Source organism: Neoarius graeffei, chromosome 4 (assembly GCF_027579695.1).
Source record: "Neoarius graeffei isolate fNeoGra1 chromosome 4, fNeoGra1.pri, whole genome shotgun sequence".
NCBI classification, from domain to species: Eukaryota; Metazoa; Chordata; class Actinopteri; order Siluriformes; family Ariidae; genus Neoarius; species Neoarius graeffei.
Window position 1 is genome coordinate 59,415,558 of NC_083572.1, and position 103,942 is coordinate 59,519,499.

At 43.2% G+C, this 103,942-nt stretch overlaps 1 protein-coding gene across 1 annotated transcript; it reads right to left on the reverse strand.

Annotated features, from left to right (window-relative positions):
- Positions 1-6,031: 6,031 nt before the first annotated feature.
- Positions 6,032-98,997, reverse strand: kcnb1 (potassium voltage-gated channel, Shab-related subfamily, member 1). Its single transcript, XM_060919420.1, has 2 exons — positions 98,352-98,997; positions 6,032-7,945 (listed from the first exon to the last, which is right to left on the reverse strand). Exons 1-2 carry the CDS (start codon positions 98,925-98,927, stop codon positions 6,032-6,034), a joined length of 2,490 nt encoding a protein of 829 aa, XP_060775403.1. The 5' UTR covers positions 98,928-98,997.
- Positions 98,998-103,942: the final 4,945 nt, after the last annotated feature.

Genomic DNA, 103,942 nt, shown 5'->3' on the forward strand with positions numbered 1-103,942 from the left:
TGCCTGTGACCCTGAACAGGATAAGTAGTTACAGATAATGGATGGATGGATTTTTTAGCATTATACAACTTTTTCAGTCTTTTGTTGCCCTGTCCCAACTTTTCCGAACGTGTTGCTGACATCAAATTGAAAATGAGCATATACTTTTCAAAAAACAATAATATTTCTCAGTTTCAACATTTCATATGTTGTCTTTGTACTATTTTCAATGAAATACAGGGTTTCCATTATTTGCCAATCTTCACATTGTCTTTTTATTTATGTTTTACAGTGTCCCAACTTTTTTGGAATTAGGGTTATAGTAGGTGTGATGTGATGTTCTAATAGATCAGAAGATATGGGACATTCCACCGAATGGGTGCCATTTGCTTGTTGTACCACTCCCAAATTAAACTTAATTTGTTATATCTTTTCAACACTGATTATAATAACACACATATTTAACTATTCAAAATGTGTATTGGTCAACCTCAGGCTACGTTACAAGGTTTGGAAGTCAAATATGGCTGCATTTTTTTCAGTCCTGTTACCAAAACTCTGAAAGTAACAGGACTGAGTTTTTAGCGTAGGATTAGCTAATACATGGAATTAAGCCACATGGCGTCATCGCTAATAGCATGACCACGCTTAGCACATTCAAGTGATTTACCAAAAATCTGTTTTTTTTTTAAATAAACAAATATCATCTAAGAAATAATTTAAGTAACAGGACAGTATGTTGACATTGACCTTATCAGTCAAAGTTAAAAAATCATCAAATATACAGAAAAGTAAATGAGAGAACTACCTTTTGGTCTTCCCATGGCCTTCAGAAGACACAACTGATGTAACTTCCTGTTGAGCATGTGATTTATGGAATGTTCCAAATTTGTCAGATGGCGTAATATGTTTGGGTAACAGGACTGAGTGAAAACCCAGGGACACAACTAAAATGTGTATTTTAACTAAGATATTGTGGATTTCTTATGAAAAAATATATTTAAACCATGGCTAGGATATGGAGTCACACAACAGTGCAAAAGAAATACTGTTTCTGAAGGATTTTAATCATAATATTTCATAGTTAAGTATAAAGTTAGATTGCAGGGACAGGTAACACATGCTATTTTTCAGTGTTTTAGGTAGTGTTTATTAATCCTTACAATTATATATCTTAAATTTGAAATCAGATCAATGTGCAGGACATTCTGCGTAATAAGGAAATGTATTTTAAAGTACATTTTTATGTGCATTTATACATATAATTTTCTAGGGACGGAAATGGCACCGATTCGGTGGAATGGCTCATATCATGACAAATCTAAATCTGAATAATAATAATAATAACAATAATAGTAGTAGTAGTGGCAGCACGGTGATGTTGTGGTTAGAACTGTTGCCTCACAGCAAGAAGGTCCTGGGTTCGAGGCTGGCGAGGGCCTTTCTGCGTGGAGTTCGCATGTTCTTCCCATGCCTGCGTGGGTTTCCTCCAGGTGCTCCGGTTTCCCCCACAGTCCAAAGACATGCAGTTAATTGGTGGCTCTAAATTGACCGTAGGTGTGAATGTGAGTGTGAATGGTTGTTTGTCTCTGTGTTAGCCCTGCGATGACCTGGTGACTTGTCCAGGGTGTACCCCGCCTCTCACCCATAGTCAGCTGGGATAGGCTCCAGTTTGCCTGCGACCCTGTAGAACAGGATAAGCGGCTACATGTAATGGATGGATGGATAATAGTAGTGGCAACACAGCAGGTACACTGTAATAAATTTCAAGTTGTTTAAACTTAGATACGAAAGTTCACCTGCTTCCTTAAAAAAGTGAGTAAACTCAACTTGAAGATTACTTTTGAGTCAAAATAAAAGTTGTCAATACAATGGATTACTTTAATTTTTTTTAAAAAAAACTTATAAACCTGAGCTCAATATCTAAAACTTGTCATGATAATGGGAGTTAAAGAGAAAAAAATAGTTCACATAACTTGGGACTATCATTTTACACAGTGTAGCACTGTCGCCTCTCAGCACCAGGGTCCCTGGTTTGATCATGAAATCGGGCTAGTGTCTGTACAGAATTTCTGTAAATATTCTTCTCATGTCCATGTGGGTTTCCTCTGGTTTCCTCATACCTCCGAAAAAGCATGCCAGTAGGTAGATGCGACTAAGATAAATTGCTTTCTGCAATGGACTGTTGTCAAATCTATGGAGAATTCTCCTGCATAATGCTCAGTGTTCCTGGGATAGACCTCAGATCCACTGCAACCTAACCAGAATAAAGTGATTACTGAATGTGAGTAAGTGAATAATAGTAGTAATAATAGTAGTCTCAGTCGTCAGACATTTATTTGTCATACTTCAGACAATATTTGAAATAAACAATCAAAAACACATTTTATTTTGTAGTTTATTCAATGTTCAGCCAGTCAAAATGGGGACAGTATTTTTTACTGAAAAGAAACCGAAAGATAATAGACATTTTGACATTTTCCCATTTCTTTACAAGACAAAGTATTATCACACATAGAACAAGATAGAACTCTAGAAGTACAACATGCTTCAAATGACATAACACATACAGAAACAACAGCATAGAAAGTTGACAGGTAGAAAGTTTACAAAACACACAGCCTTTAGACCTACAAACAACACCATAAAGGATTTTAGGGGACTGGGGGTGTAAACAATTCTCTCTTTTATTTTTGTAAATTCCCTGGAAATTAAATTATGCTATTTTTTGTTTGCTTTTTAGAGTTATCAAATGCATATTCAAATTAACATATCTTTTAATTAGCCTACATCTTGACTTTATAAGAATGAATAAAAAAAAAATGTGATTGTGGTCATGTGATTGTGCTCATGGTTGAAATACTCACAAACACTGCCTTTATGAGTCTTTTCATATAAAATAATATTAAGGGAAAACAATTAATTTCTAATGCTCTATATTTTTTAAATAACTGAATTGAACACAATATATAAAATGGGATGTACGATAAAACTTTTTTTTAAATCACAGTATGGCCCATGAAAAGAATGAATGTTTGATTTTTTTAACTTTACAATGTGTTGATTGTCATCACTGTTTGCTGACTGTTACCTCAAACATTTTCACACTGAAAATATTTATATACAGTGTCTGACAAAAGTCTGAAATGTTTTTGAGCAAAAATTAAAAACAGCTGTAAAAGATACACTTCACAGTTTAAATCAAATTTCATAATAAAGTAATGCTCTGCCAATAAGCATGGACTACATAAGAAGCTATTTTTCCAATTAAGCATACAATATAATCATTATCAGGGACAATTTAAATGCATTTATAATTTCAGTCAAAAAAACAAACAATTTGGTTCTTTTAAAGGATAATGCATTGTCAAAACTGTTTACATGGCCTGGTTTGACAGACCTATGAATATGACGGCAGAGACCAAACAGCGAGTCAGGATGTAAGGGCATATCTCTGCAACACTTCCACCTATTCACACCAAATTTGATATACACCAAATTTGTATGGGATATGACTTTGAGGTAGTCGATCAGTTTTGATGCATGCATCTTACTAGAGGGCACTATAACATTCAATTAACTGTTTCTCTGTAACTGCTGTATGAATTTAAATTGTGTACGCTACATCCATCTGCTAATCTGGCTCACTAGTCATTGAAAAATATTTTCACACTGAAAATATTTATATACAATGTCTGACAAAAGTCTGAAATGCTGCCTGGGTAATATTAAAAACAGCTGTAAAAGATCCATTTCATAATTCAAATCAAACATATCATAATAAAATAATTCTCTGTCCATAATCATAGACTACATAAGAAGCTATTTCCAATTAACCATACAATAGAAACATTAAACAGATTATCTGATTATCAGTCAGTCAGTCAAACAAACAAACAAACAAACAAACAAACAAACTGTAATACAAACAATAATGAAAATGACTAATTAATGACAAATTAAAGGAAACCCGTAGGTCTGTTATGCTGTAGAGGCATTTTGCTGGTACGGTTTGGGTCCACTTGTCTCCTTAGAGGGAAATGTCACTGCAAATTTATTCTGAGTGATCACCTTTATTTTATGATGAAACATTTCTATCCTGATAGGAATGGTCTCTTCTACAATGATATTGCCCTTATCAACAGAACATGAGGGGTTGCTGAATGGTTTGATGAGAATTAAAATAATGTAAATCATATTTCAACACAACTGAACACCTGTGGGAGATTTTGGACCGATATGTTAGATAGTTCTCTCTATCACCATCATCAAAACACCAATTGTGGGAATATTGTTGGTGTTCATCCCTCCAGCACAGTTTTAGAGACTTGCAGTAAAATCTATTTGTCACGTTTAAATTGCCTGAATTGCTGAAACAGAGATGGTAGTATGCATGTAATAAATGTCACAGCGATGCCTGAGAACCCCTACTGCATGGACATGTATATTTGTGCATGTAAGTGTGATGGAAATGGGGAATTTTATGACTCCATGTACCTCGATTTTTATATTTATGCTATTTTTGCAACAGCATGTGATAACTCTGTAATACTACAAATACACTACATATACACTACATGTATATGGCCAAAGTATACACTGTATGGCCCTAAGTATGTGGACATCTGACCATCACACCCTTGTGTTTTTTGAACATCCCATTCCAGATTTAGTCTCCCCCCTCTACTGTTATAATTATCTCCACTCTTCTGAGAAGGCTTTCTGCTAGATTTTAGAGTTTTTCTCTGGATATTTTTGCCAATTCAGCCATAAGTGCATTAGTGAAGTCAGGCACTGATGTCAACTGAAGAGGCCTGGTTTATACAGTCAGCATTTCAATTCATCCCAAAAGTGATCAGTGGAGTAGAGGTCAGGGCTCTGTTCAGATCACTCGAATTTTTCCACACCAACCTTGTTACACCATCATCATGTTTTTATGGGCCTTGTTTTCTGCACAGGGGCACTGTCATGCTGGAACAGTTTTGAGCCAGGCTCCATAGTTCCAGTAAAGGGAAATTGTAATGCTACAGCATCCAACAACATTCTAGACAATTACATGCTTCAAACTTTGTGGCAACAGTTTGTGGCCCACATATGGGTGTGATTGGCAGGTGCCCACATACTTTTGGCCATATAGTGTATGCTGAAGTAGATTTCATACTACACATTGGTTTTTATTAGACAATATGAAAACATAAAAGGTAATATGCTAATTTGACCAGAACCATTTCAGTAGGCTGACCCAGGATTTGGCATTCCTGGTAGCACTGATAGTGACTGAACTAAAAACTCTAATTGGCCCAGTATATGCTAAGTTAAATAAGACATTAATGAAAAAGAAGAATTAAAATAACCATGACTTAAACAAGCTTGCATCCCCACTGTGTAAATGTCCTTTGTAGTTGTTACACAGTTGACTGGCCCAACACAAACTAGGTTTCTATAATGTTCATGTCTATATAAAAATAAATTAGTTACACTGTATGTGTATTATTTTTGAGAATGTGTGCAGAATGTGCGCATTACATATTACCATAAGGACAATTCTCCTCATATAGAACCCATTCACACACTTGCACTCAGGCATTGTAGACATTCAGATCTGTAATTAAGTAAGGCTAATTTCTTCATGTGGATAGGGACAGGGTTGCACTCGTAAATAGGCTATAACTTTAACTTGATCTAAAGCCTAATCTTAAAAGTGGGCTCTGGACAATGGTTATATGACTTTGGCAGTGAATTACTGTCCCTGTCTGTATTTTACAGACCTGTTATGTTTGTTCTGTGTTGAATTTTAAATTCTAACCTGGTTGCACAAAACTAATTATGTCAGATTTTGACAACAGCCACATTTGTTTCAGTTTGCCTTGGGGCATGCCAGTGCAGGCTACCTAACACCGATGCAGCAAACACACAAAAAATTGGGAGAGACAGGAAGAGATATGAGCTGTGGTACACCTGTGGACACTGGACTAAGCATTCAGGCTTACTACCTCCTTTGCCACCTTCCATGCTTTTTTTTTTCTGTAGTCACTAAATGCACTCAAATGTCTCAGAGGCTTTCATCAAAGGTGCTGGAACGTCCCCTGCCCCCTCTACACCTATGTAAAGCATCTAATGCCAAATGATTATCATGGCTTCCATTTGGATTGCTTCCCAATGAGAATCGACAGTTCTGACCCAAAAGTCGCTGTGCAGCCTCCAGGTGGTTGATGCCCCTCTGGTAACCAATATTTAGGTGAGACTTGGTACCCAGACTTCCAAGCAGACAGTCTGATGGACTGCTTTCTCTGAGATGTTCTTCATCATCTGTATCAGCATCAATGTACCTGTTGATAGAGGCATCATGAAATGTGAAAACAGTTGGTGTGAGTGCAACTCCCTCTGGTGTCTTCGGTGGAGTCCTGCTGCTAGCTGTTGTGTAGATAGATACTTCTGGGCTGATCAGGGAGTGATCTGAGGGAGCAGAGCTGTCTGATAAAAGGCCACTAGCTGGACTTGAATCCCCATAACCATGATGATTCACTCTAAGAGAACGTGTTTTCAGAAGATTTCCACCATGATGTGAACCCTCTATGTCAAGAGGCTTTGCAGCAGAACATGGTGGAGTAAGCATGAGTTCATGTTCCATGGTGGTTTGAAGGCTTGGATTAGCACTGACCCGTCCTGATAATCCAGAACCGTGTGAAAAACAAAAACTCTCTGGGAGGGACAAGCCCACTGCTGGACTGTAAGGGAATCGTGTGTTTTCTTGGAATTCTGTGGCACAGCTGATGTAGCTGTCAATGCTGGACAGACTTTTCATATCCACTATTCCTTCATGACCCCTGAATGGATCAACTCCTTGACCTGGCAAGGTACCTAGCTCAATTTCATCCCTTCTGCTACCTGCTCGGGATGAACTCCTGTCTTTGGTGTTGAGATTGGGCTGTGACTGAGTCTTGGTCATCTGGTTGTACACTTCCTCTAATTTCTGTGGATTGAGCCTCTGAGGGCTGGAGGCCCTGGCCTTGCTTGGTGAGCCCTGTTCTTGATTGAATGAGTGATTGGAGCTAGTGTCAGATGCAGCTCTCTTGGATGACCATTTCCAGCGACTTGGTGAGAGATGGTTGTCTTGAAGCTTCTCACCCTTTTCCATCACGACCACATCAAGAAGCTCTGCACCACGGGAAAAAGCATCCCTAACATTCATAGACACTATGCTACCATTGCGCTTGGCTCGTTCTAAAGCCTCACGTCTCTTGATGGCTTTCTCTTGTCTCTTCTGCTCCTTATAGAACTCAGAGAAGTTGTTTACAATGATAGGGATAGGGAGAGCAATAACCAGCACTCCAGCAATGCAGCAGAGACCACCAACTATTTTGCCTAATAATGTCTTTGGGTAAATGTCCCCATATCCCACAGTGGTCATGGTAATAGTAGCCCACCAAAAGGAGGCAGGTATGCTCTTGAACTTTGTGTCATCCTCATCCTTTTCAGCAAAGAAGACCAAACTTGAGAAGATCATGATGCCCATTGCTAAAAAGAGGATTAACAGACCAAGTTCATTGTAACTGCGTCGTAATGTGAAGCCGAGAGACTGTAGGCCAGTAGAGTGACGAGCTAATTTTAGGATTCGCAAAATTCGCATAATCCGAAAGATCTGCACCACTCGCCGCACATTCTGGAACTGCAGTACACTTTTGTTGGACTCTGTGAGGAAGATGGTAATATAGTATGGAAGGATAGCCAACAGGTCAATGACATTGAGTGGACCTTTGAAAAACTTCCATTTATTGGGTGCAGAAAGAAAGCGAAGGAGATACTCCATGGTAAACCAGGCAATGCAAACTGCCTCAACATGGGCTAGTTGAGGGTTGTCTGTGCTCTGGCCAAACTCATCTATGTCTTGCAGTTCTGGAAGCGTGTTGAGAGACAAAGCGATGGTAGACAGCACAATAAACAATATGGAGATGATGGCCAATATCTGTAGATTAGAAATATGAGAAAACACAATTAGAGAAAAAAAACAATTTATGAGGGTTATGTTCTTCTACAATTCCTAAAGTTTGTATATGTAATTTTTTTTGTTGTTTAGATAGGTGACCAGTGACCAACAACTCACAGAGATCACACTTTTCCCCATTCTGATAATTGATGTGAACATTAGCTGAAGCGCTTGACCTGTATCTACATGTTTTTATGTATTGTGCTGCCCCAACATGATTGCCTAAGTGGATAACAGCATATGAAGTTGACAGTTAGTGTACACTTTTGCTGTATCCCAACTCCTGACACACTAATATATAAAGACTGTACCTATACCTGGTTAAAGTGTGTTGAGAACTAGGAAAGATCAAAATATAAACACTCTGGGAGGTCACATTTAAATTACTACAGAACGTATAATATAATCAAGCTGTAACAGTCAGTAGTTCACATGTATCTCTTTTGGTGTGGACAATCCTGTAATCTGTCAGAGCTTCACAAAAGTTTTGACAAAAAAAAGAAAAAAAAGAAAAAAAAAAAAAAAAAAATATATATATATATATATATATATATATATATATATATATATATATATATATATATTCAAAACATTTGTGAAGCTCTGACAGATTATGGGACAAATTTGTCCATGTCTGTGTTTTATATATATATATATATATATATATATATATATATATATATATATATATATAAATAAAACAGACGTAGACAAATTTGTTGATACCCTTACAACTCATTGAAACAATGCTTTATTCCTTCTGAAAAGTAATGAAACTAAAAGCAATTTTCTCATGTATACCTGCATGTCTTTAGTATGTTAGGCCCTGGTCACACTACAGCTCGTGATGGGTTTGCAAATACTTGGCAATGAAAAACTGGCAGCATCGCTACCAATCGGGCGATGCATGGTGAATGTTCTCCGAGCTTTGTGAGTTGTTTTTTGGTGTATCTCCACCCATGAGTGGCCAAAACCATTGTGAAAAATTTCAATGCATGCATTGAAATTTGGTGGCGATGTTTTCATTGGCAAACTAAGCAGTGAATACTCACAGATGGGTTTGGGAATACTTCCCGAAGCTCAGGAAACCTTCATTGAACCTCTTGAGATGTATTTATCTCAAATCCATGTCCCCGATGCTCGTGGGAGCCTCATCAACACAGTGGCTCGGCATAGCCTAACTTTTGTCGAGACTGTTACGACCACTAGGCTCAAGTGACCATAACATAAAAGGGAGTCCACACAGTTGTTCCAATTTTAGCAATATTTTAATTAAATAATAACAATAAAAATAAGAAAAATAAGAAAGAACAAAGGAAAACATGCGCTGGACAGGCCTTCTCCCAGTGAAGGCCTGAACAGCACACAGCCAAACAACCAAACCAAAATGCCAGCAAAGCACGCCCTCCCACCTAACAGCCATAGGCTGTATTTGAACTGTTCCGCCTGTTTGGCGAAAATGACAAGATACCAAACAGCTCCTCCTAAAGGTCGGGAGGGGGAGAGAGAACAAGTTCAAGATTAATATATCAAAAAGGTGGAGTAAGCACTCTCAGCATGACCAAGCTGGGCGTGACATCACTCCCCCCCAAAAGACAGAGACCCATCTCTGGGACTCTGTTCACATTAACAAATCTATTATTCATAACCGAAATCCCCAAAAAAACCAGTACACCCAATACCCTTTTTTTTTTTTATAGATACCCCGCCTACACCACAACAAATCACCTCCCTCCACCCAAATTCCCTGCCCCAAACTGCGTTCCATCCCGCAAATCCCGGCGCCTGGATAGCAAGAGAGGAAACACAAGTTACGACACAGAATCAGAGGCCAGAGAAGAGACAAAACATCCCACTAATAGTCATCAGGAGCCCGAGACAATGCATCGGCCATAACATTTTCAGACCCCTTAAATGTGCCTAATAGATAAATTGTAGGGCTGCAGAAAAAGAGCCCAACGCATTAAACGCTGGTTAGTGTTCTGCAGAGACGAAAGAAAAGTCAAAGGGTTGTGGTCGGAAAAGACCACCACAGGGTGCACCCCACCACCAACGTAAACATCAAAATGTTGGAGTGCCCAAATAAGGGCCAGGGCCTCCTTCTCAATAATAGAATAGTTAAATTGGTGACAGTTAAATTTCCGGGAGAAAAAACAAACTGGTTGGTCTATACCATCCTCATCCTTTTGGAGGAGAACAGCTCCTGCACCTACCTGACTAGCGTCTACCTGCAGCTGGAATGGTTCCTCCAGCTTAGGAGCAGACAGGACAGGTGCAGTGGTCAAAAGAGCCTTAGCATTTTCAAATGCTTTCTCACACTCAGGAGTCCAAAGAAATTTAGCTGAACTCTTTAATAAATTCGTCAGAGGGGCGACAACAGATGAAAAATTGCGGCAAAAGTTTCTATAGTACCCAATCATACCCAAAAAACGCATTAATTCCTTTTTAGTCACAGGACGTGGAAAATTATCAATGGCCAGGACTTTAGCTCTTATAGGCCGCACTTCACCCTGACCAACTACTCTGCCAAGATAGACTACTGTAGCCTAAGCAAATTCACACTTTGCTAAGTTTACAGTAAGATTGGCAGCAGCAAACCTTTCAAACAATAAACGAACACGTGCAAGATGATCTTCCCATGTGTCCGAATAACAAACCACATCATCAAGATACACAGCGCACCCCTCCAGTCCCGCAACGACTCGATTCATGAGCCGTTGGAAAGTGGAGGGGGCGTTGCGCAAACCAAATGGCATACGCGTGTAGGAAAATAATCCGTTGGGTGTAACAAAGGCAGAAATCTCCTGTGCCCTAGAAGTCAGGGGTACCTGATAGTAACCTTTAAGCAAATCAAATTTGCTAACAAACCGAGCTGCACCAACCTGATCAATACAATCCTCTATGCGAGGCAATGGATACGAGTCTGGTTTTGTAACCATGTTCACCTTGCGGTAATCTGTACAAAACCTGTATGTGTGGTCAGGTTTTTTGACTAACAAACACGGTGAAGACCAACTTGAACATGATGGTACAGCAAGACCATTATCAATAAGATACTGGACACTATCATCCAAGCTCCTGCGCTTTTCAGAACTAACACGGTAAAACCTCTGACGGACAGGCTCTGCATCACCAACTTCTATGTCATGCTCAATCCATGACGTACAGGTTGGAATGTCTGAAAACAAACATAAAAACTCCAAAATTAAACTTTTTAACTGTTCTCTCTGCTGCAAGTCCATCTGACTCAGAAGTCCATCTAACTTGGCCAACATCTCGGAATTATTCAAATGAGCATGTAACATGGCATCATCAGGGCCCCTCATCTCTTCCCCCATCACAGAAGAATTAGGCAATGTAGATGCCAACAAACCAAGAGACACCTCAGGTTTAGCATCAGAATGTACTGATGTATAGTATGGCTTCAGTAAATTCACGTGGCATAATTGTGTTGCACGCCTACGATCTGGCGTAGCAACCACGTAATTCGTGTCAGACACCTGACGAACAACCCTATAAAGCCCCGAAAACTTTGCAGCAAAAGGAGAACCAGGAACAGGCAACAATGCCAAAACCTGATTTCCCGTATTGAAAGTACGAGCTTCAGTCTTACGGTCATAATTTTTCTTCATTTTTAACTGAGCTTCAGTTAAATTCTCGTTTGCCATCTTACAAGCCAGAAGTAGCCTGCGTCGGAAACCATACACATAATCAGACAAAGTTTGTGGTGGTTCAGACGAATCTAATTCACTGGACAAGACTGACAAAGGAGTGCGAACTTTATGACCAAACACTAGTTCATTTGGACTAAACCCAGTGCTTTCCTGCACAACCGCTCTAGCTGCCAAAAGTAACCATGGCAGACCATCTTCCCACTCCTGGCCCATCTCTATACAATAAGTACGCAACAGCGACTTAAAGGTGGCATGGAAACGTTCCAAGGCCCCTTGACTCTGTGCGTGATAAGCACTACTAAAGTTATGTTGTATCTGGAGCTCTTTTAAAGCAGCAGCAAATGTCTTTGATGTAAAATTTGAACCTCGATCACTCTGAATGATCTTAGGGAGGCCAAATGTTGAAATAAACTGAGACAGGCACTTTATAACAGACCTTGTAGTAATTGTCCTCAAAGCATATACAGTAGGGTAGCGAGTAGCCTGACACATAATAGTAAATAGATAAATACATCCAGTCTTAGACTTGGGCAAAGGTCCTACACAGTCAATAATCAAATATTCAAACGGATTACCAACGGATGGAATAGATTTCAGAGGTGCAGGTTTAATGACACTTGGTTTGCCAGCAACCTGACAAACATGACAAGCTCGAATAAACCGTGCAACATCTTTCTTTATCCGTGGCCAATAAAAATATTGTAACAACTGATTGTAGGTTTTTCTCACCCCAAAATGACCCGCTGTTTCACCGTGAGCTGTTTTTAATGCAACCTCACGAAACTTTTCAGGCATCACCACCTGCAAAACCTGCTCTCTCACAACAGCATCTGCAGTAGGTGACCACCTTCTTATCAATAAACCATCATTGATAAAGTAACTGTGGTCCAAATCATTATTTTGTTCACACAAATCAAAATACTTTTGTAAGCTCTCATCATTCTTTTGAGCTTCCACAATGTCAGAACGAGACAAAGGTGCTGGTAATTTGGGAACAAATATTTGAGTAGACATGTTCTTAGATGCATCAAACAGCTTAGAATCTTGCACACGGGCCATAGCGCGCGTCACAGCACAAGCAGTGAAAACATCTGGAAAATGTTTTTGACAAACATCAGACTCATCTAGTGGAGAAGCTTTATTCCCAACCACTGGTGATGGAGAGACCTGATCAGGAAAAACACAATCACGGGCCAAATTATTCCCAATAATCACATCAATTCCTTCAATGGGCAACGAGGGACGAACAGCTATGGCTACCTCACCATTCACAAAATCAGAGGACAATTGAATTTTGTGCAAAGGCACTGGGAATGACTGTAGACCAATTCCTCGAATCAATACAAAATTTCCCGTGTCAGATTGAGAAGAGAAGGACAAAACAGATTGGGAAATGAAACTTTCTGATGCGCCTGTATCACGCAAAATTTTCACTGGAATGCGACGGGAGTCTCCAAGCAAAGACACAAACCCATCCGTAACAAACGGCGCATAATCCGCTAAACTAGAAATCACCAATTCAGACGTATCACCTTTTAGAGTTACATTATCAGTTGACGCTGTACACTGGGTACGATCCAACAAATTCACTGCAGTCTTTTTAAAGTTGCTCTTTGAACACGCAGGCTTAATAGACGAGGTACAGAGGCCAACTTTGCCTCCCTCGCTTTTCACCTTATCATGCCCCAATAATACTGGACAATTTGATTTCCAGTGGTTTTGACCAAAGCAATAATTGCAATCCTTTTTAGGATTAAATCCGGGCGGCTTACCCTGCATCATTACATTAGTGTTGGAATTAACAGAAGTGTCCACTCTAACCCCGCTAGGGCAACAAGTGTACGAACGCAAACTAGACAGACGAGATGGAATCTTGTGCGTGAGAGAAAAATTATCAGCAAGAACCGCAGCCTCTGCTGGCGTTTTCACCTTATGTTCGTTAATATAAGTGGCTATACGATCAGGCAAACCGTTTTTAAACTGTTCCAATATCATAAGATTGCACAACGTATCAAAACTCTCCACATTTTCTGCTGTAAGCCAGCGCTGAAAAAAAGTAGTTAAATCCCTTGCCCATTCAGCATATGCTTGTTTGTCCAATTTTTTCCAAGAACGAAAACGCTGTCTATAGGCCTCTGGAATTAACTCATAACATTTCAACACCGCCGCTTTAACGCGCTGATAAACTTTTCTATCAGCGGTGGGTAGAGCCACAAATGCTTGTTGGCCACGACCAATTAACAAGGTCTGCAACAATAATGTTTTCTCCTCATCGCTCCAATGCTGTTCAGCCGCAATGTTCTCAAACAAGGAGAAAAACACGTCAGGATCACGCTCATTAAATTTAGGCAGGAACTTGATCATGCTGGCCAAACTAGGTTGCGAAGTAGACGGGCTGCCGAGTCTGCCCTCAGCAGTTAACTGCAATCGAGTGTGCTCAAATTCACGGCCCTGTTCTAATTGTTTAAGCCGCTCAAGTTCCAATAAACGTTGTTTTTCTTTTTCCTGAACCTCCAATCTCCTACAAGCCATTTCTTTATCGAGCCTCCTTTGCACTAACTCGTTATCCAATTTCATCTGCTGCAGTTTTAGCTCATGTTGAAATTTCAAAAGCTCAATTTGCTGTTCATATGACAACGATGTTACCATCGGCATATATGAAGCTGGTTTACCCAACACATTCTTCTCAATCAATCTCATTCGAACAAGATTCAACAGTTCATCCTTCAATGCTGCCTTTGGCAATACTACATCAAGTTTATAATAATCAACCACACTAAACAACTGATCCTTAGTGAGGGTAACCAACAAGGCCTCAGAGGGAGCTTCAAAAAATGCTTCCAAGGTACTCATTTTTACCGTCAACAATAAACAAATCACCAATTAACAAATCACCACTGGCCAATGGCAAATCCAAACAATTACAAATAGACACTGGGGTGTGCCACTAATCTAACCATGCAACTGGCTAAACAAAGTAATCCAAAAGTATCCACGTATCCAAAAGTAACAAACTACTCCACAAATCCAAAATAATTGGGCAAAGTGTAATGCAACTCACGTAAACAGGACAACACCGGAGTTTCCCCCTAAACATTTATCCCCCTACTAAACTGACCTGTCTTCACACTAAGTCTAAGAACAAGGATCATTTACTCACCATTACCATTGGATCCGTACTGTCCCGACCAAAGTCAATTCAGCCGGTTTTCCAAGGCGGTGCCCTCGCCCAGACTTCAGTGACACAGTAGCCTAAACCCCACGCAAACGTGTTCTAACTGGGGAAAATGCCAACTCCACTCTATGTCCTCCCGTAACGCAGGCCCAAACACACTTACCGACTCTACTCTTAATCAAACAAAACAAATGGTTGGTCAAACAACTTCCGCAAAAAACTTGAAAAGAGTTAACAATCACAATGTAATCAATCACAACGTAACCAATCGCTTTACAACCAATGCGAACCCCCCCAACAAACCACATGGCACAATAGCTTACCTCACTTCGTTTAAACAAACCAAGTGATTAATCCAAACTCCACTATTAAACATCCCGGACGAGCCCCCATATGTTACGACCACTAGGCTCAAGTGACCATAACATAAAAGGGAGTCCACACAGTTGTTCCAATTTTAGCAATATTTTAATTAAATAATAACAATAAAAATAAGAAAAATAAGAAAGAACAAAGGAAAACATGCGCTGGACAGGCCTTCTCCCAGTGAAGGCCTGAACAGCACACAGCCAAACAACCAAACCAAAATGCCAGCAAAGCACGCCCTCCCACCTAACAGCCATAGGCTGTATTTGAACTGTTCCGCCTGTTTGGCGAAAATGACAAGATACCAAACAGCTCCTCCTAAAGGTCGGGAGGGGGAGAGAGAACAAGTTCAAGATTAATATATCAAAAAGGTGGAGTAAGCACTCTCAGCATGACCAAGCTGGGCGTGACAAGACATAAAAAGTGCATTCACATTCAGGGATCCTTCGGAGCTCATTGTGCACATGCTTAGGACCCAGTTGTGATGGAAAAAAACACGTGATGCTGATTTGAGCACAATCAGCACACGCATATAAGGACACTGTTTTCACAGAGACTTATTGAAGTATTCTGTCAGGTATGTGGTAGTAGATGGATGTAAGTGCAGGAAGTGTGCTTATTAGCAGGCAATGCTATTTCCAAAAACAAAACATGAGGCAAGGTCAGAGTAACAAAACAAAAGCAAAACAGAAAGCAGAATCATAAAGCAGAGTATTTAACCAGAGTCAGAAACATGGCTAGAAACAAACATGACCGTGATAATGATAATACTTCGCAAAATCTCTGTGAAAACAGTGTCCTTATATACACGTGCTGATTGTGCTCAAATCAGCATCAGGTGTTTCCCATCACGACTGGGTCCCAAGAGCGTTCACAATGTGCTCCGTGAATGACCGTGGCCACTTGAGCTGTGCCAGACTCAAGTGCGCAAAGGTATGACAGTCAAGTGTTCGCCTACTGTGTGACCACAACTTTTAGCTTACTTGTATATTGCCAGGCATCGCCACCAGAACACCTCATTTTCATCGATAACCCATCACAAAGCATTGAGAGCTGTAGTGTGACTGTAGCTTTATCAAGTAAAGCAAAAAAAAAGTGTGAAAATAAATGATTTATTGTTTATTTTTACAAAAATATTCTAAAACAGCCTGGACAGATTTGTTGGGACCCCAGAAAAGATTATAATAATTGCAGTATAGTGATATTTCAAACTGATTGTTTAACCTTAATTCGTAGGTTCACAGGTGTCTTAAATCTTGTAAATCAGTCATTTGGTCTATTTAAATGGAGAAAAGTCATCACTCTGCCGTTTGGTATCGTCATGTGCAACACATTGAATATGGACCAGAGAAAGCAAAGGAGACAGTTGTTTGAGGAGATCAGAAAGAAGATTATAGACAAGCATGCTAAAGGCAAAAAGGCTATAAGACCATTTCAAGCAGCTTGATGTTTCTGTGAATCCAGCTGCAAATATTAAGAAGCTGAAGTTTCACTGGGATTGTAGCCAAGCTTCCTGGACATGACTGCAAGAGAAAAATGGACCACAGATTGGGCAGAAGGATAATGCCAATGGTAGAAAAAGAGCCAAGGACAACTTCCAAAGAGATACAAATTTAACTCCAAGGTCAAGGTACATCAATGTCTGTTTGTACCATCAGTTACTTTTTGAGTTACAGTGGGCTCAATGGAAGAAGACCCAGGAGGACTCCATTGTTGAAAGAAAAACTTAAAAAAAAGCCAGACTGGAATTTACTAAAATGCATAATGACAAGCCACAATGCTTCTGGGAGCATGTTCTTTGGACAGATGAGACAGAACTCAAGCTTATTGGCCAGTCAAATCAGCTCCATGTCCACAGAAGAAAAAATGAAGCTTTCAAAGAATAGAACACCATATCTACTCTGAAAGATGGAAGAGGCTTGGTTATGTTTTGGGGCTGTTTTTCTGCATCTCACAATGAGGTGCTTTGAATCTCTGCAGGGCACAATGAATTCTCAAGACTGTCAAGGCATTCTGGAGTGAAACGTACTACCCAGTTTCAGAAAGCTCTGTCTCAGTTGCAGGCCATGGGTCTTCCAACAGAATAAAGACCCAAAACACACAGCTAAAAGCACCTAAGAATGGTGAAGATCAAAACATTGGACTATTCTGAAGTGGTGTTCTATGAGCCCTGACCTGAATCCTATAGAATATCTCTGGAAAGAGTTGAAACATTCAGTGTGGAGAAGGCACCCTTCAAACCTGAGACAGCTAGAGCAGTTTGCTCAGGAAGAGTGGACCTGTTGGCAGATGCAGAAGTCTCATTGAGGGCTACAGAGATTGCTTGTTAGCAGTGATTACAGCTGAAGGTTGTGCAACAAAATATTAAGTTATGGGCACCATCATTTTTGCCCATGCCATTTTCGTTTGTTTTACGTAAAACATTCACTTGGATCAAAAATCAAAAGCAAAGTCTGATTTGTGTTAAACATGGAATAAACAATGATGGATGCCATTAACCTTTGTTAGTTTCAAGTTATTTCAGAGATAGTTGTGGGTTCTTTTTTTATGGAAGGGTACCAACAAATTTGTTCACGTGTGTGTGTGTGTGTGTGTGTGTGTGATTTTGAGATACACGGGGAAATACATCACTGGTTTAAAATATTTGAATTTTCCATTTTAGCATAATTTTAGAGTATATTGCCTACATTTTCATGTTTTGAATGAATTTTGCAGAAATTTGTACCTTATGTTTATTTGTACCTTAAGGTATATTTGTACCTTAAACCATTTATTGAGATAAGGTATTCAAATCCTGATAAAAATTCATAAAAGGAGCGAAAACACACTTCAGACTTTGTACCAGTGATCATATATTTCTGAGGATAACCCTTCATGTCTGGTATCAAAATACAGTGGAGCTTTCCCACTCACTTGATTCAGTATTAATTTTAACATAATTTCAATGAGTAGCCAATAAAATGGTGTAAAAAAAAGACTTCTGATTGGCTGCACTGCTCCTTCACATGCGCAGTTCACAACATAGCCCGTTTCCTGTATGAACCACAGTGTGAGAAATTGCAAAGCTCTTAAACTTAAATCGTAACAATAATTAAAATTTGAGTGATTTAGTAGTGGATTTCTTTGCATAAACCTGGGAAGAGGATATTTATAACTGATATCAATAACAATGAAGATGGATTTTAGGAGGACTCTGACCCAAAAAGGACTGATTTTGAGTTTGTCATGGAAAGTACTGCCATGGAATATGCCAGTGATATTGACCAAGTTGACTGGGAGAAAGCTTCAAAATTTAGGTGAGTCTTGTTTTTATATCTTGCGGGCAGTTACTATGAGCTTTCTGTAGTGTATTTTGGAAGTTATTATTGTGAGGGGCATCATAAACATGTTAGGAATTACCATAAGTTTCATGAGTATGAGCATACATTTTTATTAATAAGTAGACATCTCTATACATACAAGTCTTGTATATTTCTATAGAGGTCTTACAGAAGCCTAACATTATATCAATATGTTTATATGCATCGTGTTGACAATGTATAGCATTGAAGGCACATAAAAAAGTAAGCAACCATAAACCAGGATGAAACGTTTCAGTCACATTCAATTCCAGGACTTTGAAAAAGACCTGACATTCTTGCCAATTTATTTCTAAATTGACAAGCTTGGGTTGTTATGCTGAGTGCCTAGACTGAGTGCACTACAGACTAGACTAAATTTAATGAAATAAGCCTAATATATTTTGTTGTATTGCTTTCCGACAGCTCAATGAACTCGTCTTTTTTCTAGCTGCACATGTCAGATTGGGATTGATGGAACATCATGCTATCACCTAGTTGTACCCAAAGAAATGATCCAGGTGGTCATCCAGTCACATTTCCTCACCCAGACTTCTGCTAGCTAGACAACAGTATCTCCACAAACACATCCGAGCCTTTGTTCCTGAGCCCTACAAGGACATAATGTGCCCTAAACTAGATGTGCTGCCTCCAGATGGGTCAGAGGATGAAGAGGTACAGGTGTAGGTAAATAAAGGACAAGAAGGACAGAGTCGATAATGGATATAGGCGAAGATGTGGGCATGGATGCAGAAATGGGCATGGTCATGGGTATGGCCGTGGCCATGGCAGAGGGGTTGAAGCAGGGGGGTCTTTTATTGTCATGCATGAGGTATAGACAACATTTTCAAGTAACTTTAGAATTTTGGAACTTTTAAACTGTAGACTGAGGGGGTGAAATACATGGACGATACAAAGGGGGAAAATCCTCTAAAAAGTCTATATTTTGTAAATATGTTAACATTTTCCTAAACACGTACAGTGAAAACATTTGGTGTGTACATCTGTGAAACCATAATAAATATGTCCCCCAAATTTCATTTGAATATATATTTTTTAAACATGTGTTACTAAGGAGTTTATGTAGTAAAATTTACAAGCAGATTTCTCCATTTCTGACTTTTCATAAAAGTAAAATCTTACTACTTCAAATGCCCATATCTCAGTGGTATATTGGTAAATTTTCTTGATATATGCAGAATTGTTTGCATGTTCTCCCCGTGTCCGCGTGGGTTTCCTCCGGGTGCTCCGGTTTCCCCCACAGTCCAAAGACATGCAGGTTAGGTTAACTGGTGACTCTAAATTGACCGTAGGTGTGAATGTGAGTGTGAATGGTTGTCTGTGTCTATGTGTCAGCCCTGTGATGACCTGGCGACTTGTCCAGGGTGTACCCCGCCTTTCGCCCGTAGTCAGCTGGGATAGGCTCCAGCTTGCCTGCGACCCTGTAGAAGGATAAAGCGGCTAGAGATAATGAGATGAGATGAGATGCAGAATTGGAAAACTTTTTAATGGCCTTTCATGGAAACAGAATAGCTTAATTGTGAAAACTTGACCCAAGTGAATGGTTTTGTAAAGGACAGACACATATGTTTTGCTTTTGACAAAAGAAGAGTGTGGACAAGAATGTAAAAGAATGTGGACAGTTGATGTCTGTACTTTTTTATGTACACTGTACCTTAATACAGTTTGTTAAGAGGCCTAGTCTAATCTGTATGCAATCTGCATCTAGCACAAGGATAAACAGCAGGAGTGATCTATCCTTAACACTGTACTCCAGTCCCTCAAAAACAGCCCCTGTACTAATTAGTCTTTATCAGGTTTGAGTACTGCCACAGGAGAGCAAGTAGAATGTTTGAAAATATAATCTGGCTTATAATGTGACTGATTTGCTGAAGAACTGGGTACACAATCATAAACAGAGGCACAGGCACACAGCCTGTCTGAAGGTCTATAGGTAACAGCTATACGGTACATAACCAGAGCAAGAGAACCCTCAATTAACATGAAATACTATTGGTCCCTGGCTCACACAAAAACATATGAAAATGTTCTCTCCCTAACATAGTGAGAAGGAAGCAGCTCATTCCAGATGGCATTTACCTAGCCACCACCAATCAGAGGAGGAGAGCACTGTTGCCATGGCAGATGGGAATTAAGACCCTAACTGTTTACCTCTGTTTCACCGTCCATTTCCTTTGTTTTAAGATTTTCTCTTTTATTTTCTCTTTTATAGTAATTTATTCGTCACATACAGTGGTGCTTGAAAGCTTGTGAACCCTTTAGAATTTTCTATATTTCTGCATAAATATGATCTAAAACCTCATCAGATTTTCACACAAGTCCTAAAAGTAGATAAAGAGAACCCAGTTAAACAAATGAGACAAAAATGTTATACTTGGTCATTTATTTATTTATTTAGGAAAATGATTCAATATTACATATCTGGGAGAGGCAAAAGTATGTGAACATTTGCTTTCAGTATCTGGTGTGACCCCCTTGTGCAGCAATAAATGCAACTAAACGTTTCCGGAAACTGTTGATCAGTCCTGCACACCAGCTTGGAGGAATTTTAGCCTATTTCTCCATACAGAACAGCTTCAACTCTGGGATGTTGGTGGGTTTCCTCACATGAACTACTCGCTTCAGGTCCTTCCACAACATTTCGATTGGATTAAGGTCAGGACTTTGACTTGGCCATTCCAAAACATTAACTTTATTCTTTAACCATTCTTTGGTAGAACGATTTGTGTGCTTAGGGTTGTTGTCCTGCTGCATGACCCACCTTCTCTTGAGATTCAGTTCATGGACAGATGTCCTGACATTTTCCTTTAGAATTTGCTGGTATAATTCAGAATTCATTGTTCCATCAATGATGGCAAGCTGTCCTGGACCAGATGCAGCAAAACAGGGCCAAACCATGATACTACCACCACCATGTTTCACAGATGGGATTAGGTTCTTATGCTGGAATGCAGTGTGTTCCTTTCTCCAAACATAACGCTTCTCATTTAAACCAAAAAGTTCTATTTTGGTCTCATCCATCCACAAAACATTTTTCCAATAGCCTTCTGGCTTGTCCACGTGATCTTTAGCAAACTGCAGATGAGCAGCAATGTTCTTTTTGGCTAGCAGTGGCTTTCTCCTTGCAACCCTGCCATGCACACCATTGTTGTTCAGTGTTCTGATGGTGGACTCATGAACATCAACATTAGCCGATGTGAGAGAGGACTTCAGTTGCTTAGAAGTTACCCTGGGGTCCTTTGTGACCTTGCTGACTATTACATGCCTTGCTCTTGGTGTGATCTTTGTTGGTCGACCACTCCTGGGGAGGGTAACAATGGTCTTGAATTTCCTTCATTTGTACACAATCTGTCTGACTGTGGATTGGTGGAGTCCAAACTCTTTAGAGATGGTTTTGTAACCTTTTCCAGCCTGATGAGCATCAACAATGCTTTTTCTGAGGTCCTCAGAAATCTCCCTTGTTCGTGCCATGATACACTTCCACAAACGTGTGTTGTGAAGATCAGACTTTGATAGATCCCTGTTCTTTAAATAAAACAGGATGCCCACTCACACCTGATTGTCATCCCATTGATTGAAAACACCTGACTCTAATTTCACCTTCAAATTAACTGCTAATCCTAGAGGTTCACATACTTTTGCCACTCACAGATATTTAATACTGGATCATTTTCCTCAATAAATAAATGAGCAAGTATAACATTTTTGTCTCATTTGTTTAACTGGGTTCTCTTTATCTACTTTTAGGACTTGTGTGAAAATCTGATGAGGTTTTAGGTCATATTTATGCAGAAATATAGAAAATTCTAAAGGGTTCACAAACTTTCAAGCACAACTGTAACCCCTTTCTTTACTTCTCATCTCATCTCATTATCTCTAGCCGCTTTATCCTGTCCTACAGGGTCGCAGGCAAGCTGGAGCCTATCCCAGCTGACTACGGGTGAAAGGCGGGGTACACCCTGGACAAGTCGCCAGGTCATCACAGGGCCCTCTCTTTACTTCTCATCTCATCTCATTATCTCTAGCCGCTTTATCCTTCTACAGGGTCGCAGGCAAGCTGGAGCCTATCCCAGCTGACTACGGGCGAAAGGCGGGGTACACCCTGGACAAGTCGCCAGGTCATCACAGGGCCCTCTCTTTACTTCTCATCTCATCTCATCTCATTATCTGTAGCCGCTTTATCCTGTTCTACAGGGTCGCAGGCAAGCTGGAGCCTATCCCAGCTGACTACGGGCGAAAGGCGAGGTACACCCTGGACAAGTCGCCAGGTCATCACAGGGCCCTCTCTTTACTTGTTTCATGTAATTTATTTTTCCATTTTCCAAAAGTGTGAAATACAATAAATTTATAGCTAATTATTGATACACACTGTTATTTTGTATGCAGTAATAAAATATGGTCTACTTACTACTCTTACTCAGAAGGATCCAAGATGGCAGCCTGGCAGTTTGTTTGTCTATGTCAGTGATAAGTGTTGTTTGTTTTACTTGTTTATTACCGTTTTATCATACGTTTTAAAAGACAAGTTTTGAAGGATACGTTTTAAAAGACAAGTAAAGGAAAAAGAAAAGAAAAAAAAAAGAAAAAAAGAGAAAGAGAAGGGAAAAGACTGCGTGGATAGTGCATTGGAGTAGCCAACTGAAGGACTTTGAATTGAGTTTCCCTGGATTCCAAATTGGGATGTACATTCGAGTCTTCTGTTACCATCTGAATCCTCCTGGATCTAAGGTTTTTCTGTGCTTCGCTCGACTTCTACCTGGCGGATTTACCTGGCAGCACCTTTGCTGCATTTTTATCTGCTACTTCGTCGTTTATTCACCTGGCTACCCTGTGGCGTTTTACCATCAAGCCCGCCCCATACCTACTATGCTGTCAGCGGCTTGCTGAATTTCCACGCGGTTATGCGCATCTCCCCGGCCAGAGAAGATGGCATTGTTTGTAATCTTAATTAGCGTGTTGTGTGTGTGGGGTCTGCGGACAAGGGACAGTGGTTGGGTGAGTACACCGAATAATGTGTTTCGCCCGTTGAGTGCTGCTCAAAACGCTAGATGCACTTGCTTCCTCACTGCTATACCCGTACAAACTCCGAAGGTGCGGGAAAAGGACATAAACGTGGCATGGAACTTAAGCGCCGATTTACCACGTTACCAAAGTCTATTAGTTTTAAATAATTACTTTGTATGTCTATTCAATGAGAGATCCTGGTTGGATTTAATGCACCAAAGGTCTAGGGTCTTGTCAGACTATGCTGCTAAACAGAGATGGATGATTGTTTTACTATTGCTTATGTCTGGTAACGTGCAACCTAATCCGGGCCCTGAGTTGCATACTATCCAAATGCCATCCGATATCAAACAAATGTCCGGTCTTAGCATTGTTCATCTTAATGTGCGCAGCTTGTTACCGAAAATGGACAGTCTGCGAATATGGATTACAACTACAGATGCAGACGTTGTTGTAATATCTGAAACTTGGCTGACAAAATCAGTCACAGACAAAGACATTGCTGTGGAGGGCTATAATGTTTTCCGTGCTGATAGACTAAGAAAAGGAGGTGGCGTTGCCATTTATGTGAAATTAAAATTTCACGTCAATGTTGCGCATTCTGAATCTATCCCTAAGAAATTGGATTTTTTGGCGATAAATGTGAAAATTTCAAATGCCTTCTGTATTACGGTAGTTGGTTGTTATAGGCCTCCATCTGCCTTAAATGATGCTCTGCAATCTTTGACACACCTCTTGTCCAGATTAAATTATAGCGAAATTGTTTTAGCTGGGGATCTAAATTGGGACTGGCTTAACCCAGTCTCTGACAATCTCAAATCATTTTGTGATTCGGTTAACCTCACGCAGTTGATAAACTCACCCACTCGTCCAAATCTTAAATGTCCTGCGAGGTCCACCTTAATAGATTTAATTTTGACAAATGCCCCACATAAATACTCAGCTATAGGAGTTCTTTGCAATGATCTTAGTGACCATTGCTTAGTTGTGGCCATAAGAAACACGAAGATTCCTAAACTAAAATCACGAATCATTTGTAAGAGACATCTTAAATATTTTAATGAACAGGGATTTCATCATGATTTGCATGAATTCAAATGGGATAGAATTGAGCTTATTCCTGATGTGGAGACAGCTTGGACTTTCTTCAGGGATGGATTCATGAAAATTATAAATACACATGCCCCATTCAAGAAATTTAGAGTTAAGGGCCGTGACAACCCCTGGTTTTCCACTGAACTTGCTGATACTATCCATGAGCGCAATTTGGCTTGGGTTAAAGCTAGGACTACTGGCTCCATGGCGGACTGGCTGTTTTTTAGACAGTTAAGAAATAAATGTACCTCTTTTATCAAGAAAGCCAAATCAGATTATTACCTGTCGGTCACCACTGAAAATCTAAACAACCCCAGGAAATTCTGGAAGACTATTAAATCCCTGTCAGTGTGCAATGACGGGCAAACTCTACCTACTTTCATTAAGAAAGATTCAGTAGCTATCTATGATAAAATGGAGATGTTAAACTGTTTTAATCGTCATTTTATTTCCTCTGGTTCTCTGTTTGATGCTGTGGGTTCTGTGCCTGCGAAACCCTGCTCTGATATTCCAGTGCACATTGATCAGCCTTTTCATTTTAAACCATTTTCAGTTTCAGAGGTGCATAAAGCTCTAAAAATCCTAGACCCCAAAAAACCACCAGGACCAGATTTTTTGGATCCCTATTTCTTGAAGTTGGCAGCTGATTTTGTAGCAGGGCCACTTGCATATCTTTTCAATCTCACACTGGAAAACAATGAGATACCAAAAATATGGAAATCTGCCTTTGTGCTTCCAGTTCTAAAAGGGGGTGACTCATCTACATTAAACAATTATAGACCCATTTCTAATTTATCTGTACTAGCTAAAGTTCTTGAAAATCTTGTGAGCAACTCACTTAAGGAGTTTTTATACAATAATGCCATCTTATCAACCTACCAATCTGGCTTTAGAAAAAGACACAGTACCATCACAGCTGCAATCAAGGTGGTTAATGACATCACTGTTGCCCTAGATAAGAGGCAACATTGTGCATCACTGTTTATTGATTTATCCAAAGCGTTCGACACAGTTGATCATGATGTTCTAAAACTTAGGTTGCTAAATTCTGGGCTTTCAGAGAATGCCGTTGCTTGGTTTTCAAATTATCTTTGTGATAGGTCACAGTGTGTTAAATATGATGGTCTATGCTCAGAAGTTGTTCCCATCCTCAAGGGTGTCCCTCAGGGGTCTGTACTGGGGCCTCTTCTATTTACTATTTACATAAATAACTTGGGACAAAATGTATCTGATGCAAATTTTCATTTTTATGCTGATGACACAGTCATTTATTGCTGTGCTGTTAGCCTAGAAAAGGCCATTGAAAATTTGATAAATGCTTTTACTGTGGTACAAAATAATTTACTTCAGCTGAAACTAATTTTAAATGCTGATAAGACTAAACTAATGCTTTTTACCAGCTCTAAGGTTAGGCCCTTAACTATCCCAAAGGTTGTCACACTTGAGGGTGGTGAAATTGAGATTGTTGATTCTTATAAATACTTGGGAATACTGATTGATGATTCCTTAACTTTTAAGCCTCATGTACAAAACCTAGTGAAAAAGCTGAGACTAAAACTGGGTTTTTATTTCCGTAATAAGTTATGCTTTTCTTTTAATGTAAAAAAGCAACTTGTTGCGGCTACTTTTCTATCCGTACTGGACTATGGTGACCTATTGTATATGCACTCATCTACTCAATGTCTTCTTAAGTTAGATTCTGTTTATCATGCTTCCTTGAGATTCATAACCAACTGCAGAGCTCTTACTCACCACTGTGAGCTCTACTCAAGGGTAGGCTGGCCCTCTTTGACCACTCGTAGGCTCTGTCACTGGTACATATTTATATACAAAGTGATTATTGGGCTGCTCCCATTGTATCTGTGTGAACTCATTAAGCATAAAAACACTGGACAATATGCCCTACGTTCACAGAATCTGATTTTGTTGGATGTCCCAAATGTTCGTACGGAATTAGGAAAGAAGGCTTTTGTATACGCTGCACCTACAGCATGGAACCTGCTTCAAAATGAACTTAAGATGCGCCTATTTATCACTCTGGAAGCTTTTAAATCAAAAATGAATGAAAAGAAAACTGACTCTCTAAGATGCAGATGTTTCTTAAATTATTAGCTAAGTTTATGTCCTCAAACGTTTAATCTGTGTTGTATGTCTGTAAATGATACTAACTTTGTGTTTCAAGCTTGCCGCTGCCTGTCTTGGCCAGGTCTCCCTTGTAAAAGAGGTTTTTAATCTCAATGGGATTTTTTTTTTTGTTACCTGGTTAAATAAAGGTTAAATAAATAAAAAAATAAATGGTCCTTAAATCATGACTAAGTATTTCAATCTGTGAATGAATTCAAAAGGAGAGAGAAACAGGGAGATTGTAATTGTCATTTTTCATTGTGCAAATTTGGCATGTTAGCATGTTTTTAAGTGTGTGTGTTCTCACAAAAATAGTAAAACCAAAATGCGTGTTTGTGAGTACATGCTGAAAAGACTTACCGTCACCTTTGGCCATTCTAAGCCTTTCTCTAAGAACTTTTCCTCTGACCTTGACCACACTGCTGCAAATCTGTCACCATAGCAACCATGTCTATACTCAATATGAGGCCTAAGCATGGAAGTTCTTATTTAGTGTGCTTGTGCAGTGTATTGAAACTCTCACTAAACACCATGCTAAACCACAGCCAATGAAGACAGAATTGTAGTAAGTTTGAGCATTTACTGTCATATTTCTTTATTTTTACTGTCATGCTTCTTTATTCTTAACTAAATAATTACACTGTACATAGCTGTATATGAATATACATGGTTGTTTTCGTTACGGTCTAGTCTAAGGTCAGAATCTGATGGGCAACTACACCTGCTGGTAGCCAAACCTCATGATAGCCTGTTATTAAAAGACACATTGAAATACCTGCAAGAGGGGAAAGCTTTCAGTCATACAATCCAAGATACAAAATAAAAGCATCATGGACCCAGGGTCGTAACATTTTGCACTATAGGTAGCAGTTATCATGGGTACTAGCATTGTTGTGAGCTTGTACACAATAAACAAACCTATTTTTAAAAATAACATCATTCATTGTTGTAACACTCCCTACGTGTGGGTGGAGCACTGAGGACGGCAGGACAGAGATCAGGTTTGGGAAAAGGCTTTATTGCCACACTTTTCAGTGAACAATCGTTACGGTGACTAGACAGACACACACACACAGCCAGCGTCTAGTCCGGAGATCCCCCTCTGCTCTCACTCTCCCTCCTTAAATAGGGCGCGGTCACTGGGAAGACACACACAAACACAGGTTAATTGTTCTCAGGTGTCGTGATTCTGCCACTTACCTTCCCTGACTCCGCCCTCCTGTCACCGACCGGCGCTTGACCACGCCCCCGCTGCCACATACCCCCACCGCCCGACTCAGGCCGGGCGGCCGTCCGGCCTGCAGCCGACTCCCCCCCCCCTTGACGGGAGAGGAAGTCCGCCACGACCATCTGCGCCCCCGGCCTGTGGACCACCTTGAAATTAAAGGGTTGGAGCGCCAGATACCAACGGGTGATCCGCGCGTTGGCATCTTTCATGCGGTGGAGCCACTGGAGGGGCGCGTGGTCCGAACAGAGGGTGAAAGAGCGCCCCAGCAGGTAGTACCGGAGGGCGAGGACCGCCCATTTGATCGCCAGGCACTCCTTTTCAATCGTGCTGTAGCGCCCCTCACGCACTGACAGCTTCCGGCTGATGTATAAGACCGGGCGATCCTCCCCCTCCACCTGCTGGGACAAAACGGCCCCCAGCCCTCTGTCCGACGCATCCGTCTGTAACATAAAAGGGAGAGAGAAGTCAGGGGAGTGTAAAAGTGGCCCCCCACACAGTGCAGCCTTTACCTCCGAGAAAGCCCGCTGGCACTGCTCCGTCCACTGGACCGGATCTGGCGCCCCCTTTTTAGTGAGGTCAGTCAGCGGGCTGGTGACGTCCGAATAATTAGGTATAAACCTACGATAGTAGCCAGCCAGCCCCAGGAACTGTCTCACCCCCTTTTTGGTCTTGGGCCTCGGGCAGGCCGCAATCGCTGCTGTCTTATTAATTTGGGGACGCACCTGCCCGTTGCCCAAGTGGAAGCCCAGATACCGTACTTCCACCCGCCCAATCGCACACTTCTTTGGGTTGGCAGTGAGCCCCGCCCGTCTCAGCGACCTAAGGACGGCCCTCAGGTGTTGCAGGTGCCGCTGCCAGTCGTTACTATAAACGATAATGTCGTCCAGGTAGGCGGCCGCATAGGTGGCGTGGGGCCGGAGGACCCGGTCCATCAGCCGCTGAAACGTAGCGGGCGCCCCAAACAGCCCAAACGGAAGTGTGACGAACTGGTGTAAGCCAAACGGTGTGGAAAAGGCCGTTTTCTCCCGGGATAATGGAGTCAAGGGGATCTGCCAATATCCCTTCGTTAAATCCAGTGTCGAGTAGAAGCGAGCCGTGCCTAGTCGATCGAGCAGCTCATCAATACGAGGCATTGGGTACGCGTCAAATTTAGACACCGCGTTGACTTTTCTATAGTCCACACAGAACCGGACCGAGCCGTCGGCCTTGGGAACCAAGACCACCGGGCTGCTCCAGTCGCTGTGGGACTCCTCGACGATGCCCATTTCGAGCATGGCCTGAAGTTCTTCCCGAACCACCTTTTTTTTGTGTTCGGGTAGTCTATAAGGGCGGCTACGCACTACCACCCCCGGGGGTGTCTCTATGTGGTGTTCTATGAGGTTAGTGCGACCGGGCAGGGGCGAGAACACATCCGAAAACTCGGCCTGCAACTGGGCGACCTCCGTGAGCTGGGTCGGGGAGAGGTGGTCTCCACAGGGGACCGGAGAGGTACGTGATGCCAAACTCTCTTTTTGAACCTCCGGCCCCAGCTCCGCCTTCTCCGGAACTACCGACACCAACGCCACGGGGACCTCCTCGTTCCAGAGTTTGAGCAGATTGAGGTGGTAAATCTGTGGCGCCCCACCCCTGTCTGTTCGCCTCACCTCATAGTCGACGTCCCCGACTCGCCGTGTGACCTCAAAGGGTCCTTGCCACTTGGCGATTAATTTGGAGCTCGACGTGGGCAAGAGTACGAGTACTTTATCTCCCGGTGTGAACTCTCTAAGGCGCGTACCCTTGTTGTACAGGCGGGCTTGCCGTTCCTGGGCCTGCCGCAAGTTCTCCTGAGTTAGGTGGGTGAGCGTGTGGAGTTTTGCGCGCAGGTCCATAACGTACTGAATTTCATTCTTACTTTGTGAAGGTCCCTCCTCCCAATTTTCCCGCAGCACGTCCAGGATGCCGCGCGGCTTACGCCCATATAATAATTCGAACGGGGAGAACCCCGTGGAGGCTTGAGGGACCTCTCGCACTGAGAACAGCAAGGGTTCGAGCCACTTATCCCAATTACGTGCGTCCTCACTTACGAATTTCTTAATGATATTTTTGAGGGTGCGGTTGAACCGTTCTACTAAACCGTCCGTTTGTGGGTGATATACACTGGTGCGGATCGGCTTAATCCCCAATAACCCATACAGTTCGCGCAGTGTTCGTGACATAAACGTAGTGCCTTGATCAGTCAGAATCTCTTTCGGGATTCCAACTCGGGAGATGACGCGGAAGAGTGCCTCTGCAATACTGCGTGCTGAGATATTGCGCAGAGGCACTGCTTCCGGGTATCGCGTTGCATAGTCCACTAGAACTAATATAAAGCGGTACCCTCGTGCTGACCGATCTAATGGCCCGACGAGATCCATCCCAATTCTTTCAAACGGGGTCTCGATTAACGGTAGAGGGCGCAATGGCGCTTTTGGAATGGCCGCTGGATTTACTAACTGGCATTCGCGGCATGCCGTACACCACCTACGGACATCGCCGCGAATCCCCGGCCAATAGAAACGGGCCATTATTCGGGCTAGTGTTTTATCCTGCCCCAAGTGTCCAGCCATGGGATTAAAGTGAGCCGCCTGGAATACCAATTCCCGGCGGCTTTTTGGAATCAAAAGCTGCGTGACTCGCTCCTTAGTTTGAGTGTCCTGCGTCACTCGGTATAATCTATCCTTCATAATCGCGAAGTAGGGGAAGGACGGGGTGGCGTTCGGCTGGAGCGTTTGACCATCGATTACTCTCACTTGGTCAAACGCATGCCGCAGAGTCTCGTCTCGCGACTGCTCTAATGGGAAATCCGTGAGGGAATCCCCAATAGAGAGAGGAGGGGCCGGCGGCTCCTCACTCTGACGCGGAGATGACGTAGACGGCTCTGTGACAGCTGCTCCCGCCAAAGCGACACCGGGACCTCCCCCTGTCAAATGGCAGGACCCACTCTCGACTAGGCGTGTCATTAAACCCCGAAATCCCGGCCAATCCGTCCCCAAAATTAACGAGTGGGTAAGGCGAGGATTAACCGCCGCCTTCACTATAAATTTTTCCCCTCTGAAAATAATGTGGACCGACACCAAAGGGTAGCTGTGAACATCCCCGTGCACACACAACACCTTCACCCCCTGTGCTCCCCCCAATGCCTCGTTTTGAACCAGGCTTTGGCGAATTGAGGTCTGATTACAACCAGAATCCACCAACGCCTGATATGTAGCCCCTTGGATACTCACCGGTATGCGATACGCTCCGGCCCGATCGAGGGCGGCCTCTGGCGCGTCGGGGATCCGAACCACCGCGCCCACTTCCATTGCTGTGCACTGCTCATGAAGGTGGCCCGGCTCCCCGCAGCGCCAGCAAACCGGCCCGGGCTTTCCCTCTGCACCGGTGATCTGGGGCTCACTCACCTGAGATGGGGGAGAGACAGACACAGAAGGGAGACACGGGAGGGCACCGCGGGTGCGGCGGGCCGGCTGGGGTGGAGCCGGCCCCCGCCTCCGCGGTGGGGGAATGGGGCAGGGACGGGACACAGGAGGAGAGGGAGAGAGAGAGAGAGAAGAGGAGAGAAGAGACGATGCCATCTGCTGTCCTGCCGCCGGGACAGCCGCCAGATGATCCTCCGCCAGCTCGACTGCCTGATCCAGCGACGCCGGGCGGTGGCACTGGACCCACTCCGCGGTTCCGGCTGGTAAGCGGGCGACGAACTGTTCCAGTACCACCTGGTCGACGATTCCCTCGGCGTCGCGATTGTTGGCCCTCAGCCACCGCCAGCAGGCGTCCCGGAGCTGCTGGCCGAACGCGAACGGCCGGCCGACTTCCTCCAGTTGCAGCGCGCGGAAGCGCTGGCGCTGTTGCTCCGGTGTGCGCCCCACGCGCTGGAGGACGGCCCGGCGGAGGTCCGCGTAGGCCAGCCGGCGGTCGGCGGGGAGCTGTAGCGCGGCCAGCTGCGCCTCTCCCGTGAGCAGGGGGAGGAGGCGCGCCGCGCGCTGCTCGATCGGCCACCCCGAGGCTTCGGCGACCTGTTCGAACAACGTGATGAACGCCTCGGGGTCGTCCTGCGGGCCCATCTTGGTGACAATGAGGGGAGACGGGCCCGCGGCCGGAGCGCTGGTGGACCCCGCCGACGCGAGAAGATGCCGGAACGCCTCGCGATCTTCCTGCTGGGCCAGCACCAGGGCTTCGAAGCGCTGCTCCTGCTCCTTTCGGAGAGTGACGAGTGCCTGGTGCTGGCTTTGCTGAGCCGTGGCGAGGGCGTGGACCAGATCGGTGAACGGGGAGGATTCCATGGGGCTGCTGGTTTGGTGCTCCACGTCCCGGGTTTCGGCACCACTGTAACACTCCCTACGTGTGGGTGGAGCACTGAGGACGGCAGGACAGAGATCAGGTTTGGGAAAAGGCTTTATTGCCACACTTTTCAGTGAACAATCGTTACGGTGACTAGACAGACACACACACACAGCCAGCGTCTAGTCCGGAGATCCCCCTCTGCTCTCACTCTCCCTCCTTAAATAGGGCGCGGTCACTGGGAAGACACACACAAACACAGGTTAATTGTTCTCAGGTGTCGTGATTCTGCCACTTACCTTCCCTGACTCCGCCCTCCTGTCACCGACCGGCGCTTGACCACGCCCCCGCTGCCACAATTGTTTTTAACAAAATCACTACTAATCTATAATCTTTAACATGTCTAATGCCAAATAAACCAATTTACAGCATTTACAAATAGCTCTTGTTTGTCATCACCCAAAAGTGCTTAACAGGAAGCAACATCAACATATAATGCAAATAGACAAATACTATGAATTTAAAAAATTAATTTGTTAACCTATAAAGTAGTAATCAACTTCTCATTTTCAACTGAAACTGTGTACCAACAAATTAAATTAGAAATTAAGTACTGTTGCCTCAAGGGCAACACACTCCCCACCTGACTTATGTAAAGTCATTATGAGTTGTGATATTCCACAACATTAGTGTCCAGATTTGGTCTAATATACCAAATTACATTGCCTTGGTCAGTTGTTTTCACTCCGACCTTTCTTACATATCCATCCTTTTCTGGGAAGATCACAGTGATCCTGGACATGGGCTAGCAGTTTCAGGCAGACTGCTTGTCCCTGAGCAGAGCTAGCTCTCCAAATTGAAGGTTTCTGTGAGGCACTGTCCACTTCTGTCTGTGTTGCAAAGAAGGTAAGTATTCACAGCTCCAGCAGGTCCAGAACTAGTTTGCAAGAGCCTGAACCTATCTCCATTGCTGTGTATGCAGGTCCTTGTCCAAGAAGTTTCCAGGTAGAACTCCTGTTTTCTGTGTAAGGAGCATTGATGGTGAGAGTATGAAGGGTTTTTCAGGGTCTGCTGACACAGGGAGGAGTGGTCATGCATTCATGATGACTGTGACCTCTGCCATTAGTGTGCAAAGCACTTTGTAAGTTAGATGAGTGTTTTACTGGAGAAACATTGAATCCAGGATCCTTCTGGCTATGCTGATTATTCACTCCCAAGAGCCTCCCATATGAGAGACAGGTAGGAGGTTGAAGTCCCACTGAGGTATGTCTGTACCATTTTGTCCATTCAAGCATTTGCGCATTCCATGCTCTAGTAAAGTTGGTGCCGCAATTGGATGGAAGCTGTTTTGCAGAGTGTCTGAGTGCAAAGAAGCATCTGAGAGCATTTAGGCAACTTGACACATCCGTAGACATTAGATGTGTCACATTCATTATGTCTTCTTATTAAGTCAAGTCATTAGTTTTCTTTTGTTACAGACATGTAAAAGTTTTTTCCTTTACCTGACATGTTTCAACGGTGTACCTTCCGTCTGTAACAAAAGAAAACTAATGACTTGATTTAATAAGAAGACATAATGAACGTGACACATCTATTAAACGAAAGTTATGGGAAAGAGTGCATCAAAGAGTTTCGCTGCCTAGAACAACTGACGAAGAAACGGGCACGCCAAAGAAACCATCTAAAGTTCAACCTGCGATGCCGAGATGAAGGAATCACGCCGGCAAGTTTAAACATCAAGACTCCTATTCCAACCAAAAACGCAAAGAAGGCCACGGACAGAGCGCAAAAGACACTAATCAAAGAAAGGATACGATGTACAGTGAACAAAATAAAAAACATCAGCGCGGAGCTAGAGCGACAGCTGGAACAGTGGAAACAACTTTTCCCCCTCACCAAAGAAATGGACACGCTGGTGCAAGAACACCTCCACAAAATACATGAAAAAGAATTTATAAAAACGAAGACTCGTCACATCGAAAAACTGGAAAGATTAGTCGCCAAGAAAAGACAACAGGAGCAGAACAACACCACGACAAGTGAGAAATGGATACACAACATATCGACACATGAACTGACTGAAACAGAGCGCAGCATCCTGACACGAGGACTTAATTATGCCATTACACCGCACAAGATCCCACATGAGGATTTCATCCTAGCAACGGAGCTGGCATGCGAAAAAATACAAGACCAAGGACAAAAAGCAGAATTACGCAATGAAATAGCAGGAATACTGAAGTCCGCAAAACTACCACCAAGCAACATATCAAAACAAGAAGAAAAAGCTATAAGAAGTTTGGCCAAGAACAAAAACATCATGATATTACCCACAGACAAAGGCAGAACAACAGTCATAATGGATACGGCACAATACGAAAACCAAATGAACAGTATGTTGGCAGACACCACCACATATGAGGTTCTCAAGAAAGATCCTACAGAGGGCAAGAAGAAAAAACTAAAAGCTTTACTGAAGCCTTTATTGGACACCAACAAAATTGAAAAACAGGCATACAACAACTTAATACCCACAGCCAGCATAACCCCCCGGATCTATGGCACACCAAAAATACATAAACCAGGAGCACCGTTACGTCCGATTGTGGACAGTATCGGATCAGTTACCTACAACCTGTCTAAAGCGCTTGCGGAGATAATCAAACCACTGCTGGGCCAAACAGAACAACATTGCAAAAACTCAAAACAACTAGCAGAACAACTCAGTAAGATAAAAGTGGAGAAGGACGAAATTTTAATATCACATGACGTTGTCTCCCTATTCACAAAAACCCTGGTGAAAGCTACATTGCAAATCGTGCAACAGCGCCTCAAAACAGATAAGACTCTTAAGAAATGCACACAGTTATCAGTAGAAGACATCAGTCAACTGCTCAATTTCATTGCCACATCCACATACTTCCAGTTCTGCGGAACAATATACAGGCAGAAGGAGGGGTTTGCGATGGGGGACCCACTCTCTGCCATAATGTGCGGCTTCTTCATGGAACACCTTGAAAGAGAGGCTATTACATCTGCCCCAGAAGAATGCAGGCCCACATTATGGAGGAGGTATGTAGATGACATCCTAGAGAAAGTAAAAGTCGGACGGACTCAACAATTGACTGATCACTTCAACTCCATAGACCACACCGGCAACATAAAATTTACGCATGAAGAGGAAACAGAAAAATCAATAGCGTTTTTGGACATAAAAATTCACCATACAGACGATGGAGACATCAAAATAACAATCTACAGAAAACTGACGCATACTGATCAATATCTGCTCTGGACGTCTGAACACCCCATCGCACACAAACTGTCAGTTGTCAGAACACTCTACGAATGTGCAGCAATCATAACCGATCCCACAGAACGCGCAACAGAAGAACAACACATATGGCAAGCTTTGATCACATGTCAATATCCACCATGGGCCATACACAAAGGCACACAACAAGTGAAAACAAAAGAAAAGACACAGATGAAAAAAGGAAGAAAACAGACAACCCAAAAACAAGAAAGCAAAGCAGTAGTGACTCTACCGTATGTCAGAGGAGTTACAGAATGAATCCAAAGAGCCATGAAAAAACACAATATACAAACACCCGTGAAACCACATAGCAAACTACGACAGCTACTAGTTCACCCTAAGGACAAAATCGACCAACACAATAAATGCAATGTCATATATGAAATATCATGCCAGTCATGCAATAAAATCTACACTGGGGAGACAGGAAGGAGTTTTAGCATACGAAAAAAGGAACATAAAAAGGAATGTGAAAAAGAAACAGAACAGAGACAAACGAGCAAAAAAAGATAAAGCCATGCAAGAGAACCTCAAATCAGCAATAACAGACCACTGCAGAAGGGAAAATCATATAATGGACTGGGACAATGCTCAAATCATACAACAAGAGAACAACAGATACCACTGTTGGATTAAGGAGTCAATAGAAATCAGAAAGCGTAGCCCAAGAACAATAAACAGGGATGAGGGGGCAAACATGCTCTCCCACACCTGGAGCGCCGTCCTGAGGGGGCAACACTGACAGTGGGAGGTGTGACCGACCTGTCAATGTTGACAGGGAGGGCACACCTCTGTAACATCAGCTGATTACAAAAGCACATCACACACCAACATCCGGGTGACCCTCTGATGAAGATGGAAGTTACACCGTCGAAACATGTCAGGTAAAGGAAAAAACTTGTACATGTCTGTAACAAAAGAAAACTAATGACTTGATCCATAGACATTATTGCCTCAATAAGAATAGTTCTTAAACTTATACAGGTGAATGTGATGGCCCACCACTTGCTTTCCACCTGTCCTCCTCTGGTGCATCTGAATGTGGCAAACCAGGCCCTGAATACATCAACCCCACATACATAAAAGGAGGGCAGGTTATGGCGGTGGGGGGAGGGCATGATTGAGCATCAGTTGTGGGCAGAGAGGAGTCAGGTAGAACACCGCATGTTGTCACCACTGATGGAGAAGCCCAGTTCATGGCCCAACAGCTCCCAGTCACCAACCTGCTGGAATACCCAGACATGAAGCAGGCCATTTTGGAATGGGTTGGCCATACCACAGAACAGCACCATCAGCGCTTCTGTTCGCTTACAATCAAAGAGCTCAGCAGCCTATTCGCCTTTGCCCAACAGTTCTGTGACTCCTGTTGAAGGTAGCTGCTGGCCAAGGAGAGGGACACCAATGACATCCTTGACAGAATGGTACTGGAATAATTCATTGCTTGGCTGTGGTAGGGGCTGGTGGAATGGGTCCAGTGCCACTGCCTGGCTTCATCAGAGGAGGCAGTCTAGCTGGCTGAGGATCATGTGACTGTGCTTCCCAAGACAGGTCAACATCCTGCTTCTTCTCTCTCTTGTCCTTCTCCTTCTTCTCCCTGTCCTGGCAGCATGGAAACAGGGACCAATTCCCCAAAAACTGGCTCCCCAAACCCGTATTTCTCCCTATTTTTCCTAACCATCTTCCCTTTCCTTTCTGAGGTCTCCACTAACTCCTTCTCTCTCTCTGCAAAATTGGAATCATCTGTGGCCACCAGGATCAGGGCAAAGCCTGGGCAGGTGTACAAGTATGGCAGGAAAGCCAGGCTATTCCAGGATCAGTGTTCCCTTCCAGCAGTGGGAATTCTGATTCAGATTCTGGATGCACCTCAGGCCTCTGATGATTAAGCAGGGGCGTATCTTGTGTCAGTGAATATCCAAGGGAGTACACATCAAGCCTTGGTGGACTCAGGGTGTAATTAGACCACAGATAATCAACTCCTGATTCAATGTGGGGTACTGGGAAATGCACAATCGATGAACGTGAGGTGTGTACATGGGGATGCTCATGAGTATACACTGGTGCCCATCACTATTAAATTCAGGGGAGAAACTCACACTGTAGATGTGGTGGTTAGTCCTCACCTCACACATCCACTAATTCTGGGACGAAATTGTCCAGGGTTTCAGACGTTAATAAAGCACATATTTGTGGCTGGGTCCTGTCATAGTAAAAACTCGGGGGGGATTCAAGTGCAGCATTGGCTAGGGAGGTGGCTCCAGGGCCATCTGCATCAGCTCCAGATGTCAGAGGGACACAGAGCATGGGGAGGGCTCCACCCATCCACTGTCCACTGGAAATCCCAAAGGGAAATCCACATTGGCACACTTAGACAACCTTTATTGTCATTCAGTATGCAACAAGTGTACACAGAACAAAATTTCGTTGCAATTTGGCTCAGCACAGAATTAAATATGAAAGTGTATTAAATTATGCAGCAGCAAAAATAATATAAAGTGCAATAGTATAAAGTGACCTGTGGAATTAGGAATTGTTCATGTATTAATAGAAGTTTAGAGTTTGGATTTGGAGTTCAGCAGTCTAGTGACCTGGGGGAAAAAGCTGTTACAGAACCTGGTGGTCCTGCACTGAATGCTGCGGAACCTCTTTCCAGAGGCCAGGAGGGAGAACAGTCCATAGTGAGGGTGTGAGGGGTCACTGATGATGTTTCTGGCTCGGGACATGCAGCGCCTAGGTGCGATGTCCTGAATGGAGGGAAGAGAAGTCCCAATGATTTTCTCCGCTGTCCTCACCACTCTCCTCACAGTCTTCCAGTCAGAGGCACTGCAGCCTCCACACCACACAGAGATGTAGCTGGTCAGAACGCTCTCTATGGTGCTTCTGTAGAATGTAGTGAAGATGGGCGGGGGCAGGTGGGCTCTCCTCATCCTACGCAGGAAGTGCAGACACTGCTGTGCCTTCTTGACCAGTGACGTGGTATTCACAGACCAGGTGAAGTTGTCTGTGATGTGCACCCCCAGGAACTTGGTGCTATTGACCACCTCCACAGCCATGTTGTTGATGAGAAGTGGAGCGTGGCTGGGCTGGTTCTTCCTGAAGTCAACAATGATCTCTTTGGTTTTGTCCACGTTTAGGATCAGGTTGTTTTCCCTGCACCAGCCCACCAGCTGCTCCACCTCCTCTCTGTAGGCCAGGTTGTTGTCATCCCTGATAAGGCCTACCACTGTTGTGTCATCCGCAAACTTCACAATGTGGTTGCTGGCAGCCCTGGGGACGCAGTCGTGTGTCATCAGAGTGAACAGCAGAGGGCTCAGGACACAGCCCTGAGGGGAGCCTGTGCTGAGGGTGAGGACACTGGAGGTGTTCTGTCTGACCCGCACTGACTGTGGTCTTTCAGTGAGGAAGTCTAGCAGCCAGTTACACAGGGGGGTGCTGAAGCCCAGGGGACCCAGTTTGTTCACCAGATACTGTAGAATGATGGTATTAAATGCTGAACTGAAGTCCAGGAACAGCATCCGCACATGAGTGTTCTTCTCCTTCAGGTGTGCAAGGCTCAGGTGAAGAGCGGAGGAGATGGCATCTTCAGTGGAGCAGTTTGGCCGGTAGGCAAACTGGAAGGGGTCGAATGTGGGAGGGAGCCAGGAGGTGATGTACTCCTTTACCAGCCTCTCAAAGCACTTCATCATAATGGGAGTGAGTGTGATGGGCCGGTAGTCATTGAGTGATGTGATTTGAGGTTTTTTTGGCACTGGGATGATGGTGGCAGTCTTGAAACATGCACAATAGCCTGAGATAATTGCACAATAACCTGAGACATGCTTTTGATCAATTGACAGTCGTTGATAGTCAAAACCTCCAGCCTAATGATGTGCTTTCCTACCCATATTTTTCTTTCATTACGGATAGGTTACATCAAGTAATGCAGTACACTCAAACTAAGGAAGAGACAACCCAGTTGTTGGTAACAAAGCGCTAGGGAACTTCTGTTCCATATGGCTCATCATAATCCCATGGCAGGGCATTTGGGGTAGGATAAAACACTCGGCCATCTCATGACCTCTTTCTATTGGCCAGACATTCATGGCGATGTTCACAGGTGGTGCATGGCATGTTGCGAATGTCAGCTGGTGAATCCACCAGCCACCCCACAAGTGCCATTGTGCCCTTTACCCTTAATTGAGATCCCCTTTGGAAGCATTGGTATGGACCTCATTGGTACATTAGACTGGACTTTATGAGGGCATTGCTTTGTATTAATCCTAGTGGATTGTGCAACATGATACCCAGAAGCAGTGCCTCTAAGCAACATTTTTGCACACAGGGCTGTGGAGACACTCTTCCACATTATCTCCCAAGTTGGGATCTCCAAAGAGATCCTGACTGATCAAAGCACAATGTTCATGTCATGCACACTTTGTGAACTGTATGAATTATTGTGGATTACATCAATTTGTACAAGCGTCGTGCTGCTGCCTATTTAAACTATATACAGTTAGGTCCATAAATATTTGGACAGAGGCAACATTTTTCTAATTTTGGTTCTGTACATTACCACAATGAATTTTGAACAAAACAATTCAGATGCAGTTGAAGTTCAGACTTTCAGCTTTAATTCAGTGGGTTGAACAAAATGATTGCATAAAATTGTGAGGAACTAAAGCATTTTTTAAACACAATCCCTTCATTTCAGGGGCTCAAAAGTAATTGGACAAATTAAATAATTGTAAATAAAATGTTCATTTCTAATAGTTGGTTGAAAACCCTTTGTTGGCAATGACTGTCTGAAGTCTTGAACTCATGGACATCACCAGACGCTGTGTTTCCTCATTTTAATGCTCTGCCAGGCCTTTACTGCAGTGGTTTTCAGTTGCTGTTTGTTTGTGGGCCTTTCTGTCTGAAGTTTAGTCTTTAACAAGTGAAATGCATGCTCAATTGGGTTGAGATCAGGTGACTGACTTGGCCATTCAAGAATATTCCACTTCTTTGCTTTAATAAACTCCTGGGTTGCTTTGGCTTTATGTTTTGGGTCATTGTCCATCTGTATTATGAAACGCCAACCAATCAGTTTGGCTGGATTTGAGCACACAGTATGTCTCTGAATACCTCAGAATTCATCCGGCTGCTTCTGTCCTGTGTCACATCATCAATAAACACTAGTGACCCAGTGCCACTGGCAGCCATGCATGCCCAAGCCATCACACTGCCTCCACCATGTTTTACAGATGATGTGGTATGCTTTGGATCATGAGCTGTACCACGCCTTCACCATACTTTTTTCTTTCCATCATTCTGGTAGAGGTTGATCTTGGTTTCATCTGTCCAAAGAATGTTCTTCCAGAACTGTGCTGGCTTTTTTAGATGTTTTTTAGCAAAGTCCAATCTAGCCTTTTTATTCTTGAGGCTTATGAGTGGCTTGCACCGTGCAGTGAACCCTCTGTATTTACTTTCATGCAGTCTTCTCTTTATGGTAGATTTGGATATTGATATGCCTACTTCCTAGAGAGTGTTGTTCACTTGGTTGGCTGTTGTGAAGGGGTTTCTCTTCACCATGGAAATTATTCTGTGATCATCCACCACTGTTGTCTTCTGTGGGCATCCAGGTCTTTTTGCATTGATGAGTTCACCAGTGCTTTCTTTCTTTCTCAGGATGTACCAAACTGTAGATTTTGCCACTCCTAATATTGTAGCAATTTTTCGGATGGGTTTTTTCTGTTTTTGCAGCTTAAGGATGGCTTGTTTCACCTGCATGGAGAGCTCCTTTGACCGCATGTTTTCTTCACAGCAAAATCTTCCAAATGCAAGCACCACACCTCAAATCAACTCCAGGCCTTTTATCTGCTTAATTGAGAATGATATAACAAAGGAATTGCCCACACCTGCCCATGAAATAGCCTTTGAGTCAATTGTCCAATTACTTTTGGTCCCTTTAAAAACAGGGTGGCACATGTTAAGGAGCTGAAACTCCTAAACCCTTCATCCAATTTTAATGTGGATACCCTCAAATGAAAGCTGAAAGTCTGGACTTTATGTCCATGTCCATTATATAACTATAACTTGAATATGTTTCAGTAAACAGGTAAAAAAAGAAAATTTGTGTCAGTGTCCAAATATATATGGACCTAACTGTAATTATTTACAGTAATGATTGGCAGCAGCATTTACAACATCTGAGGGCTGTCCTGAGATCCTTGAGATTGGTGGAACTCACAGCAACCCCAAAGAAGTGTACAGCTGGGCAGGTAGAAGTACAATATCTGAGCTTCCACTTGGGTCTTGGGCAGGTGCGTTCCCAAATTGATGCTGTTCATCCATCATTGTCGACAATGACCAAGGACATCACTTGGAAGAAGAAGACTGGATATGGTGTGTCAAGCTGTGGCTGATCAATTCAATGCGAGCTCAAAAGGCTCCGTCACAGATTGGGTACAGGTGGACCACTGATGTGAAGGGCAGAGAGTTGGCTCCTGATTTGTGCAGCTCATGTTTTCTTTATGCTTCTGCAGCCCTATTTTGCTCATATGAGGTAGCACCTTTGCTGATACAGCTTCGCCAGGCAGGGCAGTCTAGCGCTGTCATTTCCTAAGAGTCAGGGTTAATATCAAAGCTCTTCAGAGAGGCTTTGAATATGTCCTTGAAGTGCTTTTCCTGCCCACCTTGTGTATGCTTGCTTTCTGCCAGTTCACCACAGAACAACCTCTTTGGGAGGCATGTGTCTGGCACACGTACAAGGTGGCCTGCCCACCTGACTTGGGCTCTCCTCAGTAGGGAATGGATGCAAGGCAGATCAGCTCAAGAAAGGACCTCTGTGTCTGGAACTTTGCAGAACTTGCCTTGGCGATGTGCGTGTCAACCTTGTCACCTATATTCACAGATCTGGAGAGTGTGCTACCGAGGTATGTAATGATTGTAATGATTTGTACTGGTTGTGAGGCCAAAGTTCTTACAGGCTGGAGAAAAGTAGTTCATGCTCTGCTGCATCTGGGCCTCTGTGGCAGCATTGAGTGTGCAGTCATCTGTGAACAGGAAGTCATGCACTGAGGCCTCTTCCACCTTGGTCTTAGCATGGAGTCTCTGCAGGCTGAAGAGTTGGCCATCAGTCCTGAACCTGATCTTGATGCTGGTTTCAACATTACCACAGAAGGTATCTAACAGCATAGCTGAAAACATCATGCTGAACAGTGTGGGCGCGAGTACACAGCCTTGCTTGACCCAGTTTGTGACTAGGAAAGCATTGAAGAAGTTGCCATTGTCCAGTACTTTAAGCAAGCATGCTGTTGTGGAACTGATGCACCATGTTGATAAATTTATCAGGGCAGGCAAACTTCCCCATGTGCTTCCATAGCTCCTCCCGACTGACTGAATTGTAGGCCTTAGTTAGGTCCACGAACATTGTGTACAGGTCCCTATTCTGTTCCTGGCACTTCTCCTGAAGTTGACGTGCAGCAAATATCATGTCAACTGTCCTGTGTCCCTGTCTGAAGCCACACTGATTCTCTGGCAGGTGCCCATCTTCCATGTGCTGAACAAGGCAGTTGGGGAGGACTCTAGCAAGGATTTTACTGGTGATGACAAGGAGAGCGATCTCTCTGTGGTTGTCACAAGACTGCCTGTTCACCTTTCTCTTGTAGAGATGGACAATGGAGGCATCTTTGAGCTCCTGGGGGATAACTTCCTGCTGCCACATAGTTTGTAAGAGCTCAGTGAGCTCCTGTACCAAGACTGGTCCTCCTGCCTTGTAGATTTCAGCTGGGATGGAGTCAGAGCATGATGCTTTGCCATTTGAGAGGAGCTTGATTGCTTGCTGGACTTCTGATTCCTTTGGAGGTTCTGCCAAAGAGGTATTTGTGGCAGCAGGGGCGTGGTCAAGTGCCGGTCTGTGACCGGAGGGCGGAGTCAGGGAAGGTAAGTGGCAGAATCACTACACCTGAGGTCAATTAACCTGTGTTTGTGTCTTCCCAGTGACTACGCCCTATATAAGGAGACAGAGAGCAGAGGAAGAGAGCTCTCTCCTGAACCAGATGACTTGTGTGTGTGTGCGCGCGCGTGTGCATGGAAGAGAGTAATTTTGCATCTGAAAAGAGCAAAATAAAACAGTTATTGAACTTTATTCTGGCCTGCCGTCTTTCTGTACTCCTCCCCCTCCTACGAACTGCTACAGTATTAATTGGGACTTAGGGCATGTGAGCAATGGCTTCATCATTGATAGAAGAAAGCTGGTTCAAGATAGTGTTAAAGTGTTCTGCCTATCTTTCCAGGATTGCGCTTTTGCCGGCGAGCAAAGTGGTCCCATCAGCACTAAGCACTGGTGATGTCCCAGCAGACTGTGGCCCATAGATGGTCTTCAGGGCCAGTGTTGCCAGATGAGAGTGACAGTTTCCAGCCCAATCACAGTTTGAAACCTGCCCAATCCAATAAAATCCCGCCCAAAGGCTTAAGTTGCCAGATCTCAACGGTATTTGCGTTTATTAGTCATACATGCGTAGGATCGCATAGGCTGATACGCTATCACCACTTACAAGAGAATATAAGCATAAGAAAGAGAATGGAAGTCCGTGTGGCAGGGGAGAACAAGATAGTGCATACACGATACAAAAAAGTAGGTGCCACCCTCTTGTGGCCTTACTCGACACTGCAGAAATATCTAGACTGTTACAGATAGCAAATCACAACCAAAAAGAGCATAATAAAACAATCACAGAACTTGCCAAATACACCTCGTGTATCCCAGTGCCAGGCCCAAGTTAACACAGCAGCAGTAACCACCTAACCTACCAGAATACCAGCACAGAGCCTAGAATGGCTAGGATACCAGAGTTGAGAGAGCGCGGGCTTCTGCCTCAGGCTTCTGCGTCGGCACACTACGCTAGTTTGTTGATGTGACGTCACGTTGTTATAGCGACTGAATAACTCACTGCAATGACCATAATACGAGTGAGTGATGTATACTGAATTTTGTATTTGTATTGTTTTTAAACCATAAAATAATGGTTTGTTGTGCAGTTTTCACAATATTAAAAAACCGCCAGTTGTTGGCAAAAGCAGCCCAAATTGTATATACCCGCCCAATGCATTTTTTCCCCGCCAGATGTAATCAAAAGTAGCCCAATTGGGCGGAAAACCGCCCAATCTGGCAACACTGTTCAGGGCATCATAGAAGTGCTTGAAGTTGTTGCTATCAGTGTACTTCTGTATCTCATCTGCCTTGCTGCTGAGCCAGGAATCCTGCATCTCTCTGAGCTTTGCCTGCACCTTACTTTTTGTGGCATTGTAGGCTACAATGCTCAAGTTCATTAATTACGGCCTGCCTGAGACCCAAGACCAAAAAAGGGGTGAGGCTGGCTGGCTATTATAGAAAATTTGTACCCAATTTTTCAGACACCTCTAGCCCAATTGACCTCACTAAAATGGGACACCAGATCTAGTCCAGTGGACAGAGCCATGTGAATGGGCTTTCTGCCAGATAAAGGCAGTTTTGTGTGGAGGCCTGCTGTTGCATTCACCTGAGTTTTCTTTCTTTTTGTCTTACAGACTGATGTGTTGGACAGAGGGCTGGGGGCTGTTTTGTCCCAGGTGGTGGAGGGGGAGGAGCACCCCATGATGTACATCAGCTTCAAGCTCTCATTGCAGAAGAGTAAGTACAGCATGATCGAAAAGGAGTGTCAGCTGTGGGAGGAGAGGAGACAGGTGGGACTGGCAGGCAACACCTGATGAGTCTCACCTGTGTCTAATCACTGGCAATCCACTAATGTGTGCTTGCAGAGAAGCTGGTGAGGAGAGAGAGAACCAACACAGTACCGTCTGTGTGTGTGTGCATGTATGAAACATTAAAGACAGCCAAATAGCTCAAATGAAAATATTATAGTAAACTCACCCCAGGTTGTTGAAAGCCTGTCTCCCAGTTCCTCATATTCCCATGAACCACAAGAGTGTTACAGCAGGTTTTGAGGCATTTGTGTAGCAGACCCACCATGCAATGTTGTTCCAGCTTTCCATGTAGCTTGGGGCAGGTTACACATTTGTGGAGGACTGAATTGATTAGCATCTTGACTCCTAAGATTCACAGTCCTTCTACCCTGATTGCTCCTTCAGGTGCCAACCTTGATTTTTCACCTGCTCATTGTGATGTCATATGAGAATTAGGGAGATGTGGCTCTCTTTAGGCAAAATTGCTGGGTCCTTTTCTGCAACTGCAAGATGAGAGTGATTTAGGCAGTCTCCAACACAAATGAGATCATCCTCCAAAGTTGGGCTGAGTTTCTGCAAGGAGCTGTTTTTAGATATTGCTTTGAGGCTTGGAGGGCTGACCATTCTTTTGCAAAAGCTGCTCTTTATGCTGCTTTCAGGATAACATTCCTTGCTTGCCCCATTTCATCCAGAGTATGAGGTAAGTTACATTTATGCCAGCCTTTGCATTTGCTGTTTTGGTATGAGTGTTTGTAGGATCTTTCCATGTGGATGATGTGAAGAAGTGTTGGACATGGTCAGTGGTATGTATTGATTCTTCCACGTCAGTAGCACAGATTTGTATTTGTGGTCAGATTTCTGAATACTTTCCAAGTTCAATCAGCTGAAATGTCTCACTTGTTTGCATTTTCTCTGCTGGTGACTGATGCAAGAAGAAGGACCCAATGAACCAAGATGACTGCACCTGGTGGGATGCAGGTAAGGAGTGCAAGGCATAGTCTGCAGGGTTTTCCTTTGTATGCACATAGTGCCATTATTAGGACTGATGAATACACTGGACTCTATCGTGGATATACACATAGAATCATTCTGACTCATTAAAAATTTACCCAAGTACAACTTTACTGTCTGTATAAAACTTTGTAGAATCAAACTTTAAGTCCAGCTCATTCTGAATAAGATGCACCATCTCGACTGCTAAGGGACTGTCAGTTTGGATTAAGATACTAGCTTTGCCTTGCATATAACAAATCCTACTTCAGCTTGTCCATCTTCAACTTGTCAACTTGTCACAATTCCATATGCACTGCTTTAGTGAGTGAGGTTGTGGTGTACATATGTGGAACATGAAGCTTTTTTGGTCTTGGAGCGAATTTCTCCAAGCTTCCTATTTACTTAGTTTGTCTTCTGGAAGGGGAGTGTACTAATGAGACTGGGATCTTCCTTGAATTGTGATGGGTGGCAGAAGACCCAGGGGATGTAAAACACTGTTTACCATGGAGAGAACTCCATGGCAGGTGAAAGGTTTGTTCACAGTTGATACAGAATAGGTGAATATGTTGGTTGTGATCTTCCAGTGACCTAAGCTTCATTTGTGGGTGCAGTTTCTTTGCTTAGCTCTAGGTCCTTGCTTACTGGAACACAACCCTCATGTGAGAAGGCCTCTATAACTGCCAGATAGTTTGGCATGAACTTGTGTAAGCAGAGGTTTGACTCAGTGGATGAGGCTTGTGTTCATCAGAACAGATCTACTGCTTTGGCTTGGAACACCTGCAGGATGTCAACCATAATTGCAACTCTCTCTTTCTGGAGGTGTAACAAGACACAAAAGAGGGAGTTATTGAGATCAGGATCTAGAAGGAGTATGTCATTAAGGAAGACACCATAGTACTGGGTGCTGGAATAAAAAAGACACCCTGATCTGACTGGGTTTTTGTGGGTGGTATACCCCACACATTGAGAGATACCAGAATTCCTCCTCTTCTGTCAGTGGCGGTGCTACCTCAATATGTTCTTTAACAACGATCTTCTCCATGAATGCCACATACTGTGCCTGCATCTCAGGCTTCATTTTCAGGGTTTGTTGCAGAGATGCAAACCACTTGGCTACCTGTAATTTGTTTGGAAAATGCTGATGTGGTTCTCTGAAAGGCAGTGGGGCAAACCAACTATTAGCATTGTCTCTGTAGATGTTTGTGTCCATTATCTTTAAGAAGACAGTGTCTTCCACTGACATACTGGGTTTGTTATTATGCTCGGTTCTGTTGAACACTGTCTGTCCCAGTGTCCTCTCAGTAGCGTTACTGGGTCTGTTAAAGCTTTGCTGCATCTCCTTGACATTCATGAACTTTGTACAGGGTTGAAAAATTAAATGCCAGCCACTGTCCAGTATTTTGGTCTTGAACGCGTTGACTGTTGACTTATGTAGGCACAACTCTCCTATTACTACCAGGTCCAGACTTTGGGCAATGGCAGTTTTGTGTTAATCTGCTGCTTGTGCGCCCTAAGGACATCGCGTCCATTTCTAGAATGTATTTGGCAATGTGATGGAGGTGAGGTTGGGGTAGAACTGCACTTCGTGTTGGAATCTCAGACCAGTTGAACTCATGAACTCATCAAGAATTACATAGGCTATGTTTTGGCACCTTTGAGGTATATGTTTGTGAGGCAAAGGTACTGTACCACTGACCTATATGGTCAGCTTTCTGTGTAGCTTGTTCTAACAACAGCTCCTCGCTATTCTCTTGTGATGGGCCAAGATGCATAGCATCATGGTGCTGTCACATTCTGAGCACTTCACAGAAGACTTACAGTCCTTGGCGAAGTGGAAGATGGAAGAGCAGTCATTTTTACATTACATTTTTACGTTTAGCAGACACATTATCCAGAGAGATAAGTGCCTTGCTCAAGGGCACTTCAGCTGGTCCAGGGAATTGAACTGGTGACCTTTTGGTCAAAAAGGTGCTTCTTTAACCATTAGGCCATGGCTTCCTCCATTTGAAACATGTTCCTTTTATCCTTGAGGAAGGACTTTCTATTGTTGAGGGGTTGTTCATGAAGTGAGGAATGTTCATAGTTTGATAGTAAGTGGTAGCACCCTTCCATCCACCCATTATCTGTAGCCACTTATTCTGTCCTACAGGGTCGCAGGCAAGCTGGAGCCTATCCCAGCTGACTATGGGCGAGAGGTGGGGTACACCCTGGACAAGTCGCCAGGTCATCGCAGGGCTAATACATAGACACAGACAACCATTCACACTCACACCTATGGTCAATTTAGAGCCACCACTTAACCTAACCTGCACGTCTTTGGACTCTGGGGGGAAACCAGAGCACCCGGAGGAAACGGACACGGGGAGAACATGCAAACTCCACACAGAAAGGCCCTTGTCAGCCGCTGGACTTGAACCCAGAACCTTCTTGCTGTGAGGCGACAGTGCTAACCACTACACCACCATGCCGCCCAAGTGGTAGCACATTTAAAATAAAATATTATTTTAACTTAAGGCCCGGTCCCACTGCACTTATGGATGCAAAGAGGATGTAAAACGTAAAAAAATCTTTGCCATCCGTTGGAAAATGCTATGCATCCATTGTGTACTCATTGCATACGTGCTTCATACGCTCTATCCATCGAGCATCCGTCCACTGTGATTTCATCCGCACAAAAAGTTTTGAGCTGCACAAAACTTTTATACAAGATGTAGTAGAGATGTATCAATGTAGCCTTCTTCAAAAACGAGATGTAGTAGAGATGTATTGATGTAGCCGCCAGCACGTCTTTCCGCTTTATGCTGACGGCGTGCGTGCTGCATCCCTTTATATCCGCGGAGCAGACGCAAGTCATACCCCCCGCATGCGCAGTGAACGGTCTGCATCCGATATACATCCGCGTAACATCCCCTTTGTTTCCGTTAGGCGTACGTGATGCATCCCCTTCATCCGCTATGCATCCGCTCTTTCTGCTATGCGTCCGCTTCTCAGTTATCACCGGTAACCCCTTCGGAGCTGTCATCCACTTCCATCCGCTTTCATCCGCTAGGCTTCCTATGAACATGCATTTAACATCCCCGCTATATACTACCCACGTCCGTTCTTTTCCGTTCTTTTCTCGCAAATTTTCGCCAATTTTGTCCATTTCTGGAGCGGATGAAAATGGATAGAGCCACCCCCGAAATTTTGCTCGTCTGCTGTGTCCTTTTTGCATACGTTTTGTGTCCATCGGTCAGTGGGACCGGGCCTTTAATAATGCAAACAGATAAAGTTCATAAATCCATTGAGACATACTTGAAAGACTGCATTTTCTCTGTACTGTTTTCAGATAGACGCTTCAGTTTTGAGATAATGCTGTGAAGCCTCATTGGTTAAAGCATCAAGCTACTAACTGAAAGGTTGCGAGTTCCAATCCTAGCATTGCCAAGCTGGTACTCTTGGTCCCTCAGCAAGAACCTTAATCTTTCAAATGATCACTGTCTCAGTTGTAAGTTGCTTTAGATAAAACCATCAGCCAAATTAGTAAATTGTAAATGTATGGGAATGTAACTTGTAGGACTATTGTTCAGGACAGTTAGGGTGTGTTGTGAATTGAGCAGACGGTTTCTGAACCTGCCTCCAAGCCCTTCAGAAGGTGACACTGTCTCCATGGTTACCAAGTGAAGACCATGTTTACCTCATTTTCCACAATAGTCAACTGACAGTGCATGCACATGCATACACAAATGATTATGCTAATACACAAATTCTTGTGAATGTCAGTACGTTCAAGTTTTCACACAGCTCCATGAATGACTGGAAAATTAGATTCCTGTTCTTTTATTTTCTTACTCTTTCCTGCTTTTTTTCCTTTTTCAGCTGTGTTTTAGTAGCCCTTGAGACATGAACCAAAATGCAGCTGTGCACTACACACACAGAGAGAGGCAGCTGACCTAAATGACTGGTCTCTGACATAGCCACATTTTCTCATATATTATTCATGTGGCTGAGTGCTGGGGGAGAATCCTGTCTTGGTATCTATATTTAAACCCACCCAGACAGTTACAGAGCTATATATAGTATGGCCGAGGGGACAACAGTAGTCTAGAGGAGTCTATCTTTTCAAGATATGCATGCACTTTTTAAAAATCTTTATCCTTGTGAAGACCTTACATTTCCATTATTATTAAACACTGCTAATTAATTAATTATATATGCTGAGTGGCAAATGGCACAGTACCAACATGTAATTTATGTTAATGTATGCATGAGTATGTGGAAGTATACAGAGATGTCAGTGACAGAAACGTGCCGTATTCACTTCAGCAGACTTCAATCACAAAGAACACACACACCCCAGCAACACAGAGTATTTAAGACACACACATCACAACCCTACATACACACAAGCTACCCTTAGTAGAAACAGCTGTGCGTCCAAGCATAAGACACTGTTGCTATGGTGACACTGACGACAGGCTTTTTAGCATTGCAGAGATGGATGTGTGTGTGTGTGTGTGTGTGTGTGTGTGTGTGTGTGTGTGTGTGTAAGGGTGAGGGTGAAGATGAGGGCATAGATGAAAAAAAACCCACTACAAACAAAAGGTGTAGGCAATGTAAGCAGGAGTGATGTAAACATATAACACCCCAAATTATTTAAATTTAATTGTGCTGTAACAGTCCACAATAACAAGAATAAATTGCAAATATTTCTTCTTAGATGTTTACATTATTCATGTGTTACGGTTATTCATGCATACTAAAGTCTCCACTTTTACAGTTGTGATAATATAATACAACTCCAAATCAGAAAATGTTGGGACGGTATATTGAAATTAAAACCGAATACAATGATTTGTAAATAATCGTTGATCTGTATTGCATTAAAAAAATACAGCACATTATTGTTGTTTTATCTCATGATTTTTTAAAATAAACACTTTTACACTTTAATTCTTGCAACACATAGAAAAAAAATTGGGACGGTAAAGCATTTCCTACATTGTAATGTTGCCATTCCATCTCATAACACTTAAACAATGTTTTGGGACTGAAGACATCAAGTGATGAAGCGTTTCAGGTGTTATTTTGTCCCATGCAACCTGCAAACAGGTCTTAAGGTATGCAGCAGTACAGGGCAGTCATTGTCATTTTTTATGTTTCAAAATTCGCTACACATTCTCTATTGGGGACAGGCACACACCTATGCCTTTCTAATGTGTGATGAATGTGGTTTTGCATTGTCTTGGTGAAATATCCCTGGAAAAGATGTTGTCTTGAAGGCAGAATACACCGATCAGCCATAATATTATGATCACTGACAGGTGAAGTGAATAACATTGATTATCTCATTACAGTGGCACCTGTCAAGGGGTGGGATATATTAGGCAGCAAGAGAACAGTTAGTTTTTGAAGTTGATGTGTTGGAAGCAGGAAAAATGGACAAGCGTAAGGATCAGAGTGACTTTTACAAGGGCCAAACTGTGATCACTAGATGACTGGGATTGAGCATCTCCAAAGTGGCACATCTTGTTGGGTGTTCCCAGTATGCAGTGGTTAGTACCTACCAAAAATGGTCCAAGGAAGGACAACCAGTGAGCCAGCGACAGGGTCATGGGTGTTGAAGGCTCATTGATTCGCATGGGGCATGAAGGCTAGCCCATATCGTCCAATCCCACAGAATAGCTACTGTAGCACAAACCGCTGAAAAAGTTAATGCTGCTTAAAACAGAAAGGTGTCAACATTAACTTTTTCAGGAGTTTGTGCTAGGAGCTCTTCTTTGGAATTGGACCATATGGGCTAGCCTTCGACATCCATGACCCTGTCACAGGTTCACGGATTTAGAAATAAAATCCAATTTACATTTCATTCATTAAATAACAGTTCATTGAACATTAACTTGAGATGCAGTTGTGTCCTAATTTTGACCCAGCAGCTTCTGTAGCAATAGCTATCTTCACTATCGTTTGTCCATTTATTTCCAAATACAGTGCACCGAAAGTTTTAAATAATGTTACTCATTAAAGAAATTATTTAACAGCAACAAGCTGACTGCATTTGAATCTTAAGCCATACTTTACTCTAACCTCCATGGCGTCACAAAGAATCACTGAAAGTCACATTATGGACTCAGCACACGCTGCACACTCTTATTTCAGCATGGAAACACAAGCTATCACCATGGAAACCAGTGTTGTTCACCATGGAAGCATGACTTGGATGTCAATGATGGAGGTGAATGGTTTTGTTCTGATTAAATGTATTAAAGTATTCACAAGGCATTCATACATATAGTCAACACATTTCCAAACCTTTTCAGAATTTATGCTGAATGTATACTTGATCAAAGATCATAAAATATATGTGCAGTGTTTCTCAGGCATAGTGTGCCCTGCCCAGGTAAACTGATATCTACCCAAGTATACTTTGTCCCATGAACTAAAAGTAACGTTATTGCTTATTCTTTCCCAGAAGAAAAAAACCCACATCGTTTTCTATTTAGTGGTGACATGAATGAAGCTCAGAGTCAGGGGGGAGCAAGAAAGAGAGGGGAGGGGAGAACAGCACAGCACTGTGGAAACTAAAAGAAATACACTCTACCACTTTTCATTACACCAGGCAGAAATGGAATATATATAATGGTTTACTTTCTAAACTTGCCTAAGGTTTGTGCAAAGATCACACAAGTGCATCTGTAAAAACAGTTGGTCTGTCTGCAGATGCTTTATTTGCTTTCTTCACATCGTGAATGTAATGCTTTGATCACATTGCTGTTTATGTGCCATAGCAACATGGGCATAAGCCTGATAGTTGAATAGTTGATTTCATTTGTAAACAGTCAAAATACCAGCTGTCAATTATTATTATTATTATTATTATTATTATTATTATTATTATTATTATTTTCAATTCACACACAGAGTTGCTTAGGGTATAGCAATGTCAGGAACCAAAGTTGTAATATTCAGAGCCAGCTGGTACAGTATTAATGGTCTAGCAGGCAAAGCCCTCTGTCACTTTCAATGAAAATATACTTTAAAAATAAGTGTCAATCTTTGACATCCATATTTTCTTATTCACTGTTAACCAAAAGGCTCAAAGTGGATTGCTTTTTAATTTTGTGAAACTAAAAACAATAGCACAACCAGAGGTCATAAGTAAACATATATACAATGGTATAAAGTAGTGGCTGAGAGTCATTTCTTTCTAGCCAAGAGTGTGTCAAGGAATTAAACTTGGTGAAGTAGATTTTGTGGAGTAATCCAGCATTCCTGGGATGAGTTCCAGATCCACCACAACCTTGACCCAGATAAAAATGGTTACTGAAGATGAATGAATGAATGAATGAATGAATGAATGAATTTAACTGACACATCCATAACACACCATCAACAGTGATTGAGAAGGTGCACATATGCTCACACACAATAGTGAATGCAATAAACATTAACAAAGTAGATTAAGAAAATAATCTACTTTGTTCATGTTTATTACACTCACTATTGTGTAATAAATATGAGCAAAGTAGATTATTTTGAAAAATAAGTGATAATCAACTTCATTCATATTTATTACACAATAGTGAGTGTAATAAATATGAATGAAATAGATTATTTTCTTAATAACTTATTTTTTAAAATGCCACTGGAGAAGTTGTAAGTAAACAGATTAGCACTGTTTGATTGGCAAAGTACAGATCATGATGGGACAAACAACAGAACCATATGTTTTGTGTGCCTTGAATGTTAAAGTTGGCTAATGGCAAGATGGCAATTTTGTTTACCATGCTTGCTTTTTGGAAGAAATACAGCATAATTACATTGGCTTAAAAACAGAGAAAGCACAAATGGTGTGACCTATCTGTCTTCGTGTGTGTGTGTGTGTGTGTGTGTGTGTCTGAGAGAGAGAGAGACCAGGATAAAGCAGTTACTAAAGATGAAGCAATTAATTACAATGAATAAACAAATGAAACAATTAATTAATGTGACTGACACACAATATAAAGGTAATTCAAATTAATATTTAACATCAGTAGGGTATGCAATGTAGGGCCACCAATCTAGGGTGGCATGTGGAACACGAGTGTGGTAACGGGAACGTGGCCAAGTGTCAGGCCGGAACGTACCGTATACCGGTGAGTGTTCAAGGGGATATGTATCATGCGTTGGTGGATTCTGGCTGTAATCAGACCTCAATCCACCAAAGCCTGATGCAAGGTGAGGCACTGGGGAGAGCACAAGTGGTGAAGGTTCTGTGTGTGCATGGGGATGTTCACGATTATCCACTAGTGTCTGCCCACATTCTATTTTGGGGAGAAAAGCACAGCGTAAAGGCGGCGGTTAACCCATGTCTCACCCACCCACTGATTCTGGGGACTGATTGGCCAGGGTTTAGAGGCTTAATGGAGCATATCGTAAGGGGTGGTTCCTGCAATAATATATCACGGGGGGTTCCCGGTGTGGCATTGACTGGGAAAGGAGTGATGTGAGGAGCAGCTCGCCCCTCCTCCCTCTCTTGGGGATTCCCTTGAGGATTTCCTGTTAGAGCAGTCACGAGACAAGACTCTGCATCATGTGTTTGATCAAGTGAAAGTAATCAATGGTCAGTCTCTCCAGCCAAATGTGACACCCTCCTTCCTGTACTTTGCTATTATTTAGGATAGGCTGTATCGAGTGATGCAGGACACTCAAACTGGCAAACAGGTAACCCAATTGTTAATCCCAAAGAGCCATAGGGAACTCGTATTCCATGTGGCCCACTTTAATCCGATGGATGGACAGTTAGGACAAGATAAAACACTAGCCCGAATAATGGCCCGGTTCTATTGGCCAGGGATTTGTGGGAATGTCTGTCAGTGATGTGCGGCATGCTGTGAATGCCAACTAGTAAATCCTGCGGCCACCCCAAAAGCACCTTTGCACCCTCTCCCTCTAATCAAGACCCCCTTCGAAAGAATTGGCATGGATCTTGTCGGGCCATTAGGTTGGTCAGCACGGGGATATCGCTTTATATTAGTTCTGGTGGACTATGCAACGTGATATCAGGAAGCGGTGCCTCTCCGCAATATTTCAGCATGCAGTATTGCGGAGGCGCTCTTCCGTGTTATCTCCCGAGTTGGGATTCCCAAAGAAATCCTGACTGACTAAGGCACTACGTTTATGTCACAAACACTTCGCGAGCTGTATGGGTTATTAGGAATTAAATCCATCCGCACCAGGATTTACCACCTACAAACAGATGGCTTAGTGGAATGATTCAATCAAACACTTAAAAACTTAATTTGAAAGTTTGGAAGTGAAGATGCATGTAATTGAGATAAATGGCTCAAGCCCCTGTTATTTGCAGTACGAGAGGTCCCACAAGCCTCCACGGGATTTTCACCATTCTAATAATTATATGGGCATAAGCCTCACAGCATTTTGGACATCTCATCTCTCATTATCTCTAGCCGCTTTATCCTTCTACAGGGTTGCAGGCAAGCTGGAGCCTATCCCAGCTGACTACGGGCGAAAGGCAGGGTACACCCTGGACAAGTCGCCAGGTCATCACAGGGCTGACGCATAGACACAGACAACCACTCACATTCACACCTACGGTCAATTTAGAGTCACCAATTAACCTAACCTGCATGTCTTTGGACTGTGGGGGAAACCGGAGCACCCGGAGGAAACCCACGCGGACACGGGGGAGAACATGCAAGCTCTGCACAGAAAGGCCCTCGTCGGCCACGGGGCTCGAACCTGGACCTTCTTGCTGTGAGGTGACAGCGCTAACCACTACACCACCATGCCGCCCGCATTTTGGACATGCTGCAGAAAAATTGGGAGGAGGGACCTTCAACAAGTGAAAATTCAGTACGTTCTCGACCTGCGCACAAAGCTCCACACCCTCATGCACTTAACCCAGGAGAATTTATGGCAGGCACAAGAATGTCAAGCCCGGCTGTACAACAGGGGCACACGCCTTAGAGAGTTCACCCTGGGAGATACAGTGCTCATATTATTCCCCACTTCGAGCTCCAAATTAGTTGCCAAATGGCAACGGCTCTTTGAGGTCACATGGTGAATCAGGGATGTCAACTATGAGGTGAGGTGAATGGATAGAGGAGGGGCACTGCAAATATACCACCTCAACCTGCTAAAACATTGGAATGAGGGGATCCCTGTGGCATTGGAAGTTACGGAGAAGGCGGAGCTGGGGCTGGAGGTAAAAAAAAGTAACTACTCAAACAGCTCCGGTCCCCTGTGGAGACCACCTCTCACCAGTCCAACTCACAGAGGTTGCCAGGTTGCAAAAGGAATTTTCTGACATATTTTTGCCCATTCCTAGCCACACCCACCTAGAACACCACATTGAAATGCCCCCAGGGTGCTGGTGCGCAGCCAAACACAAGAAAAAGGTGGTTCAGGATGAACTTAAGGCCATGCTCGAAATGGGCATAATCGAGGAGTTCCACAGTGACTGGAACAGCCCGGTCGTCCTGGTTCCCAAGACCAACAGGTTGGTCTGGTTCTGTGTGGACTACAGAAAAGTCAACGCGGTGTATATATTTGACATGTACCCAATGCCGCGTATTGATGGGTTGCTCGATCGATTAGGTGCTGCTTGCTTTTATTCAACACTGGATTTGACAAAGGGATATTGGCAGATCCCTGACTCCTCTATCCTGAGAGAAAATGGCCTTTTCCACACCATTCGGGTTACACCAATTTGTCACGCTTCCTTTTGGCTTATTTGACGCTCCCGCCACACTCCAGCGACTCATGGACAAGATCCTCTGCCCCGATGCCGCCAATGTGGCAGCCTACATTGATGACATTATCATATATAGCAATGATTGGCTGCAGAACCTTGAACACCTTAGGGCCATCCTGGAGTCACTGAGGTGTGTGGGTCTCACACCTAACCCAAAAAAGTGTGCGATTGGGTGGATGGAAGTATGGTATCTGGGTTTCCACTTGGGTCATGGGCAGGTGCATTCCCAAATTGACAAGACAGCAGCGATTGTGGCCTGCCCAAGGCCCAAGACCAAAAAAGGGGTGAGACAGTTCCTGGTGCTGGCTGGCTACTATCACAGGTTCATACCTAATTATTCGGATGTCACCAGCCCGCTGACTGATCTCACTGAAAAGGAAGTACCAGATCCGGTCCAGTGGATGGAGTAGTGCCAATAGGCCTTCACCAAGGTAAAAGCTGCACTGGGTGGGGGGGGGGGGGGGGGGCACTTTTACACTCCCCTGACTTCTCTCTCCCTTTTAGTTTATAGATGGACGCATCGGACAGAGGGCCGGGAGTCGTTCTGTCTCAGAAGGTGGAGGGTGAGGAATGTCCAGTGCTGTGCATCAGTCACAAACTCTCAATGCATGAAAGTAAGTACAGCACCATCAAGAAGGAGTGCCTGGCCATTAAGTGGGCGGTCCTCACCCTCCGATACTATCTGCTGGATTGCCCTTTCACCCTCTGTTTGGACCACGCACCCCTCCGGTGGCTCCACTGCATGAATGATGCCAATGCGTGGCTCACCTGTTGGTATCTTGCCCTCCAGCTGTTTAAATTCAAGTGGTCCACAAGTGGGGGGTGCAGATGGTGGTGGCAGACTTCCTATCCCATCAGGGGTGAGTTTGCTGGAGTCGGGTGGTGGGGGTATGTGGCAGCAGGGGCATGGCCAAGCTTTGGTTTGTGAATGGAGGGCAGAGTCAGGGAAGGTGAGTGTCAATTAACGTTGTGTCTGTGTGTTTTGCAGTGAGGATGGAAGGTAGAAAAGGAGGGCAAGAGTGACGAGAGAGGATCTCTCCTGACCAGAGCACGTGTGTGTGTGTGTGTGTGTGTGTGTGTGTGTGTGAGCAAGCAAATGAGCTTAGTGACGCTGAAAAGCAACAAAATACGGAAAATAAAGTTGTGTGTGAACATCATCTCCCACCTGCTGTGCTTCAGTATTCCACCCATGTCAGGCACATATCACACACAAGTTATGTATGTAATTGTGGTTCTGTGAACCATGGATAATGGCCAAAAATTCTATTTATCAGCTGGATATCATCTTGTAAACATGCAGAGATATGACAATACCTTTCAACAACTCACAAAGTAGTGTATATGGAATAAATACTATTGTTACATAGCTAGCTTTCATTGAAACCTTCTCAATGAGTTCTTCTGAGCTGGCAATAGTTCTACATAACTAGCAATCCTGGCAGCTCAATTAACCATTACGTCCATATCTCTTACATGCACAGAGTGCTCCATTTCAACCCTCCTAACTGTGGTGGTAAGAATCACCTGGAAAATAATGTAGTGTCACTACTCTAGCTATCTTGAATTCATACTGATGGTGGGCAGACTTTTGTGTGTGTAGTGAGCATGAGACAGAATAAAAGAGAGATCAGACTTAGTTTCATGGCTTGTTGATTTACTTCAACACAACCAATCAAAAACAAGAACTCTACTGGTGAATGCCTTCATGATGCAGACTAGGGTGCATCAGTTGCCCTCACTTTCATAAAATCTGATGCATTTTTGTTTGGGTGTTCCTTTTCACCAATAAAGACATCCTGTAAAATTTTTTGACCATATTCAAAAGTCTAATGGTGGCACCATGAGGTTCATTTTTTGCCAAAAAACACTTATTTTATGTTTTTGCGCAAGGTTTGAATCACAATGTTGGATTCCATTTATTGATTTCTTGTGACCCAGAGATCATGTTAAGAACCTTTGCAAGGGATTGAGAAGCATTAATGTGATTCATAATACATTTGTATTGTTTAAAAGTAGTTGAACAATGATTCAATGAACAGCTAAAACTCAAACTGTGCTTGATAATATATTTAGAATATGTACTAAAAATGTGTATCTAAGATATTTGGTATACTCTAAGGTGCCATAATGTTTCATGAGAAGTGATCAAAATATTGTCATAAAAGTCATAAAATAGCAGCTTTTTCCATAACTTTGAGCTCCTGGTGCCACCATTAAACTTTTGAATTTTGTCAAAATATTTCACCCAGTGTGTTTTCTTACCAAAAGGAACATAAAAACAAAAATGTATCATGATCGGAGGAACTTTTCATTTTTAGGGGGCAACTGATGCACCCTAATGCAGACCTCTCTAGAGATTTCCAGGCATGTCTGATAATGGCAACCTATGCTGATGCACCTGATAAATATCTGCAGCCCTTTCAATTCCTGTTTAATTAAAACCCTTTTAATTAGACATTGGCATATATACATACTGAAAAACGATGCATGTGTGGTGGCCTGGGAAAACTCTGCACATGGTGAAATTATGACATTTCTGTAAACTACATGTAGCAGGTGGAATTGCATCCTATTCCGTAATCCCCCTGGGATCTGCCTGGATTGGAGGAACAGGTTCACTTAAATTACGGGGCGGGCTTTTATTTGGTTATAATTAGACTGGATTGAGGCCTTGGTAGCCCGGTTGCTTCCTTCTGCGTCACTTCCAACAGTCCGGGGGTTGAGTTGGTGGCATGGGGTACACTAGCTGGTGCTCCTCGCTACAAACGAGTGTTATGCTCATGCTGTTTTTCCTGCCGTGATTGCTCGTAGTTTAACTTGTTACTGTTGTTGGGGCATTTAAGTCATTGCGGGCTGAAGCATTTGTAAGCTTTACTATGGAGATTTTCTTGTGCCATCATTGGTTCAGAACAAGACCAAATATGTAGCATTCAATCACTCGGGCGGGCAGTGGCCAGCATCTAGGGCAACTCCACGCCACCCCAGGCTGCTGTTTTGTTGGGGTTGGATTGTAGCCCCATTTTGTTTGCTGCCTTTCATTGATGTGGATGGGTTGTATTGCCTCTGAGTTCTACTGATGTCAGAAGACTGTCAATCACAAATGTTTTGATTTAATGGCTGTATGAGATTGTATGTAATAAGGTTTATGTTCTTTTTTTGTTGTTTGTTTGGTGTATTGGTGTGCGTGTGCACGTTTGTTTGTGTATGTATGTGTGGGTGCTTGTGGTTGACTGACAGTCGTTCACCCCATTCTTTCAATCATGGTGGCTGCATCCCTACGGCGGGCTGGAGTGTCTTTGCAAGCAGCTTTGCCATAGTTAAGCTAAGTAGTTTGTACTGTGTTAGTTGGTTTTGTATTGATATATTGTATGCACTGTGTTAAATCCTGTGTCTTAAGCTCTTTTTCTCTTTTATATTTTTTTGGACAGGTGTGGTTGGGCCTAGGCAACCGGCAGGCAGACCTTGCGGTGGTGGACTCCTTTTCACTTTTCTTGCTGTGCCGCATGATGGGTGTTTAGTTTATTCTTTGTGTTTATTTCTTTTGCGAGTGGTGTGTATTCCGGGATTCCTTTTTCTTTCGCTCTGATTGCCGTGGTAAGCCTCAGCCCCGCCCCCAATTATCCTTTAATATTTGCACAGGCTTCCGATAAGCAGTGTAGCTACCTGTTTTGGATGTATGTGGGTGTTGCAGCCGCCCTGAGCAACGTTCTTTTTTTGTCTTGTACTTGGTAAAGGGGTAGAGAACCCCAACTGTGTCTGTGTGGATTACCACAGTTTTCCAAGATTTTAAGTGCATGTGTGTTTGAATTTAAAAACTGATTGAAAAGAATTAATAAATTGGTTTCTGTGGAACTCGCATCTCTTCCTTGAAGTGTGAACGAACCTGGGTGTCTATTGCAGTAAAAAAAAAAGGGGGTTGGTAGTTGGCCTGCGGTGAACCTCCTTCAGGTGGCATAGTCGACTAGTACGAATTCCCTGGCCTCTGCTACATACAGTTGCTCTTTTGCATACATATCAACTGCAAGTAAAGTTATTATTAAATTCTGGTTATGGCTAAAAGTGAAAAGGGACAAAACCATTGAGTATTTATTAATAAATTTAATTTAACATGTATATAGTCACCATAAAAACTTCTGTCTTTATAAAAGCCCTTACTCATAGCCTCAAGACTATTCAGGAGAGGCCACCCTATTCTTAATTGCAAACCCTTTTATAGATTATTAGAATTTATTAGAATTCATCTCAGTTGGAATTATCTTAACATGACTTTATATTATCTTGAGAAAACAGGCTATATCAAGCAAACACCAAACCTACCTCTAGATATGTACCCGAATAAAATTGGTGGCATTGTATTAAACACTTAAATATATGATGGAAAATAATTAATCATTTTAATGACATGCATCATCCACATTCACAGTGTCTCTATTCTCACAGACATCAGAATGACAGGCCTCTGGTAGTAGTAGTAGTATACGAAGAGACGACATCTAGTTCTAGTGGACTGTTGAAGCTTTTCATGAAAACAGAGGCCAAGTACATACTTTTGGACAGGAGAGTGAAACCCTGTCTTGGCCTGGAGCTTTCCTGTGTTTTTGAGCAAAGTGAGTAAACCTAAGCTTTTTAAGCCTGCAATAAAACTAATTTAGGTCATCAGCCATTTGCTGATTTACAGGACAGTTTGGGTGGGGGTGTCTTCTGTAGTTGGTGAGATTTTGAAATCATTTCCACACTGTGACAGATGAAAACCTTTTAGCTTGTAAAGAAGAGTTTCTTGTAACTACTCTGATTTGCTTCGTCAGTGTCTTCCTATTCCAGGTATACAGTATCCTGTTTCAGCTTCTGTAGGCTGCCTCTTTGGCTGGACAAAGCTACTTGATCTTAGTAGTGAGCCATGGTTTACTGTTGTTGAATTTTTCAACTTTTGTCTGCTGCTGAGAAACTATGGCATGACAACACAATATCAGTGAGCTCAACTAGGTTGGCAACTGCAGTTTCAAAAACACTCCAGTCACTGTCATCAAAGCAATCATGTAGCTCTAGCTTTGTCTTAGTCTAGTCCCATCTCTTTATGATCATAATCACTCACTTAGCATATTTTGTTTACATGTAGGAAGCCTGTGAACTAGACAGTTATCAGAGTACCCTAAATCTACATGCTGGATAGAGTGTTAGGCACCTCATAAAATAACAGTGGTCCAGGATATTTTTGCTCCTGGAAAACAAAAAGTACTGTAAAAACAAAGCACAAGACAGTGTATAACCAAAACAGCCATCTGTGAATTCCATAAGCACACTGTCCAATATTTCTGTTACAATACTGTATGCCACCATACAGTATTGTATGGTGTATAATGTAAGTAATGTACAACCCCAATGCCAAAAGCGTTGGGCCACTGTGTAAAACATAAATAATATTTATTTATAAAAAGAGAATGTGAAGATTTGCAAATCATGGACACCCTATGTTTAATTGAAAAATAGTACAAAGACAACATATCAAATGTTGAAACTGAGAAATTATATTGTTTTTTGAAAAATATATGCTCATTTGGAATTTGGTGTCAGCAACACATTTCAGAAAAGTTGGGACGGGGCAACAAAAGAATTCCCCATCAATTATTCGTAACCGCTTATCCTGTGCAGGGTCGCGGGCAAGCTGGAGCCTATCCCAGCTGACTATGGGCGAGAGGGGGGGTACACCCTGGACAAGCCACCAAGTCATTGCAGGGCTGACACAGACAATCAACCACTCACACTTCCAGTCAATTTAGAGCCACCAATTAGCCTAACCTGCACGTCTTTGGACTGTGAGGGGGAAACCGGAGCACCTGGAGGAAACCCATGCAGACACGGGGAGAACATGCAAACTCCACACAGAAAGGCCCCCATTGGCCACTAGGCTTGAACCCAGAACCTTCTTGCTGTGAGGCGACAGTGCTAACCACTACACGTCAAGTCAAGTTTATTTTTATAGCGCTTTTAACAATATTGTCGCAAAGCAGCTTTACAGAATTTTAATGACTTTAACATGAACTAATTTTATCCCTAATCTATCCCGTCGCTACATCACTGTGCCACCAGAATTCTCTGAATTTTTTAATTAATTTTTTAACGATATTAAAAATCTGGAGTACTCTCTGGATGCAAGAGACAAGGCTGAAAAGTGACATTGGATGCCTGTGATCTTCAGGCCCTCAGGCAACACTGCATTAAAAGCAGACACATGTCTGTTGTGGAAATCACTGTATGGGCTCAGGAACACTTCAGAAAACCATTGTCTGTGAAAACAGTTTATTATTGCATTCACAAATGCTAGTTAAAATCATGTATAAACAATATCCAGAAACACCGCCACATTTTCTGGGCCCAAGCTCTTTTACAATGGACTGAGGCAAAGTGGAAAATTGTCCCTATGTCTGACGAATCAAAAGTAGAATTTTTTTTTAGAAATTATGGACACCACGTCCTCCAGGGTAAAGAGGAGAGGGACCATCCAGTTTGTTATCAGTGCACAGTTCAAAAGCCATCATCTGTGATGGTATGAGGGTGCACTGGTGCACATGACATGGGTAGCTTGTACATCTGGGAAGGCATCATTAATGCTGAGCAATATGCTGCCATCCAGACAAAATCTTTTTCAGGGAAAGCCTTCCTTCTTTCAGCAAGACAATGCCAAACCGCTTTCTGCACGTATTAAAACTGCATGGTTCCGTAGTAAAAGAGTCTGGGTGCTAAACTGGCCTGCCTGCAGTCCAGACCTGTCTCCCATATAAAACATTTGGTGCATTATGAAGTGCAAAATACAACAAAGGAGACCCCGATCTGTTGAGCAGTTTAAATTGTATATCATACAAGAATGGGACAACATTTCTCTTTCAAAACTACAGCAACTGGTCTCCTCAGTTCCCAAACGTTTACAGACTGTTGTTAAAAGTAGAGGTGATGCAACACAGTGGTAAACATGCCCCTGTCCCACCTTTTTTGAAAGGTGTTGCTGACATCAAATTCAAAATGAGCATATATATTTTTTAAAAACAATAAAATTTCTCAGTTTCAACATTTGATGCGTTGTCTTTGTACTATTTTCAATGAAATATAGGGTTTCCATGATTTGCAAATTATTGCATTCTGTTTTTATTTACAGTTTATGCAGCATCCCAACTTTTTTGGAATTGTAATTGTATAAGTAATACATTACATTATATTGTATGTAATGTACTGTACATATAGTATAATGTAAGTGGCAGCATACATGAATCATAGATCTTTGTCAGCTGGTAGGCATACCATTTACAAACCAAATCTATTAAGTTTAAATCAATTTCACTCTGGCATATAAACAACTTGATCAAAACATAATGTTCACTGCATAAGGAAAGCACTCTTAACTAACAAGCTAACATTTAAAATGATCATTAGTCAGAATGACCCTTTTCACTTCCAAATGTATTAAATTGGCTCCTTATTTACCAAATGTGTCCTCTTCAGGCAGATATGATAGGCAAGTTAAAAAAAGGCCTTTTTTTTTTCTAATTTAGTCATTTTTAGCTGGTTGCCAGACTCAGTGCAGTGACATCTGAAAGGTTTTCCCAAGCATGCCATTTACCAACAAATTTTAATGTTTTATTCAGCAATATACTAGCCACTGCTCCACAAAGTTTAGCTTAGCATGTTTCATCCCAGCCGTCTCAAACAGCCAATATGTCTTACCTAAATAATACTATGCATCCAAAAATTGAGCAGCCTGTTCAGTCAAGTCCTACTGAAAAGCAAATGACAGCCACTTTACAGATCCATTGACACAAATGAGGTGCTGCAATGAGATGATTAGACTTAATTGTACAATAACATGCCTCATGGCTTCAAGAAGCATCTGTGCTTCGAGGTGACTCAAAGCATTAGATGATTCATAAAACACAGTATAATTTTTTGTACCAAAGACCTAAGGGTGGTATGTCAGAAGTCACTTAAACAATACACCTCAGAAAATGATTATTGTTTGAAGTGGCTGGACAAACTAAACCAACTGTAGTTATTTAAAGTGCTTAAATCATATGTTCACTCATTTTCAGTATTTGCTTTATTCTGGTCAGGGTCACATTGGAGCTGGATTCCTCTCCAGTAAAACTGGGGGCAAATCAGGTGAATTTACCTAACCTATCTCAGGGCACCATTTACACACACATTCACACCTAAGCCCCTGTCATATCTGAAATCTGTTATTGTATGAGGTAAAAACAACATGGAATAGATAACAAATTTTCATTCCCACTCAGTCTTCCATAATGGAAAATTAACGGATATCATGTATTTCCACCTGACCGTATTTAATGGAATGCTATGGACTGTGAACCTCCGCGAGATGTGTGAACCATGCAAGACTGGACAGGACATACAGTGGGGCAAAAAAGTATTTAGTCAGTCACCAATTGTGCAAGTTCTCCCACTTAAAAAGACGAGAGAGGCCTGTAATTTTCATCATAGGTATACCTCAACTATGAGAGACAAAATGAGAAAAAAAATCCAGAAAATCACATTGTCTGATTTTTAAAGAATTTATTTGCAAATTATGGTGGAAAATAAGTATTTGGTCAATAACAAAAGTTCATCTCAATACTTTGTTATATACCCTTTGTTGGCAATGACAGAGGTCAAACGTTTTCTGTAAGTCTTCACAAGGTTTTCACATACTGTTGCTGATATTTTGGCCCATTCCTCCATGCAGATCTCCTCTAGAGCAGTGATGTTTTGGGGCTGTCACTGGGCAACATGGACTTTCAACTCCCTCCAAAGATTTTCTATGCGGTTGAGATCTGGAGACTGTCTAGGCCACTCCAGGACCTTGAAATGCTTCTTACGAAGCCACTCCTTCATTGCCCGGGCGGTGTGTTTGGGATCATTGTCATGCTGAAAGACCCAGCCATGTTTCATCTTCAATGCCCTTGCTGATGGAAGGAGGTTTTCACTCAAAATCTCACGATACATGGCCCCATTCATTCTTTCCTTTACACGAATCAGTCGTCCTGGTCCCTTTGCAGAAAAACAGCCCCAAAGCATGATGTTTCCACCCCCATGCTTCACAGTAGGTATGGTGTTCTTTGGATGCAATTCAGCATTCTTTCTCTTCCAAACACGACAAGTTGAGTTTTTACCAAAACGTTCTATTTTGGTTTCATCTGACCATATGACATTCTCCCAATCCTCTTCTGGATCATCCAAATGCTCTCTAGCAAACTTCAGATGGGCCTGGACATGTACTGGCTTAAGCAGGGGGACACATCTGGCACTGCAGGATTTGAATCCCTGGCGGCGTAGTGTGTTACTGATGGTAGCCTTTGTTACTTTGGTCGCAGCTCTCTGCAGGTCATTCACTAGGTCCCCCACAGGCCTCTCTCATCTTTTTAAGTGGGAGAACTTGCACAATTGGTGGCTGACTAAATACTTTTTTGCCCCACTGTATAACTCACGAGGTGGCAAGTCAACTGATGTAAAAAGCCCAAGCTGAGACATTAGCTAGTTAGCAACATGGCACCAGTTGAGCTGCATCACGTCTCTGTTGGGAGCGTTCTCTTCCTGTTTCTGAACATTTGTTTTATTCAAGCAAAGGTTATTTATAACAGTTTTGCTTATATCCACTGATGTTTTCTTTGCTTGTTGTTTTGAGTTTGCCACTGGTTGCTTTACAGTGGTGCAGCAGTTTAGTTGCAATATCAATCCATCATCATTTACATCACTGGCAGCAATGTCACAGCTGGTTGCAACACATAAATCTGATGGTTCCAATTCCCACTCTAGCCATGGTAAAATATTTCCATAAATGCTCTAGGTCACCAGGGAATAGATTAACATTTTGACTGTGCCATTTTGCTTCCAATTCCACAGGACACATTACAGCATAACAGGGCTTTACATTAGCACCCGCCCACCCGCCAAATGCGGGTAAAATTCGGCTTTGGTGGGTAATAACTTTAGTCCCACTAGCCACTTTGGCGGGTGGTTTATTCTGTGGTATGACAATATATTTTAATTGTAGTTTTCTCTGAAGGCATCTGATATAATAAACGCATTGCAATGTAATATTACGTGCCTACAACTCCCATGAGCACCTGCATAAACATTCTGACAACATGCTAGAATTGTTTAGAACATTCGTTAACGTCTCAGATAAAATCAGTGATACGGTAACCTGTGGCTAATGAACGAAGCAACAAAGTTGCTGACGACTGACACGCGCACTATGTGGCGGCATATCGCTGGAGTTTCAAACCCTGCTGCTCAGGGAAAAATGGGCAGAGATGATCAGGGCCAGAGCAGCATTTTAAAATCACAGAGGTCCGTGATGCGCAAAGCGCGTGCCGAAATATTTTCGCCATATTTAAATGAGAGGGGTGAATTACACGCCACACAAGAGATCTATTCCTGAAATTACTTTTAATGGTGTTTGAACCGAATATCATCAGTTTTGAAAAAAAAAATGTATGTGGCAAGAGTAAGAATAAGCTTGTTAATGGTTTGATCTGGCCCAAGCAATGAGGACAAAAGATACCCTAACCATGTAGCCTATGGAACTAAGGTACATTAACAATCTGGCATCCGTTCCACCTACACACAAAAAAAAAAAAATTCTGGGAAAAAAAATCAGTATACAGGTCACGGAGACCATTTTTCATGGACCATTCAGACTCATCTGATGATGAATGTAATGAGGATATTTAATGTCTCTCTCTACACATGTTCACACACACACACACACACACACACACACACACACACACACACACACAATTAATAGATAATACATAATATACATAATAATACTTGATAATACACATAATACTTGCATATCAAAACATCAAATGTTTTTCAATGATAAATGTTTTGAATTGGACTTTTAATATTAGAATCAGTTCAGTTGTACTGAATGTTATTTTTCATATTATACGATATTTCATATTGTAAGGGGCTTGAATTTGAGTTCAATACACAGAATACTCTGTTTATATTTTTGTCTGAATTGGTTGCATGTTTTCATATAGAGAGCTATACCTTAACAGCACTGAATACTTGAGTGCTACTGTAGAGATACATTATACGCTGCCATTCATAATTAAATCTAGATCTTCCGAACTTTAACGTATCATGGTGAAGAAAAAACTGCGATTTCCTGGCAACAAAATTGTGGCTAGTGAAAAGGCTGAATGGCTAGTGACTTGGGAAAACCACTAGCCACAGTGGCTGGTGAGCAAAAAAGTTAATGTAAAGCCCTGCAGCATAATAACGGAAAATATACGGTTTAGCATAGCAAATCTGTCTACCTGTTTTTTTGGACAGTGGGAGGAAACCGGAGAACCCAGAGGAAACCCACATGGATACAGGAAGAACATATGAAACTCCACTCAGTCACTAACCTGAGCTCAGTATCAAACCCAGGACTGTGGAGCTATGAGGCACCAATACTACCCATTCACCACCCCATCATTTTTAACCCTAACAATTAACTACTGTAACACCTGGAGTTTTTATGTGATAACCATGGATAATAATTCTACTTATTTTCATTCTGGAAAGCCAGGGTGATTTATTTTTTTCCTGGCTGAGTACCAAAAGCAATACTTGTCACACCATGACCGTGACCCTTTGTGGGTTGCTTATAAAATTCTTGTCTTGTCAATTTTTGTCTTGTCAATGAGTTGAAAAAAATGGATTCAAAGATGCTGAGTGCTACACTCCTTAGAGTCTTGCTAATTGTCTGAATATTGTTATTGTTATTTTTAAATGTACACAGTCACACAGAGTTTGCAGTTTCTAATATTTGTAGTACTACAACTGTACTTTTGCCATGATTGATTGTGTAGCTGATTGGGTTGATTTATCTGTAGAAGATGAAAACCATTCTGCATATAGCCTGAACATAAAATAGCTGACTAAAACAGTTTGAAAATCCAAAGAAAAGTGGATGGATGGAGCTATGAAGGGTAGAGCAGACCATAGTGGTTTCATTATGGCAGCTCAGAACACAAAGGTAATTTTGTGCTAGAACAGACCGTGATAAAGCCTCTAAAGCATGACAGTATGGTATCAAGACTCTGAGTGGTTATTATCCTCAACAGAGTAAAATATCAGTGGTGAGTAAGCATCAGCCTCAGTAGAGAGCAGTATCAGAATGTTGAGTGATTCTCATCCTCAGTAAAGAACAGTATCAGCACTTGACTGATTTTCATTTAATTCTCATCTTGGCAGTATCAGGACTGCTTCTCTGTCTCAGTAAATTATGGCATTAGTACTATTAATGTGTGCTGTCTTTTATTGTTTGACTTTGATATCCACTTGTTCATAAATTTGTCATATTTATTTGTAATTTAAGCTGTAAATATGCATAATGCAAAAATATTACTACTTTTTCAGGAAAGAATTTGTGGTTATGTGTTATTAGCATATAACACAAGTAGTGGGCAGTCTGATGGTCTGATGGTCTAGTATACAGTCTGTGTTGGATGTAAGGTATGGGTTTTGTACATCCTGTTTTCCCAGTATGAAAGACCTATAAATGCAGCAGAAAGAGTCCTTACTAGAACTAGAAAATATGACCACATCACCCCTGTCTTATCCACACTGCATTGGCTCCCAATCAAATTTCATATTGATTATAAAATACTACTATTGACCTTTAAAGCACTGAATGGTCTCGCACCACAGTACCTGAGTGAACTTCTGGTCCTCTATGACCCGCCATGTCTACTTAGATCAAAAGGTGCAGGCTATCTGCTGGTACCTTGTATAGTGAAGGCTACATCAGAGGGCAGAGCCTTTTCTTACAAAGCCCCACAGTTATGGAACAGCCTTCCAAGTAATGTTCGGGAATCAGACACAGTCTCAGCGTTTAAGTCTAGGCTGAAAACATATCTGTTTAGTCAAGCCTTGTGTTAATGGTGTTTATGAGGTAAAGGTGTAGATCTGGAGGGTCCTCAGACATAGAGTGTTTTGGTAAACTGGGATGTATGGATGCTGTCAGTCCCCCACTCATTTGCTCACTTGAGTCTGTTGACGGTGTAGTGGCTGGCTGCTTTATGTCCCGGGGCTCCCTCATGCCTCTGTTACCTTCTGGCTCTCCCCTTTTAGTTATGCTGTCATAGTTAGTTGCCGGAGTCCCTGCTTGTACTCAGTGGAATATGTATACTGTTCCTACTTATTCAGGTGACATTGGGCATACCTAACAACCTGTGTTTTCTCTCTCTCTCTCTCTCTCTCTCTCTCACTCTCCCCGCCCCCCCCAAAAAAAAAAATCTGTCTGTCTGAGCTACAGTTGAACTCAAAATTATTAGCCCCCCTTGTGGAATTGAACATAATTCTTGATTTCTCCATGAAAATGACCATTGACAACAAATGTTTTTATTCTTGAAATAAATGCACTATGAAGACATTGTCCAACAAGTTTCATTACGATATCTTATTATCACACTGAGTTTCAACCAAAAACAGCAAAAGTGAGATGTTCAAAATTATTAGCCCCCTGACCCTTTTTGACCCACAACTGACAACAACCTCTTGGAATAGTTTTTCACTAGGTTGGCACAGGTCTCCTGAGGAATTTTGGCCCATTCCTCCATTGCAAACTGTTCCAACTGGCCCAAATTGGATGGTTTTCGTGCATGGACGTTCTTTTTCAGCACTTGCCACAGGTTTTCTATTGGATTGAGATCTGGGCTCTGTGCAGGCCACTGTATGACGTTGGTCTTGGTATCCTTGAAGTATTGCTGGACTATTTTAGATGTATGCTTTGGGTCGTTATCTTGCTGGAAGACCCAACGACGACCTAAGCGCAAAGTGAGAGCAGACTTCTGCATGTTTTCCTTCAGTATTTTTAGGTAATCTTCCTTTTTCATGGTGCCATGCACCCGAACCAGACTGCCTGTACCTGAGGCTGCAAAACAGCCCCACAGCATGATGCTGCCACCACCATGTTTAACTGTGGGAACTGTGTTCACAGGGTTGAAGGCCTCTCCCTTTCTTCGCCATACATAGGCAATGTCCATATGCCCAAACAGCTCCAATTTCGTCTCATCTGACCAAAGCACAGACTTCCAAAACTCATCTTTCTTCTTCAAGTACTCACGGGCAAACTTTAGTCGGGCTTTGATGTGACGATGTTTTAGTAAGGGGGTTCTTCTGGGACGATAGCCCCGAAGCCCATTCCGATGAAGAGCCCTCACAACAGTGTGCCTTGACACACAAACTCCAGAAGAGGCCAGGTCAGCAACAATTTCCTTTGCAGATGTACGGGGCTCTTTACGGACATCTCTGACAATTTTTCTTTCCAGAGTTCTTGAGATCTTACACTTGCGTCCACGACCAGGTTTGTTCTTGACCGAATTTGTCTCCTTGTACTTGGCAATGATGCACCGAACTGCAGTTCTGGAGACTGTAAACCTCTTCGAAATGGCAGTGTAGCCTTGGCCCTTGTCATGAGCCTCCACAATCTTTTGTCAGAGTTCAAGACTTATTTCTTTAGTCTTCGGCATTGTGACAAATAGTAATCCTCCTCATTCATTCAAATGCCCTGTTCCTTGGAGTCCTTTTAAACTGTTGAATGGAGCCAATTGACTACAGGTGTTGCTAGGAAGCCAATTGATTGCACAGGTGTTGTTTAAAAGCTGATTGGTTAATTAACTGTGTTTTAAAAGCAAGAATCCACATGGGGGCTAATATTTTTGACCAACTCATTTTTACCATATTTCATATAAAGACAGCCTAAAACTAATTTCATATTCCAAAATGCACCACAAACATCTGAATAGTACTGGTGATTGTTTGTGTATATCAATTTTTATCAATGCTTTAAACATTTGGAGGATATTTGGGAAAATGTTCCAAAATCACACATGCAAACTCCTCACCTTTCGGCGAAATTCGCCGTTTTGGTCCCAAAATAGGTCACTTGTGTGAATCGTGTAGATCCGAAGAGTTTTTTTTTTTGGGGGGGGGGGGGGGGGGGGTAGGCAGGCTACAACGCTATTGTTGCCAAACATTTCACTTACAAGGTTACAGCCAATCAAGATAAACAGTTACTAACACGCTTCTTTTCCATTGGAGTTCTGATCAGCTGGTGCACAACCCACTGCTGGTTGCCAGTCCTCGCTTACGAATTCCACAGATTCAGACCGCAAAGTCACCTTTTTATAGAGAGATCTGGCAACCTCATCTCGCGACTGAATCTGAATACCAATGGAACAGTTTCCAGCGCGCTCGGGGGTGAATAACCATGGGCGGATCTACCGGGGTGGCATATGCCACTCTAAAAGAAAGCCTTGCCACCCCTGCTGCTACCCCAGTTGGCAGCGACGAATTCAAAGAAAAATTACGGCCAATTTGACATTTACGTGCGCGAATTTCCAATGTCCGACTGTGGCGAATGCAGCACGAGATAACGCCAGAGATTGGTCGTTTTGGAAAATTGAGAGGCGCGAAGCGAGGGAGCCAGGAGTCGCGAGGAAAGGAGACACGGGAGGAAAGGGGTAAAAGCTGATTAACTATCTATCAAAAAATGAAATTATAATGAATGAACAGTGCTAGCATAGTTGCGATGCTGATTTTGAGAGGATAAAAATCAGGTTGGAGAACGTTATTTAGCTAACTATACATGTAAGGCAAAAAAAAAGTGTGTTTCCGGTAACCCGACCGATCGAGAATTTCCGCGTCGAAATTGCCGACCGTAAAGTTTTTATTACAAATTTCCCTCGATATTTTAGTGTAAGTGGCGTTAGTTTGTCATAATTTTTTGTTTCAACGCATTCAAGTTGTGAAAGAAACGATAAAAAGTAAAATGTTTTGCCACTTCTATCAGCCCTCCTGGCTGTAATGCAAATTGCTTCCTCTTCAGTATACAAGTGCACTTCCATGGCAGGGAAAAACACTACATTTTGCCGCCTATGTAGTCCCCTATTTATACAAATAGGAGTCATTCAGGATTCAGCCATGTTTTTGCTCGACCCAAGTTCTACAGTAGGCTAGGCGAGGCCGTCTGCTTTTAATGGAAGTAGCCTAGCCTAGGACGTTAAACCATATTTTCACGTTATTTCTTGATAAGGTGTTTTCACATTATCACATGAAAATGTCATGAAATAACGTGATAATTTCGTATCATGAAATTACGTGATATGTTATTACATGATAAATATATTGTAAAAACGTGATAACTCTGTTAACAATATCTTTTCACGTAATTACTTGAGTCTAAGCCAATTTTTTTTTTGAGTGTGGCAGCAATACGCTTCCGCAGATCATAACTCGAACTCTTGCGATATTTTTTTTATTCGTTTAAAGATTTAAAACACTTATTTTATTATGATGTGTGGTATAAAGGATTCTGTGCCAAAATACTATTTTGTAAGATGTTTACTTGTGTTAATTTTTTCGAACAAAATAAAACAAATTAAGAAAAAAAATTTCCTACCTACCGACCTTATTTTAGTATTTCATTTTACCTGAAACACACTTTTTTTTTTTTTTTTGGCCTAATGTTAGCTAGGTCTGACATTAGTTTTGTGTAAAGTCGGCCACAAAAGTTAATATTGATTCAGCGTCTGTCAAGGAAAACATTGCTATTGGCTGAAGCTTATGATTCAAATATTGAGGATCTTAAACATGAGTTACATCAGACGAGGAGAGTACTAGACAGAAAAAAGGGGGAACAGGAGAGTCCTACCACTCTCATGGAGTTCACTGTTTTTGGACCCATACCAAGATGATGTTGTTTTTTTTTTTTGAGTTGTTCAGGTTGTGTAAAATAGCGGTTGTCTTGCCTGTGAGCATCCTGTGAACGAAGTTTTTCATCTCTCAGGCTCATAAAGACTTATTTGCGGTTGACTATGACAGAAAAGAGACTATCAAGTTTGGCTGTACTCAGCATTGAATCAAAGCGCACAAAAGCATTAGAGCTTGATAAATTTGTGAAGCGTTTTGCTGAGCAACATGGAAATCGCCGCATTCAGCTGTTGTAGGCATGACAAGTTCATGTTATGCTCACTGGTGAGCCTTTACAAAGCGTGAGGAAAAAAAACTATAAAATGTGACACTGGTGTAAATGGTTTAAATCATGCTGAACTTGAAGCAGTGTTGTTATTGTTGTTTTTTAGTGTCTGTTCTTTTGCATATACAGTATAAAACTGTCCAGAAACGGTATAGACCTCATCTGAGAATGTGTGTTCTTCGTGAACAATAAAGGCATGAGATTAAGTTTATCTGTATGAGTTTGTAAATGGCAGTCTGTGCCCTTTTGTAGTGTGTACATACTATTTGTCGTCAAACTGTGATTAAATTCAGTATATATACATGTCTGTAATACGTTGACACCCCTCAAAAATTCCTGCCCCCCTCTTGCCACCCCATAAATATTTTTCTAGATCCGCCCCTGATTTCACATAGGTGATGTCTTTAAGAAAATTGACAGACAGGGATTGGCCAGGTGTGTCCTCTGGGGTACGTCTGTTAGATAGCACAGGCAGTAATATATACCTTTTTGTAAATAGCCCACTGTGTTGTACACGGGTGAAAATTAACTTCACAAAATATCAAACTTTACCGGCCACTGACAAATAAATGGTACAATTTACCGGCCACTCAACAGTAACTTATTAAGACATGTTTATGGAAAGTTATTTTGTACTGTATTAAATTCAAGATGTCACTGGTTGCAATTTTTTTTGTAACATAGACTACGAAATGTACTTTTGCGCGCGTGCCGTGTCCCCGTGCATCCTTCTCACCTTTTTCACCCCTGACCAGTTTGCATGCCTGCAAAATTTAAGGGGGGCTAATAATTTTGAGTTCAACTGTACATGTCAATCCTGAGATCGAGATGCTGACCTCTTCTGCTCCTCGGACCTGCCTGATCCATCCTGGTGCCCTGTGTCTGGTTGGAGTCTCATTGCATCGCTCCTGTGGAGGACGGCTCCATGTGGACAGCTGAAAGTCACACCTGGAGGACGCTCTGGACACTTACAGTAATGCTTTTATGGCTGAGGACTACAGTTGCTAACTTTAGGACTGCAGTTGTCATGAACAGTTTTGCACTCAAGTTTCCATCAATGAAGAGTTATAACATCAACAAAACTGACTTCATGTTAAAACTGTTAATGTTATAGTCATGTTGTCTGTTGTTGCTCAAATGAGGATGGATTCCCTTTTGAGTCCGGTTCCTCTCGAGGTTTCTTCCTCATGTCGTCTGAGGGAGTTTTTCCTTGCCACTGTCCAGACACTTTTGTCCATTGAGTATAACATGATTTTCTACTTGCACCAGTCATCATTCCCTAAAGTCACTGATGCTTTCTCTTTCACTGACCTTTCAATGTTCTACTCACATCTCCAAAGTCCTATCATTGGCTGGTCAATAGTGGAATTCATTTGATAAAGTGTTAAAATATTTTTCTGAAATGAAAATTATTGTCTGTGTTAATGACATGCACTCATCGAACACTTTCTTTGGAACATCTCTATACCTACTCATTCATGCATTATCTAAATCAGTCAATCGTGTGGCAGCAATGCAATGCATAAAATCATTCAGATACCAGTCAGCAGCTATGCATAATCTTCACATCAACCAACAGAATGGGGGGAAAGAAAAGTGATCTCAGTAATTTTGACCATGGCGTGATTGTTGGTGCCAGAAGGCCTGGTTTGAGAATTTCTATAACTGCTGATTTTGGGGGATTTTCACACAACAGTCTCTACAGTTTACTCAGTAAAATCTATTGGTGCAATAAAGAAAAAACATCCAGTGAGCAGCAATTCTGTGGATGGAAATACCTTGTTAATGGAAGGGGTCAATGGAGAATGGCCAGACTAGTTTGAGCTGACAGATAGGCTACAGTAACTCAGATAACTACTCTGAACAATTGTAGTAAGCAGAAAAGCATCTCAGAATGCACAGCATATCGAAACTTGAGGTGGATTGGCTACAACAGCAGAAGACCATGTTGAGTTCCACTTCTGTCAGCCAATAATAGAAAGCTGAGGCTGCAGTGGGCACAGGCTCACCAAAACTGGACAGGCTAGAAAAACAAGACTGGGAAAACGTAACCTGTTCTGATGATTTTTTTTATTTCTGCTGAGGCACACAGATGGTAGGGTCAGAATTTGTTGCCAACAGCATGAATCCATAGACCTAGCCTGCCTTGTATCAACAGTCCAGGCTGGTGGAGGTGTTGTAATGGTGTGGAGAATGTTTTCTTGGTGCACTTTGGGCCCGTTAATACTAATCATCACTTGAATACCACATCCCATTTGAGTATTGTTGCTGCCCATGTGCATCCCTTCATGACCACAATTTCCCATCTTCTAATGGCTACTTCCAGCTGTAGGTACACACAGTCCCTTTAAGAAACTACAGGTCCCATCGGCCAGCTTCCGCATTGACCTGCGTCATGCCTGGGTGGGATTTCCTATGTCACATCCTCCATGAAGCCATAAGTAACTGAGCAAACTTCCGTTCTGTCTCTTTGGTGCTGTGAATCTCGTCGCAACCGGCGCGTTCTACAGAGATAAAGAGGCCCGCTCACCAGAGCATCCAAGATACAGACGTCTGCTTTGCAAGTAAGAATTCAGCGCGTTTTCATTTTACCACTGGCCACGGTAAACTTCCAAAATCGTGCAATCTAACTCAGATGAGTTACAACTGGTTTTTATTTGTATTATGAGTAACGTTACAAAACTGCCGCCCAAAGCAGTTTAATTAAAAGTTAGAAGCGACCGGATTCCTTCTAACTAAATTGCTGTGCACACTGTTTGATCAGAGACTTTTCTTCACGAACGACAAGCGTCGGACCAAGAATTCTCTGCTTTCTACAGAAGCGACTCACGTGCTCCTGTGGACTCCAAAAGTCTCGGAACATCTCTACGTAATCTTGCATAGGAGCAAGATACTAAGTAAGACTGGCATTTTGGGCAGAACCTAGTCTTAGGAATTAGCTTTATGAAGTAGTGTGAATTTAAACTCAGGAACTGTTTAATTGTGCACACTGATTTTGTGTTCTACATTGTTCTATGTTCTCTCAGTTGTTTAAAAGATAAGCGTTGCATGCTCTTTTTCTCTATTCCTTTCTAACATTTTTAATTTCATTATTACACATATTTTGACCTCATCAAAGTTTCAGTGGATTTAGTAATGTTATGAGCTAGTGGGTTAGCTACCGGCTAATCCTTGGTTCTACTTAGAAACACGTGGTGACCCCTCCTCCACACACACACACACACACACACACACACACACACCTTAGATAACATTCCTTTGTCTTAGCTAGCACCCAAGGCTAGTCCTTTGTTCGGGCCACAAGGCCACAAGGCCACACACACACACACACACACACACATGCACACACACACACGCTCATCACGTATATGACCATATCATATTTGAATGTATTCAACTGCTATTATTCAATGTTATCTTTGTTATAATAAATTCAATTATTCTGTTAAACTGTGTCTGTTGTTGTACCGATATTTTTGAAGTCACGCAATCTCAAAGAATTCCAAGGTGTATGAGTGCCATTGGCTGTAGCCTGGTAAGTGGTACATTATTGCTGCATTGGAAGTGATCATGATAATTTGGAATATACCATAATTTAGCTGTTTGGTAATTTATTATTAAGCACCAAGATTAATGGTATTATTAATGAGACTGATTTAATGAGACTGATTTACTGATTTAATGAGACTGATTTAATTATTTAATGAGACTGATTTAATGATTTAATGAGATTGATCACTTAAGACCAATGGCACCCTACAATTGCACCTACACAGCATAAGCCTAGGTCACAACCGGACGTACGATTTTTTGGCCGTGCTATTTTTGGCGTTTCCCAAATCGCTGCATTTTTTTTGTTCGTGGAGAAAGACGCACATTGGCCGTAAGTTTGTCTTGCAACCTGAAAAAAACGTAAGCGCCCATAGAGTTTGTTTGACATGACAAAGAACCTCTGCGGCTGGTCTGTGGCCAGTCTACGGCTTGAAAATCAGCACGTCACACACGCGCCCTCCGTGCGTTTCTTGTGTTTTTTGCACGTAGACCGGCCGTAGGAGCACGTATGGCCGGTTGTGACCAAGGCTTTAATAATGCACCATGTCACAAAGCAAAAATCATCAAAAATGTTTCATGAACATGACAATGAGGTCAGTGTTCTTCAGTGGCCTTCCCAGTACCCAGATCTGAATCCAATAGAACACCTTTTTGATGTGGTAGAACAGGAGTTTCATTGTATGAAAGTTCACCTGAAAAATCTGCAGTAACTTCATGATGAAATCATGTTAACATGGACCAGAATCTGAAAGGAATGTTTCCAACATCTTGTGGAATCCATGCCATGAAGAATTTAGGCTGTTTTGAGAGCAAAAGGAAGCTCTACCCAGTATTAGTATAGTATTCCTAGTAAAGTGTTTTGTGAGTGTACATGGAACTGATGTAGTAGGTAGAGATTAGATTTTAAACACCCTCTTTTGTAGAGATGAGTCTCTGGAAGTAACAGTTGGAATATATAACAGATTTTACACTACACAGCAATGTAGCTTTGATAAGAACCGCCTTTGTGACTGTTGTGAATAAAAAAAGGCAGCTGAACATCATTGAAACATTACAACTAAGATTCAATCCTGAAGTGGTATGGCTGAAACTAGAAGTTGGAAGAATCTTGATAAGATTCTTGTTATGAAGAATAATAATGAATCTGTACTTTTCTTCCTCTCTGAAAATCAAATATTGCAGTTAGCATTTTTTTAAAATTAGGTAATACACCATAATTTATCGTCTGTTTCTTCTAATTTATTTGTCCTGATCCATGAAGCAAAGTAAGTATGAGATATTGAATAAAGACAGCTTTCATTTTTTATGGCTCTAATCAGGGTGGGGATGTAATTCATAGGATGTACTTAAACCCCCAGAAGGCATCACTCTATGAAGATCATTACATGTCCCTATTGTGACCTACAGTGGCATGCAAAAGTTTGGGCACCTTTGCTGAAAATGTCTGTTACTGTGAATAGTTAAGTGAGCAGAAGATGAACTAATCACCAAAAGGCATAAGGGTAAAGATGACACATTTCTTTAATATTTTCCACAAGATTACATTTTTATTTCCATCATTTACAGGTGTAAAATACCAAAAAATGAAAAGGACCTCAAGCAAAAGTTTGGGCACCTGGCATGGTCAGTACTTAGTAACACCCCCTTTGGCAAGTATCACAGCTTGTAAACACTTTTTGTAGCCAGCTAATAATCTTTCAGTTCTTACTTGGGGAATTTTCGCGCATTCGTCCTTGCAAAAGGCTTCCAGTTCTACAAGTTTCTTGGGCTGTCTTACATGCACTGCTCATTTGAGATCTATCCACAGATTTTCAATGATATTTAGGTCAGGGGACTATGAGGGCCATGGCAAAACCTTCAGCTTGTCCCTCTTGAGGTATTCCATTGTAGATTTTGAAGTGTGTTTTGGATCATCGTCTTATTGTAGGACCCATCCTCTTTTTAACTTCAACTTTTTTACAGATGGTGTGATGTTGAGTTTACTGGTATTTATTCGAATCCATGCTTCCCTCAACCAATGAAATGTGCCCTGTGCCACTGGCGGCAACACAACCCCAAAGCATGATCGATCCACACCCATGCTTAAGAGTTGGAGAGGTGTTCTTTTCCTGGAATTTGGCACCCTTTTTTTTCTCCAAACATACCTTTGCACATTGTGGCCAAAAAGTTCTATTTTGATTTCATCAGTCCACAGGACTTGTTTCCAAAATGCATCAGGCTTATTTAGATGTTCATTTGCAAACTTCAGACACTGAATTTTGTGGCTCGGACACATGAAAGGTTTTCTTCTGATGACTCTCCCATGAAGGTCATATTTGTTCAGGTGTTGCTGCATAGTAGAACAGTGCACCACCACTCCAGGGTCTGCTAAATCTTTCTGAAGGTCTTTTGCAGTCAAACAAGGGTTTTTTTTTGCCTTTCTAGCAATCCAACGAACAGTTCTTTCAGAAAGTTTTGTTCATCTTCCAGACCTCACCTTGATCTCCACTGTTTCTGTTAACTGCCATTTCTTAATAACATTACAATCTGAGGAAACAGGTACCTGAAAACACTTTGCTATGTTCTTGTAGCCTTCTCCTGCTTTGTGAGCATCAATTATTTTATTATTCAGAATCCTATGGAGTTGCTTAGAGGAGCCCATGGCTGTTGATTTTAGGGACAAATTTGAGGAGTCAGAGAATTTATACAGCTTTGAAATCTGCATCATCTGACCTTTCCTAACGAAGAATTTGAACAAGCCACAGCTCAATAAGCTAATTAAGGTCTGGAACCTTGGTAAAAGTTACCTGAGAACTCAAATGTATTAGGGTGCCCAAACTTTCAATTGGTATTCCTTTTCTTTTTTCACTCTCCAATTGTACAAAACAAAAATAATACACAAATCTCACATAAAACACTGAAAAGAAATGTGTCATCTTTACCTTTATGCCTTTTGGTGATCAGTTCATCTTCTGCTCACTTAACTATTCACAGTAACAGACATTTTCAGCAAGGGTGTCCAAACTTTTGCATGCCACTGTATGCCCACACAGCACCCTGGGTTTTTTTTTTATGCCTATGTGTTGGGAATGCCCCAACATGGTTAGATTTTGGCAGCAAATACCTCTCACTGACATGCTTGAAGTTAGGATCCAACTTTCAATGACTTTGCTTTGACTTAATGACAAGTCCTCCTTAGGTCTGTCTCTGTAACATACGTAGGTGTATTCTATGGGCTGGCCTCACTGCAGCCAAGAAAATGTTGGCCTTGAGATGGCAAATGCCACATTCCTTGGCTTGGCAACAATGGGCCAATTCTCTTCTTTAAAAGAAAATAGGTCTGCACACTGCTGGATACACTCCAAAAAATAAACTTTATTTAATTAAAACAAGCAACGTTTCGATCACCCTGGATCTTCATCAGGCATATGGGTAACAGGAAGAGGCTGTGGCCTATATCACATGACCCTACTCTACACCCGCCCAGGCAAGGCACCCAATTAGACAGACAGGTGTCTTAACCTGTACCAGTCATACAAAAGGCAAAACCAAAACACATTTGCAAGTTTGAAAGATTAAAAAGATGTGAATATAGTACACCAACATATAAAATACATATCACGTGAAAATCAATTACAAAAAAGGTTTTAAATCAAAATACATATTCATTCCCTTAGGTGCAATGGTGTTCAAGGTATATATATAAAAAAGGAGAGGCAAGAGGTTACGGAGACTTCCAGGAATGTACAACAAGGAGCACATACCGCTAAATGTGGTTAACCTTTCTAAAAAGGATTTATCATCTGCATGTGTTTCAGCCCTTAATATGGGTCTGTCCTTTGTGCCAACTACTTATTGTAATGAATTCAATGCGTATGTGGATTTCCAGAAATTTTTCCGAACTCTTCGCCTAAAGGAGTTTTTTTCCAACAGCCCATGTCCAATGCCAGTGGAAATGGAGGCGGGTGTGAGTTTCTCATCGCCCCCCCACATACAGTCAGCCAATATATCATCAGTAGATCAAAGCCTCACGACAAGTTTTCGAGGTAAATCGACTTTCTTACCCCCTAAATATAGGAATGCCTCTTTGGAGACTTTCTTTCGGTTGGTTGAGAATGACATTTCACATGTATTCACCAAAAAACGTGAATACAAAGTACACGATAACTTAACTAAAGAACAAAGAGTGGCTTTAAAAGAACTTTGTAGTGATAATACTGTGATTATTAAACCAGCTGATAAGGGTGGAGCAGTGGTAGTAATGGACAGTGAGGACTGTGACGTTGAGATTGGACGTCAACTTGATAATTCCACCTTTTATAAAAGATTGAGGTCTAATCCAACGGAAATGTATAAAAAAGAAATACAAATTGTTTTGACATCTTTCCTTGAGAGTGGAGAGATAACAAAAAACGAATATGATTTCATGAAAGTTGATCATCCTCTAACACCTGTTATTTACATTTTGCCCAAAATACATAAAAACTATGAGAAGCCCCCTGGTAGACCTATCATAGCTGGCATTGGATCATTAACTGAAAAAATATCCACATTTATTGACTTTTTCCTAAAACCTCATGTTGTCACTCTCTCCTCTTTTGTAAAAGACTCTATGGACATGATCAAACTCCTTAAAGAAATTGAACTTCCAGCTGACATAATGTTGGCCACTTTCGATGTTGAATCATTATATATACCAATATTCCTCATGACGGTGGCATTAACGCAGTGGACTTTTTCTTGAGTTCACACCATGAAAATAGAACACCCAGCATGGAATGTATCAAACGTTTGACTGAGATTGTGTTGACAAAAAATTTCTTCATGTTTAAAAATGATTTCTTTTTGCAGATTAGAGGGACTGCTATGGGGAGCACTATGGCACCCAATTATGCAAATCTGTATGTGGGCCATTTTGAACATAATGTGGTTTTAAACCAAGCTGTTAACCCATTTTATGATAAAATTCTCTTTTATAGGAGATATATTGATGACATTATTGTGGTGTGGAGAGGCACAGAAACTGAGCTAGTTGATTTTCAGAACTTTTTAAATTAGAGAAATGAAAATCTGAAATTTACTGGTGTTTTTAATAAAGAACAAATCAGCTTCTTGGACCTCTTGATATCCGTAGATGGTAGTAGGTTAAAAACGGACCTTTATAAAAAACCTACGGATAGAAATACACTTTTACATGGCAAAAGTTATCATCCCACCACTTTAAAGCGGAATCTACCTATCAGTCAGTTTAATAGGATACGTCGCATTTGCAGCTCTGACCTAGACTACACAAGGCAATGTAGTGCTATGTCCGAGCGCTTTAGGGAGCGCGAGTACTCTGAACATTGGATTAATAATGCAGTAGAGAGGTTCCATAACATCGACCAAGAGACGTGTCTTAATAGAAAAAGACACAGGGCCCCTGACAATAGGCTATCCTGCATTACGCAGTACTCGCCACTGAGCAAGCTTTTTGAAGAGATAGTGAGGAGACATTGGCCCATCCTTAGCTCAGACCCTACCCTCAGCGATGCCTCGTTTAGACAGCCCCCACGTTTTGTATACAAGTGTTCATTCAATATACGCAACCTTGTCGTTAAGGCCGACCGACCACCAGACCGCGCACGGAGATTTCCTCCCCTTCCTGATGGCAACTATAGGTGCGGAAATTGCGCGCAATGTAATTTTACGCGCAAATGTAATTCTTTCAATCACCCGCACACTGGGAAGCCTTTTAAAATAAAAGGCGTTATTTTGTGTAATACACGAAATGTAATTTATATGATTAAATGTCCCTGCGGATTAGCCTATATAGGCAAAACAACAAGGTGTCTAAAAACGCGCATCGCAGAGCATAGAAGCAACATACGGTTGAATGATGAGAAGAACCCTGTAGCTGTCCATTTTAACACGTTTAAGCACAACCTCGCAACCCTTCAATATATTGGCATTGAACATGTTGCTACACCTAGACGTGGGGGTGATGTTGATAATCTCCTTTTAAGACGCGAGGCTTTTTTTTAATATATATACCTTGAACACCATTGCACCTAAGGGAATGAATATGTATTTTGATTTAAAACCTTTTTTGTAATTGATTTTCACGTGATATGTATTTTATATGTTGGTGTACTATATTCACATCTTTTTAATCTTTCAAACTTGCAAATGTTTTTTGGTTTTGCCTTTTGTATGACTGGTACAGGTTAAGACACCTGTCTGTCTAATTGGGTGCCTTGCCTGGGCGGGTGTAGAGTAGGGTCATGTGATATAGGCCACAGCCTCTTCCTGTTACCCATATGCCTGATGAAGATCCAGGGTGATCGAAACGTTGCTTGTTTTAATTAAATAAAGTTTATTTTTTGGAGCGTATCCAGCAGTGTGCAGACCTATTTTCTTTTATTGTCTGACATTTTTGTCTGGCACCTGTAAAGAGTTTTTGGATGTGCGCACCCTACTCAAACAATTCTCTTCTTGAAATTATCCTGATGGAGAGGTCTGTGGCCTGAATGCATTCTGCCAGCCTTAAGAGTATATGCATAGTAGGCGATCTGTACCATTCCTGAGTACATTTGACCCCCAAAGCCCAGTTTGTTTGACAAGTGTGATTGCTGCATGCCATGCTCAGGCACATTTCAGCTGGCCTGCTTGGAAGAGGTGGGCTCGGGCACGGTTCAGCTGGACTTGGGCACAGTACACATCAGTGTGTCTGCAAACTATGCCAAAGCATGGACCTCAAACGCTATGACATGTACTTTTCAATTCATTCAAGAATATTCTTTATTCTTCTTTTCAATTCATTCAAGGATATTTGGTTTAACAATGGGTCTGGTTATCACCTTATTGATGAATGTGAATTTTAGTTGGCAAGTGCTACAAATTACTTGAATGGCATTTAGTAGATGCTCTTATCTAGAGCATCATACAACATGCCCAGAGCAGCCTGGCGAACAATTGAGGGTTTGGTGCCTTGCTCAAGCCATTCAGCCATTCCTGCTGGTCCAGAGAATCGAACTGGTGACCTTTTGGTTCCAGAGGTGCTTCTCTAACTATTAGGTCATGGCTTCCCAAATTCCTCTCTCTACATCAGCTGCCTCCATAAAAATCTTCTTATGCATGCAGCATGTTTTACTGATAATAGCTGCATTGCATAATTGATAAATCTGTATGGTATATGAGAGGGTCATGTGTCACCATGCTCAAAATTATTCCTAATAAGCCACAAAAAACCTGAAAAAACCCACAAGCACTTTTCTTCAATGCAAAAAAAAAAAATTGCACTGTGATGATGTAAGCATGCTTGGACCTGGAACAATGTGAGCGTTGAAAGAGTTCGGGGTGGAGGTGTGTATGGAGTCACTATTGGGAGGGTGGGGATGGGAATACAGGGAAGGTGGGTCAGTGTGGTGAGACACAGACACAAGCACAGGGGACACAGGAGCACAGCCCTCCAATCCCTCCACAGGTTTAAATGCAGAACACATCAACCAACTAGAATTAAATATGAGTTTGTTCTCATCGTGTGCTAGTCCACCCGAACAATGTTGAGACAGTCAGATACTTCAATAATCAAACCATCACAAGGTTGAATGGCTCTATTCATCTTGCAGAGAAGCTCTCCAGGTGGGCCCATCCACAGTTATGCCGCTTTTCCACTACAAACGCGGCTGAGTCGGGCTGAGCCGTGCCGTGCTGAGTCGAGCTGAGCGGGGCTGTTGGAGTTGCATTTCGACTACAACCGCGCTGAACCGTGCTGGCTGGAAGTGGGTGGACACATTGGGTGGAGTTAGCGAAAGTGGGTGGACGTCACGTGATGTCGTTAAGCAGCGCAAACAGTGACATCAGTGAGCTTTTAAGCGGTAGTCTCACAACCCGAATAGTAAACAATAAACATGGAGGACATGGAGTCGTTAGTGTTGCTGGTCTTGGTGCTGTGGCTTGTTGTCACCGACAACGCCAACAGATACTGGCAAGAGCGTATAGATGAGGCGAGGCGCATAAGGCTTCATAATTCTCGTAATTCGTAATTCTTCTCCTTCCGGGTTTACGGTGTTTACAGATCCCAGCGTGCTCGCGGGGCGTGTGTGGGCATGTGAGGACACTCCTCCTCACCAATCAGTGCACAAGGGAGTGTCTGCTCACGCCCCCAGCCTCACTCGGCACGGTTTGGCTCGCTTCAGCCCTACTCCAAAACGGTGCGAGTTTTAGGGGCTAAGCAGGGCTGAAGCGAGCTGAGTCGTGCTGTTTTTTGGTAGTCGAAACGCGAGCCGTGTCGGGCTGAAGTGAGCTGAAGCGAGCTGAAGTGAGCTGAAAAAGGGTAGTGGAAAAGGGCCATTAGACTTGGTGTCAGTGATTTAGCTACTGGTACTGTACAATAGTGAAGTTTCAACACTGCACGTGCCTGAAACCTGATACCTACACCAAGTGAGACAAGTAGTGTATCTGATGTGAAAGTTTGGCAAGCGCAAGTGGACTTTTTTTTGCTTAAGTTAACTTGTTATGAATTGTGGTTCTTCCTATTGCAGCCAGGCACCCTGCTGGGACAAGATGTACTGGTCCCTGACTGACCCTGACATTTACTGTATACCTTTCTGTCTCAACCACTGACACACTTCATATTGCACAGAATTCAGCATATAGGTCATATTTGTGACTGTGAGATACTCAAGTAAGGCCTTCATTCCACCTTATAGACTAGATCTGCCACACAGTTTGATTCCCAAAATACGAACCTTGTTTCAGGCAGTCATTGCCTCACAGCACTGTTCATGGTAAATCTCTGGGAGCTTTATTATGCCCAGGGCATGTCCCATGCTGCTACTTATACTGAACTGTAGTCATCTTCAAACACCTATCCAGTAAGTACTCAAAATAGGTTCTCGTGACATACAGTACACTCTGTGTAGCCAAAAGTATGTGGACACCTGACCATCAAGCCCATATGTGGGTCTTCCTCAAACTGTTGCCACAAAGTTTGAAGCACAGAATTGTATAGAAAGTCTTTGTATGCTGTACCATTAAGATTTCCCCTTTACTGGAACTAAGAGTTCTAATATGTGCCAACATGACAATGCTATTGTGCTCAATGAAAGACCCATAAAGATTTGGTTTATCAATTTTGGTGTGGAAGAACTTGAGTGGCCTGCACAGAGCCTTGACCTCAGCCCCACTGAACATGTATGATGAACTGGAATGCAAACTGCACTCCAGGCCTCCTTATCTGACATCAGTACCTGACCTTATTAATGCTCTTGTGGCTGAATGTGCGACTCTCCACAGCCACCCTCCAAAATCTAGCAAAAGCCTTCCCAGAAGAGTAGAGGTTATTATAACAGGAGGGGTGGGGGGAGACAAACTCTGTAATGGGACGTTCAACAAGCACATATGGGTGTGGTTGTTCACATACCTTTTTGTCAAATACAACCCCGATTCCAAAAAAGTTGGGACAAAGTACAAATTGTAAATAAAAACGGAATGCAATGATGCGGAAGTTTCAAAATTCCATATTTTATTCAGAATAGAACATAGATGACATATCAAATGTTTAAACTGAGAAAATGTATCATTTAAAGAGAAAAATTAGGTGATTTTAAATTTCATGACAACAACACATCTCAAAAAAGTTGGGACAAGGCCATGTTTACCACTGTGAGACATCCCCTTTTCTCTTTACAACAGTCTGTAAACGTCTGGGGACTGAGGAGACAAGTTGCTCAAGTTTAGGGATAGGAATGTTAACCCATTCTTGTCTAATGTAGGATTCTAGTTGCTCAACTGTCTTAGGTTTTTTTTTGTCGTATCTTCCGTTTTATGATGCGCCAAATGTTTTCTATGGGTGAAAGATCTGGACTGCAGGCTGGCCAGTTCAGTACCCGGACCCTTCTTCTACACAGCCATGATGCTGTAATTGATGCAGTATGTGGTTTGGCATTGTCATGTTGGAAAATGCAAGGTCTTCCCTGAAAGACACGTTGTCTGGATGGGAGCATATATTGCTCTAGAACCTGGATATACCTTTCAGCATTGATGGTGTCTTTCCAGATGTGTAAGCTGCCCATACCACATGCACTAATGCAACCCCATACCATCAGAGATGCAGGTTTCTGAACTGAGCGCTGATAACAACTTGGGTCGTCCTTCTCCTCTTTAGTCCGAATGACACGGCGTCCCTGATTTCCATAAAGAACTTCAAATTTTGATTCGTCTGACCACAGAACAGTTTTCCACTTTGCCACAGTCCATTTTAAATGAGCCTTGGCCCAGAGAAGACGTCTCCGCTTCTGGATCATGTTTACATACGGCTTCTTCTTTGAACTATAGAGTTTTAGCTGGCAACGGCGGATGGCACGGTGAATTGTGTTCACAGATAATGTTCTCTGGAAATACTCCTGAGCCCATTTTGTGATTTTCAGTACAGAAGCATGCCTGTATGTGATGCAGTGCCGTCTAAGGGCCCGAAGATCACGGGCATCCAGTATGGTTTTCCGGCCTTGACCCTTACGCACAGAGATTCTTCCAGATTCTCTGAATCTTTTGATGATATTATGCACTGTAGATCATGATATGTTCAAACTCTTTGCACTTTTACACTGTCGAACTCCTTTCTGATATTGCTCCACTATTTGTCGGCGCAGAATTAGGGGGATTGGTGATCCTCTTCCCATCTTCACTTCTGAGAGCCGCTGCCACGCCAAGATGCTCTTTTTATACCCAGTCATGTTAATGACCTATTGCCAATTGACCTAATGAGTTGCAATTTGGTCCTCCAGCTGTTCCTTTTTTGTGCCTTTAACTTTTCCAGCCTCTTATTGCCCCTGTCCCAACTTTTTTGAGATGTGTTGCTGTCATGAAATTTCAAATGAGCCAATATTTGGCATGAAATTTCAAAATGTCTCACTTTCGACATTTGATATGTTGTCTATGTTCTATTGTGAATACAATATCAGTTTTTGAGATTTGTAAATTATTGCATTCCGTTTTTATTTATGTGGCAGCGGGGGCGTGGTCAAGCGCTGGTCTGTGACAGGAGGGCGGAGTCAGGGAAGGTAAGTGGCAGAATCACAACACCTGAGAACAATTAACCTGTGTTTGTGTGTCTTCCCAGTGACCGCGCCCTATATCAGGAGGGAGAGCGGGAGAGGAAGGGTCTCTCATCCCTGAACCAGACGCCGGTTGCGTGTGTCCCAAATACGAGTGATTATTGTTAAACTGAAAAGTGTGGCAATAAAGCCAAATTGTAAACCTGATCTCTGTCCTGCCGTCCTCTGTGCTCCACCCACACTTAGGGAGTCCTACAGTGGTGCCGAAACCCGGGACAGTGGAGCACCAAACCAGCAGCCCCATGGAATCCTTCCCGTTCGCCGATCTGGTCCACGCCCTCGCCACGGCTCAGCAAAGCCAGCACCAGGCACTCGTCACGCTCCGAAAGGAGCAGGAGCGGCGCTTTGAAGCCCTGGTGCTGGCCCAGCAGGAAGATCGCGAGGCGTTCCAGCATCTCCTCGCGTCGGCGGGGTCCACCAGCGCTCCGGCCGCGGGCCCGTCCCCCCTCTTTGTCACCAAGATGGGCCCGAAGGACGACCCCGAGGCGTTCATCACGTTGTTTGAACAGGTCGCCGAAGCCTCGGGGTGGCCGATGGAGCAGCGCGCGGCGCGCCTCCTCCCCCTGCTTACGGGAGAGGCACAGCTGGCCACGCTACAGCTCCCCGCCGATCGCCGGCTGGCCAACGCGGACCTCCGCCGGGCCGTCCTCCAGCGCGTGGGGCGCACACCGGAGCAACAGCACCAGCGCTTCCGCGCGCTGCGACTGGAGGAAGTCGGCCGGCCATTCGCGTTCGGCCAGCAGCTCCGGGACGCCTGCTGGCGGTGGCTGAGGGCCAACAATCGCGACGCCGAGGGAATCGTCGACCAGGTGGTACTGGAACAGTTCATCGCCTGCTTACCAGCCGGAACTGCGGAGTGGGTCCAGTGCCACCGCCCGGCGTCGCTGGATCAGGCAGTCGAGCTGGCGGAGGATCATCTGGCGGCTGTCCCGGCGGCAGGACAGCAGATGGCATCGTCTCTTCTCTCCTCTTCTCTCTCTCTCTCTCTCCCCCTCTCCTCCTGTGTCCCGTCCTCGCCCCATTCCCCCACCGCGGAGGCGGGGGCCGGCACCACCCCAGCCGGCCCGCTGCACCCGCGGTGCCCTCCCATTTCTCCCTTCTGTGTCTGTCTCTCCCCCACCTCAGGTGAGTGAGCCCCAGATCACCGGTGCAGAGGGAAAGCCCGGGCCGGTTTGCTGGCGCTGCGGGGAGCCGGGCCACCTTCAACAGCAGTGCACAGCAATGGAAGTGGGCGCGGTGGTTCGGATCCCCGACGCGCCAGAGGCCACCCTCGATCGGGCCGGAGCGTATCGCATACCGGTGAGTATCCAAGGGGCTACATATCAGGCGTTGGTGGATTCTGGTTGTAATCAGACCTCAATTCGTGCACGGGGATGTTCACAGCTACCCTTTGGTGTCGGTCCACATTATTTTCAGAGGGGAAAAATTTATAGTGAAGGCGGTGGTTAATCCTCGCCTTACCCACTCGTTAATTTTGGGGACTGATTGGCCGGGATTTCGGGGTTTAATGACACGCCTAGTCGAGAGTGGGTCCTGCCATTTGACAGGGGGAGGTCCCGGTGTCGCTTTGGCGGGAGCAGCTGTCACAGAGCCGTCTACGTCATCTCCGCGTCAGAGTGAGGAGCCGCCGGCTCCTCCTCTCTCTATTGGGGAATGCCTTGCGGATTTCCCATTAGAGCAGGCGCGAGACGAGACTCTGCGGCATGCGTTTGACCAAGTGAGAGTAATCGATGGTCAAACGCTCCAGCCGAACGCCACCCCGTCCTTCCCCTACTTCGCGATTATGAAGGATAGATTATACCGAGTGACGCAGGACACTCAAACTAAAGAGCGAGTCACGCAGCTTTTAATTCCGAAAAGCCGCCGGGAATTGGTATTCCAGGCGGCTCACTTTAATCCCATGGCTGGACACTTGGGGCAGGATAAAACACTAGCCCGAATAATGGCCCGATTCTATTGGCGGGGGATTCGCGGCGATGTCCGTAGGTGGTGTACAGCATGCCGCGAATACCAGTTAGTAAACCCAGCGGCCATTCCAAAAGCGCCTTTGCGCCCTCTACCGTTAATCGAGACCCCGTTTGAGAGAATTGGGATGGATCTCGTCGGGCCATTAGATCGGTCAGCACGAGGGTACCGCTTTATATTAGTTCTGGTGGACTATGCAACGCGATACCCGGAAGCCGTGCCTCTGCGCAATATCTCAGCACGCAGTATTGCAGAGGCACTCTTCCGTGTCATCTCCCGAGTTGGAATCCCGAAAGAGATTCTGACTGATCAAGGCACTACATTTATGTCACGAACACTGCGCGAACTGTATGGGTTATTAGGGATTAAGCCGATCCGCACCAGCGTGTATCACCCACAAACGGACGGTTTAGTAGAACGATTCAACCGCAGCCTCAAAAATATTATTAAGAAATTCGTAAGTGAGGACGCACGTAATTGGGATAAGTGGCTCGAACCCTTGCTGTTCTCAGTGCGAGAGGTCCCCCAAGCCTCCACGGGGTTCTCCCCGTTCGAATTATTATATGGGTGTAAGCCGCGCGGCATCCTGGACGTGCTGCGGGAAAATTGGGAGGAGGGACCTTCACAAAGTAAGAATGAAATTCAGTACGTTATGGATCTGCGCGCAAAACTCCACACGCTCACCCACCTAACTCAGGAGAATTTGCGGCAGGCCCAGGAACGGCAAGCCCGCCTGTACAACAAGGGTACGCGCCTTAGAGAGTTCACTCCGGGAGATAAGGTACTCGTACTGTTGCCCACGTCAAGCTCCAAATTGATCGCCAAGTGGCAAGGACCCTTTGAGGTCACACGGCGAGTCGGGGATGTCGACTATGAGGTGAGGCGAACGGACAGGGGTGGGGCGCCACAGATTTACCACCTCAATCTGCTTAAACTCTGGAACGAGGAGGTTCCCGTGGCGTTGGTGTCGGTAGTTCCGGAGAAGGCGGAGCTGGGGCCGGAGTTTCAAAAAGGAACATTGGCATCATGTACCTCTCCGGTCCCCTGTGGAGACCACCTCTCCCCGACCCAAATCACGGAGGTCGCCCAGTTGCAGACCGAGTTTTCGGATGTGTTCTCGCCCCTGCCCGGTCACACTAACCTCATAGAGCACCACATAGAGACGCCCCCTGGGGTGGTAGTGCGTAGCCGCCCTTACAGGCTACCCGAACACAAAAAAAAGGTGGTTCGGGAAGAACTTGAGACCATGCTCGAAATGGGCATCATCGAGGAGTCCCACAGTGACTGGAGCAGCCCGGTGGTCTTGGTACCCAAGGCCGACGGGTCGGTCCGGTTCTGTGTGGACTATAGAAAAGTCAACGCGGTGTCTAAATTCGACGCGTACCCAATGCCTCGTATTGATGAGTTGCTCGATCGACTCTGCACTGCTCGCTTTTATTCGAAACTGGATTTGACGAAGGGATATTGGCAGATCCCCTTGACTCCACTATCCCGAGAAAAAACGGCCTTTTCCACACCGTTTGGTTTACACCAATTCGTCACCCTTCCGTTTGGGCTGTTTGGGGCGCCCGCGACGTTTCAGCGGCTGATGGACAGAGTCCTCTGCCCTCACGCCACGTATGCGGCAGCGTATTTAGATGACATAATCATCTATAGCAATGACTGGCAGCGGCACCTCGAACACCTGAGGGCCGTCCTTAGGTCGCTGAGGCGAGCGGGGCTCACAGCCAACCCAAAGAAGTGTGCGATTGGGCGGGTGGAAGTACGGTATCTGGGCTTCCACTTGGGCAACGGGCAGGCGTGTCCCCAAATTAATAAGACGGCAGCAATTGCGGCCTGCCCGAGGCCCAAGACCAAAAAGGGGGTGAGACAGTTCCTGGGGCTGGCTGGCTATTATCGTAGGTTTATACCTAATTATTCGGACGTCACCAGCCCGCTGACTGATCTCACTAAAAAGGGGGCACCAGATCCGGTCCAGTGGACGGAGCAGTGCCAGCGGGCTTTCTCAGAGGTAAAGGCTGCACTGTGTGGGGGGCCACTTCTACACTCCCCTGACTTTTCTCTCCCCTTTATGTTGCAGACCGATGCGTCGGACAGAGGGCTGGGGGCGGTTTTGTCCCAGGAGGTGGAGGGGGAGGACTGCCCTGTCCTGTATATCAGCAGGAAGTTGTCGGTGCGTGAGGGGCGCTACAGCACCATAGAGAAAGAGTGTCTGGCCATCAAGTGGGCGGTTCTTGCCCTCCGGTACTACCTGCTGGGGCGCCCTTTCACCCTCTGTTCAGACCACGCGCCCCTCCAGTGGCTCCACCGCATGAAAGATGCCAACGCGCGGATCACCCGTTGGTATCTGGCGCTCCAACCCTTTAATTTCAAGGTGGTCCACAGGCCGGGGGCGCAGATGGTCGTGGCGGACTTCCTCTCCCGTCAAGGGGGGGGGGGGGGGGGGGGGGAGTCGGCTGCAGGCCGGACGGCCGCCCGGCCTGAGTCGGGCGGTGGGGGTATGTGGCAGCGGGGGCGTGGTCAAGCGCCGGTCTGTGACAGGAGGGCGGAGTCAGGGAAGGTAAGTGGCAGAATCACGACACCTGAGAACAATTAACCTGTGTTTGTGTGTCTTCCCAGTGACCGCGCCCTATATCAGGAGGGAGAGCGAGAGAGGAAGGGTCTCTCATCCCTGAACCAGACGCCGGTTGCGTGTGTCCCAAATACGAGTGATTATTGTTAAACTGAAAAGTGTGGCAATAAAGCCAAATTGTAAACCTGATCTCTGTCCTGCCGTCCTCTGTGCTCCACCCACACTTAGGGAGTCCTACAATTTACAATTTGTACTTTGTCCCAACTTTTTTGGAATCGGGGTTGTATTATGCCACCCCTGGTGGTTAGAAGGGGCGAAATAGAACTGTGCTTTCCTTCATATGTATAATACATGTGCAATAGGGTGTCTTACATTATTCCACAGTATTTGCCTTAATGAAAGACACAAAACTGCTGCTTTCTAGCAAACACTTTTAATAGTGTCCAGTAATAGTCAAGACTCTGTCATGTTAGTGCACAGGGAAAAAAAAAAAACATGAGCGTTGGTGAAATATGAGCAGACAGTAATTTGCAGAGATAGGCCGGTGGTCAGCTGTAATCACATTGTGCGGTAGAGCCATGCAGCAAAATGTGATTTGAGACAGATGTAGACAGATCCAGTCTGAATATGGACAGGATAGAAAGGAGTTGGTAAGGGGAAAAAAACAGAATGGGACGTGAAGTCTTATGGAGGATAATTAATGTGACATTTCCCTGACATTTAGCTGGAGGTGTAGTGCAGAAGACTGGAATGATGGCGATTGGGACACAGAGTGCAGAGAGAGAATTGAAAAAAAAAAACACTGAGAGCCAAGAGAAGTTATAGCAACAACAAAAGCATAGTCAGGTATTGATCATTTCTCTACTGTAGCTCAGAAAAAGACCAGTTTTGAATGAACACCTGTAGTTTTGAATTAGCATGCACGATGTTGAATGAACTCTTATTGTGTTGAATGAACACCCATAGTGTTGAAGCACGGTGACCATTTGGGCCCATTTAGATTCACATAAACATTGTAGGTGTTCATTTAACTCTTGGACTTTGGTGTGACTATCACCAGCAGAAGTTCACAATGTTGAATCACCTACTTACAGTTGTTGTCAGAAGTTTACATACAGCGACATGAATGCCATCTTGGACATAAATGTTATGGCAATATTTGGGCTTTCAGTAATTTCTTTGAACTGTTCTTTTCTGTGGCAGAATGATTGTACAGCATACATCTTTAATTTAAAAAACATTAGAATTTGGTGCACAAGCTTTAATTTTCTTTGGGTTTTCTGAAATCAACACAGGGTCAAAATTATACATACATGGTCAAAAATTTACATACACTCACTTAGATTATTAATTCAGAGTTACTGAAATGTCCGAAATGTCTCTTATCTTGCCAAGGCCGAGGTCTCTTAACTTCCTGTCAGTGATCATGATTGACTACAGCTGGTAGCTTCTCTGTGCCTTCATAAAAAGGGTTTGTTTACAGCACTCATTGGATTGACCAACACACAGTAAGATGGGAAAGTCCAAGGAGCTCAGTGCAGATCTGAGAAAGAGGATCGCAGATGTACACAACTCCGAGATGTCTCTTGGAGCCATTTCTAAACAACTGCAAATTCCAAGATCAGTTCAAACAATTGTATCCAAGTTATTGTGAGGTGTAGTCACTTTTCCAAGCCACTTTGCTTCAAGAAAATCCAAACTCTCACCCTCAGCTGAAAGGAAATTGGTTTGGATGATCAGGAACAACCTGGAAACCACCATGGCACAGCCCTGCCATGAACTGGAAGCTGATGGATCACTGTCTACAGTTCAGATCACCATGGACTAAGAGGCTGCTATCCAAGAAATAAACCCCTACTCCAAAACTGACACCATCAAGCTTAACTAAAGTTTGAAGCTGACCACACGGACAAAGAGCAAGCCTTCTGGAGGAAAGCTGTATGGTCAGATGAGACAAAGATTAAGTTGTTTGGCCACAATAACCACCATGTACAGAGGGACACTGTACCAGCTGGTGGTGGTAGGATCATCATGCTCTGGGGCTGTTTTGCTGCCAGTGGAATTGGTTCATTGCACAAAGTGGATGGGATAGTGAAGGAGGACTACCTCAGAATTCTTCAGCATAAACCATCAGAAACTTGAACACGACTTGGGACTTACAACAGGACAATGAACCCAAACATGCATCAGAGCTGGTTGTGGAGGATAAAGCAGGCTGACATTAAGCTTAAAACAAGTCCTGACTTCAACCGTATTGAAAATATCTGGACTGTGCTTATAAGTCGAGTCCATACCAAGGAAAAGTAAATAAATAAAAAAAATTAATTGAACTCTACCAATTCTACCATGAAGAGTTTTGAAATATCCAACCAGAATTCTGCCAGAAGCTTGTTCATGGAAAACAAAAATGTTTGGTCAAGGTGAATCTTGTGAAGAGACATTTTACCCAAATATTAGGTGTGCTGTGTGTATATTTTTGACCCTGTATGTATAATTTTGACCCTGTGTTGATTTCAGAAAACCCAAAGAAAGTTAAAACTTGTGCACCAAATTCTAGTGTTTTTAATTAAAGATGTATGCTGTACATTCTGCCACAGAAAAAGAACAGTTCAGAGAAATTACTGAAAGCCCAACTATTGCCATGACATTCATATCCAAGATGACATTCATGTCGCTGTATGTAAACTTCAGACAACAACTGTAAGTAATTCACCAACTCAAGCATATACTGTACATTGTTGAACTAATTCTTAGTGTTTGACTGTAAGCAGCTGGCCTAAATGATGAAATAATGAATTTAAATTGTTCAATACTGTTTTTTTTGTTTTGTTTTTTTGCTTGGTTTATCACCAACACATACAATGCTAATGCAATCAACACCAGAATTATTCCCTCACCAGCATCTCTTTTCTCTTTCTCAAAGTTAATAAAACAAAAACAAACAAACAAAAACAACTGCTGCTTATCATACAATGGTGCTCAAAAGTTTGTGAACCCTTTAGAATGTTCTATATTTCTGCATAAATATGACCTAAAACATCATCAGATTTTCACACAAGTCCTAAAAGTAGATAAAGAGAACCCAGTTAAACAAATGAGCAAAATATTATACTTGGTCATTTATTATAAGAACAGTTGAAATTACTTAAAATTAACACAAAAAAAATTGCACAAAATTTACACATAATTAGAATTTTCCACTCAAATCATTGAATAAACTACTTACACTGACCAGCCATAACATTCTGACCACTGACAGGTGAAGTGAATAACATTGATTATCTCATTACAATGGCACCTCTCAAGGGGTGGGATATATTAGGCAGCAAGAGTCAGTTCTCGAAGTTGATGTGTTGGAAGCAGGAAAAATGGGCAAAAGTAAGGATCTGAGCGATTCTGACAAGGGCCAAATTGTGATGGCGAGATGACTGGGTTTGAGCATCTCCAAAATGGTGTATCTTGTTGGGTGTTCCTGGTATGCAGTGGTTAGTACCTACCAAAAGTGGTCCATGGAAGGACAACTGTTGAACCAGTGACAGGGTCATGGGTCTCAAAGGCTCACTGATTCACATGGGGCATGAAAGCTCACCCATATGGTCCAATCCTACAGAATAGCTACTGTAGCACAAACTGCTGAAAAAGTTAATGCTGACACCTTTCTGTTTTAGCCAGAATAATCATAATGTACTTGCACTGTTGGTCACATGTACTCACACATCATGGATATGGCAAAAAGGCATCTAACTGTGTTGTCATTTCTAAGAAGTAAGCTAAGAAGTAAGCAAAAGTGAAGGACCAGCAAGAATCTCAAAAAGCAAGGGAAGTGTTGTTTCTGAAACTTGCGAGCCCATCACTCACAGAATTCATTAAATAAATTAAATAAATTGAGCATGGCCAGTGGATTGAAGAGGTCAGTCCAAATGTGTAATAATATAAATTAGACTGAAAAATTCCACATTATTAGACATTACAAAAAACAAAGAAACCAAAAAAACCCTGCAGTGCTGCTTTCTCTCCAGGGAAGGCTTAATGGGCAGAGCTACACTAGCTGGGTGGCCAACACTTAGCTCCACCCACAGTAAGACATAATAATAATAATAATAATAATAATAATAATAATTTATTATTATTATTATTATTATTATTATAGGCACATATGATGTAGAACTAAACTACCTGGTGAACCTCATTGTGATAGGTTAGTGTTAGTAAAGGAATGGAAAGAAGTTCATTTCATCATTGTTAAACAGCAAACAGTGTCAACAACTGTAATGTGCAAGAGCAATCATGTTTAATGCACTAACACAGAAGAGAACTATTCCTTCATCTTTCTGACCACACACACACACACACACACACAATCAATCAATATCTTTCTCTCTCATATATATATATATATATATATGCCCTTTGACATGTATGTAACTGAATGACCTCTGTTTAAGCAGGTAAGTTTTGCAATGTTGGACATACTGTCTTGATCCCCAGAGACCACAGGTGCTAGGAAATCTGAAGAAATAAGGAGCCAGTGAACAAATGCATCAGGCTGGTCGGATGGTTCCTGTGAAATGCTAATTCAATATTGCTCAGTATTTTCTCAACAAATACACTATAAGTTAATCTCACTGCCAAAAAGCTTACCTCTGATGTGATTTACTTTACAATAGCAGTAATGAGAATGGCACTTTTTTATTTGCCCTTTTAAGCTAATTGCCAGGTTATAAATGTGCCAAACTCCCAACAGATATGTGGACGTTGCGATTTTATCTTGGCAGAGAGCATGATTTGACAGGGACTCAGGCCTAATGGTATTAGAAAATGGCATTATTGAATCCAAGTGCTTTGAAAGAAAAGAAAAGACATATTATCCTCAATTCATATCAAGACTCATAATTAGTCATTGCAGAAGCGGGGCAGTATGAACTGTATGGCATTATATCTCATAACTGAAACATTGAGATTCATGCATAGCCATACCCCCATGACCATAGAAACTTATCCTTGTGAAAGTCTGTAGTTTGTTTTATTAATGATTTTGTATTTGCATTATGTGTGTAGGGGGTGCATATGTGCATGCTTGTCTCTCTCTCTCTCTCTCTCTCTCTCTCACACACAAGGTAGTTCCCACTCCTATAGCTACCTTGGCTGCTACAGAAGAGCCGGGCTTCTCCAGCAGGTCCCACAGTTTCTTGCGTTTCTCCGAGCAGCACGCGTTATCCAACTCCTCTCCTTCGCGCTCCTTCAGTGTGTCAGCTTCGCGCCGCAGCTCTTCATTCATCTGCTCCTTTTTTTGGTGGTAGCGCGCCTGGCAGCATGACTCCAGGTAGATCTCATCCACGCCCCAGTAGTCCAGCTCCTGGCTGAACGATAGCGCGCACATCTCCTCCATCATGTGCAACTTTCCCGTGCGGTAGAAGTTCAGGATGGACGTGAACGCACCCGGATGCCGGTCAAAGAAGTACTCGTTCTCGTCCAGGTTATAGTCGTCACAAATATCCATGAGCGCCTCGTGTGTCGTGCACGCGCGAAGCTTTCCCAGGCGCGTACGCGGCAGGCGCTCCAGCGTGCGCCAAAGCACCTCGTGCGGCAGGCCGCCTACATTCAGACGCACACGCCGGTAACACGACATGCTCCGGATGATGTCCACCGGCTCCGGAGGTAGAGAGGCCGCCGATCGAGAGCCTGTTTTACTGATAATCGCGGACGGCCTCTCCATTATTTTCGATCCGGCCGCAGTTTTGCAGGCTATGGCTTCCTCCAGGCGGGCCGCAGAACCTGCGTTACCTCTCGGTGTCGGAAGCGCTTTCTTCCATCGCTGGAAAGAAAACGAGAGATACGTCACACAGTTAGTACACACCTGCAGCTGCACTGATTCAAGAACACATTTCCAGACGAATCAGAAGTGCACATGCACTTCACCCATAGCAGGAGTAGAACCCATAACCACGCGTCTGAACGGAGATGAATGAGGCGCGATGCTGAAAATACCCATGCACTGTCATTCCTGGCGGTAGTGTACAACCTGTGGTTTCAAGAACCTACACTACACGCAGGATTCTGGAGTAACCAGAACCTGTGGGAATATATTAGAGAATGCAGCTTACTCAGGACACACGTGTTGATTTTCAGTATCAAAAACAAACCGTCTTGTACCTGCTATTCCTATGTTCAGAGAGAGAGAGAGAGAGAGAGAGAGAGCAGGATTTCTGCTTCAGCATGCTTGAGGGGGTGAAAAAAAATAACATCCCAGAAGCAATCTATTGTTTGTTTGATCTGTAGCCACTTATCCTGTGCGGGGTCGCAAGCTGGAGCCTATCCCAGCTGACCATGGGTGAGATGCAGGGTACACCCTGGACAAGTCACCAGCTCATTGCAGGGCTGGCACACACAACCATTCACACTCAATTTAGAGCCACTAGTTAACCTAACCTGCATATCTTTGGACTATGGTGAGAACACACAGAAAGGCCCGTGTCAGCCACTGGGCTCGAACCCAGAACCTTCTTACTGTGAGGCGACAGTGCTAACCACTACACCACCGTGCCGCCCTGTTGCTCAGTTGTCCTATATATATATATATATATATATAAAGAGTTGCTGCACCACTAACATGGAATCCATACAGAACATAAAATCGGTCGGAAATCATAACAGCTGGAAAAAAAAATCACACATGCGTCTCACTAGTGCGCTCATTTTGGGATCATTTAACAGAGCTACTATGCAAATCCCACGATACACTTACATTTAGTGGAATTCATCACCAAGAAATTCGGTCGCGTAAATAAACAGGCACGCAATCCAGTGTTAATAAATTTAATGCGCGTTTGCTTTGCTAATTGGTTCATTTAAATAAGCATTATTTAGAAATTATTTAGAAAGAAATCAGAAAGTCGACCAAACCAAAGTGCACATGAAAACAAATGTGCTCAGTAAAGTAGGCTAATACCAAACATGGAAACAGCAGGGCTTTAATTTGTGCATATGTGGGGATTATTGCTCTTTTTGGTGACCTCTAAAAGCACATTCAATAATAATAATAATGGCTAGAGTCATCACAAGGCATACCTCAGGAGCTGAAGGCTGAGAATGATGGAAAAGCGATGGAAATGAGAAGGAAAACAGGAGGAGCGTCACTGATTTATTCCCAGTATGAAATAAAGCCCATGCGGAGGACCGCGATCTTCCAGTCCGGGCATATTTGGCTGCTCTCTACAAATCGCCAGCGGTTTTCATAGGAAGAGAAATAAATCAACAAGTCTAGCGGTAAATCTGTGTAGCTGATTTGGCGGCAGCGGTTTTAGTGTGCGGAGGCTGGATCTGGGATTAACCCTTCAGTGCCCTGCGCAGCGTCTTCCTCCCTCCTGCGCCACGGCCCACTGACCTCGGGCAAAATGGCGAACAGCATCTTTAGCTTGTGCTTTTCTGGGATGGAAAGAACTGTTGATAAACTATTTTACTCAGCAACTAACCTATTATTAAATGAACACCTACGAGAGGTGAATTAATGCTGTTGTGCTGAATTCAGACACAAACAACCCCAGTGTTTATCTTTGTCGATCTGGACTTACATGCACTCTGTAGGTGTTCATTCATCACAGTAGTGTCTTTTTGGCACAGGACACAAATGTGCTTAAACAGGCTCATCTGTGAGTGTTGAACTAGGATGTAAAGGTTAGTCTGTTGATTTTCAGATCAGAACATTCATCCATTATCTGTAGCCGCTTATCCTGTTCTACAGGGTCGCAGGCAAGCTGGAGCCTATCCCAATTGACTATGGGTGAGAGGCGGGGTACACCCTGGACAAGTCACAAGGGCTGACACAGAGACAAACAACCATTCACACTCACATTCACACCTACGGTCAATTTAGAGCCACGAATTAGCCTAACCTGCATGTCTTTGGACTGTGGGGGAAACTGGAGCACCTGGAGGAAACCCATGCAGACACGAGGAGAACATGCAAACTCTACACAGAAAGGTCCTCGCCAGCCACTGGGCTCAAACCCAGGAGGTGCCAGTTCTTGCTGTGAGGTGCCAATGCTAACCACTACACCACCGTGCCACCCCAGATCAAAACACTTTTTTGTAATATTTTGCCTCACATTCCAAAAGCTGGTGGCACAGTGGTGTAGTGGTTAGCACTGTCGCCTCACAGCAAGAAGGTCTGGGTTTGAGCCCCGTGGCCGGCGAGGGCCTTTCTGTGTGGAGTTTGCATGTTCTCCCCGTGTCCGCGTGGGTTTCCTCCGGGTGCTCCGGTTTCCCCCACAATCCAAAGACATGCAGGTTAGGTTAGGTGGCTCTAAATTGACCGTAGGTGTGAATGTGAGTGTGAATGGTTGTCTGTGTCTATGTGTCAGCCCTGTGATGACCTGGTGACTTGTCCAGGGTGTACCCCGCCTTTCGCCCGTAGTCAGCTGGGATAGGCTCCAGCTTGCCTGCAACCCTATAGAACAGGATAAAGCGGCTAGAGATAATGAGATGAGATTCCAAAAGCTGTCAGAAAATTATCAGCTGAGGTAAAAACTCAAGTGTCAAATGATATACTAGTGCATCTCAAATAATTAGAATATTGTGAAAAAGTTCATTTTGTTTTTGTAATTTAATTTAAAAAGGTAAACTTTCATATATTCTAAATTCATTACACACAAAGTGAAATATTTCAAGCCTTTTTTTGTTTTAATTTTGATGATTATGGCTTATAGCTCATGAAAATCAGAAATCCAGTATCTCAAATTATTAGAATATTTCTCAAGCTCAATCAAAAAAAGGATTTACAATACAGAAATGTTCACCGTCTGAAAAGTATGTTAATTTATGCACTCAATACTTGGTTGGGGCTCCTTTACCACAAATTACTGCATCAGTGGGGCATGGCATGGAGGCGATCAGCCTTTGGTACTCCTGAGGTGTTATTGAAGCCCAGCTTGCTTTGATAGCAACATTCAGCTTGTTTGTATTTTCGGTTTGGGTGTTTCTCACCTTGCTCTTGACAATACCCCATAGATTCTCCATGGGGTTCAGATCAGGTGAATTGGCTGGCACAGTAATATCATGGTTAACAAACCATTTGGTCGTACAACCCCGATTCCAAAAAAGTTGGGACAAAGTACAAATTGTAAATAAAAATGGAATGCAATAATTTACAAATCTCAAAAACTGATATTGTATTCACAATAGAACATAGATGTAGCGGTTCAGTGTTGGTGGGTGGAGCACAGAGGATGGCAGGACAGAGATCAGGTTCACCAAAAGCGTTTATTGCTATACTTTTCAGTCTAACAACTTTTCCCACTAAACACACACACACGACTGGCATCTTGTTTGGGGATGAGCTCTCCTCTGTTCTCTGCTCTCCCTCTTTAAATAGGGCGCAGTCACTGGGAAGACACACAAACACAGGTTAATTGACGTCAGGTGTAGTGATTCTGCCACTTACCTTCCCTGACTCCGCCCTCCTGTCACAGACCGGCGCTTGACCACGCCCCCGCTGCCATATACCCCCACCTCTCGACTCAGGCCGGGCGGCCATCCGGCCTGCAGCTGACTCCCCCCCCTTGACGGGAGAGGAAGTCCGCCACGACCATCTGCACCCCCGGCCTGTGGACCACCTTGAAATTAAAGGGTTGGAGTGCCAGATACCAACGGGTGATCCGTGCGTTGGCATCCTTCATGCGGTGGAGCCACTGGAGGGGCGCGTGGTCCGAACAGAGGGTGAAAGGGCGCCCCAGCAGGTCGTACCGGAGGGCGAGGACCACCCACTTGATGGCCAGACACTCTTTCTCTATGGTGCTGTAGCGACCCTCACGCACCGACAGCTTCCTGCTGATATACAAGATGGGGCAGTCCTCCCCCTCCACCTCCTGGGACAAAACCGCCCCCAGCCCTCTGTCCAACGCATCGGTCTGCAACATAAAGGGGAGAGAAAAGTCAGGGGAGTGTAAAAGTGGCCCCACACACAGTGCAGCCTTTACCTCAGAAAAAGCCCGCTGGCATTGCTCCGTCCACTGGACCGGATCTGGTGCCCCCTTTTTAGTGAGATCAGTCAGCGGGCTGGTGACATCCGAATAATTAGGTATAAACCTACGATAATAGCCAGCCAGCCCCAGGAACTGTCTCACCCCCTTTTTGGTCTTGGGCCTCGGGCAGGCCGCAATTGCTGCGGTCTTGTTAATTTGGGGACGCACCTGCCCGTTGCCCAAGTGGAAGCCCAGATACCATACTTCCACCTGCCCAATCGCACACTTCTTCGGGTTGGCTGTGAGACCCGCTCGCCTCAGCGAGCTAAGGACGGCCCTCAGGTGTTCGAGGTGCCTCGGCCAGTCATTGCTATAGACGATGATGTCGTCGAGATAAGCGGCCGCATAGGTGGCGTGGGGGCGGAAAACCCTGTCCATCAGCCGCTGAAACATAGCGGGCGCCCCAAACAGCCCAAATGGAAGTGTGACGAATTGGTGTAAACCAAACGGTGTGGAAAAGGCCATTTATTCTCGGGATAGCAGAGGCAAGGGGATCTGCCAATATCCCTTCGTCAAATCCAGTGTCAAATAAAAGCAAGCAGTGCCGAGTCGATCGAGCAACTCATCAATACGAGGCATTGGGTACGCGTCAAATTTAGACACCGTGTTGACTTTTCTATAGTCCACACAGAACCGGACCGACCCGTCGGCCTTGGGTACCAAGACCACCGGGCTGCTCCAGTCACTGTGGGACTCCTCGACGATGCCCATT

Coding starts and splice junctions, on each gene's coding strand:
- kcnb1 (XM_060919420.1), bottom strand. CDS start 98,927: ATGGAGAGGCCGTCCGCGATTATCAGTAAAACAGGCTCTCGATCGGCG. Junction 7,946..98,351: donor GCTCTTCTGTAGCAGCCAAG/GTAGCTATAGGA, acceptor TCTAATCTACAG/ATATTGGCCATCATCTCCAT.